A 142,428-nucleotide genomic window follows, 5' to 3' on the forward strand; every position below is an offset into this window, starting at 1 on the left:
ATAAATTTCTGTTTTTATGTTATATTTTTCCATTATTGTTTTATGTGGTCTTCCTTTTTTCTTCTTGGATCGTGGAAGCACTTGGACTTGCAGAAACAGCTGTCTTTTTACCACGAAGAAGACAATTCCTCCATATGGATGGAGGAGCAGAAAGATACAAGACTCTTTGGTTCTTGAGGCCATGGTTGAGATACTGCACCCACTCCTGTTTGCCCACCTCTGGTTGTGTCACGACTTAGGAGAAACATGATCTTACCTTTGAAATCCATTGTTTATTTGGGTTTCCTGGTCTTTGTGGCTGAAAGCAGCTGGTACATGCATTATAGAGCTTTTTAAATCTCTTCCAACGTGATAAGCAAAATTTGATATCACAGTGGAGTCTTGGTTTGCATTTTTCATGTAAATTAGGCTCAAGATGATTTAATGCCCAAGAAGCACTTGTATTTATTTTCCCTGAAGTGCTTTTTTTTTTTTTCTAAACCTTCTTGGCCTATTTATTTTTATTGACTGGTAGCATCTCTTTATATAGTTTGAAATCAACTCTTTGTCATATGTATTACAAATATTTTTAGAGTTTGTCATTCTCTATAGGGTTTCTTTTGATGTGTAGTTATTTTTATGTAGATTTAAAATTTATTTGTTGATTTCTGAGTTTTGTGTCTTTCCCACTTAACCTTGTAAAACTCAGTCTTGCATGTGTTCTTTCATGCTCTGTGCTATGAGTCAGGGTTGACTTTCCATCTGCTGCCACCCTCCCTGAGGAGGCTGTGCTGTCCCAGGGAGGGCTATCAGGATCCATACCAACTGGACGTATGAATGGCACATACAGAGGCCCAGCAAGTATGTAGGAAACATGGAGTAGATGAAGCTGCTAGATCAGAGAAACATCAAAGCGACATTGGAGCAACAAAGGTGCTCTGTGTGGTCTATTTCACCTCTTCTGTCCCACTGTGCTGTGCCTCAGTCTTCCCCAAAGTACACACATTTCAGTGTAAGCACAGAATTCCATTTCTGAAGGCCCTTATCTCTGATCTTGCACCTGACTGACTTATACACACAGGAAGCCCATGTCTCTTCCCTCCTCAGAGACATTCAGATCCTGCTTCTGCACAGGAGGGGCTGGACCCCAAGATGAATTGCAGTCTTGGGGACCTGTTCTTGCTACAATCTCATGCACCTGTAGACCCCGATGGGTGCATCCTGCTGGCCGTATCATTATCTCCAGTCTGTGGAGAGGTCAACAGTACTCCTAGCCACCATTTTCTGAGAGCAATAAGTCTCTTTACTCAGTAATGATGATCAATGGGAATTCTGACTGGTGGCATCTGGTAATAAACTCGACTTCAGCTACTTAAAGGATGTGGACCAAAAGATCAGATCCCAGATGCTTCACATGAAATCCCAAAGGAGGGGCTTTACAAAGGCTTGTGCCGAGGACAGCCTGTGATGATCATGTAAGACTCTCAGTCAGCAAATATCCCTTGAGCATCAGCAGCTGTCAGGTTCTAGGCTCAGAACACAAATAACCCAGCAGCTTACAGAAGCCAGCACTGCAGAATTCAGAGGATAGAGAGTATAGGATATGAATGAAGTATATGGAATTTGGCATCAGCCTTGTTGCTCAATCATTTTTGACTTTGATTAAGGTAAATAATCTGCCTAATGTTCATTTTCTCCTTAATGTATATTTCTGAAAAAAATATTTAATGGTAATTGAGAGTTAATAGGATTAATGTATTAGTTATTATAATGGATGGATATTTCTTAGTAATCAATTCATATTAGCTAATATTAGTACAGTAAATCTTTATGTGTTTTGAGAATACTGTCTGGCCTATAGGAGTTATCCAATTAATAGCACTTTTATGATGTCACACAATGCTGCCTTCAACCCATCATAAATGGGAAGAACACATTAGTGTTCTCATTTTACAGAATACTATAGTTTGATCCATATGATTAAAGTGTTGCCTCCAAGGATAAAGGTCCAGCATCATCAAAGCTAGGTTGGAATCCCAGGCCCCTTTTTCCAAATCCCTTCATCTGCTTACGGCATGGGTCCCCAACCCCTGCGCTGAGGACCAGTACCGGTCCATGGCCTGTTAGGAACCGGGGCACACAGCAGGAGGTGAGTGAACATTACCACCTGAGCTCTACCTCCTGTCAGATTAACAGTGACATTCGATTCTCATAGGAATGTGGACCCTATTGTGAACTGTGCACTCGAGGGATCTAGGCTGTGTGCTCCTTATCAGAATCTAACTAATGCCTGATGATATGTGGTGGAATAGTTTCATCCAGAAACCATCCCTCAGCCCCCCACACATGGAAAAATTGTCTTACACCTGTCATTGGTGCCAAAAAGCTTGTCCCCAGTAAGTGCCTAACTAAAGTCAAGTGACACTGTGGAGCACTTCTTGAAGGAGGACAGGATTGGGGCAAGGAGAGAGGTGAGAGAGTAAGTTCCAAGTGTGGAGAACAGTGTGGAGAGGAAACGTATGAAGACATTCAGTAGGACGCTGTGTAGACTGTGCTCACTGAAGGGAAGGTTGTAAACATGGGGAATGGCAAGTGAATTTAGACTGGAAATTGTAGATGAGAAGCTTCCTGGAGATTTTCTAGACACAGCTTCACATCTTAAGGATGTGGTCTTAAGAATAGAAGGGGGTGAGTGGAAATAAAACTGCCAAGCACCCTTTTCTCTGTGCTTCCATGCCCTGTAGGGATTCAGAGCCTCACAATGGAAGCCCTACAATGAGACAGGGATGCTATGTCTTGGGATAATCACATTGTGAAAACATGGCCCACCTCTGACTTATTCTTTATCGTTCGATCACATGAGTGGGTTCTTTAAAATGCCTAGTAGGTCTTCAGTGTACATACAGAGTTTGTGTTTTCAATAATCATTTCGGGGTCTTATTTGAGGCTGAGAAAATTACCCTGGTTGTCGGGAGACCCTCACATCTCTCCCTGCATTCTCCGTCACTGGAGTTTGCCGCTTTCATTGGCCACCCTGGACCGCAGTAGCAGAAGCCACATGTGGTGCCCCCAGTAGAGGACGATGGGATGCTCCGTCCTCATCTGCCTCCTTCCCTTGGATTGATGGATACGTCTCAGCATGTCGGCCGGAATTCTGCTCTACTCTTCTCTGTTGCAGCAGCAATCCCTCTAAATTCAGTGGAGGTCGACCTGACCCTGCATATTTCTTGTCCCAATGCCATTTTCTTTAGCTAGAATACTGCTCTACCTCTTCTTTTTAATGTATTGAATTTTTCAACATCTTGTATATTTCAGTTAAAGATATATCATAAGCTCTTTTCTTGCCACTACAGACCAAAATGGCTACTTCTTCATTAGAAGGTAGTGATGCTTCATGAAGCCGTATTTTACCCATAATATTCTCCTGTTAGTTTTAAATGATTTTTATTGATTTTTAAAGCAATGCTGTCACATGGACTAGGCACATGGGTGCTCTATCCCCATAGGTGTCAGGTTTATTCTATGAAGTTTTGTAATAACAATATAATTTTGTAATAATATGTGATGTTAGGTATGACTAATTAATGTAATCATAATGAATTTGCTGATCCTCTACTATTTATTAGGGAGTCGTCTATGCACTGTGGTCCAACAATGGATAAAATTTGCAGCTCACCTTCTAGAGTAGGGAGGCAAACATTACAGAAAGCAGGTGAAATGTACAGAATGTAAGATGGTGTGAAATTCTACAGTTTAAAATAAGAGAAGAAGGGGATCGAGGTTTCCAGGGGGAGCTAGGTGCAATTTAAAATTGAGAAATCAGCAAAGCCCTCAGTGACAAAGGGAAGTTTTAGCAGAGACCCCAGGATCTGGGGTGCAAGAAAGGTGGACTTCTGGGTGAAGTACAAAAGCTGTGTGAAGGAGTCAGCCCAGCCCAGCGGACAGTTAGGAGCAATATGCAGAGTTACAGCAAGCACCATGTGATTTCAAGTCAGTGGCAGTTATAGGAACCCAAGGAAGGTTGTCTGGCCATTGCATTCTCAATCTTAATATGTGTCCTTCCTTGTCTAAAGAAGAGGTAGAGCTGGGACCATTTATCTGTCAGACATAGACTCATCTATAGTCCGTAAGATCTGTATTGAGTTCCCCAGCCATGCAGCATCTCAGTAGGGTGCCTGGATCCCTGAGCTGCTGCTTCAGACAGGCAGAGCCTCAGTCCAGGGCTGAGACCTGCTCAGAATCTGCATGAGGTGGACGTGGGGAACACCTGCTCCCTCCTCCTGGGGTCTGGGCATTTGTGGTTGTTGTTGGTGGCTTCCCCATCCATGCAGTGTCTCAGTGGGGTGCCTGGACCCCTGAGCTGCCTCAGCACCCTGCAGCAACAAGAAGGCTACCATTTTCCTGGTGAAATGCTTTCCCTCCCTCATCCCTTATACCCTCTGAAGCTGTATTTTCCAGGCAGATTCAGTTCTCAGAAGCTTTAAGGCAACACAAGAGAGTGCCTGTTGCAAAATGCAGTGGAGCATTTGTGTTTGTTCATTTTCTGGGTGTGAAGAAGAGTTTATGGGTGTGAAATCCAAGTCTTAGTAGACATGGCTGGAGGGTGCTCTTAATGAGGACATGCCATTGTGAGCTGCTGTGCTTTCTGTTCCATGCATCCTGCCTTTGCTAACAACACATTTCCCTCTTAATGAAAGTTTTTTCAGTGGATCTCATGTAACCCTATGTCTTAAAAGGAAAATGTACAATCTGACATTGTTCAATGAAACTCCAATTTTTTAGCACAGAGGATCGTGGTTTTCCCGGAGAAGTAACGATTTTGTGACTGCATGAACTTTAAGCTGGCACCGATTGTTTGCCCAGTACATGGGAGCTCTTTGAGTGGATCCAGAGAAAATGAGGCAGAGTGAAAAGACAGAGCAGTGGATGGGGAGATTGGTGGTGTGATTTGGGCCTTCTTTTCAATTAGAGTCTGAAGCCCAAACTCCTGCTTGAAATTCCTAGAATTTGGAATTTTGTTTTGTTTAAAAACAGGATTCTGGTAGGTGCATGCCAAGTGTCTTGAGACACAAAGACACATCAAATATGAAAGAGATGTAAAGACAGAAATCTTGCGATAAGGTATTTATTTAGGATGAGAAAATGAAATTAAGGACAAGGTACAGGAATAACAAGAATTTCTTTTACTCTCAAAGCAAACAATGAGCTTATTTTTCTTGATTCTGCAAGCTCAGCGGCAGCAGATCCGGTATAATCTACCAGGAAAGGTGCAGGACCCATAGCGACGTTGTAACAAACGGTAAATTCCTCGTCTGCAAATACACCTTAAGCCTCTCCCTGAGCCTGGGGACGCGGGGACAGCATCAGAAATGGATCACCAAGGGCAACAGTGGGTTGTAAAGGGAATCTTGGAGAAGTCACGTGCCAGCTGTGAGTGATGTTGTCTGCATTAGGGCCGGTAGCATGAACAACCTCAGTCAATAGGAATAAATACACAGAGCAGTGCTGGTCACACAGGATTTGAGACTCATTCTCATTTGCTCTCATTTTTGTGCTTCTGCCCCATCACACACACACCTGAACACACTCTTAGGCTTGGCTCTAGTTTTTAAAAACCATTCTATAGATACAGTAAAATATTCTCCTTATAATGAAGTCTACTTGTTTAGATCCAGAAAGAAGTAGTCAGACTGTCTCTTCATATCTTAAACCTACTGAGTTTCACAGGCATATCTTGGAATCAAGTCTTTCCTTTTTATTTATTTTTTCTAAAGTGAAAGGATTATTAAGAAAGTAAAGCAGTAAAATAATGGCTACTCTCCAGGCAAAGCAGCCTCAAGTCTTTAAAGACAGAAAACCTGTTAGATTTATTGGGCTCTCTATTCAATTTATAGATGAGAATACCAAGGACCAGAGATGCTAAATGAAGCCACCTAAGTGACATGGACCACGGAGACTCGATTCTAGACTCTGTCTCCCATCCAACCCTCTAGACCCTGCAGCTCTCTGCATGCTGGCCTGTCTCACCTAAAAGTGGAAGAGTGGCACTTTCATCCCATGTAAAGGAAACAGACACTTCCTGATCATCTGCTCCAGGCTGCTCCTGGGCTGCAGCTTCATCAGCTCTTGCCTGAAGTGGCTCCGCCTGAGCCTGCAGGGCCACCAAGAGAACGGTGGCAGTGAGGAGGGCAAGGGTCCTTGTGGCTACAGTGACCTGGAGGAGGGAGAGCAGGAGCAGATGTGTGGGGAGAGAAGAGTTAGCCTGGGTTTATAGGTCTGCAGAGAGAAGACTCAGAGACAAGAAACTTTGAAACTTCTCAGTGAGAGGAGGTGTGCATTTCACTGGGGATTGTGTGGGATCCCATTGGTCTCAATGTCCCTCTTTTCCTCCTTTGATCTCTCAGCTTTTATTCTAGTGTGAATCTCTATTCATACTAGAAAGTGTGAGTAGATGGAGCAGGTGTTTGGAGAAGATGGTGAGGATGAGGATCCTGGCATGTTTTTCCTGTTTCTCACTTCATTACATATTTACTTTTTAATAATCAACCAAAAGATAACAGCAGTGCTTTTGTTCAATAAGTTCAGGGAGCAAATGTGTCATTTTCTGCAGATGGCCCCACTACTCCCTGGAGGTCTACACTCTGGCAGCAGGCATAAATTCCTATCAAGTGAAGAGTCATTTGTTGCAGACATCAAGGGCGTGACCACCCTCATGAAGTCATGGGGTGAGTAGTCTCCTGTAGGAGCCAGTGTGAAGAGGACCATGACCCTATCACGTGATAGGTGAAATGAACACAGTGGTATCGAGGTAAAAAGTTCATCTACATCCAAAAGAAATTTTTCCAGCTCTACTGAGATATGAATAAGAATTAAAAATGGTATAAATCTACTGTATACTGCGTTAGGATTTGATGTTCATATACATGTGGTTTTTCATCATATGCTACATACATAAATCAACTCAAAATGTTTCAAAGACCCAAACATAGACCTGAAACCATAAAATGATGAGAGGAACATATGAAGATAATGCTTTGACATTGATGTTGGTAATGATATCTTTGCTATGACAGCAAAGACACAGGCAATGAAAGGGAAAATAGACAAGTGGGGCTGCATTGAACATTAAAGCATCTGAATGGCAAAAATCAAAAAAACAAACAACTGAGAGAAAAAGTGACCCAGAACATGAGAGAAAATATTTGCAAACCCTAAGTGGTAGAAGGGGTAAATATCCAAATACATAAGGAAGTCAAACAACTCAATAGCAAATAACAAATAACCTGATTGAAAAACAGGCCAAGGAGCAGGATAGGCTCCTCTCAAAATAAAATAATGTTTCAAGGAGCTACTATTGTCTCTGTTAGACATGTCAAGTAGGACATGTGTATTTCGAAGGAAATTTCCTGAGTTTCTCTATTAACTTAGCTGGTAGCCAATGCCCCAGGCAACCACCAGAGGTTCAGAGAGAAATGCACAGCAGGGGATTCACCCACTAGGTCCCTCTGGGGTGGTCTGGGAGTCACAGATCAGACTCGGGGCACAGCTTCAATGTTGAAACCTCAATGTGAGAGTTTTAGGTTTGTGTTACTTACAGATCCTGAAGTTAGGCAGAGTGACCAGAGAGGGCAGACAGCAGTCCTCTGTCCCTGGTCTCCTGTAGCAAGAGCAGCCATGCACAAACAGGAGGACTTCCCTATTTAAGGGTGATTTGGGATCAGGTGTCCTAATATCCTGGCTTACTCTCTGTTGGGTACATTAAATAACTCTGGTGACAAGGGCAGTTGAGAAATTTGGAGGGACGCTGTGGTGTAGACATGAGTCCACAGAGGGACCCCGCATCTAACTCAGTCAGCCCTGGCCAGGCCCAGGCAGCAACCAATGATGGATTCCATGACTCCTAAGACAATGGACCCTGAGATGCCTGTGCTGGTGGATCAGGCAGAGGTAATTGCACCTAGGGAATACTTAAAGCCCCCAGGAGAGCCTGGCCTGCATATCACAGGATACACTCTGTTAGGGAGGCAAGTTCACGATTGACACCCATGCACAGGAGAGGATGAGGAATCTTGCCTGAACCAGCCTCCCAAGTACCTGTGCTCTAACCATAACAACACATCAAAGCCGATTGGCTGGGTTGGGATGTTGCAGACCACCTGGTTGAGACTGAATCCCACCTCAGCTTGTGTTACCAGGCAAGGCAGGTTTTGTTGGGTTTGTTAAGGATGTGCACACAGCATGTGGTTCCTTGGAGCGGACAATTGCCTCATTGCTTGGGCAATGGACAGTTTAAGGCTAAACGAGTATCTAGGACCATTGGGGCCAAGGACTCCTGAGTTTCCTGCTTGAGACCTAATGTCTCTTGGAAGTCTCTCAGGGAGGCGGCCAAGGCGGAAGCAAGATGGGTGTTAGCTTACATCACCTGGTGCTGTGTTCTCAAATACTTTGCTCTTAAGTCAATTTTGGGCAGGCTTAAGAGCCTCCATACACACAGCATGAGTGGGATGATCACTGGTCACTTGAGATATGCAGGATTGAGCTCCTGTGGTCCCTCCTGTGTTATTTGAGAAGAAGTCCTAGGAAAACTAGAGCCCATTTTAAAATGTACCACTATCCACCGTCCTCCTCCTTCTCATAGTGAGGTAGATGGGATAAGGTTTCTGGAAATGAGAAAAGAAAGCAGTCACTCGAGAGGCAATAAATACTTATGGTGAGGTTGCTGAACCCAGTGTACAGGCCAGACAGCCCCTGCTGCCATGGGAAGGTCATGCACAGCACTGGGTGCTCAGGGCCTCCCCTCCAGCTCTGTGTAAAGGCAGCAGGCATTGACCTGTGGAGGACTGGGGGCAGTGGAGTGAGAACTGAAGCACCTCCCTCAATCTTACAGAAGGAGGAGGCGTCTCAAGCCTTGATAGGGGGTGGTCGCTGTGGCAGAGCAGTGAGGTCAGCTGTACCTCTGAGGAAGCAGCCAGTTCCTAATGTGTGGCAGGCCCAGGAACTTCAGCACTGGAGGAAGTAAGCACCAGTCTCATCCCAGCACAAGAAGAAATTTGGGCTATTTGAGGAAACCGAGGCCCTGGTTACGGTTTTAGCTTCCAGGGCATTAGTAGGTGCTGGTAGGGTCGCAGTGATGAGGTTACAGGGGCAAAATATGAAGGGGTGTGTATGCGCGAGAGGAAGTTCTCCAGGTTCTGGAAATGCCCCGTGTCCTGTGGAAGTGAAACCTGGACCTGCTTCCTGCACACAGCACACACTCCAGTCCATAGGCATTTCCACAGCACTGCATGAGCGTTATCACTGGAGAGCTGGTTAGATTCAGGCATGGGGTTGTTACACACAGGTTCCCCAAGTTCATAGTTTTTGCATAGCTTCTAGGGCAGCCTTACAATTTGACTGAGACTCTGTAAGTTCCTTGCACCATAAAGTAATGGGATTACACTGAAGGCAAATGGTGATCTCAGCAAAATTCCACTCGATGTCATCGCTGGGGTACCCAGCAAAGCACGAGGTAAAAGGAAGCAGCAAGGCAAGGGTTTGGGTACTGGACATGAGCCAGCGCCATGTCTTGGGGATAGCGAGGCCCGTACCTGCAGCAGTAAGGAGAGGCTGTTTGTTGGTGACCTCGTGGTCAAAGTGATTTTCCTCTACAAAGGACTTAAAAGACAAGTAAGCAAAAAACAAATGACCCCTTTAAAATGTGTGCCAGGGCATGAACAGATACTTCTCAAAAAGAAAAAGACATACAGGAGGCTAACAAACATATGAAAAAATGCTTTACATTACTGATCATTAGAGAAATGCAAATTAAAACCTCAACGAGATACTAATTCATACTAGTCAGAATGGCTGTTATGAATATTCAAAAAATAACAGATATTGGCAGGACTGCATAGAGAAGAGAGCGCTTATACACTACTGGGGGAGTGTTAATTTGTTCAGACACAGTGGCAAGCAGCTTAGGGATTTGCCAAATAACACAGAACTCTCATTCCACCAAGCAATCCCACTACTGGGTATACATCCAAAGAAAACAAATCATTCTGCCTAAAAGACACATGCAGTCGTATGTTCATGCGAGCATCATTCACGATAACAAAGACATGGAATCGACCTAGATGCCCATCAGTGGGGGATTGGATGAAGAAAATGTGGCACATATACATCATGGGATACTACAGTCATAAAAGAGAATGAAATTGTGTTGTTTGCAGAAAGATGGATGCAGCTGGAAGCCATTATCCTTAGCGAATTAACGCAGGAGCAGAAAACCAAATATCGCATGATCTCACTTATAAGTGGTAGCTACACAGCGGGTACTCATGGACTCACAGACATAAAGGAGGGAAGAATAGGCAGCAGGGACTGGGAGAGGGAACAGGGAGGGAGGAAAGCAAATGTTGTAGGCCTGTCTATTGTGTAGTATGCTCTCTATCAGGGTGATCGGAGAAATTGTACCCAAACCCTCAACATTGCCCTATAGATCCACCCTACATATGACAAACCTAAACATGCACCCAGGAATCTAAAATAAAAGTTGAAAAATAACGAGACTCATTGATGTGTCTTGTTCCGATGAAGCTGTCGTCTCCCTGGATGATCTCTTGGGCAGGGGTGCTGTTGTCTGAGTTAGTGGCCATCCCGGTGGTGGTGGCCTTCCCAGGTGGTCACCCATGAAGGAATGTGGGTTCTGGGCATTCCATTTACTGCTGCTGTTGCACAGCCTGACAGCTTCTGTGTGTCTGGTTCAGCAGCAGCCGTACCAGTAGCACCCAGAGTGATTTCAGGAGTTCAGGGAGCACAGAATGCGCTGCAAGTGGCTCCGAGTCAGTGGTGGCTCCTGGTTCTGCCTTCCTCACCCCTAATTCAGTGTCCTGATGTCCTTCCCTCCCAGGCTCGGCTGCAGTGGTGAGCACTCTAGGCTAGTGCATGGTACTCCTTTCACGGGACCCATTGGGATCCCAGCCTGTGTTAAGGTTGCACCTGTTCCTTGTCCAGTGGCTTTCAAACTTTCATCTCAACTAACACAGAGATTCTTCTCTTGCAGTCCCTTTCACATTTCTTTTTGGACTGCCCTAGAACCTTGGCAGAACTCTGGAGTTTCAGCAAACAGGTGTTTTGTCTAAAAGCCTTTGCAACACTTTCCCTTCCATGTTTATCCTCAGTCCCCACCCCTAGCCTGATTTTCCCGTTTTCTCCACCAGTGTCAACACCCAGTGACAGTAGACATGGCTTAAGCTGTTCTTTCATTCACATACATTTGAAGTTTCAGGGAATATTGAAGTGAGTCTGAACTCTCCATAAGAGCCTTGACAACATCAGGTTGAAGGAGATATTCTGGAGAAGCTGTGGGTGAAGGTGCAGATGTGGGCGTGAGAGGAGAGAGGCCTCCAGAGCAGCAAGAATATTCCCACACACGTTGAGGCTGTCTGGTGGCCCCAGCAGACACAGTGTGCGTGGATCTTGGGCACACCCCTGAGACCTGGCTTTGAGCTGGTAGGGAAGGGCATTCGTGGAACACAGCGTGCATGTTAGCATGAGGCAGAGTGGGGTTGCGTGGGGATGAACTCTGAGGAGGACTGGCCACATCCCAGCTCCTCAGAGTGCAACAGCCTGTCCCTCCCCTCAGCCGTTTGTCCACCCTCCTGCAGGGAGGGTTATGGTGCTGCCTGTGCCACACAGAGACTCCCAGGTCTGCAGATCCAGCTGGGACAGGCAAGAACTCCAAGTGCCCTGCACTTTGTCCGCCTTTCCCAGCTGCCTCTCTCAGGTTGTCTATGTGTCTGGTGTTGTCGTCTGCAGCAATTTTACCATAAACCACGAAGAAATAACTTCCTTGAGCTGTTTTAAAATGTGGCCCTGAATCCCTGACTCTTTTCACATAAAAATGGAGGTGAAAATGTCTCCTGTTGATTCTAGATTAGGTGACATCTTGACCAGTTGAACACACCTGACTTAGCACTATGCCATTTGTTGGGCTAAGGTCATAAGAAGTTGGTATGTTTCTCTTCCTGTGTATTGGATGGTGCTGCAGCCTAAATGTTTTTGTCCCTCTGAAATTCATATGTTGAAATCCCTACCCCAGGTGATATCACAAAAAGGTGGGGCTTTCTGGGAGCTGATAAGTTCAGGAGGGTGGAGTCCTTATGAATAGGATTAGTGCCCCTGAGGAAGAGGCTGCAGAGAGCTCCTTCATTCCTTCTCCCAAGTGAGGAAGCAGTGAGAAGGTGCTGTCTATGAACCAAAAAGCTTGTCCTCACCAGACACCAAATCTGTTGGCACCTTGATTTGGACATCTCAGCCTCGAGAACACTGAGAAATGTATTTTTGTTGTTTATAAGTCACTTGGTGTATGGTATTTTTTTTCCAGCACCCCACATCTACTAAGATTGCTGGTGCCTTTGAAGCCCAGATACAATACTTGGAGGAAGTCTAAGTGTTGCAAAAAGTGAGGAACTGAGCCCACGTGCAAGGATGAGCTAGAGAATCCAGAGCAACCAGCTTTCTAGAAAACAAAACTGATATGCAGTGTTTATAAATCTCTCTGGTTCAAATCCTCCTAGCTATGAGTGGGATAAAAAGTGTCACACCTATCTTTTCTCTCATGAGTTGGCATGACTTGGCTGCAGTACATCACAGTGTCTCATCCCTCAGCCTGTCAGAGTTCCCACTGAGCCAGCCCAGCACTCCCTGCTACCTGTGTGCAAGCGTCTTGGCCCTGAGGTGTTCAGCTCCCAGCAGAACCTCTCCTCTGATGCCCATGGAGGGAGCTATGTCCCAATTGCAAATGTGTGAATGAAGACCTGATCGTGCTGTTTTAATTCCCTAAGTTTTGTGGTGTCTTTTCACACAGTCTTAGATAAACAGAGGGCATTTTCACAGTATTGCTGAGGAATTGGATTTGTACATATTTTGTGTGTTTAAATCTCAGCTTCTCTAAAATATTGATGAAATAGGAATGAATTTTCTCAAATTCTTCCCAAAGTGTCACAAAGAGCCCATCGTGGTGGGGGCATGGAACTGTGGACTCTGTGGAGTGACTGAAGAACCCCCCTCACCCATTCTTAGTTTGAATTTTTCCTGTGTGGAGCAGGGGTAGTGTGGGATCCAGGTGGAGTCTCAATCTCTCCACTGAGTGACAGACTCAGAGGAGGGCATGGGACTCAGGAGTTGGCTGAAACAATGAAGAAAGAAATAGGGGTTTTCTCCCGGAGGTCAGCAACAGAGGCTGTGGGGAGATAACCACAATTCATATGGCTGTCACTTGGGGAGTGAGCCCACGTTAAGATCAAGAGAAAAATGGGGGTGATAAAAGGTAAAGACAACAAGTTCTCTTATGCTTTGGGTCCTTCAATCAGGGATTTTATGAAGCCAGAATTCTTTCTTAATTATCAGGTTGGCAGTCAAAATGTTAACTCAGCTTGTTGTGGTTTCTTAAATTTGAATGCAAAACTCAACTAATATGCCTGAAAATGATATAAAAAAAATTACCTAGCTCAGAGAATCTGAGTTAAAGACGGTACAGTTCATAAGAACAGGAAATGGGGGTAGATGGCAGGTATTCTTGGTGCAGCCTGGGAAACAGACTCCCGGGTGATTCCCAGGCACATTTCTGTGGGAGAACAGCCTTATCAATGCTGATCGGCAGGGAAGGAGGGACGGCTACTGGAGGGGCTGGAAGGACAGCGGGTGAGTCAGCGAAAGGGACCTTCATACTTGATATTCAGAGGTGGAGGAATTCCAGGTGGTGGCAGGACCATGGGGTGGAGGGCTGGAACAAAGGTGGGGATCACTGTCAGCCAGGAGGATACAGCACTGAGAGGTTGGGAGGGTGACTGAGAGGAAATGTTAGCGTGGGCTCTTTCCCTTAGGTTCTTCATGAGTTGTTTGTTTCTTAGTGAAAAAGGAAAAAATTCAGATATTCATAAAATGGAATGAGTACTTTTCAGATCCCTTTCATTCTGGTTTTGCTTGTAAGCTGAGTTTAGAAAATCAGAAAAGAAATAGCAAAAGAAACCTATTTTATTTATTGTACAAGAAAAAATTCACCAAGACGTCTCAGAAATGTGAAGGAAGTGCTTATTGAAGACTGGTGAAATAGGAGTCAGAACATTGCAACAGGGAGAGCCATTGGCCTCAACTTCCCTGAAGACAAAGGCAGGAAAGGTGAAACCCTGGGTGAGCTAGGGGAAATGCACTGGAGGTTGGCACCCACTATCTCCTCCCTGGGATCTGCATGGGCTTCCCCATCCATGCAGTGTCCCAGTGGGGTGGCTAGACCCCTGAGCTGCCTCAGCACCCTGCAGCAACAAGAAGGTTACCATTTTCCTGGTGAAATGCTTTCCCTCCCTCATCCCTTATCCCCTCTGAAGCTATGTTTTCGAGGCAGAATCAGGTTCTCAGCGGCTTTAAGGCAACACAAGAGAGTGCGTGTTACAAAGTGCAGTGGAGCATTTGTGCTTGTGCGTTTTCTGGGTGTGAAGACAACTTTATGGGTGTGAAATCCAGGTCTTAGTAGGATTAATCCAGGTCTTAGTAGTGGAGGATGCTCTTAATGTGGACATCCCTGTGTGGGCCGCTGTGCTTTCTGTTCCATGCATCCCGCCTTTGCTAAAAACCCATTTCCCTCTTAAAGTTGTTTCAGTGAATCTTCTATAACCCAATGGCTTAAAAGGCAATTGTGTGACCTGGACACGTTCAATAAAAGCCCAGTTCTTTAGGACAGATGATGCTGGTTTCTCCTGAGGAGGAATGATTTTGTGACTGCGTGAAGTTTAAGCTGACACCGATTGTTTGCCCAGCACACGGGAGCTCTTTGAGAGTAGATCCAGAGAAAATGAGGCAGAGTGAAAAGACAGAGCAGTGGATGGGGAGATTGGTGGTGTGATTTGGGCCTTCATTTCCATTTGAGTCTGAAGCCCAAATGCCTGCTTGAAATTCCTAGAGTTTGAAATTTTATTTTGTTTAAAAACTTAGGATTCTGGTAGGTGCATGCCAAGTGTCTTGAGACACAAAGACACATCAAATGTGAAAGAGATGTAAAGACAAATCTTGCAACAAGGTATTTATTTTGGATGAGAAAAGGAAATGGAGGACAAGGTACAGGAAAAACAAGAATTTCTTTTAACTCTCAAAGTAAATTCTGAGCTTATTTTTCTTGATTCTGCAAGCTCAGCGGCAGCAGATCCTGTATAATCTACCAGGAAAGGCGCAGGACCCATAGCGACGTTGTAACAAACGGCAAATTCCTCGTCTGCAAATGCACCTTAAGCCTCTCCCTGAGCCTGGGGATACAGGGACAGCATCAGAAATGGATCACCAAGGTCAACAGTGGGTTGTAAAGGGAGTCTTGGAGAAGTCACGTGCCAGCTGTGAGTGATGTTGTCTGCATTAGGGCCGGTAGCATGAACAACCTCAGTCAATAGGAATAAATACACAGAGCAGTGCTGGTCACACAGGATTTGAGACTCATTCTCATTTGTTCTCATTTTTGTACTTCTGCCCCATGACACACACACCTGAACACACTTTTATGCTTGGCTCTAGTTTTTAAAAACCATTCTATAGATACAGTAAAATATTCTCCTTATAATGAAGTCTACTTGTTTAGATCCAGAAAAAAGTAGTCAGACTATCTCTTCATATCTTAAACCTACTGAATTTCACAGACATATCTTGACGTCAAGTTTTGTTTTTGAATTTTATAGATTTTCTAAAGTGAAAGGATTGTTAAGGAAGTAAAGGAATAAAAGAATGGTTACTCTCCAGGCAGAGCAGCCTCAAGTCTTTAAAGACAGAAAACCTGTTAGATTTATTTGGCTCCCTATTCAATTCATAGATGAGAAAACCAAGGCCCAGAGATGTTAAATGAATTCCCCGAAGTGACATGGACCATTGAGACTCGATTCCAGACTCTGTCTCCCATCCATCCCTCTAGACCCAGCAGTTCTGCATGCCGGCCTGTCTCACCTGAAAGTGGAAGAGCGGCACTTTCATCCCATGTAAAGGCATGAGCCATTTCCTGATCATCTGCTCCAGGCTGCTCCTGGGCTGCAGTTTCATCAGCTCTTGCCCGGAGTGGCTCCGCCTGAGCCTGCAGGGCCACCAGGAGAAGCATGGCAGCGAGGAGGGTGAAGGTCCTCATGGCTGGGGTGACCTGGAGGAGGGAGAGCAGGAGCAGACGAGTCGGGAGAGAGGAGTTAGCCTGGATGTATAGGTCTGCAGAGGGAAGGCTCAGAGACAAGAAACCTTGAACATTCTCAGAGAAAGGAGGTGTGCATTTCGTTGGAGATTGTGTGGGATCCCGTTGGTCTCAATGTCCTGTTTTCTTCCTTTGCTCTCCCAGCTTTCACTCTAGTTTGAACCTCTATGTGTAGTGTCTGTGCTGTGTTGGAGAGGATGGTGATGACGAGGATCCTGGCATGTTTTTCCTGTTTCTCACTTCATTACATATTTACTTTTTACAATTCTACCAAAGGATAACAGCAGTGCTTTTGTTCAATAAGTTCAGGGTACATATGTCTCTTTTCCTGCAGATGGCCCCACTACTCTCTACAAGTCTACACTCTGGCAGCAGGCATGAATTCCTATCAAGTGAAGAGTCATTTGTTGCAGGCATCAAGGACGTGACCACTCTCATGAAGGCATGGGGTGAGTAGCCTCCTGTAGGGGCCAGTGTGAAGAGGACAATGAACCTATCAGGCGATAGGTGAAGTGAACACAGCGATATCGAGGTAAAAAGTTCGTCTACAGCCAAAAATTTGTTTCCAGCTCTATTGAGATTTGAATAAGAATTTATAATGGTATATATCTCCTGTATACCACCTTAGGATTTGGTGTTTGTATACATGTGGTCCTTTATCAACTCAAAATGGATCGAAGACCCAAACATAGAACTGAAACCATAAAATGACGAGAGGAACATATGAAGATAACGCTTTGTCATTGGTGTTGGTAATCATATCTTTTCTATGACACCAAAGACACAGGCAATAAACAGGAAAATAGACAAGTGGGGCTGCACTGACCTCTAAAGCATCTGCACGTCGAAAAACAAACCAACAAACAAATAATCAACTGAGTGAAAAAGCAGCCCAGAAAAGGAAAGACAATAATTGCAAACCCTAAGTGGTAGAAGGGGTAAATATCTAAATACATAAGGAAGTCAAACAACTCAAAAGCAAATAACAACCTGATTGAAAAACAGGCCAAGGAGCAGGATAGGCTTCTCTCCAAATAAAAGGATGTTTTAAGGCGCTATTGTTGTCTCTATTGGACGTGTCAAGTAGGACACGTGTATTTAGAAGGAAATTCCTTGAGTTTCTCTATTAATTGAGCTGGTAGCTATGCTCCCTGCAGCCACCAGAGGTTCAGACAGAAATGCACAGCAGAGGATTCACCCACTAGGTCCCGCTGGGGTGGCCCGGGAGTCAGAGGTGAGACTGGGGGCACAGGTTCAATGTTGAAACCTCAATGTGAAAGTTTAAGTTTTGGGTTAATTACAGATCCTCAAGCTAGGCAGAGTGAAGAGAGAGGGCAGACAGCAGTCCTCTGTCCCGGGTCTCCTGGAGCAAGAGCAGCCGTCCACAAACAGGAGAGAACTTCCCTATTTAAGAGTCATTTGGGATCAGGTGTCCTAATATCCTGGGTTACTGTCCCCTGGGTATATTAAATAACTCTGGTGGCAAGGGCAGTTGAGAAATTTGGTGGGAAGCTGAGGTTCAGACAGGAGTCCATGGAGGGTCCCCTCATCTGCCTTCGTCAGCCCTGGCCAGGCCCAGGCAGCAACCAACGATGGATTCTCCATGACTCCTAAGACAATGGACCACGAGATGCCTGTACTGGTGGCTGATGCTGAGCTAGCTGCAGCAAGGGAATATTTAAAGCCCCCAGGAGAGCCTGGCCTGCATATCACAGGATACACTCTGTTAGGGAGACAAGTTCACGTTTGACACCCATGCACAGGAGAGGATGAGGAATCTTGCCCTGAACCAGCCTCCCCAGTACCTGAGCTCTAACCATAACAAGACATCAAAGCCGATTGGTGGGCTGGGATGTTGCAGATCACCTGGTTGAGACTGAATCCCACGTCGGCTTGTGTTACCAGGCAGGGCAGATTTTGCTGGGTTCGTTAAGGATGTGCACACAGCATGTGGTTCCCTAGAGTGGAAAATTGCCTCATTGCTTGGGCAATGGACAGTTTAAGGCCAAACGAATGTCTAGGACCATTGTGGCCAAGGCCTCCTGAGTTTGCTGCTTGAGACCTAATGTCTCTTGAAAGTCTCTCAGGGAGGCGGCCAAGGTGGCAGTGAGTTTGGTGTTAGCTTGCATCACCTGGTGCTGTGTGCTCAAATACCTTGCTCTTAAGCCAATTCTGGGCAGGCTTAAGAGTCTCCATGCACATAGCCTGAGTGGGATGATCAGTGGTCGCTTGAAATATGCAGGATCATATTCCTGTAGTTCCTCCTGTGTTATTTGAGGAGAATTCCTAAGAAGACTAGAGCACATTTTAAAATGTACCAGTATCCACCGTCCTCCTCCTTCTCCTAGTGAGGTAGATGGGATAAGGTTTCTGGAGATGAGAAATGAATGCAGTCACTCGAGAGGCAATAAATACCTACGGTGAGGTTGCTGAACCCAGTGTGCAGGCCGGGCAGCCCCTGCCACCATGGGAATGTCGTGCACAGCGCTGGTCCCACAGGCTGGGTGCTCAGGGTCTCCCCTGCAGCTCTGTGTGAAGGCAGCAGGCATTGGCCTGTGGAGGCTGTGGAGGACTGGGGGCAGTGGAGTGAGAACTGAAGCGTTTCCCTCAACCTTAAGGTAGGAGGTGGCATCTCAAGCCTTGCTAGGGGAGGTCGCTGTGGCAGAGCAGTGGGGTCTCCTTTCCCTCTGAGGAAGCAGTGATTTCCTGATGTGTGGCAGGCCCAGGAACTTCAGCATTGGAGGAAGTGAGCACCAGTCTCATCCCAGCATAAGAAGAAATTTGGGCTATTTGGGGAAACTGAGGCCCTGGTGACAGTTTTAGTTTTCAGGGCATTAGTAGGTGACTGTAGAGTCGCATTGATGAGGTTATAGGGACAAGATACGAAGGGGTGTATATGAGCGAGAGGAAGATCTCCGGGTTCTGGAAATGTCCCATGTCCTGTGGAAGTGAAACCTGGACCTGCTTCCTGCACACAGAACACACTCCAGTCCATAGGCATTTCCACAGCACTGCATGAGCATTATCACTGGAGAGCTGGTGAGATTCGGGCGTGGTATTCTGTACACAGTTCTCACAAGTCTATAGTTTTCCATAGCTTGTAGGGCAGCTTTACAATCTGACTGAGACTCTATGGGTTCCTTGCAGCATAAAGTAATGGGCTTATTCTGAAAGCAAATGGTGATCTCAGCAAAATTCCACTCTAATGAGGTCATTTTTGGGATTTTGGTTGAATGGTGGTTCTATTTTAAGTTATTTGCGAAATCTCTAAACTGCTTTCCACTATGGCTGAACTCATTAACATTCCCCTCAATAGTGTACAAGCGTTCTCTTTCTCTGCAGTCTTGCCAATATCAGTATTTTTAAACTTTTCAATAACAGCCATTCTGACTAGTGTGAGCTGGTATCCCTTTGAGGTTTTATTTTGCATTTCTCTAATGATCAGTAATGTGGAGCATTTTTGCATGTTTCTTGGCTTCTTGTATGTCTTTTTTTGAGAAGTATCTGTTTATGCCCTGGCACACATTTTAAAAGGGTCATTTCTTTTTTGCTTACTTATTTGTTTAAGTCCCTTGTAGAGGAAAATCACTTTGACCATGAGATCACCACCAACCAGCCTCTCCTTACTGCTACAAATACAGACCTCGCCATCTCCACTACACGGCGCTGGCTCATGTCCAGTACCCAAACCCTTGCCTTGCTGCTTCCCTGACCTCATGCTTTGCTGAGGTCAAAAATGACCTCATTAGAGTGGAATCTAAAAATGACCTCATTAGAGGGAGAGCAGGAGCGGATGTGTGGGGAGGGAGGAGCCAGCCTGGATTTATAGCTCTACTAGGAGAAGGCTCAGAGACAAGAAGCCTTCTTCACCCTCAGTGAGAGGAGGTGTGCATTTTATAAGAGAGGCCCATTGGTCTCAAGGTTGCTCGAATGCTCCTGTTCTCCCAGTTTCATGCTAGTATAAACCTGTACATTTAATGTCTGTGCTAGGTTGGAGCTGGTAATGACAAGAAAGACCCTGCTATGTTACTCCTACGTTCACCTGCTTAAATATTATTATTTACTTTTTAACATTCCAAAAAGAATAGAAATTGCACTTTCATTCGACAGGCTCAGGGAACAAATGCTTCTTAGTTTCTGAAGATGGGTCCTGCTGCTCTCTGGAGGTCTAGATTCTGGTGTCCTATATGAGTTCCAATGGAATAGAGAGTAATTCACTTCAGGATTAAGGTGACTTACCATCCTCATGAAGAGGTTTTTGAGGTTATGGGGTGAGTAGTCTCCTGTAGGAATCAGGGTGGAGAGGACAATGATTTTATCAGGCTAAAGGTGAAATAAGCTCAGTGACATGAGTTGTTTAGGTAAAAAAAAAAAAAAAAAAAAAAAAAGTTTATTATTTCCAGCTCTATTTAGACTTGAGTAACAGTTAACAATTGTATATTTATAGTGTACACTACCTCATGATTTTATATATGTATGTATTTAAATCTTTATCTCACACCATGAAGAAACATTAACTCAGAATGAATTGACCTAAATGTAACACCTGAAACCATAAACTACTAGAAGTGTATATAAGGATAAAGCTTTTGACATTGATGTAGGTAATGATTTCTTGGCTATGACACCAAAGGCACAGGCAATAAAAGGGAAAACAGACAAGTGTGGCTGCATTTAACGCTAAAGCATCTGCACAGCAAAGGAAACAATGAGAGAAAATATTTGCAAATCCTACATGGCAGAAGGGGCAAATATCTGAATACATAAGGAATTTGAACAACTCAATAGCAAAAATCAAACAACCTGATTGAAAAACAGACCAAGGACCTAAATAGGTTTTTCTCATAAGAATGTTCCAAAGACCTGCGATTGTCTATATTGGACATGTCAACTAGGACTCGTGTGTTTAGAAGGAAACTGCTTGAGTTTCTCTATTAATTTAGCTGGAAGCCATTGTCCCCAGCAGCCACCAGAGGTCCAGACAGACGTTCCCAGCAGGGATTCACCCGCTGGGTCCCTCTGGGGTGGCCCCACAGTCAGAGATCAGGTTGGAGGCATAGCTTCAATGATGAAAACTCAGTGTAAAGTTTAAGTTTTGTATTACTTACAGATCCTTTATCTGGGCAGGGTGACCAGACAGGGCAGACAGCAGTCCTCTGTCCCAGGTCTTCTATAGCAAGGAGCAGCCGTGCGCAAGTGGACTTCCCCTATTTAAAGGTCTTTTGGGATGAGGTGTCCTAATTTCCGGGGTTACTTTCTGTTGGGTCCATTAAATAATTGTGGTGGCAAGGACAGTTGAGAAATTTGGTGGGAAGGTGAGGTTAAAGTAGAACTCCACCGAGGAACCCCTCATCTACCTTGGTCAGCCCTGGCCAGGCCCAGACAGCAACCACCTATGGATTCTCAGTGGCTCCTAACACAGCTGACCCTGTGATGCATTGGCTGTGGCTGAGGTGAACTACCTGCATCAAGGGAATATTTAAAGCCTCTGGGACAGCCTGGCTGCATATCGTAGTATACACCCTGCAAAGAGACTAGGATAGGAATGCCACCTACACACAGAGGAGGATTTGGAATCTGTTTCTAAAGCAGTGTCCCGAGGACGGGGGGTCTAACCATAAAAACAAATCAAAGCCATTTGGCTGAGCTGGGATGTTAGAGAACACCCAGGTGAGACTGGGTGCTACCTGGGTATCTGTTGCTATGTGGAACAGACATTTTTGGGTTCTCCTGAGTTATGGATGTACACGCGGCATGTGGTTCCCCAGAGGGGACAATCACCTACTTGCTTGGCCAATGAACAGTTTAAGGTTAAACAATTGTCTAGGATCATCTGGGCCAAGAACTGGTTGAAGCGTTAGCCATCAGGGTGGGAGTGGCCTTTCCAGATGGCCACCCAAGAAGGGAAGTGGGAGTCTGGGCATTCACTTTACTGCTGCTGTTGCACAGCCTCTCAGCCCTTGTGGGTCTTCAGAGAAGCATTTAGCAAAAGCTTGAGCGGTGCTTCCTGGGAGGCATAGGAGGTTTCCATCCTTAACTCGTACCCATCAGAGCACAGGCATATCCCTGAGCCAATGATCATGTCTGGATGCTTTCTGTGAATGCAAGGCTCCAACTCTTCATGCTGCAGTCTGGGTGTGTGCTGCGGCGTCGTGAGCCCATTTGGATTGAAGCCTGTGCATCCAGAGAACTACCTCCTCATCCTTAAAACACGATCTGTGGTTGTGAGGGCTGCTGGTGTTTCAGCATTGGTGCCATGGGACCCATTCAATATCGAAGAGTTGAGTTGCCCACCTTGGACACAGTTCAGGTTGTATTTGGGGTGCGGCCCCTCTAACAGGGCTTACAGGGAATTTCCCAGTTTTCCAGCCTGGGGTACAAATTCTGACTAGGGCTGTCCTGTTCCAGCAGCCCTCTAGGCTGCCAGGCCTGGGTTTAACAGCTACCCCACAAGCCATTCGTACATAAGATACCAAGCAAGGCCAATCATAGAGAACACTGACATCTTGTCACTCGGGGCTTTCTTCCCAGTGCTTCCATATTGACACTGATTATGGGGTTCGCTGGCACCCACTTTTCCTTGGAGCCTTTCTCCCCCATGGCCACATTTGGTAATGGCACTTCCATGTGGTCTTTGCCTGATGTAGTTGGTGTCTCGAGTTTGAAGTCTTCTTCTCCTCGTTTACTGCCTCTGACTGCACCCTCGGTGGGTTCTGGAGCAATAATCCCTACTTCCTGCCAGGAGAAGTAAGTGGGAAATATTAGCTAACCTTTAAAACCGGTAAAAATGGGAGCTTTTTCCAGAAGCTGCATGTGAAATGGAGAGGTGTGGTCTAGCAAAAGCCTCGTGGTCCTGCTGGGTGCCAGTGGGCCTGGGGCGTCAGTCCTCAGAAGATCGTAGTTTACTATCCATCCACGATCCATTGTTCAGTAAATGTTTGATGTTGAGATGGTGGATATCCTGTGATGGTACGGGGAGGTCTCATTATTGCAGAACATGTTAATGATGTTATCTGTAAGGGAAAAACGAAGCTAACTCTTCTGTGATGACCAAGGTGGGCACCAAAGTGGGTCTAGCCCAATTGTGATGAGGCGGTGGTGGCCATGGGTTTGAGACTTAAAAAAGTGAGGGCCCTTGGAAGGACCTTGGTGCCTTGGGTGTCCATAGCACATCCAGAGACATTAATAACCGTGACTTTAGGAGGCCACCGTGCTGCTTGAGGAGGCTGGTGGCTTGGGGACGATGGACTAAATGAGACTCCCTTAACCCACCCTCGTGTTGTGATGTCCTGAGGTGGGAGCCTCCATCTGAATCAATGATAGGTGTGGTTCTAAAGGAGAAAGCAAAGAAACGCCACGAAAAGAGAACACCTGTTCCACCCAGCACATAAGGAGCTCCGGTCCCTGGAAGACTACATGTGCAGAAGCCCATAGCCAGGACAGGTGTGCTTTGTCCAGAGGCTCTGAGAGTTGTGGTGGGCAGTAGTGAGGGCCTCCCCATGAAACTCAGAACCCGGGACCCGGGCATGTCCGGGAGAGATCACCTGCCGGGCCAGCTACAGACTGTATCCTGCTGTGTCCCGAGTGGATGTGAAGGGCTTCTGGGTGATGGCATTTGTGGGCCTCAGCAGAATGGACAAGTGGGGTATAGCTGTCTCCAAAGACACGATGTCGCAGTACATGGAGGGCCTGCTGCAAAGTGGCTAGCACACTAGTGGTGAGGATTTGGTTTTGAACTGTAAAGGGACTTTGTCAGCCCACTGAGGACAAATTGATGCCCAGAATCTTTACAACAGTGTTGGAGGGGCCATGGGTGTGTCCTGCAGAAACCTGGCCACTGTCCAGGAAGAGGGAGAGTGGGTGCAGCGGCCCTGCCACAGGTGTGTGGCCTGGCCCAGGCGGTGGCTTTACATGCAGCACCCAGAGCAATTTGGGGAGCTCAGGGAGAATAGAGACCCTCCAGCTGGCTCAGAGTCACTGGTGGCTCTTGTCCCTGGAGAGGTGGCCTTCTCTGCCCCAACCCAGTCTTGTGCTCTCCTTCCCTCCCATTCTTGGCTGCAGGACTGGGAATCATCTGCTGGGACGTTGCTCTGTGTCTGCCTCATGGCCATGCTCCCATCCTTGCCTCCTCCATAGACTGCGGTCAGGTCTCGGCAGCCCAGAGCCCCAGAAGGGTCTCAGTCTGTGCTGAGGTCACACCTAGGCATTGTCGCCATCCTTTCCCAGGTGATTCTCAAACTCCAAAACTCAAATGAGAACAGAGAGATTCTTCTCTGTGGTCTTTTTCACTTTTCTCTTTTGGCTGCACCAGAACCTTGGCAGAATTTTGTGGTTTAAACAAAAAAGTGTTATGTCTACAAATTTTTTACAGTACTTTCACTTCCATGTTGATCCATAGCCCCCAACCCCAGCATGATATTTTCCACTGATTGCAGCCAGTGTAGACAATCGGTGTCCACACTGTAGACACTGTATGTAGATGCAGCTGAAGCTGTTTTTTCAGACACATGCATTTGAATTTTAGGGAATATTGAAGTGAGTCTAGACTCAATAAAAACCTTGACATCAGTAGTCTGGGGTAAACATTCTGAAGCTGTGGGTGGGGTTGTAGGTGTGAGAGGAGAGAAGCTTCCAGGAGCAGCACGTATATTCTCACACACGTTTATGGTGTCTGGTGGCCTCAGCAGACACAGTGTGTGTGGATCTTGGGCAGGGCCCTGGGGTGATGGTTTGACCTGGTAGGAAAGGGTAGTCATGGAACACAGCATGCGTGTTAACGTGGGGCACAGTGGGGGCTACGCGGAGGTGAGCTCTGAGGAGGACCCTCCACCTCCCAGCTCCTCAGAGTGCATCGCCCTGTCCCTCCCCTCAGCCCTTTGTCCACTGTCCTGCAGGGAGGGTCCTGGTGCTGCCTGTGCCACACAGTCACTCCCAGGCCTGCAGATCCAGCTGGGGCAGGCAGGAGCTCCAAGTCTCTGCCCTTTGTCTGCCTTTCCCAGCTGCCTCTCACAAGCTGTCTGTGTGTCTGGTGTTGATGATTGCAGCAGGTTTATTTTACAATAAACCATAAGGAAATAACTTCCTTGAACTGTTTTAAAATATGGCCCTAAATCCCTGACTCTTTTCACATAAAAATGGAGGTGAAAATGTCTCCTGTTGAATCTAGATTGGGTGACATCTTGACCAGTTGAACACACCTGACTTAACACCATTCCATTTGTTGGGCTAAGGTCATAAGAAGTTGGTATCTTTCACTTCCTGTGTATTGGATGGTGCTGCAGCCTGAATGTTTTTGTCCCTCTGAAATTCATATGTTGGAATCCCTCCCCTGGTGATAGCATGAAAAGGTGGCGCTTTCTGGGAAGTGATATGTTCAGGAGAGTGGAGTCCTCATGAGTCACGTTAGTGCCCCTGACAAAGAAGCCCCAGAGAGCTCCTTCATTCATTCCCTCAGGTGAGGAAGCAGTGAAAAGGTGCCATCTATGAACCAAAAACTGGTCCTCACCGGACACCAAATCTGTTGGCACCTTGATTTGGACATCTCAGCCTCGAGAACACTGAGAAATGTATTTTTGTTGTTTATAAGTTACTTGGTGAATGATTTTTTCCCCCCAGCATCCCACATATACTAAGAGTGCTAGTGCCTTTGAAGCCCAGATACAATACTTGGAGGAAGTCTAAGCATTGCAAAAAAAGGAACTGAACCCACCTGCAAGGATGAGCTAGAGAACCCAGAGCAAGCAGCTTTCTAGGAAAAACAAAACTCTGATATGCAGTGTTTGTAAATCTTTCTGGTTCAAATCCTCCTAGCTATGAGTGGGATAAAAAGTGTCACACCTATCTTTTCTCTCATGAGCTGGCATGACCTGGCCTCAGTGCATCACAGTGTCTCATCCCTCAGCCTGTCAGAGCTCCCACTGAGCCAGCCCAGCACTCCCTGCTACCTGTGCGCAAGCGTCTTGGCCCTGAGGTTTTCAGATCCCAGCAGAACCTCTCCTCTGATGCCCATGGAAGGAGCTATTTCCCAATTGCAAATGTGTGAATGAAGACCTGATCGTGCTGTTTTAATTCCCTAAGTTTTGTGGTGTCTTTTCACACAGCCCTAGATGTACAGAGGGCATTTTCACAGTATTGGTGAGGAATTGGATTTGTACATATTTTGTGTGTGTAAATCTCAACTTCTCTGAAATATTGATAAAATAGGAACGAATTTTCTCAACTTCTTCCCAAAGTGTCACAAAGAGCCCATTGTGGTGGGGGATGAAACTGTGGAGTCTATGGAGTGACTGAGGAACGCTGTTTCATCCATTCTTAGTTTCAATTTTTCCTGTGTGGAGCAGGGGTAGTGGATCCATGTGGAGTCTCAATCTCTCCACTGAGTGACAGACTCAGAGGAGAGCATGGGACTCGGGAGCTGACTGAAACAATGGAGAAAGAAATAGGGTTTTTTTTCCCGGAGATCAGCAATGGAGGCTGTGAGGAGATAACCACAATTCATATGGCTGTCTCTTGGGGAGCAAGTGCAAGTTAAGATCTAGAGAAAAATGGGGGTGATAAAAGGTAAAGACAACAAGTTCTCTTATGCTTTGGGTCCTTCAATCAGGGATTTTATGAAGCCAGAATTCTTTCTTAATTATCAGGTGTGGCAGTCAAAATGTTTACTCATCTTGGTGTGATTTCTTAAATTTGAATGCAAAACTCAGCTAATATGCCTGAAAATGATATAAAAATATTACGTAGCTCAGAGAATCTGAGTTAAAGACGGTACAGTTCATAAGAACAGGAAATGAGGGTAGATGGCAGGTATTCTTGGTGCAGCCTGGGGAACAGACTCCCAGGTGATTCCCAGGCACATTTCTGTGGGAGAACAGCCTTATCAATGCTGATCAGCAGGGAAGGAGGGACGGCTACTGGAGAGGCTGGAAGAACAGCAGGTGAGTCAGCGACAGGGACCTTCATACTTGATATTCAGAGGTGGAAGAATTCCAGGTGGTGGCAGGACCATGGGGTGGAGGGCTGGAAGCAAGGTGGGGGTCACTGTCAGCCAGGAGGATACAGCATTGAGAGGTTGGGTGGGTGACTGAGAGGAAATGTTAGAGTGGGCTCTTTCCCTTAGGTTCTTCATGAGTTGTTTGTTTCTTAGTGAAAAAGGAAAAAATTCAGATATTCATAAAATGGAATGAGTACTTTTCAGATCTCTTTCCTTCTGGTTTTGCTTGAAAGCCGAGTTCAGAAAATCAGAAAAGAAATAGCAAAAGAAACCTATTTCATTTATTGTACAAGAAAAACTTCACCAAGACGTCTCAGAAATGTGAAGGAAGCGCTTATTGAAGACTGGTGAAATAGGTGTCAGAACGTTGCAATAGGGAGAACCGTTGGCCTCAACTTCCCTGAAGACAAAGGCAGGAAAGGTGAAACCCTGGGTGAGCTAGGGGAAATGCACTGGAGTTTGGCACCCACTCTGCCCTCCCTGGGATCTGCATGGGCTTCCCCATCCATGCAGTGTCTCAGTGGGGTGCCTGGGCCCCTGAGCTGCCTCAGCACCCTGCAGCAACAAGAAGGCTACCATTTTCCTGGTGAAATGCTTTCCCTCCCTCACCCCTTATCCCCTGTGAAGCTGTATTTTCCAAGCAGAATCAGATTCTCAGCGGCTTTAAGGCAACGCAGGAGAGTGCGTGTTGCAAAGTGCAGTGGAGCGTTTGTGCTTGTGTGTTTTCTGGGTGTGAAGACAACATTATGGGTGTGAAATCCAGGTCTTAGTAGACCTGGCTGGAGGGTGCTGTTAATGTGGACGTCCCGGTGTGGGCCGCTGTGCTTTCTGTTCCATGCATCCGGCCTTTGCTAACAACCCATTTCCCTCTTAAAGTTGTTTCAGTGAATCTCCTATAAGCCAATGGCTTAAAAGGCAATTGTGTGACCTGGACACGTTCAATAAAAGTCCAGTTCTTTAGGACAGAGATGATGGTGCTTTCTTCTGAGGAGGAATGATTTTGTGACTGCGTGAAGTTTAAGCTGACACCGATTGTTTGCCTAGCACACGGGAGCTCTTTGAGTGGATCCAGAGAAAATGAGGCAGAGTGAAAAGACAGAGCAGTGGATGGGGAGATTGGTGGTGTGATTTGGGCCTTCATTTCCATGTGAGTCTGAAGCCCAAATGCCTGCTTGAAATTCCTAGAATTTGGAATTTCATTTTGTTTAAAAACTTAGGATTCTGGTAGGTGCATCCCAAGTGTCTTGAGATCCAAAGACACATCAAATGTGAAAGAGATGTAAAGACAGAAATCTTGCAACAAGGTATTTATTTTGGATGAGAAAAGGAAATGGAGGGCAAGGTACAGGAGAAACAAGAATTTCTTTTAACTCTCAAATAAATTCTGAGCTTATTTTTCTTGATTCTGCAAGCTCAGCAGCAGCAGATCCGGTGGAGTGTGCGACGAAGGGCGCAGGATCCAAAATGACGTTATAACAAACGGCAAACTCCTCTTCTACAAATGCACCTCAAGCCTCTCGCTGAGTCTGGGAACACAGAGAAAGCATCAGAAATGGATCAGAAGGTCAGCAGTGGGTGGTAAGGGAATCTTGGAGAAGTCACGTGCCAGCTGTGAGTGATGTTGTCTGCCTTAGGGCCAGTAGCATGAACAACCTCAGTCAATAGGAGTAAATACACAGAGCAGTGCTGGTCACACAGGATTTGAGACTCATTCGCATTTGCTCTCATTTTTGTGCTTCTGCCCCATCACATACACAGCTGAACACACTCTTGGGCTTGGCTCTACTTTTTAAAAACTATCCTACAGATACAGTAAAATATTCTCCTTATAATGAAGTCTACTTGTTTGAATCCAGAAAGAACTAGTCAGACTGTCTCTTCATATCTTAAACCTACTGAATTTCACAGACATATCTTGACATCAAGTTTTATTTTTTAATTTTATAGATTTTCTAAAGTGAAAGGATTGTTAAGGAAATAAAGGAATAAAAGAATGGTTACTGTCCAGGCAGAGCAGCCTCAAGTCTTTAAAGACAGAAAACCTGTTAGATTTATTTGCCTCCCTATTCAATTTATAGATGAGAAAACTAAGGCCCGGAGATGCTAAATGAAGCCCCGAAATGACATAGACCATTGAGACGTGATTCCAGACACTGTCTCCCATCCATCCCTCTAGACGCAGCAGTTCTGCATGCCGGCCTGTCTCACCTGAAAGTGGAAGAGCGGCACTTTCATCCCATGTAAAGGCATGAGCCATTTCCTGATCATCTGCTCCAGGCTGCTCCTGGGCTGCAGTTTCATCAGCTCTTGCCCGGAGTGGCTCCGCCTGAGCCTGCAGGGCCACCACGAGAAGCATGGCAGCAAGGAGGGCGAAGGTCCTCATGGCTGGGGTGACCTGGAGGAGGGAGAGCAGGAGCAGACGAGTCGGGAGAGAGGAGTTAGCCTGGATGTATACGTCTGCAGAGAGAAGACTCAGAGACAAGAAACTTTGAACCTTCTCAGAGAAAGGAGGTGTGCATTTCGTTGGAGATTGTGTGGGATCCCATTGGTCTCAATGTCCCTGTTTTCTTCCTTTGCTCTCCCAGCTTTCACTGTAGTTTGAATCTCTATGTGTAGTGTCTGTGTTGGGTTGGAGAGGATGGTGTCGATGAGGATCCTGGCATGTTTTTCCTGTTTCTCACTTCATTATATATTTACTTTTTACTATTCTACCAAAGGATAACAGCAGTGTTTTTGTTCAGTAAGTTCAGGGTGCAAATGTCTCTTTTCCTGCAGATGGACCCACTACTCTCTACAAGTCTACACTCTGGCAGCAGGCATGAATTCCTATCAGGCGAAGAGTCATTTGTTGCAGGCATCAAGGACGTGACCACTCTCATGAAGGCATGGGGTGAGTAGCCTCCTGTAGGGGCCAGTGTGAAGAGGACAATGACCCTATCAGGCGATAGGTGAAATGAACACAGTGATATTGAGCTAAAAAGTTCATCTACAGCCAAAAATTTGTTTCCAGCTCTATTGAGATATGAATAAGAATTTAAAATGATATATATATCCTGTATTCCACCTTAGGATTTGATGTTCATGTACATGTGTTTTTTAATCATATACTATATACACAAATCAACTCAAAATGATCGAAGACCCAAACATAGACCTGAAACCATAAAATGACGAGAGGAACATACGAAGATAACGCTTTGACATTGATGTTGGTAATGATATCTTGTCTATGACACCAAAGACACAGGCAATAAATGGGAAAATAGACAAGTGGGGCTGTACTGACCTCTAAAGCGTCTGCACGTCAAAAAACAAACTAACAAACAAATGATCAACTGAGTGAAAAAGCAACCCAAAAAATGAAAGACAATAATTGCAAACCCTAGGTGGTAGAAGGGGTAAATATCTAAATACATAAGGAAGTCAAACAATTCAACTCCTGGAGCAAGAGCAGCCGTCCACAAACAGGAGAGGACTTCCCTATTTAAGAGTCATTTGGGATCAGGTGCCCTAATATCCAGGATTACTTTCCGTTGGGTATATTAAATAACTCTGGTGGCAAGGGCAGTTGAGAAATTTGGTGGGAAGCTGGGGTTCAGACAGGAGTCCATGGGGGGTCCCCTCATCTGCCTTGGTCAGCCCTGGCCAGGCCCAGGCAGCAACCAACAATGGATTCTCCATGACTCCTAAGACAATGGACCCCGAGATGCCTGTACTGGTGGCTGATGCTGAGCTAGCTGCAGCAAGGGAATATTTAAATCCCCCAGGAGAGCCTGCCTGCGTATCACAGGATACACTCTGTTAGGGAGACAAATTCATGGTTGACACCCATGCACAGGAGAGGATGAGGAATCTTGCCCTGAACCAGCCTCCCCAGTACCTGAGCTCTAACCATAACAAGACATCAAAGCCAATTGGTGGGCTGGGATGTTGCAGACCACCTGGTTGAGACTGAATCCCACGTCGGCTTGTGTTACCAGGCAGGGCAGGTTTTGCTGGGTTTGTTAAGGATGTGCACACAGCATGTGGTTCCCTAGAGTGGAAAATTGCCTCATTGCTTGGGCAATGGACAGTTTAAGGCCAAACGAATGTCCAGGATCACTGGGGCCAAGGACTCCTGAGTTTGCTGTTTGACACCTAATGTCTCTTGAAAGTCTCTCAGGGAGGCGGCCAAGGTGGCAGTGAGTTTGGTGTTAGCTTGCATCACCTGGTGCTGTGTGCTCAAATACCTTGCTCTTAAGCCAATTCTGGGCAGGCTTAAGAGTCTCCATGCACATAGCGTGAGTGGGATGATCAGTGGTCACTTGAAATACGCAGGATCAAATTCCTGTAGTTCCACCTGTGTTATTTGAGGAGAATTCCTAAGAAGAGTAGAGCACACTTTAAAATGTACCACTATCCACCATCCTCCTCCTTCTCCTAGTGAGGTAGATGGGATAAGGTTTCTGGAGATGAGAAATGAATGCAGTCACTTGAGAGGCAATAAATACCTATGGTGAGGTTGCTGAACCCAGTGTGCAGGCCGGGCAGCCCCTGCCACCATGGGAATGTCGTGCACAGCGCTGGTCCCACAGGCTGGGTGCTCAGGGTCTCCCCTGCAGCTCTGTGTGAAGGCAGCAGGCATTGGCCTGTGGAGGCTGTGGAGGACTAGGGGCAATGGAGTGAGAACTGATGCGTCTCCCTCAACCTTAAGGTAGGAGGTGGCATCTCAAGCCTTTCTAGGGGTGGTCGCTGTGGCAGAGCAGTGGGGTCTCCTTTCCCTCTGAGGAAGCAGTGATTTCCTGATGTGTGGCAGGCCAGGAACTTCAGCATTGGAGGAAGTGAGCACCAGTCTCATCCCAGCATAAGAAGAAATTTGGGCTATTTGGGGAAACTGAGGCCCTGGTGACAGTTTTAGTTTTCAGGGCATTAGTAGGTGCCTGTAGGGTGGCAATGATGAGGTTATAGGGACAAGATACAAAGGGGTGTATATGAGCGAGAGGAAGATCTCTGGGTTCTGGAAATGTCCCATGTCCTGTGGAAATGAAACCTGGACCTGCTTCCTGCACACAGAACACACTCCAGTCCATAGGCATTTCCGCAGCACCGCATGAGCATTATCACTGAAAAGCTGGTGAGATTTGGGCGTGGTGTTCTTACACACAGTTCTCACAAGTCTATAGTTTTCCATAGCCTGTAGGGCAGCTTTACAATCTGACTGAGACTCTATGGGTTCCTTGTACCATAAAGTCATGGGCTTATTCTGAAAGCAAATGGTGATCTCAGCAAAATTCCACTCTAATGTGGTCATTTTTTGGGTAATCAGCAAAGCGTGAGGTCAGGGAAGCAGCAAGGCAAGGGTTTGGGTACTGGACATGAGCCAGCGCCGTGTAGTGGAGATGGCGAGGTCTATATTTGTAGCAGTAAGGAGAGGCTGGTTGGTGGTGATCTCGTGGTCAAAGTGATTTTACTCTACAAGGGACTTAAACAAATAAGTAAGCAAAAAAGAAATGACCCTTTTAAAATGTGTACCAGGGCATGAACAGATACTTCTCAAAAAAAGACATACAAGAAGCCAAGAAACATGCAAAAATGCTCCACATTACTGATCATTAGAGAAATGCAAAATAAAACCTCAAAGGGATACCAGCTCACACTAGTCAGAATGGCTGTTATTGAAAAGTTTAAAAATACTGATATTGGCAAGACTGCAGAGAAAGAGAACGCTTATACACTATTGAGGGGAATGTTAATGAGTTCAGCCATAGTGGAAAGCAGTTTAGAGATTTCGCAAATAACTTAAAATGGAACCACTATTCAACCAAGGAATCTCACTACTGGGTATATATCCAAAGGAAAACAAATTATTCTGCCAAAAAGACACATGTACTCGTATGTGCATGGCAGCATCATTCTTGATAACAAAGACATGGAGTCAACCTAGATGCCCATCAGTGTTGGACTGGATGAAGAAAATGTGGTACATATACATGATGGGATACTACATTCATAAAAGAGAATGAAATTATGTCGTTTGCAGCGAGTTGGATTCAGTGAGAAGGTGCCGTCTAGGAATCACAAAACTGGTTCTCACCAGACACCAAGTGTGTTGGCACCTTGTTTTGGACTTCTCAGCCTCGAGAACACCAAGAAATATATTTCTGTTGTTTCTAAGTCACTTGGTGTATGGTATATTTTTCCAGCACTCCACATACACTAAGATTGCTTGTGTCTTTGAAGCCCGGATACCATGCTTGGAGGAAGTCTAAGTTTTGCAAATCCTGCTAGCTATGAGTGGGATACGAAGTGTCACACAAATCTCCTCCTTCATGAACTGGCATGATCTGACCTCAGTGCCTCACAGGATCTCATCCCTCAGCCCTGTCAGAGCTCCTGCTGAGCCAGCACCTCCTGCCACCTTTTCACAAGTGTCTTGGTCCTGAGGTTTTCAGATCCCAGCAGCACCTCTCCTCTTATGCCTGGGGAGAGAGCCACCTCCCAATTGCAAATGTGTGAATGAAGACCTCATCATGTTGTTTTAATCCATTAAGTCTTGAGATGTCTTTTCATACAGCCCTAGAGGAACAGAGGGCAATTTTCACAGTATTGGTGACAAATTGGATTTGTACTTTTTGTGTGTGTGTAAATCTCAGCTTCTCTAAAATATTGATGAAACAGGACAGAACTTTCTCAATTTATTCCCAAAGTATCACAAAGAGCCCGTTGTGTTGGGGGCATGGAATTGTGGACTCTTTGGAGTGACTGAGGAACCACGTCTCACCCATTCTTAGTTTGAATTTTCCCTGTGGGGAGCTGGGGTAGTGTGGGATCCAAGTGGAGTCTCAACCTGTCCCCTCGGTGACAGACTCAGAAGAGGGCATGGAACTCCAGAGTTGGCTAAAACAATGGAGAGAGAAGTAGGGGTTTTCTCCCGGAGATCAGCTATGGGGGCCAGGGGAAGATGACCACTATTCATATGGCTGTCATCTGGCGAGAGACCCCAAGTTAAGACCAAGAGAAAAAAGCAGGAAGAAAAAAGGTAAAGACAACAAGGTAACTCATGCTTAGAGTTCTTGGATCAAGCATTTCAGGAAGCCAGAATTATTCTTTCTTTTCTTTTCTTTCTTTCTTTTTTTTTTTTTTTTTTTTTAGGTAGAGTGTGGCTCTGTCACCCAGGCTGGAGTGCAGTGGCGTGATCTCGGCTCACTGCAACTTCCACCTCCCAGGTTGAAGCGATTCTCCTGCCTCAGCCTCCTGAGTAGCTGAGATTATAGGCACACGCCACCACACCCGTCTAATTTTTCTCTTTTCAGTAGAGACAGTTTTCACCATGTTGCGCTGTCTGGTCTTGAACTCCTGACCTCATGATCCACCCTCCTTGGCTTCCCAAAGTGTTTGAATTACAGGTGTGAGCCATCGCGCCTGGGCCAGAATTCTTTCTTAATTTTCAGGTGGGGCACTCAAAATGTTAACTCAGCTTGTTGTGGTTTCTTAAATTTGAATGCAAAATTCTGCTAATATGCCTGAAAAAGATACAACAAAAATTACCCAGATAAGAAAACCTGAGGCAAAATGGTGCAGTGCATAAGAACAGGAAATGAGAGCAGATGACAGGTGTCCTGGGTGCAGCCTGGGGAAGAGAATCCTGGATGATTCCCATGCACAGCCCCGGAGGAGAACAGCCTTATTGATGCTAATCAGCAGGGAAGGAGGGACGGCTATGTGAGAGGCTGGAGGACAATGGGTGTGTCAGGGACAGAAACTTCATAATTGATGTTCAGAGATGGAGGAATTCCAGGTGGTGCAGGAGTTAGGGAGTAGCCATGGGCTGGAGGGCTGGAACGAGGTGGCAGTCCCTGTTATCCAGGAGGACACAGAATTGAGATGTTGGGAGGTTGACTTCTAGGAAATGTTAGAGTGAGCTGTTTCCCTTAGTTTCTTCATGAGTTATTTGTCTTTTAGTGAAAATGGAAAAAATACAGATATTCATAAAATGGAATGAGTTCTTTTCAGATCTCTTTCCTTCTGGTTTTGCTTGTAAGCCGAGTTTAGAAAATCAGAACAGTAACAGCAAAAGAAACCTATTTCATTTTTTGTACAAGTAAAAATTAACCAAGACCTTTTAAAAATGTGAAGGAAGCGCTTATTGAAGACTGTTGAAATGGGCGTCAGAACGTTGCAATAGGGAGAGCCGTTGGCCTCAACTTTCCTGAAGCCAAAGTGGGAGGGAAGGTTAAGCCCTGGGTGAGCTAGCAGAAATGCACTGGAGGTTGGTAGTGGCAGTCTTGCAGTGTGATTGGGCCATCTGCATTTGCTAGTTTGTCTTGTTGGAGTTAGGCTCCTACCTGCCTACAGAGACAGGGCTGCTGTCCCCTTGAGTAATTACATTTAAAGGGATGAGGGATCTGACTTATTCCTTATTTCCTTGTCCTGCTGTATGAATGGCTCATTTCAGGTAGAAAAGGTCTTGCATGTCCTTACTAATCCTAGAGTGTACACATATCCCAGTAAACAGTGTTGTGCCTCACTCGAGGCTGAGCAAGTTTCCCTGGTTGTTTGGAGACCCTCACACCTCTCCCTGAATTCTCCGTCCCTAGAGTTTGCAGCAGTCATCGCCCACCCTAGACTGCAGTAGCAGAAGCCACATGTGGTGCTCCCAGTGTGCCTTTATCCACACAGAGGAGCAGGGAGGCTCCGTCCTCATCTGGCCCTTTCCCTTGGATTGATGGATGCTTCTCAGCACATCAGCCTGAATTCTACTGCATCCTTCTCTCTGGCAACATCCATTCCTCTAAATTCAGTGGAGGTCGACCCTCATCCTGCATAGCTCTTGCCCTCATACCATTCTGTCCACCAAACATTTCACTCTACCTCTTCTTTTAATCATTCCATGTTTTAAACATATTGATGTTGTACTTGAAGATTCACATGAAATCTTTTTGCCACCTTTAGCCGGAATGGCCTGCTTCTTCTAAGGTCCTAAAGCTTCATGACGCCAAATTGTACCCATGATGTTTTTTCATCTTTCAGCCTTGAATACTTTTATTTATTTTGTTTTTTAAAGGTGTGCTGTCATAGGGTCTAGAAAATGAACTGCTGTACCTCTGTTGAATTTAGCTTTTTCCTATGGAATTTAGTAATAACAATTAATAAATAATTTTATATTGTTATGCGCTATTAGATGTAATTAGTTAAAGTAATCAGAATTAATTTATTAACCCCCTACTTTATGTTGCAGTCATCCATGCACTCTGGTACGGCAATTAGCAAAACATGCAGCTTCCCTTCTAGAGTAAGGAAGCAAATGTTACATATAGTAAGTGAAGTGTACAGGGAGTGAGATGGTTGCAATTCTGTAGTTAGCAATGAGGAAAATCCGGAGAATGGAGGTCACCAGGGGGAACTTGTTGCAATTTTAAACTGAGAGATCATAAAAGACCTCAGTGACCAAGTGAAGTTTTAGCTGAGACCTCAGATCCTTGGGAGAAAGTCAGGTGGACCTCTGGCAGATGCCCCAAGATGCAGCCATCTTGATCCAGTTCATAGTTCAGAATACTATGGAAAGTTAATTCAGGGACCACATGATTCCAAGTCTGTGGCAGTCACATGAAGCCAAAGAAGGCTCCTGGTCTTCACACCGTGATTCCCTATTTGTGTCCTTCACCATCTAAACAAGAAGAAGTCTGGGATCATTACCCACTCTGTCCTTGCGGGGTTCTGCATGGGCTTCCCCATCTATGCAGTGTCTCATTGGGTACCTGGACCCCTGAACTGCCTCAGCACCCTGCAGCAACAAGAAGGCTACCATGTTCCTGGTGAAATGCTTTCCCTCCCTCATCCCTTATCCCCTCTGAAGCTGTATTTTCCAGGCAGAATCAGGTTCTCAGCAGCTTTAGGGCAACACAAGAGAGTGCGCGCTGTAAAGTGCAGTGGAGCATTTGTCTGTGTGCATTTTCTGGGTGTGAAGACAACTGTATGAGTGTGAAATCCAGGTCTTAGTAGACATGGCTGGAGGGTGCTTTTGATGAAGACATGCCAGTGTGAGCTGCTGTGCTTTCTGTTCCATGCATCCCGCCTTTGCTAACAACCCATTTCCCTCTTAATGAAAGTTTTTTCAGTGGATCTCATGTAACCCTATGTCTTAAATGGAAAATGTACAATCTGACATTGTTCAATGAAACTCCAATTCTTTAGCACAGAGGATGGTGTTTTTTCCGAGAGAAGTAATGATTTTGTGACTGCATGAAATTGAAGCTGACACTGATTGTATGCCCAGCACACGGGAGCTCTTTGAGAGCGGATCCAGAGAAAATGAGGCAGGGTGAAAAGGCAGAGCAGTGGATGTGGAAATCGGTGCTGTCATATGGGCCTTCTTTTCAATTTGGGTCTGAAGCCCAAACTCTTGCTTGAAATTCCTGGAATTTGGAATTTTATATTGTTCAAAAATTTGATTTTGCTTTTTGGTACGTGTATCCCAAGTATCTTGACACAGACACGTATCACACTTTAAAGAGGTGTAAACACAGAAATCTTGTTACAAGGCATTTATTTGGGATGAGGAAAGGAAATTGAGCAGAAGGTACAGGAGTAATAGCAATTCCCTTTAGCTCTCAAAGCAAATTTTGAGCTCATTTTTCTTTTTTCTGCAAACTCAGCAGCAGAATGCCCAGACTCTTCCCTGGTAGAAGCAGGTCCCATAGCGACGTTCTCCTGCAAGGCACGATGGTATTCTGCAAGCGCAGGCCATGTTTTTCCTTGAGCCTGGGACAGGGAGAGCATCAGAAATTGAGTATAGGGTTAGCAATGGGTAAGAAAAAGAATCTTGGGGAAGTCACATGCTAGCTGACAGGTGATGCTGGCTGCATTGCAGCCAGTAGCATGAACAACCTCAGTCAATAGGAATAAATACGCAGAGCAGTGCTGGTCACACAGAATTTGAGACTCATTCTCCTTTGCTCTCATTTTTGCATTCCTGCCCCATCAAACACACATCTGAACATACCCTCAGGCTTGGCTCCAGTTTTTAAAGGCTCGTCTATAGATAGAGTAAAATGTTCTCTTTATAATTAAGTCTACTTGTTTAGATCCAGAAATAACTAGTCTGTCTCTTCATATCTTAAACTTAGTGAATTTCACAGATGTTTCTTGGAATCAAGTCTTTGGAGAAATAAAATTTCTCAGGTTTATTTGGCTCTCTGTTCAATTTATAGTTGAGAAAATCAAGGCCCAGAGATGCTAAGTGAAGCCACCTCAGTGACATAGACTGCTGAGACCCAACTCTGGAACCTGTCTCCCATCCTTCCCTCTAGACTCAGCAGCTCTGCATGCCTGCCTCTCTCACCTGAATCCTTTGGAGCCAAGCTTTTGTCCCATGCAAGGGAAACAACCACTTCTGGGTTGTCTGCTGGAATCTGCTCCTGGGCTGCAGCAAACTCGTCACCTCTTGCCTGGAGTGGCTCAGCCTGGGCCTGCAGGGCCACCAGGAGAATGGCAGCAAGGATGGCGAGGGTCCTCATGGCTGGAGTCACCTGGAGGAGGGAGAGCAGGAGCGGATGTGTGGGGAGGGAGAAGCCAGCCTGGATTTATAGCTCTACTAGGAGAAGGCTCAGAGACAAGAAGCCTTCTTCACCCTCAGTGAGAGGAGGTGTGCATTTTATAAGAGAGGCCCATTGGTCTCAAGGTTGCTCGAATGCTCCTGTTCTCTCAGTTTCATGCTAGTATAAACCTGTACATTTAATGTCTGTGCTAGGTTGGAGCTGATAACGACAAGAAAGACCCTGCTATGTTACTCCTACGTTCACCTGCTTAAATATTATTATTTACTTTTTAACATTCCAAAAAGAATAGAAATTGCACTTTCATTCGACAGGCTCAGGGAACAAATGCTTCTTAGTTTCTGAAGATGGGTCCTGCTGCTCTCTGGAGGTCTAGATTCTGGTGTCCTATATGAGTTCCAATGGAATAGAGAGTAATTCACTTCAGGATTCAGGTGACTTACCATCCTCATGAAGAGGTTTTTGAGGTTATGGGGTGAGTAGTCTCCTGTAGGAATCAGGGTGGAGAGGACAATGATTTTATCAGGCTAAAGGTGAAATAAGCTCAGTGACATGAGTTGTTTAGGTAAAAAAAAAAAAAAAGTTTATTATTTCCAGCTCTATTTAGACTTGAGTAACAATTAACAATTGTATATTTATAGTGTACACTACCTCATGATTTTATATATGTATGTATTTAAATCTTTATCTCACACCATGTAGAAACATTAACTCAGAATGAATTGACCTAAATGTAACACCTGAAACCATAAACTACTAGAAGTGTATATAAGGATAAAGCTTTTGACATTGATGTAGGTAATGATTTCTTGGCTATGACACCAAAGGCACAGGCAATAAAAGGGAAAACAGACAAGTGTGGCTGCATTTAACGCTAAAGCATCTGCACAGCAAAGGAAACAATGAGAGAAAATATTTGCAAATCCTACATGGCAGAAGGGGCAAATATCTGTATACATAAGGAATTTGAACAACTCAATAGCAAAAATCAAACAACCTGATTGAAAAACTGACCAAGGATCTAAATAGGTTTTTCTCAAAAGAATGTTCCAAAGACCTGCGATTGTCTATATTGGACATGTCAACTAGGACTCGTGTGTTTAGAAGGAAACTGCTTGAGTTTCTCTATTAATTTAGCTGGAAGCCATTGTCCCCAGCAGCCACCAGAGGTCCAGACAGACGTTCCCAGCAGAGATTCACCCGCTGGGTCCCTCTGGGGTGGCCCCACAGTCAGAGATCAGGTTGGAGGCATAGCTTCAATGACGAAAACTCAGTGTAAAGTTTAAGTTTTGTATTACTTACAGATCCTTTATCTGGGCAGGGCGACCAGACAGGGCAGACAGCAGTCCTCTGTCCCAGGTCTTCTATAGCAAGGAGCAGCCGTGCGCAAGTGGACTTCCCCTATTTAAAGGTCTTTTGGGATGTGGTGTCCTAATTTCCGGGGTTACTTTCTGTTGGGTCCATTAAATAATTGTGGTGGCAAGGACAGTTGAGAAATTTGGTGGGAAGGTGAGGTTAAAGTAGAACTCCACAGAGGAACCCCTCTTCTACCTTGGTCAGCCAAGGCCAATCCCAGGCAGCAACCACCTATGGATTCTCAATGGCTCCTAACACAGCTGACCCTGTGATGCATTGGCTGTGGCTGAGGTGAACTACCTGCATCAAGGGAATATTTAAAGCCTCTGGGACAGCCTGGCTGCATATCGTAGTATACACCCTGCAAAGAGACTAGGATAGGAATGCCACCTACACACAGAGGAGGATTTGGAATCTGTTTCTAAAGCAGTGTCCCGAGGACATGGGGTCTAACCATAAAAACAAATCAAAGCCATTTGGCTGAGCTGGGATGTTGGAGAACACCCAGGTGAGACTGAGTGCTACCTGGGTATCTGTTGCTATGTGGAACAGACATTTTTGGGTTCTCCTGAGTTATGGATGTACACGCGGCATGTGGTTCCCCAGAGGGGACAATCACCTACTTGCTTGGCCAATGAACAGTTTAAGGTTAAACAATTGTCTAGGATCATCTGGGCCAAGAACTGGTTGAAGCGTTAGCCATCAGGGTGGGGGTGGCCTTTCCAGATGGCCACCCAAGAAGGGAAGTGGGAGTCTGGGCATTCACTTTACTGCTGCTGTTGCACAGCCTCTCAGCCCCTGTGGGTCTTCAGAGAAGCATTTAGCAAAAGCTTGAGCGGTGCTTCCTGGGAGGCATAGGAGGTTTCCATCCTTAACTCGTACCCATCAGAGCACAGGCGTATCCCTGAGCCAATGATCATGTCTGGATGCTTTCTGTGAATGCAAGGCTCCAACTCTTCATGCTGCAGTCTGGGTGTGTGCTGCGGCATCGTGAGCCCATTTGGATTGAAGCCTGTGCATCCAGAGAACTACCTCCTCATCCTTAAAACACGATCTGTGGTTGTGAGGGCTGCTGGTGTTTCAGCATTGGTGCCATGGGACCCATTCAATATCGAAGAGTTGAGTTGCCCACCTTGGACACAGTTCAGGTTGTATTTGGGGTGCGGCCCCTCTAACAGGGCTTACAGGGAATTTCCCAGTTTTCCAGCCTGGAGTACAAATTCTGACTAGGGCTGTCCTGTTCCAGCAGCCCTCTAGGCTGCCAGGCCTGGGTTTAACAGCTACCCCACAAGCCATTCGTACATAAGATACCAAGCAAGGCCAATCATAGAGAACACTGACATCTTGTCACTCGGGGCTTTCTTCCCAGTGCTTCCATATTGACACTGATTATGGGGTTGGCTGGCACCCACTTTTCCTTGGAGCCTTTCTCCCCCATGGCAACGTTTGGTGATGGCACTTCCGTATGGTCTTTCCCTGATGTAGTTGGTGTCTCGAGTTTGAAGTCTTCTTCTCCTCGTTTACTGCCTCTGACTGCACCCTCGGTGGGTTCTGGAGCAATAATCCCTACTTCCCGCCAGGAAGAGTAAGTGGGAAACGTTAGATAACCTTTAAAACCGGTAAAAACGGGAGCTTTTTCCAGAAGCTGCATGTGAAATGGAGAGGTGTGGTCTAGCAAAAGCCTCGTGGTCCTGCTGGGTGCCAGTGGGCCTGGGGCGTCAGTCCTCAGAAGATCGTAGTTTACTATCCATCCACGATCCATTGTTCAGTAAATGTTTGATGTTGAGATGGTGGATGTCCTGTGATGGTGTGGGGAGGTCTCATTATTGCAGAACATGTAAATGATGTTATCTGTAAGGGAAAAATGAAGCTAACTCTTCTGTGATGACCAAGGTGGGCACCAAAGTGGGTCTAGCCCAATTGTGATGAGGTGGTGGTGGCCATGGGGTTGAGACTTAAAAAAGTGAGGGCCCTTGGAAGGACCTTGGTGCCTTGGGTGTCCATAGCACATCCAGAGACATTAATAACCGTGACTTTAGGAGGCCACCGTGCTGCTTGAGGAGGCTGGTGGATTGGGGACGATGGACTAAATGAGACTCCCTTAACCCACCCTCGTGTTGTGATGTCCTGAGGTGGGAGCCTCCATCTGAATCAATGATAGGTGTGGTTCTAAAGGAGAAAGCAAAGAAACGCCACGAAAAGAGAACACCTGTTCCACCCAGCACATAAGGAGCTCCGGTCCCTGGAAGACTACATGTGCAGAAGCCCATAGCCAGGACAGGTGTGCTTTGTCCAGAGGCTCTGAGAGTTGTGATGGGCGGTAGTGAGGGCCTCCCCATGAAACTCAGAACCCGGGACCCGGGCATGTCCTGGAGAGATCACCTGCTGGGCCAGCTACAGACTGTATCCTGCTGTGTCCCGAGTGGATGTGAAGGGCTTCTGGGTGATGGCATTTGTGGGCCTCAGCAGAATGGACAAGTGGGGTATAGCTGTCTCCAAAGACACGATGTCCCAGTACATGGAGGGCCTGCTGCAAAGTGGCTAGCACACTAGTGGTGAGGATTTGGTTTTGAACTGTAAAGGGACTTTGTCAGCCCACTGAGGACAAATTGATGCCCAGAATCTTTACAACAGTGTTGGAGGGGCCATGGGTGCGTCCTGCAGAAACCTGGCCACTGTCCAGGAAGAGGGAGAGTGGGTGCAGCGGCCCTGCCACAGGTGTGTGGCCTGGCCCAGGCGGTGGCTTTACATGCAGCACCCAGAGCAATTTGGGGAGCTCAGGGAGAACAGAGACCCTCCAGCTGGCTCAGAGTCACTGGTGGCTCTTGTCCCTGGAGAGGTGGCCTTCTCTGCCCCAACCCAGTCTTGTGCTCTCCTTCCCTCCCATTCTTGGCTGCAGGACTGGGAATCATTTGCTGGGATGTTGCTCTGTGTCTGCCTCATGGCCATGCTCCCATCCTTGCCTCCTCCATAGACTGCGGTCAGGACTCGGCAGCCCAGAGCCCCAGAAGGGTCTCAGTCTGTGCTGAGGTCACACCTAGGCATTGTCGCCATCCTTTCCCAGGTGATTCTCAAACTCCAAAACTCAAATGAGAACAGAGAGATTCTTCTCTGTGGTCTTTTTCACTTTTCTCTTTTGGCTGCACCAGAAACTTGGCAGAATTTTGTGGTTTAAACAAAAAAGGTGTTATGTCTACAAATTTTTTACAGTACTTTCACTTCCATGTTGATCCATAGCCCCCAACCCCAGCATGATATTTTCCACTGATTGCAGCCAGTGTAGACAATCAGTGTCCACACTGTAGACACTGTATGTAGATGCAGCTGAAGCTGTTTTTTCAGACACATGCATTTGAATTTTAGGGAATATTGAAGTGAGTCTAGACTCAATGAAAACCTTGACATCACCAGTCTGGGGTAAACATTCTGAAGCCGTGGGTGGGGTTGTAGGTGTGAGAGGAGAGAAGCTTCCAGGAGCAGCACGTATATTCTCACACACGTTTATGGTGTCTGGTGGCCTCAGCAGACACAGTGTGTGTGGATCTTGGGCAGGGCCCTGGGGTGATGGTTTGACCTGGTAGGAAAGAGTAGTCATGGAACACAGCATGCGTGTTAGTGTGGGGCAGAGCAGGGGCTACGTGGAGGTGAACTCTGAGGAGGACCCTCCACCTCCCAGCTCCTCAGAGTGCATCGCCCTGTCCCTCCCCTCAGCCCTTTGTCCACTGTCCTGCAGGGAGGGTCCTGGTGCTGCCTGTGCCACACAGTCACTCCCAGGCCTGCAGATCCAGCTGGGGCAGGCAGGAGCTCCCAGTCTCTGCCCTTTGTCTGCCTTTCACAGCTGCCTCTCACAAGCTGTCTGTGTGTCTGGTGTTGACGATTGCAGCAGGTTTATTTTACAATAAACCATAAGGAAATAACTTCCTTGAACTGTTTTAAAATATGGCCCTAAATCCCTGACTCTTTTCACATAAAAATGGAGGTAAAAATGTCTCCTGTTGAGTCTCGATTGGGTGACATCTTGACCAGTTGAACACACCTGACTTAACACCATTCCATTTGTTGGGCTAAGGTCATAAGAAGTTGGTATCTTTCACTTCCTGTGTATTGGATGGTGCTGCAGCCTGAATGTTTTTGTCCCTCTGAAATTCATATGTTGGAATCCCTCCCCTGGTGATAGCATGAAAAGGTGGGGCTTTCTGGGAAGTGATATGTTCAGGAGGGTGGAGTCCTCATGAGTCACGTTAGTGCCCCTGACAAAGAAGCCCCAGAGAGCTCCTTCATTCATTCCCTCAGGTGAGGAAGCAGTGAAAAGGTGCCATCTATGAACCAAAAAGCTGGTCCTCACCAGACACCAAATCTGTTGGCACCTTGATTTGGACATCTCAGCCTCGAGAACACTGAGAAATGTATTTTTGTTGTTTATAAGTTACTTGGTGAATGATTTTTTCCCCCCAGCATCCCACATATACTAAGAGTGCTAGTGCCTTTGAAGCCCAGATACAATACTTGGAGGAAGTCTAAGCATTGCAAAAAAAGGAACTGAACCCACCTGCAAGGATGAGCTAGAGAACCCAGAGCAAGCAGCTTTCTAGGAAAAACAAAACTCTGATATGCAGTGTTTGTAAATCTTTTTGGTTCAAATCCTGCTAGCTATGAGTGGGATAAAAAGTGTCACACCTATCTTTTCTCTCATGAGCTGGCATGACCTGGCCTCAGTGCATCACAGTGTCTCATCCCTCAGCCTGTCAGAGCTCCCTCTGAGCCAGCCCAGCACTCCCTGCTACCTGTGCGCAAGCGTCTTGGCCCTGAGGTTTTCAGATCCCAGCAGAACCTCTCCTCTGATGCCCATGGAAGGAGCTATTTCCCAATTGCAAATGTGTGAATGAAGACCTGATCGTGCTGTTTTAATTCCCTAAGTTTTGTGGTGTCTTTTCACACAGCCCTAGATGTACAGAGGGCATTTTCACAGTATTGGTGAGGAATTGGATTTGTACATATTTTGTGTGTGTAAATCTCAACTTCTCTGAAATATTGATAAAATAGGAACGAATTTTCTCAACTTCTTCCCAAAGTGTCACAAAGAGCCCATTGTGGTGGGGGATGAAACTGTGGAGTCTATGGAGTGACTGAGGAACGCTGTTTCATCCATTCTTAGTTTCAATTTTTCCTGTGTGGAGCAGGGGTAGTGGGTCCATGTGGAGTCTCAATCTCTCCACTGAGTGACAGACTCAGAGGAGAGCATGGGACTCGGGAGCTGACTGAAACAATGGAGAAAGAAATAGGGGTTTTCTCCCGGAGATCAGCAATGGAGGCTGTGGGGAGATAACCACAATTCATATGGCTGTCTCTTGGGGAGCAAGTGCAAGTTAAGATCTAGAGAAAAATGGGGGTGATAAAAGGTAAAGACAACAAGTTCTCTTATGCTTTGGGTCCTTCAATCAGGGATTTTATGAAGCCAGAATTCTTTCTTAATTATCAGGTGTGGCAGTCAAAATGTTAACTCAGCTTGTTGTGGTTTCTTAAATTTGAATGCAAAACTCAACTAATATGCCTGAAAATGATATAAAAATATTATGTAGCTCAGAGAATCTGAGTTAAAGACGGTACAGTTCATAAGAACAGGAAATGAGGGTAGATGGCAGGTATTCTTGGTGCAGCCTGGGGAACAGACTCCCGGGTGATTCCCAGGCACATTTCTGTGGGAGAACAGCCTTATCAATGCTGATCAGCAGTGAAGGAGGGACGGCTACTGGAGAGGCTGGAAGAACAGCAGGTGAGTCAGCGACAGGGACCTTCATACTTGATATTCAGAGGTGGAAGAATTCCAGGTGGTGGCAGGACCATGGGGTGGAGGGCTGGAACAAAGGTGGGGGTCACTGTCAGCCAGGAGGTTACAGCATTGAGAGATTGGGTGGGTGACTGAGAGGAAATGTTAGAGTGGGCTCTTTCCCTTAGGTTCTTCATGAGTTGTTTGTTTCTTAGTGAAAAAGGAAAAAATTCCGATATTCATAAAATGGAATGAGTACTTTTCAGATCTCTTTCCTTCTGGTTTTGCTTGAAAGCCGAGTTTAGAAAATCAGAAAAGAAATAGCAAAAGAAACCTATTTCATTTATTGTACAAGAAAAACTTCACCAAGACGTCTCAGAAATGTGAAGGAAGCGCTTATTGAAGACTGGTGAAATAGGTGTCAGAACGTTGCAATAGGGAGAGCCGTTGGCCTCAACTTCCCTGAAGACAAAGGCAGGAAAGGTGAAACCCTGGGTGAGCTAGGGGAAATGCACTGGAGTTTGGCACCCACTCTGCCCTCCCTGGGATCTGCATGGGCTTCCCCATCCATGCAGTGTCTCAGTGGGGTGCCTGGGCCCCTGAGCTGCCTCAGCACCCTGCAGCAACAAGAAGGCTACCATTTTCCTGGTGAAATGCTTTCCCTCCCTCATCCCTTATCCCCTCTGAAGCTGTATTTTCGAGGCAGAATCAGGTTCTCAGCGGCTTTAAGGCAACACAAGAGAGTGCGTGTTACAAAGTGCAGTGGAGCATTTGTGCTTGTGCGTTTTCTGGGTGTGAAGACAACTTTATGAGTGTGAAATCCAGGTCTTAGCAGACCTGGCTGGAGGGTGCTCTTAATGTGGACATCCCGGTGTGGGCCGCTATGCTTTCTGTTCCATGCATCCCGCCTTTGCTAACAACCCATTTCCCTCTTAAAGTTGTTTCAGTGAATCTCCTATAAGCCAATGGCTTAAAAGGCAATTGTGTGACCTGGACACGTTCAATAAAAGTCCAGTTCTTTAGGACAGAGATGATGGTGCTTTATTCTGAGGAGGAATGATTTTGTGACTGCGTGAAGTTTAAGCTGACACCGATTGTTTTCCCAGCACACGGGAGCTCTTTGAGTGCATCCAGAGAAAATGAGGCAGAGTGAAAAGACAGAGCAGTGGATGGGGAGATTGGTGGTGTGATTTGGGCCTTCATTTCCATTTGAGTCTGAAGCCCAAATGCCTGCTTGAAATTCCTAGAATTTGGAATTTCGTTTTGTTTAAAAACTTAGGATTCTGGTAGGTGCATCCCAAGTGTCTTGAGATCCAAAGACACATCAAATGTGAAAGAGATGTAAAGACAGAAATCTTGCAACAAGGTATTTATTTTGGATGAGAAAAGGAAATGGAGGACAAGGTACAGGAGAAACAAGAATTTCTTTTAACTCTCAAAGTAAATTCTGAGCTTATTTTTCTTGATTCTGCAAGCTCAGCGGCAGCAGATCCGGTGGAGTGTGCCACGAAAGGCGCAGGATCCAAAGTGACGTTGTAAGAAACGGCAAACTCCTCTTCTACAAATGCACCTCAAGCCTCTCGCTGAGTCTGGGAACACAGAGAAAGCATCAGAAATGGATCAGAAGGTCAGCAGTGGGCGGTAAGGGAATCTTGGAGAAGTCACGTGCCAGCAGTGAATGATGTTGTCTGCCTTAGGGCCAGTAGCATGAACAACCTCAGTCAATAGGAGTAAATACACAGAGCAGTGCTGGTCACACAGGATTTGAGACTCATTCGCATTTGCTCTCATTTTTGTGCTTCTGCCCCATCACATACACAGCTGAACACACTCTTGGGCTTGGCTCTACTTTTTAAAAACTATCCTACAGATACAGTAAAATATTCTCCTTATAATGAAGTCTACTTGTTTGAATCCAGAAAGAACTAGTCAGACTGTCTCTTCATATCTTAAACCTACTGAATTTCACAGACATATCTTGACATCAAGTTTTATTTTTTAATTTTATAGATTTTCTAAAGTGAAAGGATTGTTAAGGAAATAAAGGAATAAAAGAATGGTTACTCTCCAGGCAGAGCAGCCTCAAGTCTTTAAAGACAGAAAACCTGTTAGATTTATTTGCCTCCCTATTCAATTTATAGATGAGAAAACTAAGGCCCAGAGATGCTAAATGAAGCCCCGAAATGACATAGACCATTGAGACGTGATTCCAGACACTGTCTCCCATCCATCCCTCTAGACCCAGCAGTTCTGCATGCCTGCCTGTCTCACCTGAAAGTGGAAGAGCGGCACTTTCATCCCATGTAAAGGCATGAGCCATTTCCTGATCATCTGCTCCAGGCTGCTCCTGGGCTGCAGTTTCATCAGCTCTTGCCCGGAGTGGCTCCGCCTGAGCCTGCAGGGCCACCACGAGAAGCATGGCAGCAAGGAGGGCGAAGGTCCTCATGGCTGCGGTGACCTGGAGGAGGGAGAGCAGGAGCAGACGAGTCGGGAGAGAGGAGTTAGCCTGGATGTATACGTCTGCAGAGAGAAGACTCAGAGACAAGAAACTTTGAACCTTCTCAGAGAAAGGAGGTGTGCATTTCGTTGGAGATTGTGTGGGATCCCATTGGTCTCAATGTCCCTGTTTTCTTCCTTTGCTCTCCCAGCTTTCACTGTAGTTTGAATCTCTATGTGTAGTGTCTGTGTTGGGTTGGAGAGGATGGTGTCGATGAGGATCCTGGCATGTTTTTCCTGTTTCTCACTTCATTATATATTTACTTTTTGCTATTCTACCAAAGGATAACAGCAGTGCTTTTGTTCAGTAAGTTCAGGGTGCAAATGTCTCTTTTCCTGCAGATGGACCCACTACTCTCTACAAGTCTACACTCTGGCAGCAGGCATGAATTCCTATCAGGCGAAGAGTCATTTTTTGCAGGCATCAAGGACGTGACCACTCTCATGAAGGCATGGGGTGAGTAGCCTCCTGTAGGGGCCAGTGTGAAGAGGACAATGACCCTATCAGGCGATAGGTGAAATGAACACAGTGATATTGAGCTAAAAAGTTCATCTACAGCCAAAAATTTGTTTCCGGCTCTATTGAGATATGAATAAGAATTTAAAATGGTATATATATCCTGTATTCCACCTTAGGATTTGATGTTCATGTACATGTGTTTTTTAATCATATACTATATACACAAATCAACTCAAAATGATCGAAGACCCAAACATAGACCTGAAACCATAAAATGACGAGAGGAACATACGAAGATAATGCTTTGACATTGATGTTGGTAATGATATCTTGTCTATGACACCAAAGACACAGGCAATAAATGGGAAAATAGAAAAGTGGGGCTGTACTGACCTCTAAAGCATCTGCACGTCAAAAAACAAACTAACAAACAAATGATCAACTGAGTGAAAAAGCAACCCAAAAAATGAAAGACAATAATTGCAAACCCTAGGTGGTAGAAGGGGTAAATATCTAAATACATAAGGAAGGCAAACAACTCAACTCCTGGAGCAAGAGCAGCCGTCCACAAACAGGAGAGGACTTCCCTATTTAAGAGTCATTTGGGATCAGGTGCCCTAATATCCAGGATTACTTTCCGTTGGGTATATTAAATAACTCTGGTGGCAAGGGCAGTTGAGAAATTTGATGGGAAGCTGGGGTTCAGACAGCAGTCCATGGGGGGTCCCCTCATCTGCCTTGGTCAGCCCTGGCCAGGCCCAGGCAGCAACCAACGATGGATTCTCCATGACTCCTAAGACAATGGACCACGAGATGCCTGTACTGGTGGCTGATGCTGAGCTAGCTGCAGCAAGGGAATATTTAAATCCCCCAGGAGAGCCTGCCTGCGTATCACAGGATACACTCTGTTAGGGAGACAAATTCATGGTTGACACCCATGCACAGGAGAGGATGAGGAATCTTGCCCTGAACCAGCCTCCCCAGTACCTGAGCTCTAACCATAACAAGACATCAAAGCCGATTGGTGGGCTGGGATGTTGCAGACCACCTGGTTGAGACTGAATCCCACGTCGGCTTGTGTTACCAGGCAGGGCAGGTTTTGCTGGGTTTGTTAAGGATGTGCACACAGCATGTGGTTCCCTAGAGTGGAAAATTGCCTCATTGCTTGGGCAATGGACAGTTTAAGGCCAAATGAATGTCCAGGACCACTGGGGCCAAGGACTCCTGAGTTTGCTGTTTGACACCTAATGTCTCTTGAAAGTCTCTCAGGGAGGCGGCCAAGGTGGCAGTGAGTTTGGTGTTAGCTTGCATCACCTGGTGCTGTGTGCTCAAATACCTTGCTCTTAAGCCAATTCTGGGCAGGCTTAAGAGTCTCCATGCACATAGCCTGAGTGGGATGATCAGTGGTCACTTGAAATACGCAGGATCAAATTCCTGTAGTTCCACCTGTGTTATTTGAGGAGAATTCCTAAGAAGAGTAGAGCACACTTTAAAATGTACCACTATCCACCGTCCTCCTCCTTCTCCTAGTGAGGTAGATGGGATAAGGTTTCTGGAGATGAGAAATGAATGCAGTCACTCGAGAGGCAATAAATACCTACGGTGAGGTTGCTGAACCCAGTGTGCAGGCCGGGCAGCCCCTGCCACCATGGGAATGTCGTGCACAGCGCTGGTCCCACAGGCTGGGTGCTCAGGGTCTCCCCTGTGGCTCTGTGTGAAGGCAGCAGGCATTGGCCTGTGGAGGCTGTGAAGGACTAGGGGCAATGGAGTGAGAACTGATGCGTCTCCCTCAACCTTAAGGTAGGAGGTGGCATCTCAAGCCTTGCTAGGGGTGGTCGCTGTGGCAGAGCAGTGGGGTCTCCTTTCCCTCTGAGGAAGCAGTGATTTCCTGATGTGTGGCAGGCCCAGGAACTTCAGCATTGGAGGAAGTGAGCACCAGTTTCATCCCAGCATAAGAAGAAATTTGGGCTATTTAGGGAAACTGAGGCCCTGGTGACAGTTTTAGTTTTCAGGGCATTAGTAAGTGCCTGTAGGGTGGCAATGATGAGGTTATAGGGACAAGATACGAAGGGGTGTATGTGAGCTAGAGGAAGATCTCTGGGTTCTGGAAATGTCCCATGTCCTGTGGAAGTGAAACCTGGACCTGCTTCCTGCATACGGAACACACTCCAGTCCATAGGCATTTCCACAGCACTGCATGAGCATTATCACTGGAGAGCTGGTGAGATTTGGGCCTGGTATTCTGTACACAGTTCTCACAAGTCTATAGTTTTCCACAGCCTGTAGGGCAGCTTTACAATCTGACTGAGACTCTATGGGTTCCTTGCAGCATAAAGTAATGGGCTTATTCTGAAAGCAAATGGTGATCTCAGCAAAATTCCACTCTAATGAGGTCATTTTTGGGGTAATCAGCAAAGCATGAGGTCAGGGAAGCAGCAAGGCAAGGGTTTGGGTACTGGACATGAGCCAGCGCTGTGTAGTGGAGATTGCGAGGTCCATATTTGTAGCAGTAAGGAGAGGCTGGTTGGTGGTGATCTCATGGTCAAAGTGATTTTCCTCTACAAGGGACTTAAACAAATAAGTAAGCAAAAAAGAAATGACCCGATTAAAATGTGTGCCAGGGCATGAACAGATACTTCTCAAAAAAAGACATACAAGAAGCCAAGAAACATGCAAAAATGCTCCACATTACTGATCATTAGAGAAATGCAAAATAAAACCTCAAAGGGATACCAGCTCACACTAGTCAGAATGGCTGTTATTGAAAAGTTTAAAAATACTGATATTGGCAAGACTGCAGAGAAAGAGAACGCTTATACACTATTGAGGAGAATGTTAATGAGTTCAGCCATAGTGGAAAGCAGTTTAGAGATTTCGCAAATAACTTAAAATAGAACCACCATTCAACCAAGGAATCTCACTACTGGGTATATATCCAAAGGAAAACAAATTATTCTGCCAAAAAGACACATGTACTCGTATGTGCATGGCAGCATCATTCTTGATAACAAAGACATGGAGTCAACCTAGATGCCCATCAGTGTTGGACTGGATGAAGAAAATGTGGTACATATACATGATGGGATACTACATTCATAAAAGAGAATGAAATTATGTCGTTTGCAGCGAGTTGGATTCAGTGAGAAGGTGCCGTCTAGGAATCACAAAACTGGTCCTCACCAGACACCAAGTGTGTTGGCACCTTGTTTTGGACTTCTCAGCCTCGAGAACACCAAGAAATATATTTCTGTTGTTTCTAAGTCACTTGGTGTATGGTATATTTTTCCAGCGCTCCACATACATTAAGATTGCTTGTGTCTTTGAAGCCCGGATACCATGCTTGGAGGAAGTCTAAGTGTTGCAAATCCTGCTAGCTATGAGTGGGATACGAAGTGTCACACAAATCTCCTCCTTCATGAACCGGCATGATCTGACCTCAGTGCCTCACAGGATCTCATCCCTCAGCCCTGTCAGAGCTCCCGCTGAGCCAGCACCTCCCGCCACCTGTTCACAAGTGTCTTGGTCCTGAGGTTTTCAGATCCCAGCAGCACCTCTCCTCTGATGCATGTGGAGAGAGCCACCTCCCAATTGCAAATATGTGAATGAAGACCTGATCATGTTGTTTTAATCCATTAAGTTTTGAGATTTCTTTTCATACAGCCCTAGAGGAACAGAGGGCAATTTTCACAGTATTGTTGACAAATTGGACTTGTACTTTTTGTGTGTGTGTAAATCTCAGCTTCTCTAAAATGTTGATGAAACAGGACAGAACTTTCTCAATTTATTCCCAAAGTATCACAAAGAGCCCGTTGTGTTGGGGGCATGGAATTGTGGACTCTTTGGAGTGACTGAGGAACCTCGTCTCACCCATTCTTAGTTTGAATTTTCCCTGTGGGGAGCTGGGGTAGTGTGGGATCCAGGTGGAGTCTCAACCTGTCCCCTCAGTGACAGACTCAGAAGAGGGCATGGAACTCCAGAGTTGGCTAAAACAATGGAGAGAGAAGTAGGGGTTTTCTCCCGGAGATCAGCTATGGGGGCCAGGGGAAGATGACCACTATTCATATGGCTGTCATCTGGCGAGAGACCCCAAGTTAAGACCAAGAGAAAAAAGCAGGAAGAAAAAAGGTAAAGACAACAAGGTAACTCATGCTTAGAGTCCTTGGATCAAGCATTTCAGGAAGGCAGAATTATTCTTTCTTTTCTTTTCTTTCTTTCTTTTTTTTTTTTTTTTTAGGTAGAGTGTGGCTCTGTCACCCAGGCTGGAGTGCAGTGGCGTGATGTCGTCTCACTGCAACTTCCACCTCCCAGGTTGAAGCGATTCTCCTGCCTCAGCCTCCTGAGTAGCTGAGATTATAGGCACACGCCACCACACCCGTCTAATTTTTCTCTTTTCAGTAGAGACAGTTTTCACCATGTTGCGCTGTCTGGTCTTGAACTCCTGACCTCATGATCCACCCTCCTTGGCTTCCCAAAGTGTTTGAATTACAGGTGTGAGCCATCGCGCCTGGGCCAGAATTCTTTCTTAATTTTCAGGTGGGGCATTCAAAATGTTAACTCAGCTTGTTGTGGTTTCTTAAATTTGAATGCAAAATTCTGCTAATATGCCTGAAAAAGATACAACAAAAATTACCCAGATAAGAAAACCTGAGGCAAAATGGTGCAGTGCATAAGAACAGGAAATGAGAGCAGATGACAGGTGTCCTGGGTGCAGCCTGGGGAAGAGAATCCTGGATGATTCCCATGCACAGCCCCGGAGGAGAACAGCCTTATTGATGCTGATCAGCAGGGAAGGAGGGACGGCTATGTGAGAGGCTGGAGGACAATGGGTGTGTCAGGGACAGGAACTTCATAATTGATGTTCAGAGATGGAGGAATTCCAGGTGGTGCAGGAGTTAGGGAGTAGCCGTGGGCTGGAGGGCTGGAATGAGGTGGCGGTCCCTGTTATCCAGGAGGACACAGAATTGAGATGTTGGGAGGTTGACTTCTAGGAAATGTTAGAGTGAGCTGTTTCCCTTAGTTTCTTCATGAGTTATTTGTCTTTTAGTGAAAATGGAAAAAATACAGATATTCATAAAATGGAATGAGTTCTTTTCAGATCTCTTTCCTTCTGGTTTTGCTTGTAAGCTGAGTTTAGAAAATCAGAACAGTAACAGCAAAAGAAACCTATTTCATTTTTTGTACAAGTAAAAATTAACCAAGACCTTTTAAAAATGTGAAGGAAGCGCTTATTGAAGACTGTTGAAATGGGCGTCAGAACGTTGCAATAGGGAGAGCCGTTGGCCTCAACTTTCCTGAAGCCAAAGTGGGAGGGAAGGTTAAGCCCTGGGTGAGCTAGCAGAAATGCACTGGAGGTTGGTAGTGGCAGTCTTGCAGTGTGATTGGGCCATCTGCATTTGCTAGTTTGTCTTGTTGGAGTTAGGCTCCTACCTGCCTACAGAGACAGGGCTGCTGTCCCCTTGAGTAATTACATTTAAAGGGATGAGGGATCTGACTTATTCCTTATTTCCTTGTCCTGCTGTATGAATGGCTCATTTCAGGTAGAAAAGGTCTTGCATGTCCTTACTAATCCTAGAGTGTACACATATCCCAGTAAACAGTGTTGTGCCTCACTCGAGGCTGAGCAAGTTTCCCTGGTTGTTTGGAGACCCTCACACCTCTCCCTGAATTCTCCGTCCCTAGAGTTTGCAGCAGTCATCGCCCACCCTAGACTGCAGTAGCAGAAGCCACATGTGGTGCTCCCAGTGTGCCTTTATCCACACAGAGGAGCAGGGAGGCTCCGTCCTCATCTGGCCCTTTCCCTTGGATTGATGGATGCTTCTCAGCACATCAGCCTGAATTCTACTGCATCCTTCTCTCTGGCAACATCCATTCCTCTAAATTCAGTGGAGGTCGACCCTCATCCTGCATAGCTCTTGCCCTCATACCATTCTGTCCACCAAACATTTCACTCTACCTCTTCTTTTAATCATTCCATGTTTTAAACATATTGATGTTGTACTTGAAGATTCACATGAAATCTTTTTGCCACCTTTAGCCGGAATGGCCTGCTTCTTCTAAGGTCCTAAAGCTTCATGACGCCAAATTGTACCCATGATGTTTTTTCATCTTTCAGCCTTGAATACTTTTATTTATTTTGTTTTTTAAAGGTGTGCTGTCATAGGGTCTAGAAAGTGAACTGCTGTACCTCTGTTGAATTTAGCTTTTTCCTATGGAATTTAGTAATAACAATTAATAAATAATTTTATATTGTTATGCGCTATTAGATGTAATTAGTTAAAGTAATCAGAATTAATTTATTAACCCCCTGCTTTATGTTGCAGTCATCCATGCACTCTGGTACGGCAATAAGCAAAACATGCAGCTTCCCTTCTAGAGTAAGGAAGCAAATGTTACATGTAGTAAGTGAAGTGTACAGGGAGTGAGATGGTTGCAATTCTGTAGTTAGGAATGAGGAAAATCCGGAGAATGGAGATCACCAGGGGGAACTTGTTGCAATTTTAAATTGAGAGATCATAAAAGACCTCAGTGACCAAGTGAAGTTTTAGCTGAGACCTCAGATCCTTGGGAGAAAGTCAGGTGGACCTCTGGCAGATGCCCCAAAATGCAGCCATCTTGATCCAGTTCATAGTTCTGAATACTATGGAAAGTTAATTCAGGGACCACCTGATTCCAAGTCTGTGGCAGTCACATGAAGCCAAAGAAGGCTCCTGGGCTTCACACCGTGATTCCCTATTTGTGTCCTTCACCATCTAAACAAGAAGAAGTCTGGAATCAATACCCACTCTGTCCTCACAGGGTTCTGCATGGGCTTCCCCATCTATGCAGTGTGTCATTGGGTACCTGGACCCCTGAACTGCCTCAGCACCCTGCAGCAACAAGAAGGCTACCATGTTCCTGGTGAAATGCTTTCCCTCCCTCATCCCTTATCCCCTCTGAAGCTGTATTTTCCAGGCAGAATCAGGTTCTCAGCAGCTTTAGGGCAACACAAGAGAGTGCGCGCTGTAAAGTGCAGAGGAGCATTTGTCTGTGTGCATTTTCTGGGTGTGAAGACAACTTTATGAGTATGAAATCCGGGTCTTATTGGACGTGCCTGGAGGGTGCTTTTGATGAAGACATGCCAGTGTGAGCTGCTGTGCTTTCTGTTCCATGCATCCCGCCTTTGCTAACAACCCATTTCCCTCTTAATGAAAGTTTCTTCAGTGGGTCTCATGTAACCCTATGTCGTAAAAGGAAAATGTACAATCTGACATTGTTCAATGAAACTCCAATTCTTTAGCACAGAGGATGGTTTTTTTTCCCAGAGAAGTAATGATTTTGTGACTGCATGAAATTGAAGCTGACACCGATTGTATGCCCAGCACACGGGAGCTCTTTGAGAGTGGATCCAGAAAAAATGAGGCAGGGTGGAAAGGCAGAGCAGTGGATGTGGAAATCGGTGCTGTCATATGGGCCTTCTTTTCAATTTGGGTCTGAAGCCCAAACTCTTGCTTGAAATTCCTGGAATTTGGAATTTTATATTGTTCAAAAATTTGATTTTGCTTTTTGGTACGTGTATCCCAAGTATCTTGACACAGACACGTATCACACATTAAAGAGGTGTAAACACAGAAATCTTGTTACAAGGCATTTATTTGGGATGAGGAAAGGAAATTGAGCAGAAGGTACAGGAGTAATAGCAATTCCCTATATCTCTCAAAGCAAATTTTGAGCTCATTTTTCTTTTTTCTGCAAACTCAGCAGCAGAATGCCCAGACTCTTCCCAGGTAGAAGCAGGTTCCATAGCGACGTTCTCCTGCAAAGCACGATGGTATTCTGCAAGCGCAGGCCATGTTTTTCCTTGAGCCTGGGACAGGGAGAGCATCAGAAATTGAGTATAGGGTTAGCAATGGGTAAGAAAAAGAATCTTGGGGAAGTCACATGCTAGCTGACAGGTGATGCTGGCTGCATTGCAGCCAGTAGCATGAAGAACCTCAGCCAATAGGAATAAATATGCAGAGCAGTGCTGGTTACACAGAATTTGAGACTCATTCTCCTTTGCTCTCATTTTTGCATTCCTGCCCCATCACACACACACCTGAACATACCCTCAGGCTTGGCTCCAGTTTTTAAAATCTCTTCTATAGACAGAGTAAAAGGTTCTCTTTGTAATTAAGTCTACTTGTTTAGATCCAGAAATAACTAATCTGTCTCTTCATATCTTAAACTTAGTGAATTTCACAGATGTTTCTTGGAATCAAGTCTTTGGAGAAATAATGTTTCTCAGATTTATTTGGCTCTCGGTTCAATTTGTAGATGAGAAAATCAAGGCCCAGAGATGCTAAGTGAAGCCACCTCAGTGACATAGACTGTTGAGACCCAAGACTGGAACCTGTCTCCCGTCCTTCCCTCTAGACTCAGCAGCTCTGCATGCCTGCCTCTCTCACCTGAATCCTTTGGAGCCAAGCTTTCGTCCCATGCAAGGGAAACAACCACTTCTGGGTTGTCTGCTGGAATCTCCTCCGGGGCTGCAGCAACCTCATCACCTCTTGCCTGGAGTGGCTCAGCCTGGGCCTGCAGGGCCACCAGGAGAATGGCAGCAAGGATGGCGAGGGTCCTCATGGCTGAGGTCACCTGGAGGAGGGAGAGCAGGAGCGGATGTGTGGGGAGGGAGGAGCCAGCCTGGATTTATAGCTCTACTAGGAGAAGGCTCAGAGACAAGAAGCCTTCTTCACCCTCAGTGAGAGGAGGTGTGCATTTTATAAGAGAGGCCCATTGGTCTCAAGGTTGCTCAAATGCTCCTGTTCTCCCAGTTTCATGCTAGTATAAACCTGTACATTTAATGTCTGTGCTAGGTTGGAGCTGATAATGACAAGAAAGACCCTGCTATGTTACTCCTACGTTCACCTGCTTAAATATTATTATTTACTTTTTAACATTCCGAAAAGAATAGAAATTGCACTTTCATTCGACAGGCTCAAGGAACAAATGCTTCTTAGTTTCTGAAGATGGGTCCTGCTGCTCTCTGGAGGTCTAGATTCTGGTGTCCTATATGAGTTCCAATGGAATAGAGAGTAATTCACTTCAGGATTCAGGTGACTTACCATCCTCATGAAGAGGTTTTTGAGGTTATGGGGTGAGTAGTCTCCTGTAGGAATCAGGGTGGAGAGGACAATGATTTTATCAGGCTAAAGGTGAAATAAGCTGAGTGACATAGAGTTGTTTAAGTAAAAAAAAAAAAAAAAAAAGTTTATTATTTCCAGCTCTATTTAGACTTGAGTAACAATTAACAATTGTATATTTATAGTGTACACTACCTCATGATTTTATATATGTATGTATTTAAATCTTTATCTCACACCATGTAGAAACATTAACTCAGAATGAATTGACCTAAATGTAACACCTGAAACCATAAACTACTAGAAGTGTATATAAGGATAAAGCTTTTGACATTGATGTAGGTAATGATTTCTTGGCTATGACACCAAAGGCACAGGCAATAAAAGGGAAAACAGACAAATGTGGCTGCATTTAACGCTAAAGCATCTGCACAGCAAATGAAACAATGAGAGAAAATATTTGCAAATCCTACATGGCAGAAGGGGCAAATATCTGAATACATAAGGAATTTGAACAACTCAATAGCAAAAATCAACCAACCTGATTGAAAAACAGACCAAGGACCTAAATAGGTTTCTCTCATAAGAATGTTCCAAAGACCTGCGATTGTCTATATTGGACATGTCAACTAGGACTCGTGTGTTTAGAAGGAAACTGCTTGAGTTTCTCTATTAATTTAGCTGGAAGCCATTGTCCCCAGCAGCCACCAGAGGTCCAGACAGACGTTCCCAGCAGGGATTCACCCGCTGGGTCCCTCTGGGGTGGCCCCACAGTCAGAGATCAGGTTGGAGGCATAGCTTCAATGACGAAAACTCAGTGTAAAGTTTAAGTTTTGTATTACTTACAGATCCTTTATCTGGGCAGGGTGACCAGACAGGGCAGACAGCAGTCCTCTGTCCCAGGTCTTCTATAGCAAGGAGCAGCTGTGCGCAAGTGGACTTCCCCTATTTAAAGGTCTTTTGGGATGAGGTGTCCTAATTTCCGGGGTTACTTTCTGTTGGGTCCATTAAATAATTGTGGTGGCAAGGACAGTTGAGAAATTTGGTGGGAAGGTGAGGTTAAAGTAGAACTCCACAGAGGAACCCCTCTTCTACCTTGGTCAGCCCTGGCCAAGCCCAGGCAGCAACCACCTATGGATTCTCAGTGGCTCCTAACACAGCTGACCCTGTGATGCATTGGCTGTGGCTGAGGTGAACTACCTGCATCAAGGGAATATTTAAAGCCTCTGGGACAGCCTGGCTGCATATCGTAGTATACACCCTGCAAAGAGACTAGGATAGGAATGCCACCTACACACAGAGGAGGATTTGGAATCTGTTTCTAAAGCAGTGTCCCGAGGACGTGGGGTCTAACCATAAAAACAAATCAAAGCCATTTGGCTGAGCTGGGATGTTGGAGAACACCCAGGTGAGACTGGGTGCTACCTCGGTATCTGTTGCTATGTGGAACAGACATTTTTGGGTTCTCCTGAGTTATGGATGTACACGCGGCATGTGGTTCCCCAGAGGGGACAATCACCTACTTGCTTGGCCAATGAACAGTTTAAGGTTAAACAATTGTCTAGGATCATCTGGGCCAAGAACTGGTTGAAGCGTTAGCCATCAGGGTGGGGGTGGCCTTTCCAGATGGCCACCCAAGAAGGGAAGTGGGAGTCTGGGCATTCACTTTACTGCTGCTGTTGCACAGCCTCTCAGCCCTTGTGGGTCTTCAGAGAAGCATTTAGCAAAAGCTTGAGCGGTGCTTCCTGGGAGGCATAGGAGGTTTCCATCCTTAACTCGTACCCATCGGAGCACAGGCGTATCCCTGAGCCAATGATCATGTCTGGATGCTTTCTGTGAATGCAAGGCTCCAACTCTTCCTGCTGCAGTCTGGGTGTGTGCTGCGGCGTCGTGAGCCCATTTGGATTGAAGCCTGTGCATCCAGAGAACTACCTCCTCATCCTTAAAACACGATCTGTGGTTGTGAGGGCTGCTGGTGTTTCAGCATTGGTGCCATGGGACCCATTCAATATCGAAGAGTTGAGTTGCCCACCTTGGACACAGTTCAGGTTGTATTTGGGGTGCGGCCCCTCTAACAGGGCTTACAGGGAATTTCCCAGTTTTCCAGCCTGAGGTACAAATTCTGACTAGGGCTGTCCTGTTCCAGCAGCCCTCTAGGCTGCCAGGCCTGGGTTTAACAGCTACCCCACAAGCCATTCGTACATAAGATACCAAGCAAGGCCAATCATAGAGAACACTGACATCTTGTCACTCGGGGCTTTCTTCCCAGTGCTTCCATATTGACACTGATTATGGGGTTGGATGGCACCCACTTTTCCTTGGAGCCTTTCTCCCCCATGGCCACGTTTGGTGATGGCACTTCCATGTGGTCTTTGCCTGATGTAGTTGGTGTCTCGAGTTTGAAGTCTTCTTCTCCTCGTTTACTGCCTCTGACTGCACCCTCGGTGGGTTCTGGAGCAATAATCCCTACTTCCTGCCAGGAGAAGTAAGTGGGAAATATTAGCTAACCTTTAAAACCGGTAAAAACGGGAGCTTTTGCCAGAAGCTGCATGTGAAATGGAGAGGTGTGGTCTAGCAAAAGCCTCGTGGTCCTGCTGGGTGCCAGTCGGCCTGGGGCATCAGTCCTCAGAAGATCGTAGTTTACTATCCATCCACAATCCATTGTTCAGTAAATGTTTGATGTTGAGATGGTGGATGTCCTGTGATGGTGTGGGGAGGTCTCATTATTGGAGAACATGTAAATGATGTTATCTGTAAGGGAAAAATGAAGCTAACTCTTCTGTGATGACCAAGGTGGGCACCAAAGTGGGTCTAGCCCAATTGTGATGAGGCGGTGGTGGCCATGGGGTTGAGAATTAAAAAAGTGAGGGCCCTTGGAAGGACCTTGGTGCCTTGGGTGTCCATAGCACATCCAGAGACATTAATAACCGTGACTTTAGGAGGCCACCGTGCTGCTTGAGGAGGCTGGTGGCTTGGGGACGATGGACTAAATGAGACTCCCTTAACCCACCCTCGTGTTGTGATTTCCTGAGGTGGGAGCCTCCATCTGAATCAATGATAGGTGTGGTTCTAAAGGAGAAAGCAAAGAAATGCCACGAAAAGAGAACACCTGTTCCACCCAGGGCATAAGGAGCTCCGGTCCCTGGAAGACTACATGTGCAGAAGCCCATAGCCAGGACAGGTGTGCTTTGTCCAGAGGCTCTGAGAGTTGTGATGGGCGGTAGTGAGGGCCTCCCCATGAAACTCAGAACCCGGGACCCGGGCATGTCCTGGAGAGATCACCTGCTGGGCCAGCTACAGACTGTATCCTGCTGTGTCCCCAATGGATGTGAAGGGCTTCTGAGTGGTGGCATTTGTGGGCCTCAGCAGAATGGAGAAGTAGGGTATAGCTGTCTCCAAAGACACGATGTCCCAGTACATGGAGGGCCTGCTGCAAAGTGGCTAGCACACTAGTGGTGAGGATTTGGTTTTGAACTCCAAGGGGACTTTGTCAGCCCACTGAGGACAAATTGATGCCCAGAATCTTTACAACAGTGCTGGAGGGCCATGAGTGTGTCCTGCAGAAACCTGGGCACTGTCCAGGAAGATGGAGAGCAGGTGCAGCAGCCCTGCCACAGGTGTGTGGCCTGGCCCAGGCGGTGGCTTTACATGCAGCACCCAGAGCGGTTTGGGGAGCTCAGGGAGAACAGACATCCTCCAGCTGGCTCAGAGTCACTGGTTGCTCTTGTCCCTGGAGGGGTGGCCTTCTCTGCCCCAACCCAGTCTTGTGCTCTCCTTCCCTCCCATTCTTGGCTGCAGGACTGGGAATCATCTGCTGGGACGTTGCTCTGTGTCTGCCTCATGGCCATGCTCCCATCCTTGCCTCCTGCATAGACTGGGGTCAGGACTTGGCAGCCCAGAGCCCCAGAAGGGTTTCAGTCTGTGCTGAGGTCACACCTAGGCGTTGTTGCCATCCTTTCTCAGGTGATTCTCAAACTCCAAAACTCAAATGAGAACAGAGAGATTCTTCTCTGTGGTCTTTTTCACTTTTCTCTTTTGGCTGCATCGGAACCTTGGCAGAATTTTGTGGTTTCAACAAAAAAGGTGTTATGTCTACAAATTTTTTACAGTACTTTCACTTCCATGTTGATCCATAGCCCCCAACCCCAGCATGATTTTTTCCACTGATTGCAGCCAGTGTAGACTGAAGCTGTTTTTTCAGACACATGCATTTGAATTTTAGGGAATATTGAAGTGAGTCTAGACTCAATAAAAACCTTGACATCACTAGTCTTGGGTAAACATTCTGAAGCCGTGGGTGGGGTTGTAGGTGTGAGAGGAGAGAAGCTTCCAGGAGCAGCACATATATTCTCACACACGTTTATGGTGTCTGGTGGCCTCAGCAGACACAGTGTGTGTGGATCTTGGGCAGGGCCCTGGGGTGATGGTTTGACCTGGTAGGAAAGGGTAGTCATGGAACACAGCATGCGTGTTAGTGTGGGGCAGAGCAGGGGCTACGTGGAGGTGAGCCCTGAGGAGGACCCTCCACCTCCCAGCTCCTCAGAGTGCATCGCCCTGTCCCTCCCCTCAGCCCTTTGTCCACTGTCCTGCAGGGAGGGTCCTGGTGCTGCCTGTGCCACACAGTCACTCCCAGGCCTGCAGATCCAGCTGGGGCAGGCAGGAGCTCCAAGTCTCTGCCCTTTGTCTGCCTTTCCCAGCTGCCTCTCACAAGCTGTCTGTGTGTCTGGTGTTGACGATTGCGGCAGGTTTATTTTACAATAAACCATAAGGAAAAAACTTCCTTGAACTGTTTTAAAATATGGCCCTAAATCCCTGACTCTTTTCACATAAAAATGGAGATGAAAATGTCTCCTGTTGAATCCAGATTGGGTGACATCTTGACCAGTTGAACACTCCTGACTTAACACCATGCCATTTGTTGGGCTAAGGTCATAAGAAGTTGGTATCTTTCACTTCCTGTGTGTTGGATGGTGCTGCAGCCTGAATGTTTTTGTCCCTCTGAAATTCGTATGTTGGAATCCCTCCCCTGGTGATAGCATGAAAAGGTGGCGCTTTCTGGGAAGTGATATGTTCAGGAGAGTGGAGTCCTCATGATTCACGTTAGTGCCCCTGACAAAGAAGCCCCAGAGAGTTCCTTCATTCATTCCCTCAGGTGAGGAAGCAGTGAAAAGGTGCCATCTATGAACCAAAAAGCTGGTCCTCACCAGACACCAAATCTGTTGGCACCTTGATTTGGACATCTCAGCCTCGAGAACACTGAGAAATGTATTTTTGTTGTTTATAAGTCACTTGGTGTATGATTTTTTTCCCCCAGCATCCCACATATACTAAGAGTGCTGGTGCCTTTGAAGCCCAGATACAATACTTGGAGGAAGTCTAACTAAGCATTGCAAAAAAAGGAACTGAAGCCACTTGCAAGGATGAGCTAGAGAACCCAGAGCAAGCAGCTTTCTAGGAAAAACAAAACTCTGATATGCAGTGTTTGTAAATCTTTCTGGTTCAAATCCTCCTAGCTCTGAGTGGGATAAAAAGTGCCACACCTATCTTTTCTCTCATGAGCTGGCATGACCTGGCCTCAGTGCATCACAGTGTCTCATCCCTCAGTCTGTCAGAGCTCCCACTGAGCCAGCCCAGCACTCCCTGCTACCTGTGCGCAAGCGTCTTGGCCCTGAGGTTTTCAGATCCCAGCAGAACCTCTCCTCTGATGCCCATGGAAGGAGCTATTTCCCAATTGCAAATGTGTGAATGAAGACCTGATCGTGCTGTTTTAATTCCCTAAGTTTTGTGGTGTCTTTTCACACAGCCCTAGATGTACAGAGGGCATTTTCACAGTATTGCTGAGGAATTGGATTGGTACATATTTTGTGTGTGTAAGTCTCAACTTCTCTGAAATATTGATAAAATAGGAATGAATTTTCTCAACTTCTTCCCAAAGTGTCACAAAGAGCCCATTGTGGTGGGGGATGAAACTGTGGAGTCTATGGAGTGACTGAGGAACCCTGTCTCATCCATTCTCAGTTTGAATTTTTCCTGTGTGGAGCAGGGGTAGTGGATCCAGGTGGAGTCTCAGTCTCTCCACTGAGTGACAGACTCAGAGGAGAGCATGGGACTCAGGAGTTGACTGAAACAATGGAGAAAGAAATAGGGGTTTTCTCCCGGAGATCAGCAATGGAGGCTGTGGGGAGATAACCACAATTCATATGGCTGTCTCTTGGGGAGCGAGCGCAAGTTAAAATCAAGAGAAAAATGGGGGTGATAAAAGGTAAAGACAACAAGGTCTCTTATGCTTTGGGTCCTTCAATCAGGGATTTTATGAAGCCAGAATTCTTTCTTAATTATCAGGTGTGGCAGTCAAAATGTTAACTCAGCTTGTTGTGGTTTCTTAAATTTGAATGCAAAACTCAGCTAATATGCCTGAAAATGATATAAAAATATTACCTAGCTCAGAGAATCTGAGTTAAAGATGGTATAGTTCATAAGAACAGGAAATGAGGGTAGATGACAGGTGTTCCTGGTGCAGCCTGGGGAAGAGACTCCCAGGTGATTCCCAGGCACATTTCTGTGGGAGAACACCCTTATCAATGCTGATCGGCAGGGAAGGAGGGACGGCTACTGGAGAGGCTGGAAGAACAGCAGGTGAGTCAGCAACAGGGACCTTCATACTTGATATTCAGAGGTGGAAGAATTCCAGGTGGTGGCAGGACCATGGGGTGGAGGGCTGGAACAAAGGTGGGGGTCACTGTCAGCCAGGAGGTTACAGCATTGAGAGATTGGGTGGGTGACTGAGAGGAAATGTTAGAGTGGGCTCTTTCCCTTAGGTTCTTCATGAGTTGTTTGTTTCTTAGTGAAAAAGGAAAAAATTCCGATATTCATAAAATGGAATGAGTACTTTTCAGATCTCTTTCCTTCTGGTTTTGCTTGAAAGCCGAGTTTAGAAAATCAGAAAAGAAATAGCAAATGAAATCTATTTCATTTATTGTACAAGAAAAACTTCACCAAGACGTCTCAGAAATGTGAAGGAAGCGCTTATTGAAGACTGGTGAAATAGGTGTCAGAACGTTGCAATAGGGAGAACCGTTGGCCTCAACTTCCCTGAAGACAAAGGCAGGAAAGGTGAAACCCTGGGTGAGCTAGGGGAAATGCACTGGAGTTTGGCACCCACTCTGCCCTCCCTGGGATCTGCATGGGCTTCCCCATCCATGCAGTGTCTCAGTGGGGTGCCTGGGCCCCTGAGCTGCCTCAGCACCCTGCAGCAACAAGAAGGCTACCATTTTCCTGGTGAAATGCTTTCCCTCCCTCACCCCTTATCCCCTGTGAAGCTGTATTTTCCAAGCAGAATCAGATTCTCAGCAGCTTTAAGGCAACGCAGGAGAGTGCGTGTTGCAAAGTGCAGTGGAGCATTTGTGCTTGTGTGTTTTCTGGGTGTGAAGACAACATTATGGGTGTGAAATCCAGGTCTTAGTAGACCTGGCTGGAGGGAGCTCTTAATGTGGACGTCCCGGTGTGGGCCGCTGTGCTTTCTGTTCCATGCATCCGGCCTTTGCTAACAACCCATTTCCCTCTTAAAGTTGTTTCAGTGAATCTCCTATAAGCCAATGGCTTAAAAGGCAATTGTGTGACCTGGACACGTTCAATAAAAGTCCAGTTCTTTAGGACAGAGATGATGGTGCTTTCTTCTGAGGAGGAATGATTTTGTGACTGCGTGAAGTTTAAGCTGACACCGATTGTTTGCCCAGCACACGGGAGCTCTTTGAGTGGATCAAGAGAAAATGAGGCAGAGTGAAAAGACAGAGCAGTGGATGGGGAGATTGGTGGTGTGATTTGGGCCTTCATTTCCATGTGAGTCTGAAGCCCAAATGCCTGCTTGAAATTCCTAGAATTTGGAATTTCGTTTTGTTTAAAAACTTAGGATTCTGGTAGGTGCATCCCAAGTGTCTTGAGATCCAAAGACACATCAAATGTGAAAGAGATGTAAAGACAGAAATCTTGCAACAAGGTATTTATTTTGGATGAGAAAAGGAAATGGAGGGCAAGGTACAGGAGAAACACGAATTTCTTTTAACTCTCAAAGTAAATTCTGAGCTTATTTTTCTTGATTCTGCAAGCTCAGCGGCAGCAGATCCGGTGGAGTGTGCCACGAAAGGCGCAGGATCCAAAATGACGTTATAACAAACGGCAAACTCCTCTTCTACAAATGCACCTCAAGCCTCTCGCTGAGTCTGGGGACACAGAGAAAGCATCAGAAATGGATCAGAAGGTCAGCAGTGGGTGGTAAGGGAATCTTGGAGAAGTCGTGCGCTAGCTAATGAGTGATGTTGTCTGCCTTAGGGCCAGTAGCATGAACAACCTCAGTCAATAGGAGTAAATACACAGAGCAGTGCTGGTCACACAGGATTTGAGACTCATTCTCATTTGCTCTGATTTTTGTGCTTCTGCCCCATCACACACACAGCTGAACACACTCTTGGGCTTGGCTCTACTTTTTAGAAACTATCCTACAGATACAGTAAAATATTCTCCTTATAATGAAGTCTACTTGTTTGAATCCAGAAAGAACTAGTCAGACTGTCTCTTCATATCTTAAACCTACTGAATTTCAGAGACATATCTTGACGTCAAGTTTTATTTTTTAATTTTATAGATTTTCTAAAGTGAAAGGATTGTTAAGGAAGTAAAGGCATAAAAGAATGGTTACTCTCCAGGCAGAGCAGCCTCAAGTCCTTAAAGACAGAAAACCTGTTAGATTTATTTGGCTCCCTATTCAATTTATAGATGAGAAAACCAAGGCCCAGAGATGCTAAATGAAGCCCCGAAGTGACATAGAACATTGAGACTCGATTCCAGACTCTGTCTCCCGTCCACCTCTCTAGACCCAGCAGTTCTGCATCCCGGCCTGTCTCACCTGAAAGCGGAAGAGCGGCACTTTCATCCCATGTAAAGGCATGAGCCATTTCCTGATCATCTGCTCCAGGCTGCTCCTGGGCTGCAGTTTCATCAGCTCTTGCCCGGAGTGGCTCCACCTGAGCCTGCAGGGCCACCAGGAGAAGCATGGCAGTGAGGAGGGCGAAGGTCCTCATGGCTGGGGTGACCTGGAGGAGGGAGAGCAGGAGCAGACGAGTCGGGAGAGAGGAGTTAGCCTGGATGTATATGTCTGCAGAGAGAAGACTCAGAGACAAGAAACCTTGAACCTTCTCAGAGAAAGGAGGTGTGCATTTCGTTGGAGATTGTGTGGGATCCCATTGGTCTCAATGTCCCTGTTTTCTTCCTTTGCTCTCCCAGCTTTCACTCTAGTTTGAATCTCTATGTGTAGTGTCTTTGTTGGGTTGGAGAGGATGGTGTCGATGAGGATCCTGGCACGTTTTTCCTGTTTCTCACTTCATTATATATTTACTTTTTACTATTCTACCAAAGGATAACAGCAGGGCTTTTGTTCAATAAGTTCAGGGTGCAAATGTCTCTTTTCCTTCAGATGGCCCCACTACTCTCTACAAGTCTACACTCTGGCAGCAGGCATGAATTCCTATCAAGTGAAGAGTCATTTGTTGCAGGCATCAAGGACGTGACCACTCTCATGAAGGCATGGGGTGAGTAGCCTCCTGTAGAGGCCAGTGTGAAGAGGACAATGACCCTATCAGGCGATAGGTGAAATGAACACAGTGATATTGAGCTAAAAAGTTCATCTACAGCCAAAAATTTGTTTCCAGCTCTATTGAGATATGAATAAGAATTTAAAATGGTATATATATCCTGTATACCACCTTAGGATTTGATGTTCATGTACATGTGTTTTTTTATCATATACTATATGCACAAATCAACTCAAAATGATCAAAGACCCAAACATAGACCTGAAACCATAAAATGACGAGAGGAACATAGGAAGATAATGATTTGACATTGGTGTTGGTAATGATATCTTTTCTATGACACCAAAGACACAGGCAATAAACAGGAAAATAGACAAGTGGGGCTGCACTGACCTCTAAAGCATCTGCACGTCGAAAAGCAAACCAACAAACAAATAATCAACTGAGTGAAAAAGCGACCCAGAAAATGAAAGACAATAATTACAAACCCTAAGTGGTAGAAGGGGTAAATATCTAAATACATAAGGAAGTCAAACAACTCAATAGCAAATAACAACCTGATTGAAAAACAGGCCAAGGAGCAGGATAGGCTTCTCTCCAAATAAAAGGATGTTTTAAGGAGCTATTGTTGTCTCTATTGGATGTGTCAAGTAGGACACGTGTATTTAGAAGGAAATTCCTTGAGTTTCTCTATTAATTGAGCTGGTAGCTATGCTCCCTGCAGCCACCAGAGGTTCAGACAGAAATGCACAGCAGAGGATTCACCCACTAGGTCCCGCTGGGGTGGCCCGGGAGTCAGAGGTGAGACTGGGGGCATAGGTTCAATGTTGAAACCTCAATGTGAAAGTTTAAGTTTTGGGTTAATTACAGATCCTCAAGCTAGGCAGAGTGAAGAGAGAGGGCAGACAGCAGTCCTCTGTCCCGGGTCTCCTGGAGCAAGAGGAGCTGTCCACAAACAGGAGAGGACTTCCCTATTTAAGAGTCATTTGGGATCAGGTGTCCTAATATCCTGGGTTACTGTCCCCTGGGTATATTAAATAACTCTGGTGACAAGGGTAGTTGAGAAATTTGATGGGAAGCTGGGGTTCAGACAGGAGTCCATGGAGGGTCCCCTCATCTGCCTTCGTCAGCCCTGGCCAGGCCCAGGCAGCAACCAACGATGGATGCTCCATGACGCCTAAGACAATGGACAACGAGATGCCTGTACTGGTGGCTGATGCTGAGCTAGCTGCAGCAAGGGAATATTTAAAGCCCCCAGGAGAGCCTGGCCTGCGTATCACAGCATACACTCTGTTAGGGAGACAAATTCATGGTTGACACCCATGCACAGGAGAGGATGAGGAATCTTGCCCTGAACCAGCCTCCCCAGTACCTGAGCTCTAACCGTAACAAGACATGAAAGCCGATTGGTGGGCTGGGATGTTGCAGACCACCTGGTTGAGACTGAATCCCACCTCGCCTTGTGTTACCAGGCAGGGCAGGTTTTGGTGGGTTCGTTAAGGATGTGCACACAGCATGTGGTTCCCTAGAGTGGAAAATTGCCTCATTGCTTGGGCAATGGACAGTTTAAGGCCAAACGAATGTCCAGGACCACTGGGGCCAAGGACTCCTGAGTTAGCTGCTTGACACCTAATGTCTCTTGAAAGTCTCTCAGGGAGGCGGCCAAGGTGGCAGTGAGTTTGGTGTTAGCTTGCATCACCTGGTGCTGTGTGCTCAAATACCTTGCTCTTAAGCCAATTCTGGGCAGGCTTAAGAGTCTCCATGCACATAGCCTGAGTGGGATGATCAGTGGTCGCTTGAAATACGCAGGATGAAATTCCTGTAGTTCCACCTGTGTTATCTGAGGAGAATTCCTAAGAAGACTAGAGCACATTTTAAAATGTACCGCTATCCACCGTCCTCCTCCTTCTCCTAGTGAGGTAGATGGGATAAGGTTTCTGGAGATGAGAAATGAATGCAGTCACTCGAGAGGCAATAAATACCTACGGTGAGGTTGCTGAACCCAGTGTGCAGGCTGGGCAGCCCCTGCCACCATGGGAATGTCGTGCACAGCGCTGGTCCCACAGGCTGGGTGCTCAGGGTCTCCCCTGCAGCTCTGTGTGAAGGCAGCAGGCATTGGCCTGTGGAGGCTGTGGAGGACTAGGGGCAATGGAGTGAGAACTGATGCGTCTCCCTCAACCTTAAGGTAGGAGGTGGCATCTCAAGCCTTGCTAGGGGTGGTCGCTGTGGCAGAGCAGTGGGGTCTCCTGTCCCTCTGAGGAAGCAGTGATTTCCTGATGTGTGGCAGGCCCAGGAACTTCAGCATTGGAGGAAGTGAGCACCAGTCTCATCCCAGCATAAGAAGAAATTTGGGCTATTTGGGGAAACTGAGGCCCTGGTGACAGTTTTAGTTTTCAGGGCATTAGTAGATGCCAGTAGGGTGGCAATGATGAGGTTATAGGGACAAGATACGAAGGGGTGTATGTGAGCTAGAGGAAGATCTCTGGGTTCTGGAAATGTCCCATGTCCTGTGGAAGTGAAACCTGGACCTGCTTCCTGCATACGGAACACACTCCAGTCCATAGGCATTTCCACAGCACTGCATGAGCATTATCACTGGAGAGCTGGTGAGATTTGGGCTTGGTATTCTGTACACAGTTCTCACAAGTCTATAGTTTTCCATAGCCTGTAGGGCAGCTTTACAATCTGACTGAGGCTCTATGGGTTCCTTGCACCATAAAGTAATGGGCTTATTCTGAAAGCAAATGGTGATCTCAGCAAAATTCCACTCTAATGAGGTCATTTTTGGGGTAATCAGCAAAGCATGAGGTCAGGGAAGCAGCAAGGCAAGGGTTTGGGTACTGGACATGAGCCAGCGCTGTGTAGTGGAGATGGCGAGGTCCATATTTGTAGCAGTAAGGAGAGGCTGGTTGGTGGTGATCTCATGGTCAAAGTGATTTTCCTCTACAAGGGACTTAAACAAATAAGTAAGCAAAAAAGAAATGACCCGATTAAAATGTGTGCCAGGGCATGAACAGATACTTCTCAAAAAAAGACATACAAGAAGCCAAGAAACATGCAAAAATGCTCCACATTACTGATCATTAGAGAAATGCAAAATAAAACCTCAAAGGGATACCAGCTCACACTAGTCAGAATGGCTGTTATTGAAAAGTTTAAAAATACTGATATTGGCAAGACTGCAGAGAAAGAGAACGCTTATACACTATTGAGGAGAATGTTAATGAGTTCAGCCATAGTGGAAAGCAGTTTAGAGATTTCGCAAATAACTTAAAATAGAACCACCATTCAACCAAGGAATCTCACTACTGGGTATATATCCAAAGGAAAACAAATTATTCTGCCAAAAAGACTCATGTACTCGTATGTGCATGGCAGCATCATTCTTGATAACAAAGACATGGAGTCAACCTAGATGCCCATCAGTGTTGGACTGGATGAAGAAAATGTGGTACATATACATGATGGGATACTACATTCATAAAAGAGAATGAAATTATGTCGTTTGCAGCGAGTTGGATTCAGTGAGAAGGTGCCGTCTAGGAATCACAAAACTGGTCCTCACCAGACACCAAGTGTGTTGGCACCTTGTTTTGGACTTCTCAGCCTCGAGAACACCAAGAAATATATTTCTGTTGTTTCTAAGTCACTTGGTGTATGGTATATTTTTCCAGCGCTCCACATACATTAAGATTGCTTGTGTCTTTGAAGCCCGGATACCATGCTTGGAGGAAGTCTAAGTGTTGCAAATCCTGCTAGCTATGAGTGGGATACGAAGTGTCACACAAATCTCCTCCTTCATGAACCGGCATGATCTGACCTCAGTGCCTCACAGGATCTCATCCCTCAGCCCTGTCAGAGCTCCCGCTGAGCCAGCACCTCCCGCCACCTGTTCACAAGTGTCTTGGTCCTGAGGTTTTCAGATCCCAGCAGCACCTCTCCTCTGATGCGTGTGGAGAGAGCCACCTCCCAATTGCAAATATGTGAATGAAGACCTGATCATGTTGTTTTAATCCATTAAGTCTTGAGATGTCTTTTCTTACAGCCCTAGAGGAACAGAGGGCAATTTTCACAGTATTGGTGACAAATTGGACTTGTACTTTTTGTGTGTGTGTAAATCTCAGCTTCTCTAAAATATTGATGAAACAGGACAGAACTTTCTCAATTTATTCCCAAAGTATCACAAAGAGCCCGTTGTGTTGGGGGCATGGAATTGTGGACTCTTTGGAGTGACTGAGGAACCCCGTCTCACCCATTCTTAGTTTGAATTTTCCCTGTGGGGAGCTGGGGTAGTGTGGGATCCAGGTGGAGTCTCAACCTGTCCCCTCGGTGACAGACTCAGAAGAGGGCATGGAACTCCAGAGTTGGCTAAAACAATGGAGAGAGAAGTAGGGGTTTTCTCCCGGAGATCAGCTATGGAGGCTGGGGGAAGATGATCACTATTCATATGGCTGTCATCTGGCGAGAGACCCCAAGTTAAGACCAAGAGAAAAAAGCAGGAAGAAAAAAGGTAAAGACAACAAGGTAACTCATGCTTAGAGTCCTTGGATCAAGCATTTCAGGAAGGCAGAATTATTCTTTCTTTTCTTTTCTTTCTTTCTTTTTTTTTTTTTTTTTTTTAGGTAGAGTGTGGCTCTGTCACCCAGGCTGGAGTGCAATGGCGTGATCTCATCTCACTGCAGCTTCCACCTCCCAGGTTGAAGTGATTCTCCTGCCTCAGCCTCCTGAGTAGCTGAGATTATAGGCACACACCACCACACCCGTCTAATTTTTCTCTTTTCAGTAGAGACAGTTTTCACCATGTTGCGCTGTCTGGTCTTGAACTCCTGACCTCATGATCTGCCCTCCTTGGCTTCCCAAAGTGTTTGAATTACAGGTGTGAGCCATCGCGCCTGGGCCAGAATACTTTCTTAATTTTCAGGTGGGGCATTCAATATGTTAACTCAGCTTGTTGTGATTTCTTAAATTTGAATGCAAAATTCTGCTAATATGCCTGAAAAAGATACAACAAAAATTACCCAGATAAGAAAACCTGAGGCAAAATGGTGCAGTGCATAAGAACAGGAAATGAGAGCAGATGACAGGTGTCCTGGGTGCAGCCTGGGGAAGAGAATCCTGGATGATTCCCATGCACAGCCCCGGAGGAGAACAGCCTTATTGATGCTGATCAGCAGGCAAGGAGGGACGGCTATGTGAGAGGCTGGAGGACAATGGGTGTGTCAGGGACAGGAACTTCATAATTGATGTTCAGAGATGGAGGAATTCCAGGTGGTGCAGGAGTTAGGGAGTAGCCATGGGGTGGAGGGCTGGAATGAGGTGGCGGTCCCTGTTATCCAGGAGGACACAGAATTGAGATGTTGGGAGGTTGACTTCTAGGAAATGTTAGAGTGAGCTGTTTCCCTTAGTTTCTTCATGAGTTATTTGTCTTTTAGTGAAAATGGAAAAAATACAGATATTCATAAAATGGAATGAGTTCTTTTCAGATCTCTTTCCTTCTGGTTTTGCTTGTAAGCCGAGTTTAGAAAATCAGAAGAGTAACAGCAAAAGAAACCTATTTCACTTTGTGTACAAGTAAAAATTAACCAAGACCTTTTAAAAATGTGAAGGAAGCACTTATTGAAGACTGTTGAAATGGGCATCAGAACGTTGCAATAGGGAGAGCCGTCGGCCTCAACTTTCCTGAAGCCAAAGTGGGAGGGAAGGTTAAGCCCTGGGTGAGCTAGCGGAAATGCACTGGAGGTTGGTAGTGGGAGTCTTGCAGTGTGATTGGGCCGTCTGCATTTGCTAGTTTGTCTTGTTGGAGTTAGGCTTCTACCTTCCTACAGAGACAGGGCTGCTGTCCCCTTGAGTAATTACATTTAAAGGGATGAGGGATCTGACTTATTCCTTATTTCCTTGTCCTGCTGTATGAATGGCTCATTTCAGGTAGAAAAGGTCTTGCATGTCCTTACTAATCCTAGAGTGTACACATATCCCAGTAAACAGTGTTGTGCTTCACTCGAGGCTGAGCAAGTTGCCCTGGTTGTTTGGAGACCCTCACACCTCTCCCTGAATTCTCCATCCCTAGAGTTTGCAGCAGTCATCGCCCACCCTAGACTGCAGTAGCAGAAGCCACATGTGGTGCTCCCAGTGTGCCTTTATCCACATAGAGGAGCAGGGAGGCTCCGTCCTCATCTGGCCCTTTCCCTTGGATTGATGGATGCTTCTCAGCACATCAGCCTGAATTCTACTGCATCCTTCTCTCTGGCAACATCCATTCCTCTAAATTCAGTGGAGGTCGTCCCTCATCCTGCATAGCTCTTGCCCTCATACCATTCTGTCCACCAAACATTTCACTCTACCTCTTCTTTTAATCATTCCATGTTTTAAACATATTGATGTTGTACTTGAAGATTCACATGAAATCTTTTTGCCACCTTTAGCCGGAATGGCCTGCTTCTTCTAAGGTCCTAAAGCTTCATGACGCCAAATTGTACCCATGATATTTTTTCATCTTTCAGCCTTGAATACTTTTATTTATTTTGTTTTTTAAAGGTATGCTGTCATAGGGTCTAGAAAATGAACTGCTGTACCTCTGTTGAATTTAGCTTTTTCCTATGGAATTTAGTAATAACAATTAATAAATAATTTTATATTGTTATACGCTATTAGATGTAATTAGTTAATGTAATCAGACTAATTTATTAACCCTCTACTTTATGTTGCAGTCATCCATGCACTCTGGTACGGCAATAAGCAAAACATGCAGCTTCCCTTCTAGAGTAAGGAGGCAAATGTTACATGTAGTAAGTGAAGTGTACAGGGAGTGAGATGGTTGCAATTCTACAGTTAGGAATGAGGAAAATCCAGAGAATGGAAGTCACCAGGGGGAAATTGTTGCAATTTAAAATTGAGACATCAGAAAAGACCTCAGTGACCAAGTGAAGTTTTAGCTGAGACCTCAGATGCTTTGGAGAAAGTCAAAGTCAGGTGGACCTCTGGCAGATGCCCCAAGATGTAGCCATCTTGATCCAGTTCATAGTTCAGAATACTATGGAAAGTTAATTCAGGGACCACATGATTCCAAGTCCGTGGCAGTCACAGGAAGCCAAAGAAGGCTCCTGGGCTTCACACCGTGATTCCCAATTTGTGTCCTTCACCATCTAAACAAGAAGAAGTCTGGGATCATTACCCACTCTGTCCTCGCGGGGTTCTGCGTGGGCTTCCCCATCTATGCAGTGTCTCATTGGGTACCTGGACCCCTGAACTGCCTCAGCACCCTGCAGCAACAAGAAGGCTACCATGTTCCTGGTGAAATGCTTTCCCTCCCTCATCCCTTATCCCCTCTGAAGCTGTATTTTCCAGGCAGAATCAGGTTCTCAGCAGCTTTAGGGCAACACAAGAGAGTGCGCACTGTAAAGTGCAGTGGAGCATTTGTCTGTGTGCATTTTCTGGGTGTGAAGACAACTTTATGAGTGTGAAATCCAGGTCTTAGTAGACGTGCCTGGAGGGTGCTTTTGATGAAGACATGCCAGTGTGAGCTGCTGTGCTCTCTGTTCCATGCAACCCGCCTTTGCTAACAACCCATTTCCCTCTTAATGAAAGTTTTTTCAGTGGATCTCATGTAACCCTATGTCTTAAATGGAAAATGTACAATCTGACATTGTTCAATGAAACTCCAATTCTTTAGCACAGAGGATGGTTTTTTTTCCGAGAGAAGTAATGATTTTGTGACTGCATGAAATTGAAGCTGACACCGATTGTATGCCCAGCACACGGGAGCTCTTTGAGAGCGGATCCAGAGAAAATGAGGCAGGGTAAAAAGGCAGAGCAGTGGATGTGGAAATCGGTGCTGTCATATGGGCCTTCTTTTCAATTTGGGTCTGAAGCCCAAACTCTTGCTTGAAATTCCTAGAATGTGGAATTTTATATTGTTCAAAAATTTGATTTTGCTTTTTGGTACGTGTATCCCAAGTATCTTGACACAGACACATATCACACATTAAAGAGGTGTAAACACAGAAATCTTGTTACAAGGCATTTATTTGGGATGAGGAAAGGAAATTGAGCAGAAGGTACAGGAGTAATAGCAATTCCCTTTAGCTCTCAAAGCAAATTTTGAGCTCATTTTTCTTTTTTCTGCAAACTCAGCAGCAGAATGCCCAGACTCTTCCCTGGTAGAAGCAGGTCCCATAGCGACGTTCTCCTGCAAGGCACGATGGTATTCTGCAAGCGCAGGCCATGTTTTTCCTTGAGCCTGGGACAGGGAGAGCATCAGAAATTGAGTATAGGGTTAGCAATGGGTAAGAAAAAGAATCTTGGGGAAGTCACATGCTAGCTGACAGGTGATGCTGGCTGCATTGCAGCCAGTAGCATGAACAACCTCAGTCAATAGGAATAAATACGCAGAGCAGTGCTGGTCACACAGAATTTGAGACTCATTCTCCTTTGCTCTCATTTTTGCATTCCTGCCCCATCAAACACACATCTGAACATACCCTCAGGCTTGGCTCCAGTTTTTAAAGGCTCGTCTATAGATAGAGTAAAATGTTCTCTTTATAATTAAGTCTACTTGTTTAGATCCAGAAATAACTAGTCTGTCTCTTCATATCTTAAACTTAGTGAATTTCACAGATGTTTCTTGGAATCAAGTCTTTGGAGAAATAAAATTTCTCAGGTTTATTTGGCTCTCTGTTCAATTTATAGTTGAGAAAATCAAGGCCCAGAGATGCTAAGTGAAGCCACCTCAGTGACATAGACTGCTGAGACCCAACTCTGGAACCTGTCTCCCGTCCTTCCCTCTAGACTCAGCAGCTCTGCATGCCTGCCTCTCTCACCTGAATCCTTTGGAGCCAAGCTTTCGTCCCATGCAAGGGAAACAACCACTTCTGGGTTGTCTGCTGGAATCTGCTCCTGGGCTGCAGCAAACTCGTCACCTCTTGCCTGGAGTGGCTCAGCCTGGGCCTGCAGGGCCACCAGGAGAATGGCAGCAAGGATGGCGAGGGTCCTCATGGCTGGGGTCACCTGGAGGAGGGAGAGCAGGAGCGGATGTGTGGGGAGGGAGGAGCCAGCCTGGATTTATAGCTCTACTAGGAGAAGGCTCAGAGACAAGAAACCTTCTTCACCCTCAGTGAGAGGAGGTGTGCATTTTATAAGAGAGGCCCATTGGTCTCAAGGTTGCTCGAATGCTCCTGTTCTCCCAGTTTCATGCTGGTATAAACCTGTACATTTAATGTCTGTGCTAGGTTGGAGCTGGTAATGACAAGAAAGACCCTGCTATGTTACTCCTACGTTCACCTGCTTAAATATTATTATTTACTTTTTAACATTCCAAAAAGAATAGAAATTGCACTTTCATTCGACAGGCTCAAGGAACAAATGCTTCTTAGTTTCTGAAGATGGGTCCTGCTGCTCTCTGGAGGTCTAGATTCTGGTGTCCTATATGAGTTCCAATGGAATAGAGAGTAATTCACTTCAGGATCCAGGTGATTTACCATCCTCATGAAGAGGTTTTTGAGGTTATGGGGTGAGTAGTCTCCTGTAGGAATCAGGGTGCAGAGGACAATGATTTTATCAGGCTAAAGGTGAAATAAGCTCAGTGACATAGAGTTGTTTAGGTAAAAAAAAAAAAAAGTTTATTATTTCCAGCTCTATTTAGACTTGAGTAACAATTAACAATTGTATATTTATAGTGTACACTACCTCATGATTTTATATATGTATGTATTTAAATCTTTATCTCACACCATGTAGAAACATTAACTCAGAATGAATTGACCTAAATGTAACACCTGAAACCATAAACTACTAGAAGTGTATATAAGGATAAAGCTTTTGACATTGATGTAGGTAATGATTTCTTGGCTATGACACCAAAGGCACAGGCAATAAAAGGGAAAACAGACAAGTGTGGCTGCATTTAACGCTAAAGCATCTGCACAGCAAAGGAAACAATGAGAGAAAATATTTGCAAATCCTACATGGCAGAAGGGGCAAATATCTGAATACATAAGGAATTTGAACAACTCAATAGCAAAAATCAACCAACCTGATTGAAAAACAGACCAAGGACCTAAATAGGTTTCTCTCATAAGAATGTTCCAAAGACCTGCGATTGTCTATATTGGACATGTCAACTAGGACTCGTGTGTTTAGAAGGAAACTGCTTGAGTTTCTCTATTAATTTAGCTGGAAGCCATTGTCCCCAGCAGCCACCAGAGGTCCAGACAGACGTTCCCAGCAGGGATTCACCCGCTGGGTCCCTCTGGGGTGGCCCCACAGTCAGAGATCAGGTTGGAGGCATAGCTTCAATGACGAAAACTCAGTGTAAAGTTTAAGTTTTGTATTACTTACAGATCCTTTATCTGGGCAGGGCGACCAGACAGGGCAGACAGCAGTCCTCTGTCCCAGGTCTTCTATAGCAAGGAGCAGCCGTGCACAAGTGGACTTCCCCTATTTAAAGGTCTTTTGGGATGTGGTGTCCTAATTTCCGGGGTTACTTTCTGTTGGGTCCATTAAATAATTGTGGTGGCAAGGACAGTTGAGAAATTTGGTGGGAAGGTGAGGTTAAAGTAGAACTCCACCGAGGAACCCCTCATCTACCTTGGTCAGCCAAGGCCAAGCCCAGGCAGCAACCACCTATGGATTCTCAATGGCTCCTAACACAGTTGACCCTGTGATGCATTGGCTGTGGCTGAGGTGAACTACCTGCATCAAGGGAATATTTAAAACCTCTGGGACAGCCTGGCTGCATATCGTAGTATACACCCTGCAAAGAGACTAGGATAGGAATGCCACCTACACACAGAGGAGGATTTGGAATCTGTTTCTAAAGCAGTGTCCCGAGGACATGGGGTCTAACCATAAAAACAAATCAAAGCCATTTGGCTGAGCTGGGATGTTGGAGAACACCCAGGTGAGACTGAGTGCTACCTGGGTATCTGTTGCTATGTGGAACAGACATTTTTGGGTTCTCCTGAGTTATGGATGTACACGTGGCATGTGGTTCCCCAGAGGGGAGAATCACCTGCTTGCTTGGCCAATGAACAGTTTAAGGTTAAACAATTGTCTAGGATCATCTGGGCCAAGAACTGGTTGAAGCGTTAGCCATCAGGGTGGAGGTGGCCTTTCCAGATGGCCACCCAAGAAGGGAAGTGGGAGTCTGGGCATTCACTTTACTGCTGCTGTTGCACAGCCTCTCAGCCCTTGTGGGTCTTCAGAGAAGCATTTAGCAAAAGCTTGAGCGGTGCTTCCTGGGAGGCATAGGAGGTTTCCATCCTTAACTCGTACCCTTCGGAGCACAGGCATATCCCTGAGCCAATGATCATGTCTGGATGCTTTCTGTGAATGCAAGGCTCCAACTCTTCCTGCTGCAGTCTGGGTGTGTGCTGCGGCGTCATGAGCCCATTTGGATTGAAGCCTGTGCATCCAGAGAACTACCTCCTCATCCTTAAAACACGATCTGTGGTTGTGAGGGCTGCTGGTGTTTCAGCATTCGTGCCATGGGACCCATTCAATATCGAAGAGTTGAGTTGCCCACCTTGGACACAGTTCAGGTTGTATTTGGGGTGCGGCCCCTCTAACAGGGCTTATAGGGAATTTCCCAGTTTTCCAGCCTGGGGTACAAATTCTGACTAGGGTTGTCCTGTTCCAGCAGCCCTCTAGGCTGCCAGGCCTGGGTTTAACAGCTACCCCACAAGCCATTCTTACATAAGATACCAAGCAAGGCCAATCATAGAGAACACTGACATCTTGTCACTCGGGGCTTTCTTCCCAGTGCTTCCATATTGACACTGATTATGGGGTTGGCTGGCACCCACTTTTCCTTGGAGCCTTTCTCCCCCATGGCAACGTTTGGTGATGGCACTTCCGTGTGGTCTTTCCCTGATGTAGTTGGTGTCTCGAGTTTGAAGTCTTCTTCTCCTCGTTTACTGCCTCTGACTGCACCCTCGGTGGGTTCTGGAGCAATAATCCCTACTTCCCGCCAGGAAGAGTAAGTGGGAAACGTTAGATAACCTTTAAAACCGGTAAAAACGGGAGCTTTTTCCAGAAGCTGCATGTGAAATGGAGAGGTGTGGTCTAGCAAAAGCCTCGTGGTCCTGCTGGGTGCCAGTGGGCCTGGGGCGTCAGTCCTCAGAAGATCGTAGTTTACTATCCATCCACGATCCATTGTTCAGTAAATGTTTGATGTTGAGATGGTGGATGTCCTGTGATGGTGTGGGGAGGTCTCATTATTGCAGAACATGTAAATGATGTTATCTGTAAGGGAAAAATGAAGCTAACTCTTCTGTGATGACCAAGGTGGGCACCAAAGTGGGTCTAGCCCAATTGTGATGAGGTGGTGGTGGCCATGGGGTTGAGACTTAAAAAAGTGAGGGCCCTTGGAAGGACCTTGGTGCCTTGGGTGTCCATAGCACATCCAGAGACATTAATAACCATGACTTTAGGAGGCCACCGTGCTGCTTGAGGAGGCTGGTGGCTTGGGGACGATGGACTAAATGAGACTCCCTTAACCCACCCTCGTGTTGTGATGTCCTGAGGTGGGAGCCTCCATCTGAATCAATGATAGGTGTGGTTCTAAAGGAGAAAGCAAAGAAACGCCACGAAAAGAGAACACCTGTTCCACCCAGCACATAAGGAGCTCCGGTCCCTGGAAGACTACATGTGCAGAAGCCCATATCCAGGACAGGTGTGCTTTGTCCAGAGGCTCTGAGAGTTGTGATGGGCGGTAGTGAGGGCCTCCCCATGAAACACAGAACCCGGGACCCGGGCATGTCCTGGAGAGATCACCTGCTGGGCCAGCTACAGACTGTATCCTGCTGTGTCCCGAGTGGATGTGAAGGGCTTCTGGGTGATGGCATTTGTGGGCCTCAGCAGAATGGACAAGTGGGGTATAGCTGTCTCCAAAGACACGATGTCCCAGTACATGGAGGGCCTGCTGCAAAGTGGCTAGCACACTAGTGGTGAGGATTTGGTTTTGAACTGTAAAGGGACTTTGTCAGCCCACTGAGGACAAATTGATGCCCAGAATCTTTACAACAGTGTTGGAGGGGCCATGGGTGCGTCCTGCAGAAACCTGGCCACTGTCCAGGAAGAGGGAGAGTGGGTGTAGCGGCCCTGCCACAGGTGTGTGGCCTGGCCCAGGCGGTGGCTTTACATGCAGCACCCAGAGCAATTTGGGGAGCTCAGGGAGAACAGAGACCCTCCAGCTGGCTCAGAGTCACTGGTGGCTCTTGTCCCTGGAGAGGTGGCCTTCTCTGCCCCAACCCAGTCTTGTGCTCTCCTTCCCTCCCATTCTTGGCTGCAGGACTGGGAATCATCTGCTGGGACGTTGCTCTGTGTCTGCCTCATGGCCATGCTCCCATCCTTGCCTCCTCCATAGACTGCGGTCAGGACTTGGCAGCCCAGAGCCCCAGAAGGGTCTCAGTCTGTGCTGAGGTCACACCTAGGCATTGTCGCCATCCTTTCCCAGGTGATTCTCAAACTCCAAAACTCAAATGAGAACAGAGAGATTCTTCTCTGTGGTCTTTTTCACTTTTCTCTTTTGGCTGCACCAGAAACTTGGCAGAATTTTGTGGTTTAAACAAAAAAGGTGTTATGTCTACAAATTTTTTACAGTACTTTCACTTCCATGTTGATCCATAGCCCCCAACCCCAGGATGATATTTTCCACTGATTGCGGCCAGTGTAGACAATCAGTGTCCACACTGTAGACACTGTATGTAGATGCAGCTGAAGCTGTTTTTTCAGACACATGTATTTGAATTTTAGGGAATATTGAAGTGAGTCTAGACTCAATGAAAACCTTGACATCACTAGTCTGGGGTAAACATTCTGAAGCCGTGGGTGGGGTTGTAGGTGTGAGAGGAGAGAAGCTTCCAGGAGCAGCACGTATATTCTCACACACGTTTATGGTGTCTGGTGGCCTCAGCAGACACAGTGTGTGTGGATCTTGGGCAGGGCCCTGGGGTGATGGTTTGACCTGGTAGGAAAGGGTAGTCATGGAACACAGCATGCGTGTTAGTGTGGGGCAGAGCAGGGGCTATATGGAGGTGAACTCTGAGGAGGACCCTCCACCTCCCAGCTCCTCAGAGTGCATCGCCCTGTCCCTCCCCTCAGCCCTTTGTCCACTGTCCTGCAGGGAGGGTCCTGGTGCTGCCTGTGCCACACAGTCACTCCCAGGCCTGCAGATCCAGCTGGGGCAGGCAGGAGCTCCAAGTCCCTGCCCTTTGTCTGCCTTTCCCAGCTGCCTCTCACAAGCTGTCTGTGTGTTTGGTGTTGACGATTGCGGCAGGTTTATTTTACAATAAACCATAAGGAAATAACTTCCTTGAACTGTTTTAAAATATGGCCCTAAATCCCTGACTCTTTTCACATAAAAATGGAGGTGAAAATATCTCCTGTTGAATCCAGATTGGGTGACATCTTGACCAGTTGAACACACCTGACTTAACACCATGCCATTTGTTGGGCTAAGGTCATAAGAAGTTGGTATCTTTCACTTCCTGTGTGTTGGATGGTGCTGCAGCCTGAAAGTTTTTGTCCCTGTGAAATTCATATGTTGGAATCCCTCCCCTGGTGATAGCATGAAAAGGTGGGGCTTTCTGGGAAGTGATATGTTCAGGAGAGTGGAGTCCTCATGAGTCACGTTAGTGCCCCTGACAAAGAAGCCCCAGAGAGTTCCTTCATTCATTCCCTCAGGTGAGGAAGCAGTGAAAAGGTGCCATCTATGAACCAAAAAGCTGGTCCTCACCAGACACCAAATCTGTTGGCACCTTGATTTGGACATCTCAGCCTCGAGAACACTGAGAAATGTATTTTAGTTGTTTATAAGTCACTTGGTGTATGATTTTTTCCCCCAGCATCCCACATATACTAAGAGTGCTGGTGCCTTTGAAGCCCAGATACAATACTTGGAGGAAGTCTAACTAAGCATTGCAAAAAAAGGAACTGAACCCACCTGCAGGGATGAGCTAGAGAACCCAGAGCAAGCAGCTTTCTAGGAAAAACAAAACTCTGATATGTAGTGTTTGTAAATCTTTCTGGTTCAAATCCTCCTAACTCTGAGTGGGATAAAAAGTGTCACACCTATCTTTTCTCTCATGAGCAGGCATGACCTGGCCTCAGTGCATCACAATGTCTCATCCCTCAGCCTGTCAGAGCTCCCACTGAGCCAGCCCAGCACTCCCTGCTTCCTGTGCGCAAGCGTCTTGGCCCTGAGGTTTTCAGATCCCAGCAGAACCTCTCCTCTGATGCCCATGGAAGGAGCTATTTCCCAATTGCAAATGTGTGAATGAAGACCTGATCGTGCTGTTTTAATTCCCTAAGTTTTGTGGTGTCTTTTCACACAGCCCTAGATGTACAGAGGGCATTTTCACAGTATTGCTGAGGAATTGGATTGGTACATATTTTGTGTGTGTAAGTCTCAACTTCGCTGAAATATTGATAAAATAGGAATGAATTTTCTCAACTTCTTCCCAAAGTGTCACAAAGAGCCCATTGTGGTGGGGGATGAAACTGTGGAGTCTATGGAGTGACTGAGGAACCCTGTCTCATCCATTCTCAGTTTGAATTTTTCCTGTGTGGAGCAGGGGTAGTGGATCCAGGTGGAGTCTCAGTCTCTCCACTGAGTGACAGACTCAGAGGAGAGCATGGGACTCAGGAGTTGACTGAAACAATGGAGAAAGAAATAGGGGTTTTCTCCCGGAGATCAGCAATGGAGGCTGTGGGGAGATAACCACAATTCATATGGCTGTCTCTTGGGGAGCGAGCGCAAGTTAAAATCAAGAGAAAAATGGGGGTGATAAAAGGTAAAGACAACAAGGTCTCTTATGCTTTGGGTCCTTCAATCAGGGATTTTATGAAGCCAGAATTCTTTCTTAATTATCAGGTGTGGCAGTCAAAATGTTAACTCAGCTTGTTGTGGTTTCTTAAATTTGAATGCAAAACTCAGCTAATATGCCTGAAAATGATATAAAAATATTACCTAGCTCAGAGAATCTGAGTTAAAGATGGTACAGTTCATAAGAACAGGAAATGAGGGTAGATGACAGGTGTTCCTGGTGCAGCCTGGGGAAGAGACTCCCAGGTGATTCCCAGGCACATTTCTGTTGGAGAACAGCCTTATCAATGCTGATCGGCAGGGAAGGAGGGACGGCTACTGGAGAGGCTGGAAGAACAGCAGGTGAGTCAGCGACAGGGACCTTCATACTTGATATTCAGAGGTGGAAGAATTCCAGGTGGTGGCAGGACCATGGGGTGGAGGGCTGGAACAAAGGTGGGGGTCACTGTCAGCCAGGAGGTTACAGCATTGAGAGATTGGGTGGGTGACTGAGAGGAAATGTTAGAGTGGGCTCTTTCCCTTAGGTTCTTCATGAGTTGTTTGTTTCTTAGTGAAAAAGGAAAAAATTCAGATATTCATAAAATGGAATGAGTACTTTTCAGATCTCTTTCCTTCTGGTTTTGCTTGAAAGCCGAGTTTAGAAAATCAGAAAAGAAATAGCAAAAGAAACCTATTTCATTTATTATACAAGAAAAACTTCACCAAGACGTCTCAGAAATGTGAAGGAAGCGCTTATTGAAGACTGGTGAAATAGGAGTCAGATAGTTGCAATAGGGAGGTCGGTTGGCCTCAACATCCCTGAAGACGAAGGCAGGAAAGGTGAAACCCTGGGTGAGCTAGGGGAAATGCAATGGAGTTTGGCACCCACTCTGCCCTCCCTGGGATCTGCATGGGCTTCCCCATCCATGCAGTGTCTCAGTGGGGTGCCTGGGCCCCTGAGCTGCCTCAGCACCCTGCAGCAACAAGAAGGCTACCATTTTCCTGGTGAAATGTTTTCCCTCCCTCACCCCTTATCCCCTGTGAAGCTGTATTTTCCAAGCAGAATCAGATTCTCAGCGGCTTTAAGGCAACGCAGGAGAGTGCGTGTTGCAAAGTGCAGTGGAGCATTTGTGCTTGTGTGTTTTCTGGGTGTGAAGACAACATTATGGGTGTGAAATCAAGGTCTTAGTAGACCTGGCTGGAGGGAGCTCTTAATGTGGACGTCCCGGTGTGGGCCGCTGTGCTTTCTGTTCCATGCATCCGGCCTTTGCTAACAACTCATTTCCCTCTTAAAGTTATTTCAGTGAATCTCCTATAACCCAATGGCTTAAAAGGCAATTGTGTGACCTGGACACGTTCAATAAAAGTCCAGTTCTTTAGGACAGAGATGATGATGCTTTCTTCTGAGGAGGAATGATTTTGTGACTGCGTGAAGTTTAAGCTGACACCGATTGTTTGCCCAGCACACGGGAGCTCTTTGAGTGGATCAAGAGAAAATGAGGCAGAGTGAAAAGACAGAGCAGTGGATGGGGAGATTGGTGGTGTGATTTGGGCCTTCATTTCCATGTGAGTCTGAAGCCCAAATGCCTGCTTGAAATTCCTAGAATTTGGAATTTCATTTTGTTTAAAAACTTAGGATTCTGGTAGGTGCATCCCAAGTGTCTTGAGATCCAAAGACACATCAAATGTGAAAGAGATGTAAAGACAGAAATCTTGCAACAAGGTATTTATTTTGGATGAGAAAAGGAAATGGAGGACAAGGTACAGGAGAAACAAGAATTTCTTTTAACTCTCAAAGTAAATTCTGAGCTTATTTTTCTTGATTCTGCAAGCTCAGTGGCAGCAGATCCGGTGGAGTGTGCGACGAAAGGCGCAGGATCCAAAATGACGTTATAACAAACGGCAAACTCCTCTTCTACAAATGCACCTCAAGCCTCTCGCTGAGTCTGGGGACACAGAGAAAGCATCAGAAATGGATCAGAAGGTCAGCAGTGGGTGGTAAGGGAATCTTGGAGAAGTCGTGCGCTAGCTAATGAGTGATGTTGTCTGCCTTAGGGCCAGTAGCATGAACAACCTCAGTCAATAGGAGTAAATACACAGAGCAGTGCTGGTCACACAGGATTTGAGACTCATTCTCATTTGCTCTGATTTTTGTGCTTCTGCCCCATCACACACACAGCTGAACACACTCTTGGGCTTGGCTCTACTTTTTAGAAACTATCCTACAGATACAGTAAAATATTCTCCTTATAATGAAGTCTACTTGTTTGAATCCAGAAAGAACTAGTCAGACTGTCTCTTCATATCTTAAACCTACTGAATTTCAGAGACATATCTTGACGTCAAGTTTTATTTTTTAATTTTATAGATTTTCTAAAGTGAAAGGATTGTTAAGGAAGTAAAGGCATAAAAGAATGGTTACTCTCCAGGCAGAGCAGCCTCAAGTCCTTAAAGACAGAAAACCTGTTAGATTTATTTGGCTCCCTATTCAATTTATAGATGAGAAAACCAAGGCCCAGAGATGCTAAATGAAGCCCCGAAGTGACATAGAACATTGAGACTCGATTCCAGACTCTGTCTCCCGTCCACCTCTCTAGACCCAGCAGTTCTGCATCCCGGCCTGTCTCACCTGAAAGCGGAAGAGCGGCACTTTCATCCCATGTAAAGGCATGAGCCATTTCCTGATCATCTGCTCCAGGCTGCTCCTGGGCTGCAGTTTCATCAGCTCTTGCCCGGAGTGGCTCCACCTGAGCCTGCAGGGCCACCAGGAGAAGCATGGCAGTGAGGAGGGCGAAGGTCCTCATGGCTGGGGTGACCTGGAGGAGGGAGAGCAGGAGCAGACGAGTCGGGAGAGAGGAGTTAGCCTGGATGTATATGTCTGCAGAGAGAAGACTCAGAGACAAGAAACCTTGAACCTTCTCAGAGAAAGGAGGTGTGCATTTCGTTGGAGATTGTGTGGGATCCCATTGGTCTCAATGTCCCTGTTTTCTTCCTTTGCTCTCCCAGCTTTCACTCTAGTTTGAATCTCTATGTGTAGTGTCTTTGTTGGGTTGGAGAGGATGGTGTCGATGAGGATCCTGGCACGTTTTTCCTGTTTCTCACTTCATTATATATTTACTTTTTACTATTCTACCAAAGGATAACAGCAGGGCTTTTGTTCAATAAGTTCAGGGTGCAAATGTCTCTTTTCCTTCAGATGGCCCCACTACTCTCTACAAGTCTACACTCTGGCAGCAGGCATGAATTCCTATCAAGTGAAGAGTCATTTGTTGCAGGCATCAAGGACGTGACCACTCTCATGAAGGCATGGGGTGAGTAGCCTCCTGTAGAGGCCAGTGTGAAGAGGACAATGACCCTATCAGGCGATAGGTGAAATGAACACAGTGATATTGAGCTAAAAAGTTCATCTACAGCCAAAAATTTGTTTCCAGCTCTATTGAGATATGAATAAGAATTTAAAATGGTATATATATCCTGTATACCACCTTAGGATTTGATGTTCATGTACATGTGTTTTTTTATCATATACTATATGCACAAATCAACTCAAAATGATCAAAGACCCAAACATAGACCTGAAACCATAAAATGACGAGAGGAACATAGGAAGATAATGATTTGACATTGGTGTTGGTAATGATATCTTTTCTATGACACCAAAGACACAGGCAATAAACAGGAAAATAGACAAGTGGGGCTGCACTGACCTCTAAAGCATCTGCACGTCGAAAAGCAAACCAACAAACAAATAATCAACTGAGTGAAAAAGCGACCCAGAAAATGAAAGACAATAATTACAAACCCTAAGTGGTAGAAGGGGTAAATATCTAAATACATAAGGAAGTCAAACAACTCAATAGCAAATAACAACCTGATTGAAAAACAGGCCAAGGAGCAGGATAGGCTTCTCTCCAAATAAAAGGATGTTTTAAGGAGCTATTGTTGTCTCTATTGGATGTGTCAAGTAGGACACGTGTATTTAGAAGGAAATTCCTTGAGTTTCTCTATTAATTGAGCTGGTAGCTATGCTCCCTGCAGCCACCAGAGGTTCAGACAGAAATGCACAGCAGAGGATTCACCCACTAGGTCCCGCTGGGGTGGCCCGGGAGTCAGAGGTGAGACTGGGGGCATAGGTTCAATGTTGAAACCTCAATGTGAAAGTTTAAGTTTTGGGTTAATTACAGATCCTCAAGCTAGGCAGAGTGAAGAGAGAGGGCAGACAGCAGTCCTCTGTCCCGGGTCTCCTGGAGCAAGAGGAGCTGTCCACAAACAGGAGAGGACTTCCCTATTTAAGAGTCATTTGGGATCAGGTGTCCTAATATCCTGGGTTACTGTCCCCTGGGTATATTAAATAACTCTGGTGACAAGGGTAGTTGAGAAATTTGATGGGAAGCTGGGGTTCAGACAGGAGTCCATGGAGGGTCCCCTCATCTGCCTTCGTCAGCCCTGGCCAGGCCCAGGCAGCAACCAACGATGGATGCTCCATGACGCCTAAGACAATGGACAACGAGATGCCTGTACTGGTGGCTGATGCTGAGCTAGCTGCAGCAAGGGAATATTTAAAGCCCCCAGGAGAGCCTGGCCTGCGTATCACAGCATACACTCTGTTAGGGAGACAAATTCATGGTTGACACCCATGCACAGGAGAGGATGAGGAATCTTGCCCTGAACCAGCCTCCCCAGTACCTGAGCTCTAACCGTAACAAGACATGAAAGCCGATTGGTGGGCTGGGATGTTGCAGACCACCTGGTTGAGACTGAATCCCACCTCGCCTTGTGTTACCAGGCAGGGCAGGTTTTGGTGGGTTCGTTAAGGATGTGCACACAGCATGTGGTTCCCTAGAGTGGAAAATTGCCTCATTGCTTGGGCAATGGACAGTTTAAGGCCAAACGAATGTCCAGGACCACTGGGGCCAAGGACTCCTGAGTTAGCTGCTTGACACCTAATGTCTCTTGAAAGTCTCTCAGGGAGGCGGCCAAGGTGGCAGTGAGTTTGGTGTTAGCTTGCATCACCTGGTGCTGTGTGCTCAAATACCTTGCTCTTAAGCCAATTCTGGGCAGGCTTAAGAGTCTCCATGCACATAGCCTGAGTGGGATGATCAGTGGTCGCTTGAAATACGCAGGATGAAATTCCTGTAGTTCCACCTGTGTTATCTGAGGAGAATTCCTAAGAAGACTAGAGCACATTTTAAAATGTACCGCTATCCACCGTCCTCCTCCTTCTCCTAGTGAGGTAGATGGGATAAGGTTTCTGGAGATGAGAAATGAATGCAGTCACTCGAGAGGCAATAAATACCTACGGTGAGGTTGCTGAACCCAGTGTGCAGGCTGGGCAGCCCCTGCCACCATGGGAATGTCGTGCACAGCGCTGGTCCCACAGGCTGGGTGCTCAGGGTCTCCCCTGCAGCTCTGTGTGAAGGCAGCAGGCATTGGCCTGTGGAGGCTGTGGAGGACTAGGGGCAATGGAGTGAGAACTGATGCGTCTCCCTCAACCTTAAGGTAGGAGGTGGCATCTCAAGCCTTGCTAGGGGTGGTCGCTGTGGCAGAGCAGTGGGGTCTCCTGTCCCTCTGAGGAAGCAGTGATTTCCTGATGTGTGGCAGGCCCAGGAACTTCAGCATTGGAGGAAGTGAGCACCAGTCTCATCCCAGCATAAGAAGAAATTTGGGCTATTTGGGGAAACTGAGGCCCTGGTGACAGTTTTAGTTTTCAGGGCATTAGTAGATGCCAGTAGGGTGGCAATGATGAGGTTATAGGGACAAGATACGAAGGGGTGTATGTGAGCTAGAGGAAGATCTCTGGGTTCTGGAAATGTCCCATGTCCTGTGGAAGTGAAACCTGGACCTGCTTCCTGCATACGGAACACACTCCAGTCCATAGGCATTTCCACAGCACTGCATGAGCATTATCACTGGAGAGCTGGTGAGATTTGGGCTTGGTATTCTGTACACAGTTCTCACAAGTCTATAGTTTTCCATAGCCTGTAGGGCAGCTTTACAATCTGACTGAGGCTCTATGGGTTCCTTGCACCATAAAGTAATGGGCTTATTCTGAAAGCAAATGGTGATCTCAGCAAAATTCCACTCTAATGAGGTCATTTTTGGGGTAATCAGCAAAGCATGAGGTCAGGGAAGCAGCAAGGCAAGGGTTTGGGTACTGGACATGAGCCAGCGCTGTGTAGTGGAGATGGCGAGGTCCATATTTGTAGCAGTAAGGAGAGGCTGGTTGGTGGTGATCTCATGGTCAAAGTGATTTTCCTCTACAAGGGACTTAAACAAATAAGTAAGCAAAAAAGAAATGACCCGATTAAAATGTGTGCCAGGGCATGAACAGATACTTCTCAAAAAAAGACATACAAGAAGCCAAGAAACATGCAAAAATGCTCCACATTACTGATCATTAGAGAAATGCAAAATAAAACCTCAAAGGGATACCAGCTCACACTAGTCAGAATGGCTGTTATTGAAAAGTTTAAAAATACTGATATTGGCAAGACTGCAGAGAAAGAGAACGCTTATACACTATTGAGGAGAATGTTAATGAGTTCAGCCATAGTGGAAAGCAGTTTAGAGATTTCGCAAATAACTTAAAATAGAACCACCATTCAACCAAGGAATCTCACTACTGGGTATATATCCAAAGGAAAACAAATTATTCTGCCAAAAAGACTCATGTACTCGTATGTGCATGGCAGCATCATTCTTGATAACAAAGACATGGAGTCAACCTAGATGCCCATCAGTGTTGGACTGGATGAAGAAAATGTGGTACATATACATGATGGGATACTACATTCATAAAAGAGAATGAAATTATGTCGTTTGCAGCGAGTTGGATTCAGTGAGAAGGTGCCGTCTAGGAATCACAAAACTGGTCCTCACCAGACACCAAGTGTGTTGGCACCTTGTTTTGGACTTCTCAGCCTCGAGAACACCAAGAAATATATTTCTGTTGTTTCTAAGTCACTTGGTGTATGGTATATTTTTCCAGCGCTCCACATACATTAAGATTGCTTGTGTCTTTGAAGCCCGGATACCATGCTTGGAGGAAGTCTAAGTGTTGCAAATCCTGCTAGCTATGAGTGGGATACGAAGTGTCACACAAATCTCCTCCTTCATGAACCGGCATGATCTGACCTCAGTGCCTCACAGGATCTCATCCCTCAGCCCTGTCAGAGCTCCCGCTGAGCCAGCACCTCCCGCCACCTGTTCACAAGTGTCTTGGTCCTGAGGTTTTCAGATCCCAGCAGCACCTCTCCTCTGATGCGTGTGGAGAGAGCCACCTCCCAATTGCAAATATGTGAATGAAGACCTGATCATGTTGTTTTAATCCATTAAGTCTTGAGATGTCTTTTCTTACAGCCCTAGAGGAACAGAGGGCAATTTTCACAGTATTGGTGACAAATTGGACTTGTACTTTTTGTGTGTGTGTAAATCTCAGCTTCTCTAAAATATTGATGAAACAGGACAGAACTTTCTCAATTTATTCCCAAAGTATCACAAAGAGCCCGTTGTGTTGGGGGCATGGAATTGTGGACTCTTTGGAGTGACTGAGGAACCCCGTCTCACCCATTCTTAGTTTGAATTTTCCCTGTGGGGAGCTGGGGTAGTGTGGGATCCAGGTGGAGTCTCAACCTGTCCCCTCGGTGACAGACTCAGAAGAGGGCATGGAACTCCAGAGTTGGCTAAAACAATGGAGAGAGAAGTAGGGGTTTTCTCCCGGAGATCAGCTATGGAGGCTGGGGGAAGATGATCACTATTCATATGGCTGTCATCTGGCGAGAGACCCCAAGTTAAGACCAAGAGAAAAAAGCAGGAAGAAAAAAGGTAAAGACAACAAGGTAACTCATGCTTAGAGTCCTTGGATCAAGCATTTCAGGAAGGCAGAATTATTCTTTCTTTTCTTTTCTTTCTTTCTTTTTTTTTTTTTTTTTTTTAGGTAGAGTGTGGCTCTGTCACCCAGGCTGGAGTGCAATGGCGTGATCTCATCTCACTGCAGCTTCCACCTCCCAGGTTGAAGTGATTCTCCTGCCTCAGCCTCCTGAGTAGCTGAGATTATAGGCACACACCACCACACCCGTCTAATTTTTCTCTTTTCAGTAGAGACAGTTTTCACCATGTTGCGCTGTCTGGTCTTGAACTCCTGACCTCATGATCTGCCCTCCTTGGCTTCCCAAAGTGTTTGAATTACAGGTGTGAGCCATCGCGCCTGGGCCAGAATACTTTCTTAATTTTCAGGTGGGGCATTCAATATGTTAACTCAGCTTGTTGTGATTTCTTAAATTTGAATGCAAAATTCTGCTAATATGCCTGAAAAAGATACAACAAAAATTACCCAGATAAGAAAACCTGAGGCAAAATGGTGCAGTGCATAAGAACAGGAAATGAGAGCAGATGACAGGTGTCCTGGGTGCAGCCTGGGGAAGAGAATCCTGGATGATTCCCATGCACAGCCCCGGAGGAGAACAGCCTTATTGATGCTGATCAGCAGGCAAGGAGGGACGGCTATGTGAGAGGCTGGAGGACAATGGGTGTGTCAGGGACAGGAACTTCATAATTGATGTTCAGAGATGGAGGAATTCCAGGTGGTGCAGGAGTTAGGGAGTAGCCATGGGGTGGAGGGCTGGAATGAGGTGGCGGTCCCTGTTATCCAGGAGGACACAGAATTGAGATGTTGGGAGGTTGACTTCTAGGAAATGTTAGAGTGAGCTGTTTCCCTTAGTTTCTTCATGAGTTATTTGTCTTTTAGTGAAAATGGAAAAAATACAGATATTCATAAAATGGAATGAGTTCTTTTCAGATCTCTTTCCTTCTGGTTTTGCTTGTAAGCCGAGTTTAGAAAATCAGAAGAGTAACAGCAAAAGAAACCTATTTCACTTTGTGTACAAGTAAAAATTAACCAAGACCTTTTAAAAATGTGAAGGAAGCACTTATTGAAGACTGTTGAAATGGGCATCAGAACGTTGCAATAGGGAGAGCCGTCGGCCTCAACTTTCCTGAAGCCAAAGTGGGAGGGAAGGTTAAGCCCTGGGTGAGCTAGCGGAAATGCACTGGAGGTTGGTAGTGGGAGTCTTGCAGTGTGATTGGGCCGTCTGCATTTGCTAGTTTGTCTTGTTGGAGTTAGGCTTCTACCTTCCTACAGAGACAGGGCTGCTGTCCCCTTGAGTAATTACATTTAAAGGGATGAGGGATCTGACTTATTCCTTATTTCCTTGTCCTGCTGTATGAATGGCTCATTTCAGGTAGAAAAGGTCTTGCATGTCCTTACTAATCCTAGAGTGTACACATATCCCAGTAAACAGTGTTGTGCTTCACTCGAGGCTGAGCAAGTTGCCCTGGTTGTTTGGAGACCCTCACACCTCTCCCTGAATTCTCCATCCCTAGAGTTTGCAGCAGTCATCGCCCACCCTAGACTGCAGTAGCAGAAGCCACATGTGGTGCTCCCAGTGTGCCTTTATCCACATAGAGGAGCAGGGAGGCTCCGTCCTCATCTGGCCCTTTCCCTTGGATTGATGGATGCTTCTCAGCACATCAGCCTGAATTCTACTGCATCCTTCTCTCTGGCAACATCCATTCCTCTAAATTCAGTGGAGGTCGTCCCTCATCCTGCATAGCTCTTGCCCTCATACCATTCTGTCCACCAAACATTTCACTCTACCTCTTCTTTTAATCATTCCATGTTTTAAACATATTGATGTTGTACTTGAAGATTCACATGAAATCTTTTTGCCACCTTTAGCCGGAATGGCCTGCTTCTTCTAAGGTCCTAAAGCTTCATGACGCCAAATTGTACCCATGATATTTTTTCATCTTTCAGCCTTGAATACTTTTATTTATTTTGTTTTTTAAAGGTATGCTGTCATAGGGTCTAGAAAATGAACTGCTGTACCTCTGTTGAATTTAGCTTTTTCCTATGGAATTTAGTAATAACAATTAATAAATAATTTTATATTGTTATACGCTATTAGATGTAATTAGTTAATGTAATCAGACTAATTTATTAACCCTCTACTTTATGTTGCAGTCATCCATGCACTCTGGTACGGCAATAAGCAAAACATGCAGCTTCCCTTCTAGAGTAAGGAGGCAAATGTTACATGTAGTAAGTGAAGTGTACAGGGAGTGAGATGGTTGCAATTCTACAGTTAGGAATGAGGAAAATCCAGAGAATGGAAGTCACCAGGGGGAAATTGTTGCAATTTAAAATTGAGACATCAGAAAAGACCTCAGTGACCAAGTGAAGTTTTAGCTGAGACCTCAGATGCTTTGGAGAAAGTCAAAGTCAGGTGGACCTCTGGCAGATGCCCCAAGATGTAGCCATCTTGATCCAGTTCATAGTTCAGAATACTATGGAAAGTTAATTCAGGGACCACATGATTCCAAGTCCGTGGCAGTCACAGGAAGCCAAAGAAGGCTCCTGGGCTTCACACCGTGATTCCCAATTTGTGTCCTTCACCATCTAAACAAGAAGAAGTCTGGGATCATTACCCACTCTGTCCTCGCGGGGTTCTGCGTGGGCTTCCCCATCTATGCAGTGTCTCATTGGGTACCTGGACCCCTGAACTGCCTCAGCACCCTGCAGCAACAAGAAGGCTACCATGTTCCTGGTGAAATGCTTTCCCTCCCTCATCCCTTATCCCCTCTGAAGCTGTATTTTCCAGGCAGAATCAGGTTCTCAGCAGCTTTAGGGCAACACAAGAGAGTGCGCACTGTAAAGTGCAGTGGAGCATTTGTCTGTGTGCATTTTCTGGGTGTGAAGACAACTTTATGAGTGTGAAATCCAGGTCTTAGTAGACGTGCCTGGAGGGTGCTTTTGATGAAGACATGCCAGTGTGAGCTGCTGTGCTCTCTGTTCCATGCAACCCGCCTTTGCTAACAACCCATTTCCCTCTTAATGAAAGTTTTTTCAGTGGATCTCATGTAACCCTATGTCTTAAATGGAAAATGTACAATCTGACATTGTTCAATGAAACTCCAATTCTTTAGCACAGAGGATGGTTTTTTTTCCGAGAGAAGTAATGATTTTGTGACTGCATGAAATTGAAGCTGACACCGATTGTATGCCCAGCACACGGGAGCTCTTTGAGAGCGGATCCAGAGAAAATGAGGCAGGGTAAAAAGGCAGAGCAGTGGATGTGGAAATCGGTGCTGTCATATGGGCCTTCTTTTCAATTTGGGTCTGAAGCCCAAACTCTTGCTTGAAATTCCTAGAATGTGGAATTTTATATTGTTCAAAAATTTGATTTTGCTTTTTGGTACGTGTATCCCAAGTATCTTGACACAGACACATATCACACATTAAAGAGGTGTAAACACAGAAATCTTGTTACAAGGCATTTATTTGGGATGAGGAAAGGAAATTGAGCAGAAGGTACAGGAGTAATAGCAATTCCCTTTAGCTCTCAAAGCAAATTTTGAGCTCATTTTTCTTTTTTCTGCAAACTCAGCAGCAGAATGCCCAGACTCTTCCCTGGTAGAAGCAGGTCCCATAGCGACGTTCTCCTGCAAGGCACGATGGTATTCTGCAAGCGCAGGCCATGTTTTTCCTTGAGCCTGGGACAGGGAGAGCATCAGAAATTGAGTATAGGGTTAGCAATGGGTAAGAAAAAGAATCTTGGGGAAGTCACATGCTAGCTGACAGGTGATGCTGGCTGCATTGCAGCCAGTAGCATGAACAACCTCAGTCAATAGGAATAAATACGCAGAGCAGTGCTGGTCACACAGAATTTGAGACTCATTCTCCTTTGCTCTCATTTTTGCATTCCTGCCCCATCAAACACACATCTGAACATACCCTCAGGCTTGGCTCCAGTTTTTAAAGGCTCGTCTATAGATAGAGTAAAATGTTCTCTTTATAATTAAGTCTACTTGTTTAGATCCAGAAATAACTAGTCTGTCTCTTCATATCTTAAACTTAGTGAATTTCACAGATGTTTCTTGGAATCAAGTCTTTGGAGAAATAAAATTTCTCAGGTTTATTTGGCTCTCTGTTCAATTTATAGTTGAGAAAATCAAGGCCCAGAGATGCTAAGTGAAGCCACCTCAGTGACATAGACTGCTGAGACCCAACTCTGGAACCTGTCTCCCGTCCTTCCCTCTAGACTCAGCAGCTCTGCATGCCTGCCTCTCTCACCTGAATCCTTTGGAGCCAAGCTTTCGTCCCATGCAAGGGAAACAACCACTTCTGGGTTGTCTGCTGGAATCTGCTCCTGGGCTGCAGCAAACTCGTCACCTCTTGCCTGGAGTGGCTCAGCCTGGGCCTGCAGGGCCACCAGGAGAATGGCAGCAAGGATGGCGAGGGTCCTCATGGCTGGGGTCACCTGGAGGAGGGAGAGCAGGAGCGGATGTGTGGGGAGGGAGAAGCCAGCCTGGATTTATAGCTCTACTAGGAGAAGGCTCAGAGACAAGAAACCTTCTTCACCCTCAGTGAGAGGAGGTGTGCATTTTATAAGAGAGGCCCATTGGTCTCAAGGTTGCTCGAATGCTCCTGTTCTCCCAGTTTCATGCTGGTATAAACCTGTACATTTAATGTCTGTGCTAGGTTGGAGCTGGTAATGACAAGAAAGACCCTGCTATGTTACTCCTACGTTCACCTGCTTAAATATTATTATTTACTTTTTAACATTCCAAAAAGAATAGAAATTGCACTTTCATTCGACAGGCTCAAGGAACAAATGCTTCTTAGTTTCTGAAGATGGGTCCTGCTGCTCTCTGGAGGTCTAGATTCTGGTGTCCTATATGAGTTCCAATGGAATAGAGAGTAATTCACTTCAGGATTCAGGTGACTTACCATCCTCATGAAGAGGTTTTTGAGGTTATGGGGTGAGTAGTCTCCTGTAGGAATCAGGGTGGAGAGGACAATGATTTTATCAGGCTAAAGGTGAAATAAGCTCAGTGACATAGAGTTGTTTAGGTAAAAAAAAAAAAAGTTTATTATTTCCAGCTCTATTTAGACTTGAGTAACAATTAACAATTGTATATTTATAGTGTACACTACCTCATGATTTTATATATGTATGTATTTAAATCTTTATCTCACACCATGTAGAAACATTAACTCAGAATGAATTGACCTAAATGTAACACCTGAAACCATAAACTACTAGAAGTGTATATAAGGATAAAGCTTTTGACATTGATGTAGGTAATGATTTCTTGGCTATGACACCAAAGGCACAGGCAATAAAAGGGAAAACAGACAAGTGTGGCTGCATTTAACGCTAAAGCATCTGCACAGCAAAGGAAACAATGAGAGAAAATATTTGCAAATCCTACATGGCAGAAGGGGCAAATATCTGTATACATAAGGAATTTGAACAATTCAACAGCAAAAATCAAACAACCTGATTGAAAAACAGACCAAGGACCTAAATAGGTTTCTCTCATAAGAATGTTCCAAAGACCTGCGATCGTCTATATTGGACATGTCAACTAGGACTCGTGTGTTTAGAAGGAAACTGCTTGAGTTTCTCTATTAATTTAGCTGGAAGCCATTGTCCCCAGCAGCCACCAGAGGTCCAGACAGACGTTCCCAGCAGGGATTCACCTGCTGGGTCCCTCTGGGGTGGCCCCACAGTCAGAGATCAGGTTGGAGGCATAGCTTCAATGACGAAAACTCAGTGTAAAGTTTAAGTTTTGTATTACTTACAGATCCTTTATCTGGGCAGGGCGACCAGACAGGGCAGACAGCAGTCCTCTGTCCCAGGTCTTCTATAGCAAGGAGCAGCCGTGCGCATGTGGACTTCCCCTATTTAAAGGTCTTTTGGGATGAGGTGTCCTAATTTCCGGGGTTACTTTCTGTTGGGTCCATTAAATAATTGTGGTGGCAAGGACAGTTGAGAAATTTGGTGGGAAGGTGAGGTTAAAGTAGAACTCCACAGAGGAACCCCTCATCTACCTTGGTCAGCCCTGGCCAGGCCCAGACAGCAACCACCTATGGATTCTCAGTGGCTCCTAACACAGTTGACCCTGTGATGCATTGGCTGTGGCTGAGGTGAACTACCTGCATCAAGGGAATATTTAAAGCCTCTGGGACAGCCTGGCTGCATATCGTAGTATACACCCTGCAAAGAGACTAGGATAGGAATGCCACCTACACACAGAGGAGGATTTGGAATCTGTTTCTAAAGCAGTGTCCCGAGGACGTGGGGTCTAACCATAAAAACAAATCAAAGCCATTTGGCTGAGCTGGGATGTTGGAGAACACTCAGGTGAGACTGGGTGCTACCTGGGTATCTGTTGCTATGTGGAACAGACATTTTTGGGTTGTCCTGAGTTATGCATGTACACGCGGCATGTGGTTCCCCAGAGGGGACAATCACCTACTTGCTTGGCCAATGAACAGTTTAAGGTTAAACAATTGTCTAGGATCATCTGGGCCAAGAACTGGTTGAAGCGTTAGCCATCAGGGTGGGGGTGGCCTTTCCAGATGGCCACCCAAGAAGGGAAGTGGGAGTCTGGGCATTCACTTTACTGCTGCTGTTGCACAGCCTCTCAGCCGTTGTGGGTCTTCAAAGAAGCATTTAGCAAAAGCTTGAGCGGTGCTTCCTGGGAGGCATAGGAGGTTTCCATCCTTAACTCGTACCCATCGGAGCACAGGCATATCCCTGAGCCAATGATCATGTCTGGATGCTTTCTGTGAATGCAAGGCTCGAACTCTTCATGCTGCAATCTGGGTGTGTGCTGCGGCGTCGTGAGCCCATTTAGATTGAAGCCTGTGCATCCAGAGAACTACCTCCTCATCCTTAAAACACGATCTGTGGTTGTGAGGGCTGCTGGTGTTTCAGCATTGGTGCCATGGGACCCATTCAATATCGAAGAGTTGAGTTGCCCACCTTGGACACAGTTCAGGTTGTATTTGGGGTGCGGCCCCTCTAACAGGGCTTACAGGGAATTTCCCAGTTTTCCAGCCTGGGGTACAAATTCTGACTAGGGCTGTCCTGTTCCAGCAGCCCTCTAGGCTGCCAGGCCTGGGTTTAACAGCTACCCCACAAGCCATTCGTACATAAGATACCAAGCAAGGCCAATCATAGAGAACACTGACATCTTGTCACTCGGGGCTTTCTTCCCAGTGCTTCCATATTGACACTGATTATGGGGTTGGATGGTACCCACTTTTCCTTGGAGCCTTTCTCCCCCATGGCCACGTTTGGTGATGGCACTTCCATGTGGTCTTTGCCTGATGTAGTTGGTGTCTCGAGTTTGAAGTCTTCTTCTCCTCGTTTACTGCCTCTGACTGCACCCTCGGTGGGTTCTGGAGCAATAATCCCTACTTCCTGCCAGGAGAAGTTAAGTGGGAAATATTAGCTAACCTTTAAAACCGGTAAAAACGGGAGCTTTTGCCAGAAGCTGCATGTGAAATGGAGAGGTGTGGTCTAGCAAAAGCCTCGTGGTCCTGCTGGGTGCCAGTGGGCCTGGGGCGTCAGTCCTCAGAAGATCGTAGTTTACTATCCATCCACAATCCATTGTTCAGTAAATGTTTGATGTTGAGATGGTGGATGTCTTGTGATGGTATGGGGAGGTCTCATTATTGGAGAATATGTAAATGATTTTATCTGTAAGGGAAAAAAGAAGCTAACTCTTCTGTGATGACCAAGGTGGGCACCAAAGTGGGTCTAGCCCAATTGTGATGAGGCGGTGGTGGTCATGGTGTTGAGACTTAAAAAAGTGAGGGCCCTTGGAAGGACCTTGGTGCCTTGGGTGTCCATAGCACATCCAGAGACATTAATAAGCATGATTTAGGAGGCCACCATGCTGCTTGAGGAGGCTGGTGGCTTGGGGACGATGGACTAAATGAGACTCCCTTAACCCACCCTCGTGTTGTGATTTCCTGAGGTGGGAGCCTCCATCTGAATCAATGATAGGTGTGGTTCTAAAGGAGAAAGGAAAGAAATGCCACGAAAAGAGAACACCTATTCCACCCAGGGCATAAGGTGCTCCGGTCCCTGGAAGACTACATGTGCAGAAGCCCATAGCCAGGACAGGTGTGCTTTGTCCAGAGGCTCTGAGAGTTGTGATGGGCGGCAGTGAGGGCCTCCCCATGAAACTCAGAACCCGGGACCCGGGCATGTCCTGGAGAGATCACCTGCTGGGCCAGCTACAGACTGTATCCTGCTGTGTCCCCAATGGATGTGAAGGGCTTCTGGGTGGTGGCATTTGTGGGCCTCAGCAGAATGGACAAGTAGGGTATAGCTGTCTCCAAAGACACGATATCCCAGTACATGGAGGGGCTGCTGCAAAGTGGCTATCACACTAGTGGTGAGGATTTGGTTTTGAACTCCAAGGGGACTTTGTCAGCCCACTGAGGACAAATTGATGCCCAGAATCTTTACAACAGTGCTGGAGGGCCATGAGTGTGTCCTGCAGAAACCTGGGCACTGTCCAGGAAGATGGAGAGCAGGTGCAGCAGCCCTGCCACAGGTGTGTGGCCTGGCCCAGGCGGTGGCTTTACATGCAGCACCCAGAGCGGTTTGGGGAGCTCAGGGAGAACAGACACCCTCCAGCTGGCTCAGAGTCACTGGTGGCTCTTGTCCCTGGAGGGGTGGCCTTCTCTGCCCCAACCCAGTCTTGTGCTCTGCTTCCCTCCCATTCTTGGCTGCAGGACTGGGAACCATCTGCTGGGACGTTGCTCTGTGTCTGCCTCATGGCCATGCTCCCATCCTTGCCTCCTCCATAGACTGCGGTCAGGACTTGGCAGCCCAGAGCCCCAGAAGGGTGTCAGTCTGTGCTGAGGTCACACCTAGGTGTTGTCGCCATCCTTTCCCAGGTGATTCTCAAACTCCAAAACTCAAATTAGAACAGAGAGATTCTTCTCTGTGGTCCTTTTCACTTTTCTCTTTTGGCTGCACCAGAACCTTGGCAGAATTTTGTGGTTTAAACAAAAAAGGTGTTATGTCTACAAATTTTTTACAGTACTTTCACTTCCATGTTGATCCATAGCCCCCGACCCCAGCATGATTTTTTCCACTGATTGCAGCCAGTGTAGACAATCAGTGTCCACACTGTAGACACTATATGTAGATGCAGCTGAAGCTGTTTTTTCAGACACATGCATTTGAATTTTAGGGAATATTGAAGCGTGTTTAGACTCAATAAAAACCTTGACATCACTAGTCTGGGGTAAACATTCTGGAGAAGCTGTGTGTGGGGTTCTAGGTGTGAGAGGAGAGAAGCTTCCAGGAGCAGCACGTATATTCTCACACACGTTTATGGTGTCTGGTGGCCTCAGCAGACACAGTGTGTGTGGATCTTGGGCAGGGCCCTGGGGTGATGGTTTTGACCTGGTAGGAAAGGGTAGTCATGGAACACAGCATGCGTGTTAACGTGGGGCAGAGCGGGGGCTACCAGGAGGTGAGCTCTGAGGAGGACCCTCCACCTCCCAGCTCCTCAGAGTGCATCACCCTTTCCCTGCCCTCAGCCCTTTGTCCACTGTCCTGCAGGGAGGGTCCTGGTGCTGCCTGTGCCACACAGTCACTCCCGGACCTGCAGATCCAGCTGGGACAGGTAGGAGCTCCAAGTCCCTGCCCTTTGTCTGCCTTTCCCAGCTGCCTCTTACAAGCTGTCTGTGCGTCTGGTGTTGACATTTGCAGCAGGTTTATTTTACAATAAACCATAAGTTAATAACTTCCTTGAGCTGTTTGAAAATATGGTCCCTAAATTCTTTTATTGTTTTTTATAGAAAGGAAGGTTTCTGTTCTCTCCTGTTAGGTCTAGGACAGGTGACATTTTGTGCAACAGACTACATGCAACTAGATGCCATGCTGTTTTCTGGGATCAGGCCCTAGTGAACTGGTGTCTTTTACTTTCTCTGTGTTGGATGGTGCTGTGGCCTGAGACATTTTTCCTCTGAGATTCGTATGTTGAAGTCTTAGACCCTAGGATGATAGCATTAAAAGAAGGGGCTTTTTGGAAGTGAGGAGGTCAGCATGGTGGAGTCCTCATGAATGGAATGAGTGCCCCTGTAGAAGAGGTCCCAGAGAGCTCCTTCATTCCTTCCACCAGATGAAGACACAATGAGAAGATGTTGTGTATGAACCAAAAAGGTGGTTCTCACCAGACACTGATTCTGCTGCCATCTTGATTTGGACTTCTCAGCCTCCACAGGGGATTCCGAGTGCTGGCAGAAGTTAGGGTGTGGCCATGGGGTGGAGGGTTGGAACAAAGAAGATGAAGGGTCACTGTTGTCCAGGAGGACAGAGCGCTGAGGGGTAGTGAAGGTGACCTTCCAGGCAATATTAGAATAACTTCGTTCATGGCATTTTGAATTTTTTTTAGCAGTCCACATGTGCTAAAAGGGCTGGTGCCTTTGGAGCCCAGATACCATGCTTGGAGGAAGACTAAGCATCCCACAGGGAGAGGAACTGAGCCCACCTGCAAGGATGGGCTAGAGAACACAGAGCAACCAGCTTTCTAGGAAAAAACAAAACTCTGATTTACAAAGTTTGTAAATTTCTGTGGTTAAAATGCTCCCAGCTATGGACGGTTTAAGAATTATCACACAAAAACTCCTCTCTCATGAGCTGGCCTGATCTGGCCCCAGCACATCACAGGGTCTCATCCTTCAGCTTTCTCAGAGTTCCCAGCTGAGCCAGCACCACCTGCCACCTGTGCATGAGTGTCCTGGCCCTGAAATTTTCAGATCTCATCAGAACCTCTCCTCTTATGCCTGTGGAAGGATCCAAACCCCAATTGCAAATGTGTGAGTGAAGACCTGATCGTGCTGTTTCAATCCACTACTTTCTGTGGTGTCTTTTCACACAGTCCTAGATTAACAGAAGGCACAGTCTTGGTGAGAAGTTGAATGTGTGCCTTTTGTATGTGTGTAAATCTCAGCTTCTCTATAATATTGATGAAGTAGGACAGAACCCTCTCACCTTATTCCCAAACTGTCACAAAGAGCCCATCGTAATGGCAGCATGGAATTGTGGACCCTTTGGAGTGACTGAAGAACCCCCCTTACCCATTCTTAGTTTAAATTCTTCCTGCTCAGAGCAGGGGTGGTGTGGGAGCCAGGTGAAGTCTCAACCTCTCCCCACAGTGACAGACTCAGAGGAGGCCATGGGACTTGGGGGTTGGCTGGAACAACACGGAAAGAAGTAGGGATTTTCTCCAGGAGATTAGCTACAAAGGTCATAGAGAGATGACCATGATTCACATGGCTGTCACTGGGAAGACAGCCCAAAGTAAGATCAAGAGAAACAAAGGGGAAAAAAAAGGCGAAGGCAACAGTGTAACTCATGCTTTGATTTCTTGGATCAAGCAATTCCTGAAGCCAGAATTCCTCCTCAATTCCAAGATATAGGAGTCAAAATGTTAACTTAGCTTGTCGTTGGTTTCTGACATTTGAATTCAAGTCCCCATTAAGAGATCTGAAAAACATCAAAAATACCAGACTCAGAGAACCTGAGGCAAAGACGATGCAGTGCACAAGGACAGGAGATGAGAGCAGATGGCAAGTGTCCCGGGGGCAGCTTGAGACCAGATGACAGGTGTACTGGGGGTAGCTCAGGCATCAGGCTCCCTGGTGATTCCCATGCACAGCCCCGGGGGAGAATAGCCTTGTTAATGCTGATCAGCAGGGAAGGAGGGGCAGCTACGTGAGAGGCTGGAAGGACAGCAGGTGAGTCAGGGATGGGGAGCTTTATAGTTGATGTGCAGAAATGGAGGAATTCCAGGTGATGGCAGGAGTTAGTGGGTGGCCATGGGTGGAGGGCTGGGGCAAAGAGGAGGGGGTCACTGTTATCCAGGATCTCAAAGCATTGAGAGGTAGTGAGAGTGACCTTCTGGGAAATATTAGAGTGAAAAATAACTTCTCATAATCTTAAGTTTCTTCATGAGTTATGGGGCTTTTAGCAGCAAAAGACAAAATATGCCAAAGTTCAGAAAAGGGAACAAGTACTTTTCTCATCTCTTACATTCTTTTCTTGTTGTAAACAGAGTTCAGAATATCACATAAACAAGCACAAAATATCAACGGCAACAATAACGAGCCAATACCCTTTGTTTAAAAGAAAAATTGCACCAGATACTTTTTTGAAATGCCAAGGAATTGGTTATTGAGGAATGTCCCAATAGGTGTTAACTCTTTGCAATAGGGAGAGCAGTTGAATTCAACTCTCTTGAGGCCAAACACAGGAGAGTTTAAGCCCTAGGGTGAGCTGGTGGAAAAGTACTGGAGGTTGCTGGCAGGAAGGTTGAGCAGTGTGATTGGGCCATCTGTGTTTCCCAATTTGTATTTATGGAAGGTAGGCTCCTATCCTCCCACAGAGAAAAGGCTAATTTCTTCTTGGAAAATGACATTTCAAAGGGTTAGCTTCATATTTGACTTATTCTTTATTTTCTTCTCCTACCGTATGAGTGGCTTATTTAAGGTAGAAATATCTCATTGGCATTCCATAAATGTCCTGTGTGTGTGCATTCCAATAATAAGCTTTGGGTGTTATTTGAGGCTAAGCAAGTTGCTTCCGTTGTTTGGACACCCTCACACCTCTCCCTGCATTCCCTGTCTTTAGTGTTTGCAACTGTCATTGCCCACCCTAGACTGCTGTAGCAGAATCTTCATGTGGTTCTCCCAGTATGCCTTTATCCACACAGAGGAGCAGGGATATTCTGTCCTCATCTGCCCCTTTCCGTTAAATTGATGGATGTCTCCGAGAATATCAGCTCGAATTACCAGTTCATCCTTTTGTCTTGCAACATCATTTCCTCCAAATCCAGTAGATTTAGACCCTGACCTTGCATATTTCTGTCCCTGATACCATTCTGTCCAGCAAACATTCTTCTCTAACCCTCCTTTTAATCTATTCAGTTGTAAACATCTTTATGTTCCAATTTAAGATACACCAAAAAATCTATCCTTGCCACTCCAAGACAAAATGATCTCTTCTTTCTAAAGTCCTAATGTTACATAAAGCCACATTTTACCCATGATATTCTCCTATATTTCATTCTTAAAAGATTTTAGTTTTTGAAAGGTCTGGTATCACATGAACTGACATACAGAATTTTTTCCTCTGTAGGTTTCAGCTTTTTTTCTATGAAGTTGAGTAATAATAATGCAATTTGTAATATTATGTGATGTTGGGGATAATTAATTAATCAGAATTAATTTATTGATCCCCAGCTATGTGTTAGGCAGTCATCTGGGCACTGTGGTACAACAATGAGCAAAACATGCAGCTTCCCTTCTAGCACAGAGAGACAAATGTTACCGAGAGTTAAGTGAAATATATAGGATGTGAAATGGTTTGAAATGCTACAGTTAGAAATAAAGAGAACAAGGAGGATGGAGGTATCCAGGGGAACTTGTGGCAATCTTAAATTGAGAAATCAAGAAAGATTTCAGTGACCAAGGGATGTTTTAGCTGAGACCCCAGGAGCTGGAGGAATGAGCCGGGCGGACTTCTGGGTGAAGGGCAGGTGCCGCAACATGAAGTGATCCTGGCCCCGTGGACAGTTAGGAGTAATTTGCAGAGTTAGTTCAAGGACCACATGACTCCAGCTCCAAGGCAGTGACAGGAACCCAAGGAAGGTTGCTTGTTTTTCACCCCCTGAATCATAATATGTGTCCTTCACTGTCTACACAAGGGGGAAGATCTGGGAGCATTTATTTTGTCAGACACCAACCCACTGTGTCCTCCTTGAGGTCTGCAGTAGGTTCCCCAGCTGTGCAGTGTCTCAGTGGGGTGCCTGGAACCCTGAGCTGCCTCTTTACATAGGCAGAGCCTCAGTCTGGGGCTGAGACTTGCTCGGAATCTGCATGGATTGGACGTGGACAGCACCTGCTTCCTTCTCCTGGGTGCTGGGCATTTCTGGTTGCTGTTGGTCACAGCTGTATCTGGATTCATTAGATTGTTTTATTCAAGAATGGTGAATAATCTACTTGAAGCACTATTTCTTCCTTTGCAAACTGTGGTCTCTCTGTCACTGTAAGAGTTCTTGGGGGCATTTTACCAGTACCACCCAATAAGAGTAGCCAAGGCTTGAACAGACATATTTTTATTCAAAAAATGTATTGTGGAATCACAAACTAGCACTACTAAATTTAAAGTAAAATAAAGACCCTGGGGCTTATGCTAGAATCCTTCCCGGGGCTCTGGGACTCACGCTGGAATCCTTCGTGGGGCTTTGTAGTCGTGTTCTCATAGGCTATTTGCAGGATATGTTGAACTAGTGTTCAAGGTTCAATGGGCGCCTAGAGAAAGAAAGAGAAGAGAGACAGGAAGGGTCACATCACACCTCAGCAAGATGTCAGCCTGGCCTCAGGGACACCGGTATTGACCCTGTCTTCTTGGAGGAGAGGAGAAAAACAGGCTCAGGAAGGTACATACCCCACGTGTGCTCTGCCTGGTGGGGAGGCTGCAGTTGGAGGCAGGACAACAGGGGGCACTGTGGCCTTCCCGGCAAATGCTCTGAGCATCTCAGAGGGTGCTGAACTCCTGGTTCATTCCCTTTCCCCAGACCTGGTTTCCTGGTCAGTCGCTGATGTGCAGGACGTTCTGGGTATCAGAACCTCAGCACCCTGCAGCACCAGCCAGGACGCAGATTACTTGGATAGCTTTTCCCCCACTTCTGTTCTCCCAGTGCCCCTTTAAAACTGTATTTTCAGGTAGAATCGGGTCCTCCGCAGTTTTAAGGGAACACAAGAGTGTTACCAGATGGAAGGTCTTGACTGTGAGTTGTCCAGATTCTTAGTGCATTTAACAAATAATTCAACAAAACGTACAAACAAAGCAACAAAAGAACGAAGCAACGAAAGACAAACCAAAGCAACATGAAAATGCAGTAACAAAAGTACAGATTTATTGACACTCCACAGAGTGGAAGCTGGTTCAAGCAAGTGGCTCAAGAGCCCCCTAGTTAGGGTTTTTATTAAGCTCAAAGAATTTGGTGTGCTGCCTAATCTTGGCTGGAACTGGCTGCACCTGCTGTTCTTTTCCCTATGCCTTAACCCTTGATTACCCTATTTCCCTATTCTCCTGTCTCAAGGGTGCATTTTTCAGAATACAGTTGAGGAATCTGCATTTTGTTTGTGTGAAGACAACTTTATGAATATGAAATCAAGATTTTCCCTGGCATGGGTGGAAAATATTGATGATGAGTCTGTTGCAGTGAGATGCTCCTATGCTTTTCGTTGTACTCATTATAGGATTTGTTTTGTTTTGTTTTTTTGATGGAGTCTCACTCTTGTCACCCAGGCTGGAGTGCAATGGCATGATCTTGGCTCACTGCAACCTCCATTTCCCAGGTTCAAGCGATTCTCCTGCCTCAGCCTCCCAAGTAGCTGGGATTACACACACGTGCCACCACTCTCGGCTAATTTTTGTATTTTTAGTAGAGACGAGGTTTCACCATGTTGGCCAGGCTAGTCTCAAACTCCTGACCTCAGATGATCCACCTGCCTCAGCCTCCCAAAGTGCTGGGATTACAGGTGTGAGCCACCGCCCCCGGTCTGGAACCATTTCTTTGCTGCTGGGATTACAGGTATGAACCACCACACCCGGCCCATTACAGCTTTCTTAACTGTCCATTCCAATCTCAATTAAATTTTTTTCAATAGAGCTGTGACAACCCCAGGTCTTCAAAGGCAGATGTGTGATCTGGGTCTGTTCAATGAAACTCCAACACTTCAGGAAAGAACATGGTGGTTTTTTTCCTAAGAAGTAGTGATGTTATGATTGTGTAAACTGAAAGCTGACAATGACTGTTTTTCCTAACACATGGGAGTTACCTTTGAGTGAATCCAATCAAAATGAAGCAGAGTGAAAAGACAGAGAAGTAGAAGGAGAAATCGGCAGCATAATTTGTGCTTATAAATCAATTTGTGTCTGAAGCCAATGTTTGTCCTTGATATTCTTAGAATTTGGAGTTGTATTTTGCTTAAAAAGCTTAATTTAGGATTCTGGTACTTGCATCCCAAAGAGTCTTGACTAAGAGGTGCATTAAACATCAGACAGGTACAAACACAGAGAACTTGCTACAAAGACTTTATTAGGAATAAGAGAAGAAAATTGAAGACAAGGTAAAGGAGTAATAAAAGTTCGCCTCTAGATCTCAAAGCAAATGATGAACACATTTTCCTCTGTGCTCCATGTTCAGAGGCAGCAGAAAAGATAGCAGATCCCACTATTGGTGCAGGTCCCATAGCGGTGTTTGCAAAAATGGCAGCCTGATATTCTGCAATAGCAGACCAAACCCCTGGTTGATCCTGAAGACACAGAGATAGCATCAGGCATTGGGACTGGGGTCAGACGCGGTTGGTAAGGAGAATCCCCGTGCGGTTACCTACTGGGCTGATTGCATTCATCATGGTGGCCACATCACAGCAGCAGCAAGATCAGCTCAATCAATAGGAATCAACGTACACAGCAGTGCTGCTCACAGGCAGGATTAGAGACTTATTCTCGTTTGCTCACTTTTTGTGATGCTGCTTCTTCACACACACATTTTAGTACACCCTTAGGTCCATTCCCATTTGTGAAGTTCCTCTAACAAACAAAGTGAAATATGTTTCTTTCCAAGTGGGTTCTCATCCTCGATGCCAGAGAGACTCCCCAGCATGTTTCCACATAGCATAAGATAACTAAATTTCACTGACTTTTCACAGAATCAAGTATCTTTGGAGGATCCTTGTCCATTGAATATCATCTGATTCTGTCTTTTCAGTCTACACTTGAGGAAATCGAGGCCTGGAGAGGTGATCACCTAAGAGAAAAAACCAGCTATTGGGTCTGATTCTAGAGGTGCCTGGTTTCCCTCTCTAGACTCCTGGCCCTGCAATGCTGGCAGCTCTCACCTGAAGCTCTAAAACCTGAGCTTATGTCCCCTGTGAAGGAGATGGCAAAGTCCTGGTCGTCTGCCCCAAGCTGCTCCTGGGCTGCAGCCTAGTCAGCTCTTGCCTGGAGTGGCTCAAGCCGGGGCCTGGAGGGGCACCAGGAGAATGGCAGTGAGGAGGGTGAGGGTCCTCATGGCCGGGGTCACCTGGAGGAGGGAGAGCAGGAGTGGATGTGTGGGGAGTGAGGAGCCAGCTTGGATTTATAGCTCTGCTGGGAGAAGACTCAGAGACAGATGCTGCAGTGAGAGGAGGTAGAGCATGTGATTGGGGAAGAGAAGGGCTGCCTTTGCCATCAAGATCACTTTGATGCTCCTCTGTTCTCCCAGCTTTTATCATAGCATGAGTCTGTTTATTGAGTGTCTGTTCTGGGTCCAAGCCAATAATGATGATCAGGACCATGCTATAATTTCCTGTGTCTCATCTGCTGTAACATTTACTTCTTAATGTTCAAAAAAGAGAAGAAACACTGCTCTTATTCAATAAGTTCAGGCAATAAATGCGACTTATTTTCTGAAGATGAGCCCTGCTATTCTTGGTGGTCTAGACCCTGAGGCAAGACCTGGACCCCAGCGTATAGAGTAATTCATTGCAGGATTCTGGGGCATTTCCATCCTCATGAAGGAGGCTTTTGAGGTTCTGGAAGGCATAGTCTTCTGCCACTGCTAGTGTGGAGAGGACAATGGCCTCATCAGGCTATCAGTGAAATAAGCTCAGTGGGATACTAGGTAAAGAGTTGGTCTGAATAAGGTTAAAAATGTTTTTTTATTTCCAACTGTATTGAGAGGAGTGACAATTAGAAATTATATCTGTTGAAAGTACACAACCTGATAATTCAACGTATATCTACATTTGTACCCTTATCTCACACCATATGTAAAAATCAACTCTGAATGAATTGAAGACCTAAATATAAGTCTTGAAATCATAAAACTTACTAGAAGAACCTATAGGGATAAAGCTTCCTAACCTTGAACTGGGAGATTATTTCTTGGATATTACATTAAAGGTACAGGCAACTAAAGCAAAAATATACCAGTTGGAGTTCATTTAACTGTAAAACATCCGCATAGCAAAGGAAATCATTAACTGAGCAAAAAGGCAACCTAGCAAGAGAGAGAAAATATTTTTAAACCATACATGTAATAAAGGTAAATATCTAAACATATAAAGAACTTAATAGAAAAAAAAGTATTAATGATAAATGTGACAAAACAACTAAAAGAAACCATTATTACATAATTAAAGGAAACTGTGATGACAATATCTTTTCAAAGGCAGAATATAATAAAGTGAAGTTACGAAGAAACATGAAATTCTGGAATTGAGAAGTACAATAATTGAAATGTAAATTTTATTAATGGCTGCTCAATAGTATACTTAAACTGGCAGAACCAAGAATTAGGAAATGTGTATACAGATAGATAAAATATTATACAGTCCAGAGAACAGAGAAAAAAGATGAAGAAACAAGAATAAAGTTAGAGAAATATGAGACACTATTAGACATGAAAACACTCACTGGGTTTAGAGGGGAACTCTCAATCTGTTAAGGCAGCAGTCCCCAACTTTTTTGGCACCAGGGACATCTATGACAAACCCACAACTAACATCATACTCAATGGTTGAAAAAAAAAAAAAAAGGATGCTTTCCTACTGAGCTTAGAAACCAGCCAAGGATATCAAGGATATCTGAAGTCACCACTTCTACTCAACATTGTGCTGGAGTTCTAGGGCAATCAGTCAAGAAGAAAAAATTAAATGACATCCAGGTTAGAAAAGAAGTAAAATAATCTCTGTTTGCAAAGACATGATCTTTTATATATAGAAAATCCAAAACAATTTATTAAAAAACTATTAGAACTAGTAAGGGAGTTTAGCATGGTTGAAAAATAGAAGACCAGTGCACAAAAATCAACTGTATTTTTTCTTTCATAATAAACTTTTCAAAAATGAAGCTAAAAACTCCTTTTACAAGCAGCATCAAAAGGAACATAGCTAGTCATTGAATTAACAAAAATGTGCAAAATTTATACTCCCCAAACCACAAAAAGGTGAAAAATTTTTAAGAATATCTAAATAACTGGAAAGAGAGCTTATGCTCATGGATTGTAAGGCTTAATGTGAGATGTCAATGCTCCCCAAACTGATCTATGGATTCAGCTCAATCTATTTCAGAATCCCTAATGACTTCTTTGTAGAAATTGACTAGGTGATTCTAAAATTTATATGGAATAGCAAGGATCCCAGAATGCTAAATAATCTTGAAAAAGAAGAAAAGATTCTTGTTTTCAAAACATCCTACAAAGAAACAGTAATCATGACAGGGTGGTACTGCTGTAAAGATAGACATAGATCCGTGGAATAGAATTGAGAGTTCAGAAATAAAAATGTGTCTATGGTTATTAACTCATTTTCTGCAATGGTGCCAAGGGCATTCAATGGAGGCAAGAAAATTCTTTTCAACAAATGGTTGAACTAGATGGCCACAAGCATCAGAATGAGTTGGACCCTACCTCACACTATATTTAAAAGCTAATTCAAAATGGGTTAGAAATCTAAATGTAAAATCTAAAAGCATATAACTTTTCTAAGTAAACATAGGGGCAAGCCTTCATAACCTCTGTTTGGCAATGGATTCTTAGATATAATATCAAAAGCATGAGCAACAAAAGAAAATCAGGTAATTGGATATTATCAAAATTAAAATCTTTTGTGTTTCAAGTGACACTATCAAGAAAGTGAAAAGGCAACTCACAGAATGAGAGAAAATACTTACAAATCACATATCTCATGAAAGACATGTATCCAGAATATATGCACACCTCTTATGATAAACACTTAAAGCTAAACAAACAAATTTAAAAATGGGCAAAGGATCTCCTTAGACATTTCTCTAGGGAAGATATACAGATAGTCAATAAGCACATGAAAAAATTCTCGACATCATTATTTATTAAGGAAATTCAAATCAAAACCACAGTGAAATACCACTTCATATCCACCAGGGTTTTCTAGAATCAAAAAGGCAGATAATAGACAAAAGCTCTCGAGGATGTGGAGAAATTTACTTCTGTGGTGTAAAATGGGGCAGTCTCTGGGGAAAACAGTTTTAGAGATTCCTTAATAAGTTAAACATAGAATTACCCTGTGAGCTAGGAATTCCACTCCTAGGTATATACCCAAAAGCTATGAAAGCATATGTCCACATAAACACTCATGGGGAAGAGGAAGAAGCCAGACACAAAAGACCATGTATTACATGATTCTGTTTATATGAAATATCCAGAATAGGCAAATCTATGGGGACAGAAAATAGCTTAGTGGTTGCTCAGAGGTAGAGGGATGGGAATATAGGAAGGGAGGAATGGAAAGTCCTTGGGTTCTTTATGAAGTGATGAAAATTAATTTGACTGTGGTTATTGCTGCACATATCTGTGAATACACTAAACACCACTGAATTCTGCACTTTAAATGTGTGAGTTGTACGTCATGTTAATTTTTTCTCAATAAAGTAACTTTAAAAAACAAAATAACATGAAAAATGATATAACCAATTATTTTTTAAGTTACCAAATGCATTTCCTTTCTCTATATATGGTGCACTAGTGGTTTGGGGCCAAATATAAAATAAAATATGCTTGGCATGATGGAAATTGTGTTATATTGCTACATTAATTGTGGTTTATTATGTGACCTGGATTAGTGTAATCTGAGAGATATTTGTCATTAAGTTTTTCCAAGCAAACCTTGTTTACTCAAATGTGGAGGCAATTATTACTGCTTTTCTTCACTCCCAACTTTTTTTGTAAGATCATGCATTCAAAAAGCTCTTTTGGAACAACTAAAATGTTAAATATTTTACGCTATATGATACTATTATCATTTTTGTTTGTTCGTTGTGAGATGGAGTTTGCACTGCTGCCCAGGCTGGAGTGCAATGGCGGGACCTCGGCTCACTGCAACCTGCGCCTCCCGGGTTCAAGCAATTCTCCTGCCTCAGCCTCCCCAAGTAGCTGGGTTTACAAGCGTGCACCACCATGCCCTGATAATTTTTGTATTTTTAGTAGAGACAGGGTTTCACCATATTGGCCAAGCTGGTCTTGAACTCCTGACCTCAGGTGATCCGCCACCCGCCTTGGCCTCCCACAGTGCTGGGATTACAAGTGTGAGCCGCTGCGCCCAGCCTATCATTTATTTTTATTGTGTATGTTGTTGCAGTTCAATGTAATCATCAATTATAAAATGTCTCCCCCATTTCACATTTCATAAGAGTGAAGAGGTTTTTTTAAAAGAGATTTTCTAGAATAGAGGATGTGACATAATTTTGTTCTCTTTTAAGATTGGAAATGTAAGGATTTTTAGAAGATTTCTAGGCAGGGCAGAGAACTCAGTTGTGCTTTCATTGGATTTACGGGGTGGGGGCTTTTTCTCAGAATCAAAGTGAAGGTGAGAACAATATAAAAGTGATGTGGGCTTAGCATTTGGCATTTGCCCAGAGAGATGAGAGAGTAGGGGGAAAGGAATGAGGTCCTCATTCAATAGTGATTAAATGACAGAACACAGGCCAGGGCTGGATGTGAAAGAATTAAAAGAGTTTGGACAACTGATTGGGAAATAGTGGTGTTCCTAGAGAATGGAAGTGTTGATGACATTGAGTGACAGTATGGGAACGGCTGAGTCAGAAAGATTGAGGGGTGGGGACGAGGCAGGTTAGGATGCTGGAATCTGCATTTTTAAGATGAGAGTATCTCCAAGTGATAAGAAGATTGATGTTATGGCTGTGGAGTGGGGGAATAAAACAGAGTATAAGGAAGGTTTCTGAAACCAACAGGTCAAGGATCCCTGAGGTGTTGGAAGCTGTGTGAGAGCAGTGCTATTTCCCACACCACAGCAGGTGTTCTCAAAGCCAGAGCTCTGAACCAGAAGCACCAGCATCACCTGGGAACATGGTAGCAATACAAACTCCTGGATGCCACCTCAGACCTACTGAATCAGAAACTCTGTGGAGTGGGTCCTAGCAATAGTGTTTTACTGAGGCCTCTGCAGACCTAGTGGAGGTTTACTGCTCATAGACCATCATCACTCAGGACAAAGACTCTTTCTCCCAGGTCCTTAGAAAAGCAATGGACATAAATGCTTTCTATTAAATACCAATGCTGAGGTCCGTACAGAGTGAAAGAATTCTGAAACTTTTCAGCCATTTCCAGAGATGTGCATTTTGTGTGTAAATGCATTTGTTTTATATTTACTTGAACTTGGCATTCATTTATCCACTGTGAGGTGACCTTTTAACCAAGGCCCAGGTTTCCAATTAAACCTGCCTCCTTCACCCCAATTTTTTTTGAGGCAGAGTCTTGCTCTGTCACCCAGGCTGGAGTGCAGTAGCACGATCTCAACTCACTGCAACCTCTACCTCCTGGGTTCAAGTGATTCTCTTGCCTCAGCCTCCCAAGTAGCTGGGATTACAGGTGTACACCACCACACTCAGCTAATTTTTGTATTTTTAGTAGAGACAGGGTTTCACCGTGTTGGCCAGGCTGGTCTCAAATTCCTGACCTCAACTGATCCACCCGCCTCGGCCTCCCAAAGTGCTGGGATTACAGGTGTGAGCCACCATGCCCAGCCCTTCACCCCAAATTCTGCTTGTTCATTGTGAATTAAAGCTGTCCACATCACTTTCCCCACTTGCTCAAGGGGAGGACAACAATTACCTTATCACCTGGCAATCCTACCCAGGAGCTATTACTCAGCTACCCTGATCTATCTAAGAGGACAAGATTCTTCTAAGGATAAGTGGTCCTGATTTCCTGGTCTTGACCCAAAGGGGAATTCTGGAATTGTCTGATCTACCTTTGGGAAATAAGAAGTGGCCCCAGCTTACTCTATGAAATAGAAGATAACACGATAACACAGCCTAGTTCGCATGGTGATTGGTAAACATATAGACAGACGGGAAGCAGGGACTCTTATCAGGATCCGTATCATGACTCATGAAATCATCAGAGGCACCAAGCAAATAGATGGCACACCTGGAATAAGAAGAACATCAAAGGGCTTTGGAGACAATAAGGGAACTTCAAATGGTTTGCTTTCCTCTCTTCCCTCTCCTCCCAGCCCCCATACTCACATATGTACAAATGTCCAAGCCCTATTCAGCAAAGCCCGTTACTCTTGGGTCCAGCTTTCAATGAACAAATGCAAACACAGGATGGGTATGTTTCTCCCTCATTAGCCATCAGGCTCGTGCAGCTTCGTGAGAAGAAACGACTGTCCCCTGTGATGACCGGTGGTCATGAGGACCTTATCCCTGCTCAGTGCCCTTCTCTCGTTCACTCCACCCCACCCCACCCCACCCCCCATCGAAGCCAGAGCATTTTCACTGAAGCTCAATCTTTTTGTGCCAACGGCTCTTTCTCCTTTTTCCTCAGTAGCTTCAGTATGTTTCCACCTTGACATGACCTCAGTTATCAGAGGGCGACTTAGCAGTGCCCACGCTGTATTCCCAGTCAAGGAGAACCTGCTCTTACAGAAAGCTGGGCCAGCAGAGCCACAGTAGCACCTTAAGGACAGCAGGCGGCGCTCCTGCCCCTTATAAAGTTACCCTGGAGGAACTGCATAGGTACACTACTGAATAGCGGTGTCCAGCAAATTCTTTTTTTTTTGGTTGTTGTTGAGACAGAGTCCTGCTCTGTCGCCCAGGCTGGAGTGCAGTGGCGCGCGATCTCGGCTCACTGCAACCTCGCCTCCCAGGTTCAAGAGATTCTCTTACTTCAGTCTCCCGCGTACCTGGGATTACAGGCACACACCACCATGCCAGGCTAATTTTTTTTGTATTTTTAGTAAAGACGGGGTTTCACTATGTTGACCAGGCTGGTCGCGAACCTCAGGTGATCTGCCCACCTCGGCCTCCCAAAGTGCTGGGATTATAGGCATGAACCACCAGGCTGAGGCTGTCTGGTGGCCCCAGCAGACACAGGGTGTGTGGACCTTGGGCAGGGCCCTGGAACATGGTTTTGACCTGGTAGGGAAGGGCAGTCTTGGAACATAGCCTGCGTGTTAGCGTGGGGCAGGGCGGAGGCTGCGTGGGGATGAGCTCTGAGGACTGTCCACCTCCCAGCTCCTCAGAGAGCACTGCCCTGTCCCTCCCCCTAGCCCTTTGTCCACCCTCCTGGAGGGAGGGTCCTGGTGCTGCCTGTGCCACACAGCGACTCCCACGCCTGCAGATCCAGCTGGGACAGGCAGGAGCTCCGAGTCCCTGCCCTTTGTCCCCCTTTCCCAGCCACCTCTCACAAGCTGTCTATGTGTCTGGTGTTGGCGTCTGCAGAAATTTTACAAAAAACTGTGAGGGAATAACTCCCTTGAGCTGTTTAAAATGCGTCCCTAAATCATTGACCCTCCTCACACAGAAAAGGAGGTTTACTTGTCTCCTGTTGAATCGAGACCGGGTAACATCTCGACAAATTGAATGCATCTGACTTAGTGCCATGCTGTTTTTCTGGGATCGGGCCTGATGAACTGGTATCTTTCACCGCCTCTCTACTGGATGGTGCTGCAACCTGAATGTTTTTGTCCCTCTGATATTCATATGTTAAAATCTTAAACCATTAGTTGATAGTAAAAGAGGTGGAAGCTTTTGGGAGGTAAGAAGGTCAGGAGAGCACAGGCTTTATGAGTAGCATTAGTGCCCTTATAGAAGATGCCCCAGAGAGCTCCCTCTCTGGTGAGAGGGCTCACTAGATGAGAATACAGTAAGAAGATGCCATCTATGAATCAGAAAAGCGGCTCTCATGACACCAAATCTCCTGGCATCTTGATTTAGACTTAGCAGTCCGTGAAAAACACATTTCTGTTTTTATAAGCAGCTTGGTTTATGGCATTATTTTGCTAACAGCCCAGGCAGACTAAGAGTGCTGGTGACTTTGGAGCCCAGGCACCATGCTTGGAGGAAGCCTAAGTGTTGGACAGGGAGAGGAACTGAGCCCACCTACAAGGACTGGCTAGAGAATGCAAAACAACCTGCTTTCTGGGGGAAAAAAAAAACAAACAAACTCTGATTTGCAGTGTTTTTAAGTTTCTATTCTTAAAATTCTCCCAGCTATGGATCATTTAACAATTATTTCACAAAAATTCCTCTCTCATGAGCCAGCATGATCTGACCCCAGCACATCACACAGTCCCTTCCCTCAGTCTTGCCGGAGCTCCCACCTGAGCCAGCACTGCCTACCTCTGTGCAGGAGTGTCTCAGCCCTGAGATCTTCAGATCCCAGCAGAACCTCTTCTCTGATGCTCCTGGAGGGAGCCAGGCCCCAGTTGCAACTGTGTGAGTGAAGACCTGATGCTGCTGTTTCAATCCTCTAAATTTTGTGGTGGCTTTTTACAAAGCACCAGGTGAACAGGGGGAGAAATTCTCATTGTCATGGACAGAAGTTGGACTTGTGCACTTTTTGTATGTAAACTTTTGCTTCTCTAAAATATTGATGGATCTTCTCACTTTATTTTCAGAGTGTAACACAGAGCCCATTGTGGTGGGGGAATGGGATTGTGGACTTTTTCCAGTGACTGACTGACCCCCTGTCAACTGTTCTTAGTTTCAAGTCTTCCTTGGGGAGTGGGGCGGTATGGGACCCAGGTGTGGTGCCAACCTCTGCCCTCAGTGACAGATTCAGAGGAGGCCATGGGACTTGGCTGTTGGCTGGAACAATGGGAAGGAAGTAGGGATTTTCTCCAGGAGATCAGCTATGAAGGTCACAGAGAGATGACCATGATTCACATGGCTGTCACCTGGGGAGAGAGCCCAAAGTAAGATCAAGAGAAATAAATGGGAAAAAGGTGAAGACAACAATGTAACTTATGCTTTGAGTCCTTAAATCAAGTATTTCCTGAAGCCAGAATTCCCCCTCAATTCCAAGATGTAGGAGTCAAAATGTTAACTCAGCTTGTCATGGTTTGATGTTTGAATTCAAGACCCCACTAAGATGTCTGAGAAACATTAAAAATACCAAACTCAAGAGAATCTGAGGCAAAGATGGTGCAGTGCACAAGGACAGGAGATGAGAGCAGATGACAGGTGTACTGGGGGCAGTCTGGGCATCAGGCTCCCTGGTGATTCCCGTGCACAGCCCCGGGGGGGAGAACAGCCTTGTTGATGCTGATCAGCAGGGAAGGAGGGATGGATACATGAGAGGCTGGAAGGACAGCGGGTGAGTCAGGGATGGGGAGCTTCATAGTTGATGTTCAGAGCTGGAGGAATTCCAGATGGTGGCAGGAGTTAGTGGGTGGCCATGTGGTGGAGAGCTGGGACAAAGAGGACGGGGAGTCACTGTCATCCAGGAGGACAAAGCACTGAAAGGTTGGGAGGGTGATCTGTCAGGAAATATTAGAGTGGACTTTTTCCCTTAGTTTTTTTTTTTTTATGAGTTATTTAGCTTTTAGTGGCAAAGGAAGAAATACACAACTTCAAAAAAGGAAACAAGTACTTTTCTCATCTCTTACATTCTGGTTTTGTTTGTAAGCAGAGTTCAGAACAAACAGAGATACAGAAAAAAAACTCCGTACTTTTCTTGTAAAAGAAAAATTTCACCGAGACTTTCAAGAAATGTCAAGGAAACGTTTATTGAAGACTGTTGCAATAGGAGTCAAAATGCTGTAATAGGAAGAGCTGTTGGACTCAACTTACCTCAAGCCAAAGGCAGGAGAATTCAAGCCTCGAGGGGAGCTAGCAGGATAGTTCTGGAGTTCGTTAGGAGGGAAGTTGGCTGGTGTGATTGGGCAATCTCTGTTTGCTAATTTGTGCTTGTTGGAGTAAGGCTCCTATCCTCCCATAGAGACAGGGCTGCTGCCCTCTTGGGTAATCACATTTATAGGGATGAGGTATCTGACTTATTCAATATTTATTGTTCCACCACACGAGTGGTTCAAGGTAGAAAATCTCTTGTATGTCATCAGTGAATGTAGAGTGTTTGTGCATCCCAGTGAACAGTTCTGGGTCTTACTTGAGGCTGAGCAAGTTGCCCTGGTTGTTTGGGGACCCTCACACCTCTCCCTGAATTCTCCGTCCCTAGATTTTGCAGCAGTCATCGCCCACCCTAGACTGCAGTAGCAGAAGCCACATGTGGTGCTCACAGTGTGCTTTTATCCACACAGAGGAGCAGGGAGGCTCCGTCCTCATCTGCCCCTTTCCCTTGAGTTGATGGATGCTTCTCAGCATATCAGCCTGAATTCTACTCCATCCTTCTCTCTGGCAACATCCATTCCTCTAAATTCAGTGGAGGTCCACCTGACCCTGCATATTTCTTGCCCTGATATTATTCTCTCCACCGAACATTCTACTCTACCCCTTCTTTTAATCTACCCACATTTTAAATACCTCTGTGTTTCACCATGAAGTCTTTCCTTGCACTCAAAACCAAAATAATCTATTTCTTTCTTCTAAACTCCTATTGCTTCATGAAGCCACATTTTCCCAAGGATATTTTTCTATACATCAGCCTTCAATGTTTTTAATTGGCATTTTTTTCCATGCTGTCACAGAAACTTGATATGTGGACTGCTTTGTGGCTGTAGTTTTCATTTTTTCCTATTCAGTTTAGTAATAATAATCTAATGTTATTTCATTATGTGATATTGAATATAATTAATTAATTTTATCATAATTAATTTATTGATCTCTTACTATGTGCTAGGCAGTCATCTGGATACTGTGGTACAATAATGAGCAAAACATGCAACTTCCCTTCTTGAGTAGGGAGGGAAATGTTACAGAGAGTGAGTGAAGTGTACAGAATGTGAGACCGTTACAATTCTACAGTTAGAAATAAAGAGAACAAGTGGGATGGAGATTGCCCAGGAAAATTGCTGCAGTTTAAAATTGAGAAATCAGGAAAGACCTCAGTGACAAAGTGAAATTTTAGAGGAGACCCCAGGTCTGGGAAATGAGCCAGGTGTACTTCTGGGTGAAATGCAGATGCCCCCGGGTGGAGTCAGCCTGGCCCAGCCCACAGTTTGGAACAATATGGAACGTTAGTTCAGGGACCTCAGGACTTTGAAGTAGTGGCAGTTACTAGAAACCAAGGAAGGCTCCTGGCCTTCACAATCTGAGGTTCTGTGTGTGTCCTTCACCGTCTAAACAAGGGGAAGGGTGGGATCATTTGTCTGTCAGAATGCCTGTGTCCTCCCTGGGATCTGTGTTGGGTTCCCCAGCCGTGCAGTGTTTCAGTGAGGTGCCTGGACACCTGAACTGCCTCTTCAGACAGGCAGAGCCTCAGTCTGGGACTGAGACCTCCTCAGAATCTCATGGGGTGAACGTGGGAATCACCTGCTCCCTTCTCCTGGGCTCTGGGTGTTTGTGATTGGTGTTGGGGGGTCACAGCAGTGTCTGGCCCTTGAGATGTTTTGGTCAAGAATGGTGTAAACCCACTTGAAATGCTGTCCCTTTCTTTGAAGTCTGCAATCTGTCTGTCCCACTCAAACTCCTTGTGTCATTTTACCAGTGACCACCTAAGAGTAGCTATGGCTTGAATATAGGTTTTGGTATGTTGTGTTTCTAATTTCATTTGTTTCAAGCAATCTTTAAATTTCCTTATTTTTTTATTGACCCATTGGTCATTCAGGAACATGTTGTTTAATTCCATGTGTCTGTACAGTTTCCAAAGTTCCTCTTATCATTGATTTCAAATTGTATTCCACTGTGGTCAGAATAATACTTGATATTATTTTGATATACTTGATATAGTTTTGACTTAAAAATTTGTTGAGAGTTGTTTTGTGGACTAACATATGATCTGTTCTGGAGAATGTTCCATGTGCTGATGAGAAGAATATATTCTGCATCAGTTGGATGAAATATGCTGTAAATGTCAGTTAGGTCCATTTGGGCTAGAGTGTAATTTAACTCTGATGTTTGGTTTTGTTAATTTTCTGTTTAAATGGTCAGTTCTTTATTGAAAGTGAGTTGTTGAAGTTTTCTACTATTATTGTATTGCAGCTTATCTCTTTAGATCCATTAATATTTGCATTTCAATGCTGTTTGAATTTTTATATACTCTTGCTAAATTGACCACTATATCGTTATGTAATGACCTTGTTTGCCTCTTTTTGTAATTTTTGACTCAAATTCTATTTTGTCTGATAGAAATATGGCTACTGTTGCTCTCTTTTGGTTTCCATTTGCATGGAATATCTTTTTTCATCCCTTCACTTTCAATCTATATGTGTCTTTATAGACGAAGTAATTTTCTTGTAGGGAGCATATAGTTGGATCTTGATTTTCAATCCATTCAGCCAATGTATGTCTATAAATTGAAGAATTTACTTTATACTTAATGTTATTATTGACAGGTAAGAACTTACTATTACCATTTTGTTACTTATTTTCTGGTTGTTTTGTAACTCATCTCTTCCTTTTCTTTCTTCTTTTATTACTTTCCTCCTTAGCAGTTAAATGATTTTCTCTGGTAGTGCTTTAATTCTTTGCTTTTAAAAAAGTGTATGCATGGCTGGGCACGGTGGCTCACGCCTGTAACCCCAGCACTTTGGGAGGCCGAGGCAGGTAGATTACGAGGTCAGGAGATCAAGACCATCCTGGCTAACATGGTGATACCCTGTCTCTACTAAAAATACAAAAACTTAGCTGGGGGTGGTGGCTGACTCCTGTAGTCCCAGCTACTTGGGAGGCTGAGGCAGGAGAATGGCCTGAACCCGGGAGGTGGAGGTTGCAGTGAGCTGAGATTGCACTGCTGCACTCCAGCCTGGGTGACAGAGTGAGACTCTGTCTCAAAAAAAAAAAAAAAGTGTATGCATTACAGGTTTTTGCTCTGGGGTTACTATGAAGATTATAAAATGTTTATAAGAAGTTATTTTCAACAAATGACAACTTAACTTTGATCACAAAGAAAGTAGAAGAAACTAACAAAGAGAGAAAAACCTAAAAAACTCTATATTTTAACTCCCTTCCCCCCAACATTTAGACTTTTTTGGTCTCAATGTACATCTTTTTATATTGCCTATCTCTTAACAAATTTTTTTATTTATTATTTTCAATAGATTTGCCTTTAAGTATTCATACTAGAGATATGAGAGATCTACATACCACAATTATAGTATTAGAGTATTCTAAAATTGTCTGTGTACTTACTTTTACCAATTAGTTTTATACCTTCAGATGTTTTCTTATTGCATGTTGGCATCATCTTCTTAAAGACTAAAGAATTTCCTTTTATAATTTTGTGTTAAGACAGACAGGTCTGGTAATGAATTTCCTCAGTTTTTGTTTGTCAGGCACAACCTTTATTTCTACTCCATATATGAAAGATAGCTTTGCTGGGTACAGTATTCTTGGTGGGAAGATTATCCCTCAGCCTGCCCCCTAGCACTTTGAGCATATCATCCCTCTCCTTGTTGGTCTGTAGGATTTCCATGGAGAAGTTTGTAGCCAGACAAATTGGAGCCTCTTTATGTTTAATTTGCTTCTTTCTTCTTGCTGCTTTTAGAATCCTCTCTTTGTCCTTTGAGAGTTTAATGACCATATACCTTATGATAGTCTTTTTTGTGTTGAATCTGTTTGATGATCTTTAACCTTCCTGTACCTAGGTATTTATATCTTTCTCTATATTTGAAAAGTTTTCTATTATTATTTATTTAAGCTTTGTAGCCCTTGCCTTCTCTCAGCTCCCTTTTGAAGGTCAATGACTTTTAGATTTGTTCTTTTGAGGTATTTTCTATATTTAATAAGTATTCTTCATTCTTGTCATTCTTTTTCCCTTTTTTCTCCTCTTACTTTGTGTTTCAAACGGCCTGCATTTGAGCTTACTGATTTCTTTTTTTACTTGATCAATTCTGTTATTAAGAGTCTGATAGTTTTCTGCTAGGCAGTTTATTTTCTCAGTTCCAGGATTTCTATTTGGTTTTTAGAAAATGATTTTGATATACTTGCTAAATTTTTCTGATAAATTTTGGAATTACTTTTCTGTGTTATCACAAAGTTTGCTGAATTTCCTAAAAACTGCTGTTTTGAATTATTGAACATTGCCATCTTCTTAGGATTGGTCACTAGCTCCTTCGTCCATTGGGGGAGGTCATCTTTTTCTGTTTGCTGTTGTTTCTTATGCAACATCAGGTATACCGAAGACTAAAGGATGGGCTGCCATGTACCAGGCCTCCATTTCTTCATCTCTCAAATCTACATAATTGTCTCTCTCCTACCTCATGTGTGGTAGGGAAAGCATTTGGTGTGATGCCTAACACAATGGGGGCAATGAATGGATATTAACCAATATTGCCATATTTCCTTGATCCTAAGATGGTAGCTGTCTTATATTATTTTTTTTGTTTCTGTAACTGAATACCTAAGACTGGGTAACTTACAAAGAAAATACATTTTTTTCTTACAACTCTGAAGGCTGGGAAGTCTGAGGTTTAGAGGCTGCATCTGGTGAGGGCCTTCTTGATGACAAGAAATCTCTGCAGTCCTCAGTGGTGCAGGGTATCACATGGTGAGGCGGGACACACTGAGAGGAACTGGCTTTTACAACAGACTCACAGCAGACTCACTCTTGTGACAATCTACTAACACGTTAATTCATGAATGGGTTAATCCATTCGAGGGCATAGAGCCCTCAAGACCCCATCACCTCTTAAAGACCCCAACTTTTAATAGTGTTATATTGAGGATTAAGTTTCAACACGAACTTTTGGAGGACATACTCAAATTATAGTAATACCAATTACATAATTATAGAAGTTTATCAAAGTAAATCAAAGCAAAACCACTATCAGATTACATTTACACAGAGATGTAAGATGCATCAAAAGTTTCAGAAGCAAGGCTGGGTGTGGTGGCTCAAACCTGTAATCCCAGCCCTTTGGGAGGCCAAGGCGGGTGGATCACCTGAGATTGGGAGATCGATACCAGCCTGAACAACATGGTGAAACCCTGTTACTACTAAAAGTATAAAAAATTAGCTGGGTGTGGTTGCATATGCCTATAGTCTCAGCTACTTGGGAGGCTGAGGCATGAGAATCGCTTGAACCTGAGAGGCAGAGGTTGCAGCTGGCTGATATCACACCACTGTACTTCAGCCTGGGTAACACAGTGAGGCTCTGTCAAAAAAAGAAAAAAAAAAGAAAAGAAAAGAAAAAAAAAAAACCCAACAACAGTTTCAAGCATTTAATCTGTGAAAAACATGATATAGAATATGATAGAACTAGGATATTATTAAAGTCCTTCTAAAGAACTGGAACAAGATTGAAATACAGAGAAGACTTAGAAGATTGCTCAGTAAAACTTAAGGTCTAGTGTGTGGTTAATTTTATGTGTCAACTTGGCAGGTTTGCAGTGGACCAGATATTTGGTCAAACATTATTCTGGGTATTTATGTAAGGGTGTCTTATTGGATGTGATTAATCTTTAAGTTGGTGGACTTTCAGTGAATTAAATTGTCTTGCATAATGTAGGTGGTCCTCATCCAATCAGCTGAAGGCTTGAATAGGGAAAAGGTTGACCTTCCCTGAGCAAGAAAGAATTCTGCCAGCAGACAGGCTCTAGACTTGAACTGCAACTTTGACTCTTCCCTGGGTCTCCAGCTTGATGACCCATCCTGGAGATTTTTGACTTGCTAGCTCCTTAGTCACATGAGGCATTTACTTGAAACAAATCTCTCTATACATACACATTCTTTTGGTTCTGTTTCTCTGGAGATCCTTGACCAAGACATACAGTTTAGGTAGACACTTCATTTGTGTGGTCACCTGAATTTTCTGCAGCAGAGAACAGGAAGATCTGCAGTTAGACTGATTGGGGTTGGGACATGAGAATGAGGATGTGTGGGATGGAAAGATGAGGAGATATATGCAGGACATAGTTAAAACAAGAGTGAAGTGCCTTTTATCAGACCTTTATGTTTAGGTCCATGCTGAGCCAAGAATTTCCATTAACAATTAGAAAAAGCTTCCCATTGCCTGAAGGAAGGGTGAAGAACATCTTCTGTTTATCTTGGGTTTTGCATAACTTGCTGTCCTCCTGACCAGACACTCGATGCTCAATTTAATAGCTTTGGGCCTGAGGAAACATTTATTTTGTTTCTTACTGTAAGTTTTACTCAGGATAGTAGAGAGTAGGGTATTCTCTCCCATGACCTTGGAGTCCTACTCCATGGAAGTTATTCATATCCCCTGATCACTGTGCTAATATAAGACAAGAGTCTTAGCTTCAAGAGAAAACTGGACATTGAAGAGATCTGCCTGGAAAACCTAGGTTTCTTTATACTGTAGCTGCTCAGAATGGAGCAGCAGAGCCTCTAACAAACTCCCACATTGTAGCTGATATTTACATAAAGGCTGATGAGGAACAGGAGGTGCTATTCAAGATTCTTATAAAAACAGAACCCATTGGCCCAGCACAGTGGCTCATGCCTGTAATCCCAGCACTTTGGGAGGCCAAGGTGGGGAGATCATTCAAGGCTAGGAGTTCGAGACCAACCTGGGCAACATTGTGAAACCCTGTCTCTACAAAAAATACAAACCGTTAGCACGGTGTGGTGGCACATGCCTGTAGTCCCAGCTACTCAAGAGGCTGAGGTGGGAGGATCATTTGAGCACAGGAGGTCAAGGCTGCAGTGAGCCGAGATTGCACCACTGTACTCCAACTTGGATGGCTAAGTGAGACACTGTCTCAAACAACAACAACAACAACAACAAACCCAATTATATTCATTTTTGCTATTTGTTATTGCTCTATGATGCTCAAATTGTGCGTCATTGGAAAGCAAAGACCAGTTAACTTAATGTAGATCAGAATTCTCTATACAAAGGAACCATACAAACCACCATGTAACGAAGCAAAAGGAAAAAATAAAAACGAAAAAGAAAACTAAAAAGGTCAAACACACTAAGTTTAATGCTTGAACTTTATTTTGGAGAGAGAAATTTAGAAAGACACAAGGTACGCAGAGTAAAATGTTTTTCTTTTTTCAGGACCTTGGATTGAGTCTTGCACTGCTTTGGTTTCTATCTAGGAAGCTCAGCGACAGCAGAGTCTGTAGCGGCGGCCACTGATGTAGCACCTCCCGGAGTAGGACTCAATGGCAGCACAAAGGCCGATTCGGCAATAGCACGTGGATCTCGCCTGAGAATCTGTGGAAAGAAGAGAGGGTCAGGCACAGCGAGGGAGGTGGGAAAAAGGACAGGCACAGCCAGACTAACTGAGATAGTCTAAATAAGAGACACTGTATCAGTCATGTTAGGATGGAGAAAATTCATGTCTTTGTCGTAAATGACAAGAAATCTTACTACCTATGTGTTAATCATGCAAGATCATAGTTTTTTTCCCCATCTGAGTCTATCCAGGACATATTTATTACCTGCTCCCTGGTCCAACAATATACCTCTCAACCTCAGGGTTATCTACTCTTCATTCTGCTTAATCCACACCCCTAATCTTGACCTCCATGTATGATTTCCATGTCCTAACAAGGCTCCCTAAAGCAACTGGATCAGTTTCTGAAATGCTGCATTATGCATGCTCATGTCATGGACCCAAATACTTTGGTGCTCAAGGAGTCTTTGAAGAACTTCCAAATTCAAATTCTTCATTCTCTGTCTCTCCTTCTTTTTTTTTTTTTTTTTTTAACATTTTACTTATTTACTTGTTTTAATTGACAAACAATAATTGTGTATATGTATGAGACACAATATGATGTTTGGATCTAAGTATGTATTGTAGAAAGATTTAATCAAGCCTATTAGCCTATATCGAAACACACCTATAGGTTCCTCTCTAGATTCTAAAAGCTTTTCCAATGGACAAAGTAAAACATTCTATAACTAGGTCTACCCATTTAGACCTACAAAGAACTAGTCAGTGTAGCTCTTTCTATCTTAAAAGTAGCAAATTTCACAGAAATGTCTTGGAACTAAAAGTCTTAGAAGAAAGAAAATTTTTTAGATTTATTTGGTTCTCACTGATTAATTTATAGATGAGAAAATCAAGGTCCAAGAAGATTAAGTCACTCAAGTGAAGTAGACCTTTCCACACTTGACTCCAGTTCCTTTCTCCAATCCTTTTGTTCTAGATTTTGCAGATCTGCAAGATTGATGTCTCCTACCTGAGGCTCTAAGAGTAGAGAGTCCATTTCCTGCAAAGGAGACAGCAAGGTCCTGGTTGTCTTCCCCGGACTGCTTCTGGGTTGCAGCCTCATCAGCTCTTTCCTGGAGTGACTCAGCCTGGGCCTGCAGGGCCACCAGGAGAATGGCAGCAAGGATGGCGATGGTCCTCATGGCTGGGGTCACCTGGAGGAGGGAGAGCAGGAGTGGATATGTGGGGAGTGAGGAGTCAGCCTGGATTTATAGCTCTGCCGGGAGAAGACCTGAGACAGAAGCTGCAGTGAGAGGAGGTGGGCATGTGATTGGGAGGGGAAGGGCTGCCTTTGCCCTCATGATCCCTTTGATGCTCCTCTTTCTTCCAGCTTTCATCACAGCATGAGTCTGTATGCTTAATGCCTCTTCTTGATCCAAGCTGTTAATGATGATAAGGACATTACTATCCTGTTCTGTTTCCCATCTGCTTGAGTATTTACTTTCATATATTTAAAAAAGAAAAACAACAGTGCTTTCATTCAATAAGTTTGGGGATCAAATGCCTCTTGTTTTCTGAAGATGGTCCCTGGTACTCTCTGGATGACTCTCTGGGGTCAGACCTGGGGCCCAGTGGAGTAGAGAGTTAAGTCATTGCAGGATTCAGGGATATTACTAACCTCATGTAGGAGGCTTTTGAGATCTTGAGGTGAGTAGTCTCCTGCTGGGGCCAGTATGGAGAACAATGACCTTATCAGGCTATAGGGGAAATGAGTTCAGTAAAATAGTAGGCCAAGTTTATCAGATTAAAATAAAAATTCAGATTTAGTTCAAGAAGTTGGTGTGATCTGAATGCATCACATAAAATATGTAGCAGGTACTTCTCTCCACTTTGAGGAATATCAAAGTAATTTAGGTGCCTACAGCCCCTTTCTGAGCCTTTTTTTTTTTTTTTTTTTAGTTTCAGAAAATTGTAAATTATGCACAAGGAACAACATTCAAAAGGTAGAAGTAATGAGCTCTCATTTCTACTCCCAGGCCTTCAGTTCTGACCCAGGAAACCATCACTGTTAACAGTTACACATAGTATTCTGCACTTTGCTTTTTTCACCTGTATCATGGGCACTTGGTTTATCAAAACACATGGAATGCTATTATAATTTTTAATAGGCTTATACTATCCCAGGGTTTGTATATGCCATCACTTATTTTTTGTACTGATAAAATATTATAAAATTATTACAATTTGGTTATTCTTAAACTTTTGCAGTAAGAAGTAAAGTTACAGTAATTATCTTGTATATATGTTCTCTTACCCATATGGATAAACTTATACAAATAGAATTGCTGCGTCAAAGAATGCATCTTATGCCAGCATGGTGGCACATGCCTGTATTTCTAGCTATTTGAGAGGCTGAGGTGGGAGGATCACTGGAGACCAGGAGTTCAATACCAGCCTGACAACATAGTGAGACCCCCTTCTCTTAAAAAAAAAAAAATGAGAGACTATATCTTACACATTTTTAAGATATTACTACATATTTCCATAATATTACCATATTTGATCCAAATCCTTTGATGCTCAGTGGGCCCTTGGAGAGCCTCTACATTTGAATTTCTCATTTAATTTTTTTCAAATTTATTTATTTTTCATTGAAAAATAATTTTGTGTATATTTGTAGGGTATGATGTGATGTTTGGATTGATATCCACATGGCAGAAACATATAAGCTAATTAAGATAGCCATCACCTCACCAACTTAATTTTTTAAGGAGAATTACAAATCAATTCCTTTAGCAGTTTGAAAGATACAATACATCACTAGTAACTGTGGTCACCATGCAGTGCCATAGATCACTAAGACTCTCCAGCATAACTGAAACTTTGTACTCTTGGCTCAACATCTTCTCTTTTCCTATCCCTCCCTCTCACCCACCTCCAGCTTCTGATAACCACCTTTGTACTCTAGTTCCATACAATCGACATTTTAACATTCTCTATATAAGTGATATCATATAGTATTTGTCTTCCTGTGTCTGGTTTATTTCATTTAGTACATTGTCCTCTGGTTCCATCCATGTTGTCATGAATGAAGAATTTCCCTCTTTTTACTTTTTTTTTGAGACGGAGTATTGCTCTGTCACCCAGGCTGGAGTGCACTGGTGCGATCCCGGCTCACTGCAACCTCCGCCTCCCGGGTTCACGCCATTCTCCTGCCTCAGCCTCCCGAGTAGCTGGGACTACAGGCGCCCGCCACCACGCCTGGCTAATTTTTTTTGTATTTTTAGTAGAGACGGGGTTTCACCGTGTTAGCGAGGATGATCTCGATCGCCTGACCTCATGATCCGCCCTCCTCGGCCTCCCAAAGTGCTGGGATTACAGGCGTGAGCCACCGCGCCCGGCCAATTTCCTTCTTTTTTAAGGCTGTGTGGTATACCATCTTGCATATATACCATATTTTCTTTATTCATTCATCCACTGATGAACATTTAGGCTGATTCCATATCTTGCTTATTTTGAATAATGCTGAAATGGACATGGGAGTGCAGATTCTTCTTTGATACAGTGATTTCAATTTCTTGGGAGATATACCCAGAAGTGGGATTGCTGGGTCATATGGTAATTCTATGTTTAGTGCTTTGAGGAACCTCCATACTATTTTCCAAAACGGCTGCACTAATTTACATTTCCACCAATGGCCTACAAGGGTCCCCCTTTTTTTATATCCTCACCAACACGTATTATTTGTCTACTCGTTAAAAGCCATTCTAACAGATGATTACCTCTTTGTGATTTTAATTTGCATTTCCTTGATAATTAGTGATGTTGAGTATGTTTTTCATATATCTGTGGGCCAGGTTTATTGCCCTTTTTTAAATTGAGATGTTTGTTTTCATCTTATTGAGTGTTTGAATTCCTTATATCTTTGGGATATTAGCCCCTTATCAGATATATGGTTTGCAAACACTTTCTCCTAGTCCCTGGATCATCTTTTCACTTTGTTTCCTTTCCGTGCAGAAGTTTTTTAGTTGATGTAACTAACCTCCTTGGTCTATTTTTGCTTTTGTTGTCTTTGCTTTTGGAGTCCTGTCGTAGAAATAATTGCCCAGAGAAATGTCATAAAGATTTCCCTCCATGTTTTCTTCTAGTAGATTTACAATTTCGGGTCTTTTATGTAAATCTTTAATCCATTTTGAGTTGATTTTTGTGTATAGTGTGGGATAAGTGTCCAATTTCATTCTTCTGCTTGTGGATATCTAGTTTTCCTTACACCTTTTATTGAAGAGACTGTCCTTTCCCCACTGTGTGTTCTTGGCATCTTTGTTGAAGATCAAGTAATCATAAAGACCTGGGTATAGTTTTGGGCTTTCTACTCCTTTCCTTTGGTTATTGTGTCTGCTTTTACACCAGGCCATGCTGTTTTGCTTACAATAACTTTATGATACTTTTTAAAATCAGAGAGCATGATACCTCTATCTTTGTTATTTTTGCTCAAGATTGCTTTGGCTATTCAGGGTCATTTCTGATTTCGTGCCAATTTTAGTATTTTTTTAATTCCTGTGAAAAATTGCATTGGAATTTTGATGGGGATCTACAGATCACTTTGGGTAGTATAGACATTTTAATAATATTAATTCTTCCAATCCATGAACTCAAGATATCTTTCCATTTATTTGTGTCTTCTTCAGTTTTATTCATCAATATTTATAGTTTTCAGTGTACAGATCTTTCACTTTTTTGGTTAAAATTACTTCTAAGAATTTTATTTTTGAGTGCTATTATAAATGAGATTGTGTGGGCTTCTAAACCTTTGTGCCAGTCCAAACTCCTGTCTTTATTCTTAGTGACTCCTACAAAATTAGAAAGTGTCAAGTCATGCTATTGCCTTGAGAGAGTGGGAGAGAAGCCAGACCTTTAGAATACAGTGGAGAGGTTGGGGTGTTTGATATGTGTTTCAGTTTTTTCTTTCTTTGCAGAGAAACTGATAGAGTGTATCTCTCACTTATTCTGCCTTATGAAAATGAGAGGATCTGAATTAAATCTGTAATATCTATAATATTTATTTGAATTCGTGAATTAACAGGGAGACTGGGAGGGACTAATTTCCTGCATCAGTGATTCCAGATTTCATGGCCCGTGTGTTGCCCTGGTGGCCATTTAGCACCAGGTTTTAAACCATCTGTATTTGTACTGCTTCTCTATTTCTCACTGGACATTGCCGAGTTTGTAGATAGCATTCCACGATTGTTTCCTAGCCTACATCTCTCTGGCATTGTCTCTCTGAATCTCTAGCCATGACTGAAGAAACAATTTGGGACATTTTTATTCCAGTTCTAACCTTTCTACATGAATTCTGTCATGTGTTTGATCACCCAGAGTCCTTATTAATTGGAGAAATTGATATCTTCAGTCTCTCTTCATCCTTCTCTGACCCCAAAATTAATTGGGTGAGCAGAAAATCTGGAAAGAGAAGTGGGTGGTTTAAAAACCACTGTCCAGGCCCTGTGGTGTGACAGGCAGAGCTGAGCACTGGCTAAGCCAGAAGATGCCTGGTGGCCCGTCTTGCCAGGACCAGGCCCTCGTCAGCAGCCCATTGCTCAGCCTTAGACACAACTCTGTTGCCAATCAAGTTTCTCTTTATCTCTGGCAGAAGTATTTCTAGAGAACTCCACTGGGCTGGGCGCAGTGGCTCATGTCTGTAATCCCAGCACTTTGGGAGGCCAGGCGGGAAGATCATTTGAAGTTAGGAGGTCGAGACCAGCCTTGCCAACGTGGTGGAACTCCATCTCTACGAAAAATACAAAAATTATCTAGATGTGCAGCGGGTGCCTATAGTCCCAGCTACTCTGGAGGCTGAGACACGAGAATCTCTTGAACCTGGATGGCAGAGGTTGCAGTGAGCTGAGATTGTGCCAGTGCACTCCAGCCTGGGCAACAAAGCGAGACTCCATCCCCCCCCAAAAAAAAAGAAAGAAAGAAAAAGAAAACTGCACTGACATTGTGGAAAATAATTTTAGTTTCTTAATGTGTTTGTAAATAATCATTTAGAATAAAATGCCTTTCCTGTTCCCTTTGTTCTTTAACTGTAGCAAAGTGCCCATTATCTATTGTCCCCTTGACTTCAAACGTGCTGTCATTTAAAATAAAGCCTGAAAAACTATTTTTCTTGTCCTTTATTCTGAGTCCAATCTTGCCTCTCCTATACTCAGTGCTGGGACAAAAACAGGATTTCCATCCATAATATGGACATTCACTCTTAATTTCCATCCATAATATGGACATTCACTCTTAGAAGGCATGTACTCCCTGGGCGATGATTTAATTATTTAACATAAAAATTAATTTAACTGTGCTAAAAAGTAGAGGGCAAGAGAATTGGCCTGAAAGAAAATACTTCAGATAGCAACAGAATCTGGTTTTATAATAGAGGTTTTGTATTGCGGGATATTCCAGGGGACAAACAATGCTTAGATGTGTGTTTATTACTGGTAGCAGTCAAGCAGATGGGAGACAGGGAGAGTGATAGGGGCCTTCATGAACATGAAGAGCAGGTGTTTCAGTGCAGCTGCTGGATTGGAGAATCGTCAAAGGTCTGAACTATCAACCCAAAGGATGCCTCTATCCCACAGCCACACAGGTATGGGGTAGCTCATTGCCCTGGGATGCTGCTTCCTCCAGATAGCACAGAGCTGGGGTCTTTTTACTCCCCTTGGTCCTCAGGCTCCTTCGGTCCCTTGAGAGACATTGAACCTCTAGGAGGCTCACAGCCCTGAGAGCCTTTCTCCTTGTCCTTCTCTGGAGCCTCTTGGAGAAAGCTCACCAGGTGCTAGCCTTGGAGCAGCCTGGGACAGAGGACCCAGATGTAGCTGTCCCCTTTGCAGGAATGAAAACTGCATTATGGGCTTTGGGTAAGACAGCAGGCCAATGTGCTCTCTGTTGGGAGCTGCAGTCTCAGTGGTGCCATCAACTAGCTGTGGGATCATTAGTGCATGACTTCACCTATCATGGCCTCTGTCTTGCAACTCTAAATTGGGGGCAATAGAGTGTCTCCAAGGGGTCTTGGGTGCAAGACCTTGAAACCCTTGAAAGATTAATGTATGTAGTTCATCCCACAGGAACGAGCAGACAACTAGGCAACAAATAACAGCCACTTAAAGCTTTCTTAGCCTAAGCTGCTTTCAGAAACAGCCTGTCAAAGTTTCTCCACGCTCTATGGTGCCTTTGAATATCAAATTTTTAACCCCAAAGTCCATGTCATTCATTCAGGCAATCACCCAATATTATTCAAATTTCATGTAGTTCATTCAGGCAATCACCCAATATTACTGAAATTTCAATCTTCTCTTAGAATACTCATTCTCCATGTAATCTTTTCCAAATGTATGGTGCTAAATGCTGCCAATTTCGAAATGATTCCTGCATTTTTATCTTCAGCTCCAACTACCGAGCTGAACTCCAGACTCCGGAACACATTTCCTGACGTGTCCGCTAGAATCTCCGACAGATATTTCAACCCCAGTGTCCAAAACTAAACTCTTCACTGTACATCTCCCCAGCTTGCAGGCAGCACACACACATACAGGTGTTGTCATTTCAGAAAATGGCACCAGTGTCTCTGCAGTTGTTTAGGGCAAAAAATAAAAATATTCTTCAGATATCCTAATATTCCATATTCTTACATCAGCAACTGCTGTTGCCTCTGTACCTTCAACATAAATTTTGAATGGGGCAATTTCTCATCCCCTGCACTGCCAGCATCCTGGTGCAACATACACTGGCTTCTCATCTGGGCTTCCTCAGCCCCCTTGTAACTGAGCTTCCGCTGATACTGGGCACTGTGCTGCCTCTGAGCACCCGTTTTCCAGAGCTGGTCAATACCCCTGTCTAGCAAGGCTCTTTCCCAGCCATTTTCAAGATGCAACACCCAGGTACTAAGTCCTGACAGGCACTAATCTCCACGGTTCTCCAGGAATGAACAATAAGGGAATAACTACACATATCCCATGTATCCACAAAAGTAGTGCCTTTTTTTAAAAGAGGATGGGTAGTTCATTGCCCTTTCTTAAAGAAGCACTACGTTTTTGGATACATGTGAGTACATAGGATGTCCCCACAGCTATGCTCTTGCAATTGGTGTCCAGCAGCCTCTGAACAAGTGAGGAAGGTTCATCCAATAGTGCAAAACTGGGCTGTAGGTGCCCACCAGGAGGAGCCAGAGGTCCTCATGTTCATGAAGGCCCTTATCTCTCTCCCATCTGCTTGACTGTTACCAGCAATAAATATGGTCATGTCTGAGCATCATTTGTCGCCTGGAATATCCTGGAATACGAAACCTCTATTATAAAACCACATTCTATTGCTATCTTATTTTCTTCCAGGCCAATTGCCTTGCACCCTACTTTGTAACACAGTTAAGTTAATTCCTATGTTAAATAATTAACTCATCCATCAGAGGAGTACATGCATTCTAAGAGTGAATGTTCATACTATAGGTGGAAATCCTGTTTTTGTCCTGGCCCTGAGTGACCCGGACAAGTAGATCTTTCTACCCTGAGATTCAGCTCCTCAGGGTAGAAAGTGCAGAGCTGACATCTCTATGAAAATGACCAGGGCAATAGAAACGAAAAGGTAAGAAAAAAAAGTAAAGAAAAAAATAAGGGAAAGAAAAGGGGGGACTACATGGCCCAAATACATTGAGCTTACTGTGAAAACTCATTTTTGGAGATACAGAGAAGATAAAGCACAAGGTAGAGAGACTAAATTGTTCATTTCCAGGTTTTCAAATGGAATCTTGCCCTGATTTGGGTCTCAATTAACAAAGCACAAGGACAGCTGAGCCTGTAACAGGTGTTGCTGAGGATACAGGACCCCGAGTGATGCTCAGTGGCAACATGGACGTCTGCAACTGCAGGCGCCTCTCACCCGGTGACCTGCAGGAAGATGGAGGAGCATATTGGGCACAGTGCTGGGTTTGGGGGTACAGGAAATCAGATCAGAGCAGCCCAGAGGAGGACTGTGTCTGCTCACAGGAAGCATACCTCACAGGTTCTATTAGAGCAGAATAAAGAGATCAAAACTGGCCATCTGTCGGCCATTCAAGATCTGGTTCTTCCTTTCATGTTTTCTGTCACGTATATCACACAGTCCCCACTCCCTGCACACAGGCAGTCAGACCCAGAGACATGTACATGCACATCTATAACACACACATCCCCAATTTCCACCTCACAACACACTCCACTCACCACACAGGCATGCACACACCTGTACAATATAAACATGCAAACATATGCACAGGTGCACGCATGCACACACACCCTGAAGTGCAGACTCCAAACTCTAATAGATCTGGTTTAGTCTCTGAGGCTGAAGCTGCTCAGAGGGCGCCCTCCGCGATGCCGGAAGTGATATCGCCCCCGTCTCCCCCGCTGGATATTACGAGCCACATCGCAGGGGGGTAAGGGCGCCCCCCGCGATGCGGGGAGTGATATCTCCCCCCTCTCCCTCCCTGGATATTACGGTCCACAGTGGTCACACAGTGTGTTGACGTTATTGTCAGTAACATCTTCTCCGCCTCTGGAAATTACCAACTATATCACAGACCGGTGTACATCTTCTTCACTATGTGTAGTAATAGCATCCTCTTCCCCCTGGATATTAAGAACAGTATCACAGGAGTCTTTCTACCCCCAGCGGCATTGGGTGTAGTATCGTCCTCTCCCACGTTGAAATTATGAACCATATCACTGGGGGCGTGTCCACCCCATGCGATATTGAAAGTAACATCATCCTCTTCTGTCCTGGATCATGGGAACTATATCACTGGGGTGGTGTACACTTTCTGCGGTATTGGCAGTAAGATCATCCTCTCCACCTTGGAATATGAAGGACCATATCACAGGGGGGCCGTACACACCCTGCCCTATGAAGACGAATATTATCCTCTCCCACCCTGCACATTAGAAAAAACATCACAGGGTGGGTGTACACCTCCTGCGATATGGGAGGTAATATCATCTTCTCTTCTTCTGGATGGTAGGAACAATATCACACGGGTTTGTACACTTTCTGTGATATTGGGAGTAATATCAACCTCTCTGCCTTTGAATATTAAGAACAATATCACAGACTGGATGTACACCCCCTGCGATATTGGGAGTCATATCAGCCTCTCCTCTCCATGGATATTAGGAATAATATCCCAGGATGCGTGCACACCTCCTGCTGTATGGGGAGTCATATCGTCCTCTCCCTTCCTGGCTACTAGGAATAATATCAGAGGGTGGGTGTACACAGCCTGCGATATTGACAGTAATATCACCCTCTCTGCCTCCGGATATTAGGAACAATGTCACAGAAGGTGTGTACACTTCCTGCGATACTGGGAGTGATAGCATTCTCTTCTTCCGTGAGTATTAGCAGCAATATCACCGGGTGGATGTACACCCACTGCTATATGGGGAGGAACGTCATACTCCACCCCCCGGAGTTTATATTCGGATCAATATCAGTGGGTGGGTGTACACCTACTGCGATATTGAACGGAATATCACGCTCTCTCTCTCCCTGGACATTAGGAACAATATCACAGGTGGGTGTACACCCACTGAGGAATTAGGCATAATATTACTATTCATTATTCCTCATTTATTATTCACATGAGTATGAATCACCAATATTAATATTAATAAATAATTGCTAATAAAAAGGGTTCAGAATATTAATATTAATTATTAGGAGCTAATATTACTGTTTTCTAATGAATAAGATCAATCTCAGTTATTAATATCAGGTGTTATTAATCATTAATATTAATCATTTATTGTTATCGTTCGTATAACTATTTAATATTAATTATCATTATTATTGGTATTGATATTAAAAATTATATTATCAGTTATTAATATCAATAATGGATGTTATTAATTTTGATAAGTAATATTGATATTAAAATAGATATTATTGATTATTAATTATTAATTGCGATATTATTATTAATTGTGATAAGTAATATTGATATTGAAATTGATATTATTAATTGCAATAAGTAATATCGATATTAAAATGGATATTATTGATTATTAATTATTAATTGCGATAATAATATTAATTAATTGCGATACTGATATTAATTGCGATAAGTAATATTCATATTAAAATTGATAGTATTAATTGCTATAAGTAATATTGATATTAAAATTGATATTATTAATTGCAATAAGTAATATTGCGCCATTCCACTTCATATCTGTGATCTTGTTGCTAATATCCAGGTGGGGAGAGGACGGTATTAATGCCAAGAATCCAGAAGGCGTAGACCTCCCCTGTGATATTGTCCCTAGTATCCAAAGGTGGAGAGGAAGATATATCTCCCAATTTCACAGAAGTTGTACACCTCCCCTGTGACGTTGTTCCTAATATCCAGGGATAGAGAAAATGACATGACTCACAATATGGCAGGGAGTGAACACCCCCTCCATGATACTGTTCCTAATATTCATGGGGGAAGAGTATGATGTTACTCCCAATATCATAGGGGATGTACTCTCCATATCTCAGGGGGTGGATAGTATCCCGATCTGTGATAGACTCCGCCACGAGGCGGGAGTAATGTCATCCCCCTCTCCTTCCCTTGCTACTACGATACACATAGCAAGGGGGCAGGCGACCCCCGCGATGCAGGGAGAAATATCACCCCCGCATCCCTGATCTTATGAGCCACATCGCAGGGGGGTAGACACCCCCAGTGATGCGGGGAGTAATATCTATCCCCCTTCCCTGTGGATATTAGGAGCCACATCTCAGGGGCGTGGACACCCTCCGCTGATGCGCAGAGTAATATTAACCCCTGTCCCTCCCTGCATGTTAGCAGCCACTGAGGACACACAGTGTATTTACGATATTTCCAGTAAGATCATCTTTTCGATTGAACCTTGTGAACAAGATCACAGAGGTGTTACCCTTCCTGCGATACTGGGGGTAATAGCATTCTCTCCTCCACTGCATACTGGGAACAATATCACAGGGGCGTGTATTCCGCCTTGCATCCTGAGAGTCATATCATACTTGCCTTCCATATATTAAGAACAATAGCAAAGAGGGGGCAGACACTTTGACGATATTGGGAGTAACATCATTCTCTCTACCCCTGGATATTAGTAGCAATATCACAGGGGGATGTACATTTCTTGTGATATTGAGAGTAGTAGTATTGTCTTCCCCGCTGGATATGAAAAATAATACCACAAGGGGCGTCAAACCACCTGCCAAATTTGAGGGAATGTTATCCTCTCTGCCCCCGGATATTAGAGACAATAACACAGGGGTAATGTACACCCACTGCTTGACTGGGAGAAGGATCATCCTCTCCCTTCTTGGACATTAGGAACAATATCATGGGGGTGGGGGGTGGTGTACTGCCTCTGTGATATTGGGAGTAAAACTCTCCTGTCTTCCCCTGGATATTAGGAAGTGTATCAGAGGGGGAGGGTGCACATTCCCTGCGATATTCAATGTAATCTTATCCTCTCCCTCCCAGGGTATGAAGAACAATATTACAGGAGGGGTGTACACCCTCTGTGATATTGAGAGTCATATCATCCTCTTTCACTCTGGATATTAGGAAGAATATCACAGGGCTGTGTACACCCCCTGCGATATTGGCAGTAATAGCATCCTGTCGCCCTGAGGAGGGAAGCCATTTCTCTACTGTCTCCTGTCTCTGAAGAGGAGGAGGAAGTAAAAGTGGAAAAACAACAGGAATGAAGTTAGTGGCAAGACCAGCCGGTGGCACTGAGGAACCGGCCTGAGGTGAAAAGATTAACGCCCCCTTAGATTAACTCTAAGCACATGTGCTCTGAATCCATCACGGCCCTTTCACGTGGAACCCCTTGGAGTTGTAAGCCCTTAAACGGGCCAGGAACTCTGTCTTCCTTGGAGGAGCTGGGTTCTTAAGACGCGAGTCTGTCGACGCTCCCGGCCGAATAAAAATACCTCTTCCTTCTTGAATCCGCTGTCTGAGGGACTTCGTCCACGGCTCGTTCTACTTCTTTTCTTAGTGCCCTGATCGGGAATCAAAAGCGGGCAGCAGCACTAAGAGCGCCGAATCCCAACCACTAGACCACCAGGGGAACTTTGAACCTTGTGGGAAATAGATTGCCCACCATTAGAAGTGTGTCGGCCATCAGAAGGAAGCCTGGACAGGTCCCTTGCTTCTAAGGTGTGGCAAAAGGTAACTGGTAAAGGATACCTAGACAAGTTCATATACATAGACACTTGGTGACAGCTGGTGCTAGACCCCCCACAGTGGCTAAGAGGGCAGGCAGCAGCAATACTAGTAGCAAAGGGACAGATAGCTAAGGAAGGATCCCACTCCACCTGCCCAGGGAAATCAACTCCTGAAGCTCTGTTCCACCCAGCATCAGAAGATGCATTGCAGGAGATGGCATCAGTGATCCCAGTGGTGCCCTCCCCTTACCTGGGAAAGAGGCTCCCCACTCTTGAGCCCACAGTGTTTGTGCCTCGGCAAGACAAGCGTATCCCTAGACCACCCAGAGTAGACAAGGACTTGGGAGAAACCCCTCCCTTGGCAGCTCGTTTATGACCCAAAACCGGGATCCAAATGCCCCTGAGAGAGCAGAGGTATACTGGTATAGATGAGGATGGTCACGTGGTGGAGAGGCGTGTTTTTGTGTACCAGCCCTTCACCTCTGCCCACCTCAACTGGAAAAGCAATACCCCGTCCTATACCAAAAAGCCACAAGCTCTGATTGATTTGCTCCAAACTGTTATCCAGACCCACAACCCCACCTAGGCTGATTGCCACCCGTTGCTCATGTTCCTCTTGAACAGAGATGAAAGGCAGAGAGTGCTCCAAGCAGCAACTAAGTGGCTAGAGGAACATGCATCAGCTGATTATCAAAAACCCCGAGAGCATGTAAGGACCCAGTTACCAGGAACCAACCCCCAGTGGGACCCACATGAAAGAGGGGGATATGCAAATGCTAAAACGAGACAGGGAAGCTCTCTTGGAAGTACTAAAGAGGGGAGCTCAGAAGGCCACAAACATTCACAAGGTCTCTGAGGTCATTCAGGGAAAAGAAGAAAGTCCAGCACAATTATACGAGAGACTGTGTGAGGCCTATGATATGTATATTCCCTTTGATCCCGATAGCCCTGAAAATCAGCGTATGATTCACATGGCTTTAGTCCATCAAAGCGCAGAAGAAATGAGAAGAAAACTGCAGAAACAGGCTGGGCTTGCAGGGATGAATACATCACAATGATTAGAAATAGCTAACCAGGTGTTTGTAAACAGGGACGCAGTAAGCCGTAAGGAAAACCGCAAAGAGAATGAATGTCAGGCCTGGAGAAACACCGACCTGTTTGTTAGCTGCAGCAATCAGAGGGGCCCCCCCGAGAGAGGCAAGGGAAGGGGGGCCCTGGGACAGAAACTCAGCTTGGCTGTCAGAGTTTGCAGCATAACCAGTGTGCTTATTGTAAAGAAATAGTACATTGGAAGAACAAATGTCTTCAGCTCGAAAGAAAACAAGGTGACTCAGAGCAGGAGGCCCTGGACAAGGAGGAAGGGGCCCTGCTTAACCTGGCAGAAGGGTTATTGGACTGAGGGAGACCAGGCTCGAGTGTCCCCAAAGAGCCTCTGGTCAGAAGGACAGTCGGGGATAGAGACATTGATTTTCTTGTAGATACTGGTGCTGAACATACGCTAGTAACTGCCCCGGTCGCCCCCTTATCCAAAAAGACTATTGACATCATCAGAGCCACAGGGGTTTCAGCAAAGCAAGCTTTCTGCTTGCCTCGGACTTGTGCTGTAGGAGGACATAAAGTTATTCATCAGTTTTTTACACGCCTGACTGTCCCTTGCCCTTGTTGGGAAAGGACTTGCTTAGCAAGCTGAGAGCCACTATCTGTTTTACAGAGCATGGCTCTTTGCTGCTAAAGTTACTCAGAACGGGAGTCATTATGACCCTTACGGTCCCCTGAGAGGAGGAATGGAGACTTTTCTTAACTGAGCCACGCCAAGAGATAAGACCAGCTCTGGCTAAGCAGTGGCCAAGAGTATGGGCGGAAGACAACCTTCCAGGGTTGGCAGTCAACCAAGCCCCTGTACTCATAGAAGTGAAGCCTGGGGCCCAGCTGGTTAGGCAAAAACAGGACCCAGTCCCCCAGAGAAGCTCTTCAAGGGATCCAGGTCCATCTCAAGCACCTAAGAACTTTTGGAATCAGAGTTCCTTGTCAGTGTCCATGGAACACCCCCCTCCTGCCTGTTCCCAAGCCATGGACCAAGGACTACAGGCCAGTACAGGATTTGCACTTGCTTCATCAAGCTACACTGACTTTACATCCAACAGTACGTAACCCGTCCACATTGTTGGGGTTGCTGCCAGCTGAGGGCAGCTGCTTCACCTGCTTGGACCTGAAAGATGCTTTCTTTCCTATCAGATTAGCTCCTGAGAGCCAGAAGCTGTTTGCCTTTCAGTGGGAAGATCTGGAGTCAGGTGTCACTACTCAGTACACTTGGACCGGGCTTCCCCAAGGGTTCAAGAACTCCCCCACCATCTTTGGGGAGGCGTTGGCTCAAGAAATCCAGAAGTTTCCCACCAGAGACCTAGGCTGCGATTTGCTCCAGTACATTGATGACCTTTTGCTGAGACACCCCACGGCAGTTGGGTGTGCCAAGGGAATGGATGCCCTACTCCAGCACCTGGAGGACTGTGGCTATAAGGTGTCCAAGAGAAAAGCTCAGATCTGCTGACGGCAGGTACATTCCTTGGGATTTACTATCCAACAGGGGGGACATAGCCTGGGATCAGAAAGAAAGCAGGTCATTTGCAATCTACCGGAGCCTAAGACCAGAAGGCAGGTGAGAGAATTCTTAGGAGTTGTGGGGTATTGTAGACTACGGATCTCAAACTTTGCAGTATTAGCCAAGCCTTTGTATGAGGTCACAAGGGGGCGGGGACTGGGAACCTTTTGAATAGGGATCCCAACAACAGCAAGCCTTTCATGAGTTAAAGGAAAAAACTTATGTCAGCCCCAGCCCTGGGGCTACCCATTCTGACAAAGCCTTTTCCATTGTGTGTGTCAGAGAGAGAAAAGATGGCAGTTGGAGTTTTAACCCAAACTGTGGGGCCCTGGCTGAGGCCGGTGGCCTACCTCTCTAAACAACTAGATGGGGCTCCTAAAGGATGGCCTCCATGTTTGAGGGCCTTGGCAGCAACTGCCCTGCTAGTACAAGAAGCAAATAAGCTGACTCCTGGGCAAAACCTGAATATAAAGGCCCCCATGCTGTGGTGACTTTCATGAATACTAAAGGACATCATTGGCTAACCAATGCTGGACTCACCAAGTACCAAAGTTTGCTCTGTGAAAATCCCCATATAACCGTTGAAGTTTGGAACACCCTAAACCCTGCCACCTTGCTCCCGGTATCAGAGAGCCCTGTCGAGCATGATTGCATAGAAGTGTTGGACTCAGTTGACTCTAGCAGACCTGACCTCCAGGACCAGCCTTCGGCCATCCATAGACTGGCAACTATACGTGGACGGGAGCAGCTTCATCAACCCCCAAGGAGAGAGAGGTGTAGGGTATGCAGTGGTAACCCTGGACACTGTTGTTGAAACCAGATCGTTGCCCCAGGACACTTCAGCCCAGAAAGCTGAACTCATTGCTTTCATTCGGGCCTTAGAACTCTGTGAAGGTAAGACTGTCAACATTTACACTGATTCTCGGTATGCCTTTTTAACCCTTCAAGTGCATGGAGCATTCTAGAAAGAAAAGGGCCTATTGAACTCTGAGGGAAAAGACATAAAATATCAACCAGAAATCTTGCAATGACTTGAAGCAGTATGGAAACCCCACAAGGTGGCAGTTATGCATTGCAGAGGACACCAGCGAGCTTCCACCTTGGTGGGTTTGGGGAATTCCTGCGCTGACTCAGAGGCTCAAAAAGCACCATCTGCCCCCTTCCGGGCATCAGTCACAGCCCCTCTGCTCCCTCAAGCACCTGATCTTGTACCTACTTCTTCTAAAGAAGAAAAGGACTTTCTCCAGGTAGAGGGAAGCGCAAGTGATGGAGGAAGGATGGATTCGGTTACCAGATGGGAGAGTAGCTGTGCCACAGCTCCTGGGAGCTACAGTTGTACTGGCTGTGCATGAAACCACCCATCTAGGTCAGGAGTCACTGGAAAAGTTGTTAGGCTGGTATTTCTACATCTCGCATTTGTCAGCCCTTGCCAAAACGGTGA

The 142,428-nt window shown here is 45.2% G+C and overlaps 6 protein-coding genes across 6 annotated transcripts; all 6 read right to left on the minus strand.

Moving 5' to 3' along the window:
- Positions 1 to 15,032: 15,032 nt before the first annotated feature.
- Positions 15,033 to 74,748, minus strand: LOC129043039 (theta defensin subunit A-like). The gene is made up of 3 exons (XM_054499537.2): positions 74,641 to 74,748; positions 66,781 to 66,967; positions 15,033 to 15,260 (listed from the first exon to the last, which is right to left on the minus strand). Exons 1-3 carry the CDS (start codon positions 74,746 to 74,748, stop codon positions 15,148 to 15,150), a joined length of 408 nt encoding a protein of 135 aa, XP_054355512.2. The 3' UTR covers positions 15,033 to 15,147.
- LOC129043040 (neutrophil defensin 1-like) lies at positions 37,676 to 40,115 on the minus strand. Its single transcript, XM_054499539.2, has 3 exons — positions 40,004 to 40,115; positions 38,488 to 38,674; positions 37,676 to 37,907 (listed from the first exon to the last, which is right to left on the minus strand). Exons 2-3 carry the CDS (start codon positions 38,660 to 38,662, stop codon positions 37,798 to 37,800), a joined length of 285 nt encoding a protein of 94 aa, XP_054355514.1. The 5' UTR covers positions 38,663 to 38,674; positions 40,004 to 40,115; the 3' UTR covers positions 37,676 to 37,797.
- Positions 56,392 to 58,807, minus strand: LOC129043041 (neutrophil defensin 1-like). The gene is made up of 3 exons (XM_054499540.1): positions 58,725 to 58,807; positions 57,204 to 57,390; positions 56,392 to 56,623 (listed from the first exon to the last, which is right to left on the minus strand). The coding sequence occupies exons 2-3, from the start codon at positions 57,376 to 57,378 to the stop codon at positions 56,514 to 56,516; spliced, it is 285 nt and encodes a 94-aa protein (XP_054355515.1). The 5' UTR covers positions 57,379 to 57,390; positions 58,725 to 58,807; the 3' UTR covers positions 56,392 to 56,513.
- Positions 74,749 to 75,469: 721 nt separating the features above from the next.
- On the minus strand, positions 75,470 to 77,907 carry LOC129042622 (neutrophil defensin 1). The gene is made up of 3 exons (XM_054498844.2): positions 77,798 to 77,907; positions 76,282 to 76,468; positions 75,470 to 75,701 (listed from the first exon to the last, which is right to left on the minus strand). The coding sequence occupies exons 2-3, from the start codon at positions 76,454 to 76,456 to the stop codon at positions 75,592 to 75,594; spliced, it is 285 nt and encodes a 94-aa protein (XP_054354819.1). The 5' UTR covers positions 76,457 to 76,468; positions 77,798 to 77,907; the 3' UTR covers positions 75,470 to 75,591.
- Positions 77,908 to 94,582: 16,675 nt separating this feature from the next.
- On the minus strand, positions 94,583 to 97,027 carry LOC129042629 (neutrophil defensin 1). The gene is made up of 3 exons (XM_054498857.1): positions 96,910 to 97,027; positions 95,395 to 95,581; positions 94,583 to 94,814 (listed from the first exon to the last, which is right to left on the minus strand). The coding sequence occupies exons 2-3, from the start codon at positions 95,567 to 95,569 to the stop codon at positions 94,705 to 94,707; spliced, it is 285 nt and encodes a 94-aa protein (XP_054354832.1). The 5' UTR covers positions 95,570 to 95,581; positions 96,910 to 97,027; the 3' UTR covers positions 94,583 to 94,704.
- Positions 97,028 to 124,980: 27,953 nt separating this feature from the next.
- LOC129042784 (defensin alpha 5-like) lies at positions 124,981 to 126,405 on the minus strand. The gene is made up of 2 exons (XM_054499095.1): positions 126,192 to 126,405; positions 124,981 to 125,220 (listed from the first exon to the last, which is right to left on the minus strand). The coding sequence occupies exons 1-2, from the start codon at positions 126,361 to 126,363 to the stop codon at positions 125,108 to 125,110; spliced, it is 285 nt and encodes a 94-aa protein (XP_054355070.1). The 5' UTR covers positions 126,364 to 126,405; the 3' UTR covers positions 124,981 to 125,107.
- Between the last annotated feature and the right edge of the window lie 16,023 nt (positions 126,406 to 142,428).

Source organism: Pongo pygmaeus, chromosome 7 (genome assembly GCF_028885625.2).
Source record: "Pongo pygmaeus isolate AG05252 chromosome 7, NHGRI_mPonPyg2-v2.0_pri, whole genome shotgun sequence".
NCBI classification, from domain to species: Eukaryota; Metazoa; Chordata; class Mammalia; order Primates; family Hominidae; genus Pongo; species Pongo pygmaeus.

Excerpts from the sequence above, each read along its gene's own strand:
- LOC129043040 (XM_054499539.2), bottom strand. The coding sequence starts at position 38,662 with ATGAGGACCCTCGCCATCCTTGCTGCCATTCTCCTGGTGGCCCTGCAG. Across the intron at positions 37,908-38,487 it reads CTTGGCTCCAAAGGATTCAG|GCTCAAGGAAAAACATGGCC; the intron begins GTGAGAGAGGCA and ends TCCCTGTCCCAG.
- LOC129043041 (XM_054499540.1), bottom strand. The coding sequence starts at position 57,378 with ATGAGGACCCTCGCCATCCTTGCTGCCATTCTCCTGGTGGCCCTGCAG. Across the intron at positions 56,624-57,203 it reads CTTGGCTCCAAAGGATTCAG|GCTCAAGGAAAAACATGGCC; the intron begins GTGAGAGAGGCA and ends TCCCTGTCCCAG.
- LOC129043039 (XM_054499537.2), bottom strand. The coding sequence starts at position 74,748 with ATGGTAGCCTTCTTGTTGCTGCAGGGTGCTGAGGCAGTTCAGGGGTCC. Across the intron at positions 66,968-74,640 it reads CAGAACCCCGCGAGGACAGA|GTCACCCCAGCCATGAGGAC; the intron begins GTGGGTAATGAT and ends TCCCTCCTCCAG. Across the intron at positions 15,261-66,780 it reads TGCCGCTCTTCCGCTTTCAG|GCTCAGGGAGAGGCTTAAGG; the intron begins GTGAGACAGGCC and ends CTGTATCCCCAG.
- LOC129042622 (XM_054498844.2), bottom strand. The coding sequence starts at position 76,456 with ATGAGGACCCTCGCCATCCTTGCTGCCATTCTCCTGGTGGCCCTGCAG. Across the intron at positions 75,702-76,281 it reads CTTGGCTCCAAAGGATTCAG|GCTCAAGGAAAAACATGGCC; the intron begins GTGAGAGAGGCA and ends TCCCTGTCCCAG.
- LOC129042629 (XM_054498857.1), bottom strand. The coding sequence starts at position 95,569 with ATGAGGACCCTCGCCATCCTTGCTGCCATTCTCCTGGTGGCCCTGCAG. Across the intron at positions 94,815-95,394 it reads CTTGGCTCCAAAGGATTCAG|GCTCAAGGAAAAACATGGCC; the intron begins GTGAGAGAGGCA and ends TCCCTGTCCCAG.
- LOC129042784 (XM_054499095.1), bottom strand. The coding sequence starts at position 126,363 with ATGAGGACCATCGCCATCCTTGCTGCCATTCTCCTGGTGGCCCTGCAG. Across the intron at positions 125,221-126,191 it reads CTCTACTCTTAGAGCCTCAG|ATTCTCAGGCGAGATCCACG; the intron begins GTAGGAGACATC and ends TTCTTTCCACAG.